This window comes from Lynx canadensis, chromosome C1, assembly GCF_007474595.2.
Source record: "Lynx canadensis isolate LIC74 chromosome C1, mLynCan4.pri.v2, whole genome shotgun sequence".
Taxonomy (NCBI): Eukaryota; Metazoa; Chordata; class Mammalia; order Carnivora; family Felidae; genus Lynx; species Lynx canadensis.
In genome coordinates this window covers 33018622-33159368 of record NC_044310.1, presented here as the reverse complement: position 1 = coordinate 33159368, position 140747 = coordinate 33018622, and the positions used below count along the sequence as shown (strand labels likewise).

The window sequence follows — 140747 nt, the reverse complement described above, 5'->3', positions numbered from 1 at the left end:
AGAAGCCCAGGCTTTAGAGCAGACATGCATAGAGTTGATTGCTGTCTTAACCTTTCTGAGCTTCAGCTTCTTCACTGGTTAAGTCCAGATAATAATAGCATCAATGTGGGGTTTTTTTCATGTCTGAGGACAGATTTTTGTGAACAGAAAAGACTGTTTATAGCATCTTTGGTTTTATGTTAATATTAACTTTATTCATTTACAAATTCAAAACTTTGGTCTTATTTAAGCTTTAAATGTTTAGTTTACAGCTATACTATTCTATTTGTAAGTTTTGTATACTTATATACAAATATTAATTAGGTTTAAGGGGATCTTTTAAAATTGTTCAAGTAACAGGCAGAAAAATCTAAACTCTTAAAAAATTAATCCCATTTTTAAAACTTATAAAATGTAATTCCTTTAACGTTTTTTTTTTACAGATTTTATTTTTAAATATTCTCTACACCCAATTTGGGGCTCAAATCCACAACCCCGAGATCAAGAGTCACATGCTCTACCAACTGAGCTAGCCAGGTGCCCCCAATTAAGCATTTTAAACTAAATTTATAGATCTCATATATTCTATTTTCATTTAGTTACCATTCCTAATGAGCAAATCTTTCCCAAGTAGTTGACAAAAATTGTTTTATATATGTACATGTAACACAAATCTAGTAGATCTAATTGTGAGGTATTCCAATACTATTTCCAAAGTTAATTACATTTTCTTACACCTCACAGACTAATCTACCAGATTCGTCAATATGACGAATTATATTATTATTATTCAAAATTATAACACAGACATATATTTTAAACACAAAAGTATGAATATGATAGATTTGATTTATCATCTCTATATTTTTATTATTTTTTTAATGTTTATTTTGAGAGAGAGAGAGAGAGTGCATACAGGTATGTGAGCAGGGGAAGGGCAGAAAGGGAGATGGAGAATTCCAAGCAGGCTCCATACTGTCACTGGGGAGCCAACGCAGGGCTTGAACTCACAAAACAGTGAGATCATGACCTGAGCCGAAATCAACAGTCAGGCACTTAACCAACTGAACCACCCAGGTGCCTCTATCATCACTATATTTAACTTTAAGCCTTTTCAGGTTTGAAAGCTACTTAATCACTAAGAAAGAAGTTCTAGCATCTCCAGGGAGATCACATTACTGGGTCAACAATTCACAGCCGTGATAGAGTTACCATCTAGGGGAGGCCACCTTGAGGTGACCAGCTCAACAGTTCATGGCTCTGATATAGTTACCTTCTCAGGAAGGCTAACGTTGACATCTTAAACAAGCAGAGGCTATTGGGTTGACAATTTATTAACACAGTGAGGTCATTATCAGCAAGAGATTCAACACTGGGAAGCGGGACCTGAGCTCTGCAGGCTTCCAAGGTGATTCTACCTGAGCCACCTGTGGATGCAGTGACCCCTTCTTATAGTCACTGTAACTACAGGGGACTTCTTGTCTATACCCTTCTCCTGCGTTCAAATTACACTCTTCTGTAATTCATCTGACTGAAGTTTGCAACTTCACCCAGGTTGCAAGAAAGGAAACTTCTATCACAATTTGAGTGAATTCTTGAGTGCTCTTAAGAGCACTTTTAATTGTGCTGTTCTTTAGAAACTGAGGCCTTTCCACCCTTCTTCCAGGATTGCCATGTAATCGGTCTGGGGCAGTGTGGGCATTTGGGTTTTTCAGAAAGCTTCCCAAGTGATTCTAATATGCAAAGTTGAGAACCATTCTTATGCCTTCTCCTCCAGCTCTAAAGACACGTTAATTTCCTTACATCAGATCTTCTCACTCCTCTCTTTGCTGAAGCAAGTTGCATCAATGACAGTAATGTTATAATATAGAATGTGGTTAAAACTTAAGGCCCTAGGATTAGACTGCTTAGTTGTCTTAAGTCAATTTCTTACCTTCTCTGCCCTAGTGTCACCAGCTGTAAGATGGGGACAATAACTGTGACCACCTCCTAGGGTTTTTTAAAGAGTAGGATTAAATGGCATTATACGTGTAATGCTTACTGAACAGAACCTGCACATATTAAGTGCTCAGTAAATGTTAGCTATTCTTATTTTTTATGCAAATGGTGAGATAATCTGCAGTTAAATCTCTTCCTTTCCAATCCTTATACATCTGCCTTCATTTTCTGGTCTTACTGTATTGGTCAGCACCTCCATTATCATATTGAGCATTAATGGTGATAGAAGTACCCCATCTTATTGGCCTGCTTAGTTACCAATGTTAAAGGAAATGCTTCTAAAGTTTAGAAGCATAATGATATTTCCGAGTATGAGTGTTTTTTTTTTAATTTTTTTTCAACGTTTATTTATTTTTTTTGGGACAGAGAGAGACAGAGCATGAACGGGGGAGGGGCAGAGAGAGAGGGAGACACGGAATCGGAAACAGGCTCCAGGCTCTGAGCCATCAGCCCAGAGCCTGACGCGGGGCTCGAACTAACGGACTGCGAGATCGTGACCTGGCTGAAGTCGGACGCTTAACCAACTGCGCCACCTAGGCGCCCCCCGAGTATGAGTTTTGATAGAGATGTTGCTATAGATGCTTTTTTTGTTGTTTTAAAAAGGAAGTTTTCTCATTTTTTAGAAGGCACTGAATTTTATTGCATGTTTTCCCTGCATCAAGGGAGATGATCGTATGGTTTTCCTCCTTTAATCTATTAAGGTGAATTCCATTTGTTGAAAGGACAGCATTGATCAAAGGAGGGGAAATTAGGAAGGGAAATTGTTATGAGGTGGAAGAGAGTCAGTTAAGTATTTAAACTGAAAAAGCACTTTGAGATGGAAAAAACAATGCAAACCACTCCCTACTGTTTATACAGAGTTTTTTCCAGGGTAACTTACTGACAAGGAAATCAGGAGAACAGACAATCCAAACATCATGCAGCTATTTCCCCCCTAATCTGGATCTTAACCCACAGCTCTTCTAGAACAAGGGGCATTGTGGTGAGGTCAAAAGGCGGTGCTATCTAAAGTGGCACCATCTGTGTGCCCCAAAATCTTTACGAGTTATCTAACGTGGCGCCTCCTGTCCACCACTTTAGGGAAGATCAGGGCATACATTAACCTCCATGGGGCCTGGAACGCCTAGCCTCCAGGGAGGTCATTGCGCAAGCATGAACAAGATGGAGGGCCAAAGATGGAGTCAGTGTTGTCAGCACTCCTGCAGGAATTTACATAATGTACAGGAGGAGAGAAAGACATACGGTTAACTAGAAAAAATAAAACTAAGGCAGTAAATTCAGGAGAAACTGTTCAGATCAGTCAGACCTTGTGAAGAGAGAGAAGAGAAACAAGGAAAAATTAAGGAATGTTTCCATTTGGGGGACGACAAAAGTTAGGGTTTCAAGAACACAGTGGGTGATTAACCAATTAGAATTAAAGCTTTAGTAATGGATGTACTGCATTTCCTTTATCCTTTGCTGCTCTTGCTTCTGTAAAACACATTAGGTGCATTTTCTAGATTTTTGTTTTTACTTTCCTGCAAAATTTTTATTTTGAAAAATAATCTCCAGGAAAGGTAAAATTATAGCATAATGAATTAATCCAACACCTAATTTATCCAACACCTAGATTCACCAACTATCACCATTTGGCCACATTTTACTTATCTAAGTATCCATCTATGTAATTTTTTCTTTTTTGCTGAACCATTTGAAAGTTCCAGACATTGAGACATTTTATGCCTCAATATTTCAGCATATAACTCTTTAAGAAAATGAACATTCTTCTAAATATCTGCGACACCACTATCACATCCAAAAATGTAACATGAATATAATATCTCATATACAATAACATGAAAATTTCATCAGTTGTCCTCCATGTTTCCTTTATAACATTTTTGTTATTTGATCTAAATTCCAAGTAAGGATTCCATATTGCACTGAGTTGTCAAGCCTTTTTTTGTTTATTTATTTTTGTTTGTTTATTTTATTTTTGAGAGAGAGAAAGAGAGCATAAGCAGAGGAGGGACAGAGAGAGAGGGAGACAGAATCCCATGCAGGCTCCACGCTGTCAGTGCAGAGTCCGATGCAGAGCTCAATTCCACGAACTGTGAGATCATGACCTGAGCCAAGGTCAAGAGCCGGTCACTCAACTGAGTGAGCCACCCAGGTGCCCCTCAAGCCTTTTTTAGTATCCTTTCATCTTTATATTGAATCACACACACACACACACACACACACACACACACACACACACATACACATGTGGTACACATGCACACGTGCATATGGATAGTCCTTCTTGACTCTACTATTTTGAAGAGTCCAGGGAAGTTGTCTTTTCGAATGTCTCACAATCTGGATTTGGTCCCTTTCCCGCCACTATTAGATTCAGGTTAATCATTCTTGGCAAAAAAAATACTACATACGTGATGTGTACTTCCCGTTACATCATGTTAGGAAGCATGTAATGTCATTTTGTCTCTAATTGGTGATAGTAAGTTTGATCATTTGGTTCAGGTGATGTTCCTCAGATCTCCATTTTAAGGGTACTTTTATCTCTTTGTAGTTAATCAAGTAACCTATGGAGTTATACTTTGCAACTGTTTAAATAACCTATTGTGCAGCAATCTTTCACCCAATGGTTTTAGCGATCATTGATGATCCTCACCTGAATCCACCCATTACGCTGATGACTGTAAAGTAGTGATCTACTGAGGCAATAATACCATGTGCAAAGGAAGTAAATGGAAATTAGAGAAGTTAGCTCTACCTCATGGGGGGAAGGTCTGGGGAGGCACAAGGGATTTGCGCAGAAGACACGTGATGTCATGAAAGAAAATATTATCTTGAGCCTTTATACTCAAGAGAGCTTCTGGGTTCTGGATCCATGAAACAGCCACTTCTACTGGTGACTTCAGTCTAGTCAGTGTAAGTTAGTAAATCTTGCACTTGCATATCTGTTTTATCTGTGTGTTGGAATTTCTAGCCTTTCTGTATGAATGAGCCCCAGACATTCACTCCCTGGTCCCAATTACTCCCAGAGTAATTGTAGTGGCTGACTGCCTGGATGGTTCTCCTCGCCCGTGCCATTGCCTCAGAAGTAGTGGGACTAGGTTAGGAAGCCAAAAGCAGAGATGGTTTCTAATATTCAAAAAATCCTTACATTCCTGGAATAAGCTGTACTGTGGTTGTAATGCCTTATGTTAAAATTTGCTGTTGGATTAGAATTTTTGCATCCATATTTATAAATGAGATTATCCATTCTACTGCCCTTAAATGGTTATCAGGAATACATTAACCTCTTAAAAATAAGTTGGATAATTTCTCCCCTTTGGAATAATATGCATATGGAGAAGAATTATCTGTACCCTTGAAAGTTTAGCAAGACAGTCTGGCTTTAGTGCTTTATAAGAAGAGAATAGATTAAACAAGTCATAGCATTTCCCTAATACAGTAGTATTCACACAAGAGAGCAGTAAAAATCAAAGAATACAGCTTCTTATAATGACATAGGTAAATCTCAAAACCATAAAAACAGTCACTTTTGTTATTTTTGTTTGTTTTGTTTTGTTCTTATGGACAATGCCACTATAAACATTTTTCTACATGTCTCTTGGTGTGCACGTGCAAGTTTTCCTAGGATATATACCTAGTAGAATTGCTAGCTTGTAGGGTACATGCATGATCAACTTTTTAAGGTAGTGGGACTTTTCCAATTTATACTACTGTCAGCAACAATATAAAATCTCCCACTGCTGTATATATTCTAGCTGATATTTGGTATTATTCAACTGTTACATTTGGTGGTTGTGAAATTGGATTTTATTGTGATTTCAACTTACATATCCCAGATTTCAAGTGAACCTGGCATTTCGTTCATATGTTTATGGATTACTTATGCTTTCTCTGGAGTGAAAGCACTGTTCATTTCTTCATCCATTTTGTTAATTGAGTTGTCTTGTTGATTTATAGACATATATTGTAGATATTAAATTATACTCACTTTATGTGTTGCAATTATTCTCTCAGTTTGTAGCTTATCTTTTCACTCTTTATGTGACTATAAATGTCTATTGTTCATATAGTTAAATTTGTTAATTTTCTTTTTCTTTTTAAAAAAATTTTTTAATGTTTATTTATTTTTGAGAGAGAGAGACAGAGACAGAGTGTGAGCAGGGGAGGGGCAGAGAGAGGGAGACACAGAATCTTGAAGCAGACTCCACAGGCCTGACACGGGGCTCGAACTCACAAACTATAAGATCATTACCTGAGCCGAAGTCAGATCCTCAATCGACGGAGTCACCCAGGTGCCCCTTCTTTTTCTTTTTTGAACGAATTAAGAAATATTTTCCTATCAAACCACAAAAGACCCCGAATAGCCAAAGTAATATTGAAAAAGAAAAACAAAGCTGGAGGCATCAGAATCCCAGACTTTAACCTGAACTACAAAGCTGTAATCATCAAGACAGTATGACATTAGCACAAAAACAGACACATAGATCGATGGAATAGAATCCAGAGTCCAGAAATGGGCCCACAAATGTACGGCCAACTAATCTTTGACAAGGCAGGGAGGGGTATCCAATGGAAAAAAGACAGTCTCTTAAGCAAATGGTGTTGAGAGAACTGGACAGCAACATGCAGAAGAACGAAACTGGACCACTTTCTTACACCATACACAAAAATAAATTCAAAATGGATGAAAGGCCTGAATGAGAGACAGGAAACCATCAAAATCCTAGAGGAGAAAACAGGCAGCAACCTCTTTGACCTAGGCTGCAGCAACTTTTTACTGAACGTGTCTCTGGAGGCAAGAGAAACAAAAGCAAAAATGAACTATTGGGACTTCATCAAGATAAAAAGCTTCAGCATAGCAAAGGAAACCGCAAAACTAAAAGGCAACTGGCAGAATGGGAGAAGACATTTGCAAATGACATATCAGATAAAGGTTAGTATCCAAAATCTATAAAGAACTTACCAAACTCAACACCCAAAAAACAAATAATCCAGTGAAGAAATGGGCAAAAGACATTGATAGACACTTTTCCAAAGAAGACATCTAGATGGCTAACAGGCACATGAAAAGATGCTCAACATCACTCATCATCAGGAAAATACAAATCAAAACCATGATGAGATACCACCTTACACCTGTCAGAATGGCTGAAATTAACACAGGGAACTACAGATGTTGGCGAGGATGCAGAGAAAGGAGATCTCTTTTGCACTGCTGGTGGGAACAAACTGGTCCACTCTGGAAAACATTATGGATGTTCCTCAAAAAATTAAAAATAGACCTACCCAGCAAATTGCGCTATGAGGAATTTATCCAAAGGATTCAAAAATGCTGATTTGAAGGGGCACATGCACCACAATGTTTACAGCAGCTCTATTAACAATAGCCAAACTGTGGAAAGAGCCCAAATGTCCATCAACTGATGAATGGATTAAGAAGATGTGGAATACACAATGGAATACTACTCAGCAATGAAAAATAATGAAATCTTGCCATTTGAAACAACATGGATGGAACTGGAGGGTATTATGCTAAGCGAAATAAGACAGAGAAAGACATATCATATGATTTAACTCATACGTGTAATTTGAGAAACTCAGTAGATGAACATAGGGGAAGGGAAGGAAAAATAAGATAAAAACAGAGAGGGAGGCAAACCATAAGAGACTCTTAAATGCAGAAAACAAACTGAGGGTTGCTGGAGGGCTGGGTTAAATGGGTGACAGGCATTAAGGAGGGCACTTTTCGGGATGAACACTGTCATATGTATGAGATGAATCACTGGCTTCTACTTCTAAAGCCGACACTACACTGTATGTTAACTGACTTGGAAATAAATTTTTAAAAAAGAGAAAGAAATATCTTGTAGTCACAAAGTCAGTCCTGTATGTTCTCTAATAATTTTCTGTTTGTATCAAGGTCTTTAAAACTCTAGGAATTGACTTTATGTATATTGTAAGATAGGGACCCAATTTTACTTTCTCCCTAATGGGTAATCAATTATCCAAACACCATTTATTTTAGAATGTCTGTTTGTCTTTTGCTTTTTAGTTTTTTGTTTTGAAATAATTTTACATTCACAGGTATTTTCAAAGATAGTACAGAGAGACCTTATATCAGCTTCACCCAGTTTCCCTCAATGGTTACTGAGTTGGAAACCTGCATTTCCCCATTAATCTCACACCACCACCATATCCACAACACTTCTGGCACCAGATGTGTGTGGGGGTTCCCAACAAGAAGCCATTATTCATGAAACCAGCGAGGTGACCCACAATTTAACTCAATTCTAACATTATCTACCTATAGATAGCACATTCCACAGGTTAGGGGTTCAGTCCCACAAGACTGCCCCCTACTTTAGATGCCAATTGCAAGTAGTGATAAGTCCCCAAGTTACCCACAACTTGTGTCTGACTTCGCTATAAATCAGAGGTTCCCATGACCTCCTCTCCCTCAGATTAAATTATTTACCAGAACAGAACACTCAGGGAAACACTTACGTTTACCAGTTTATTAAAGGATGTGATAAGGGATACAGATGAACAGCCATAAAAGATATATAGGGCAAGGGCTGAGAGAATACTGAGCACAGGGTCTTCTGTCCTCATGGAGTAGGGGTACATCACCCCCTTCCCCGCATATACAGATATGTTCACCAACCTGGATGCTCTCTGAACCCCATACTATCGGGATTCTTATACAGGCTTTCTCACGTAGGCATGATCAATTATTAAGCCCATTTCCAGCCCCTCTCTCCTCTTTAGAAAATGGGCGTGGGTGGGGCTGAAAATTCCAAGTTTCCAGTCATGGCTTGGTCTTTCTGGTGACCAGCCCTCATCCAAGGGCCCATCAAGAGTCACCTAGAACAAAGAAATTCCCAGAGACTTAGGAACTCTGTGTCAGAAACCAGGGCCAAAGAACAAATATTAGAACAAAAGATGTTCCTAGTGCTCTTATCACTTAGGGAATTACAAGAGTTTTAGGAGTTCTGTGCCAAGAACTGGGGCAGACTAATATATATGTTTTCTACTACCTCACAATCATAGCTTACATTATTATTACACACTATCGAAACCAGGAACATAACATTAGTATGATGTAGGTGTATAGACGTGTTATTTTATCACATGTGCATATTTGTGTAACCACCACCACAATCAAGACACAGAACTATTCCTTTGCCACAAAAATCTCCTTGTGCTACTGTTCCTAATCACATCCCAGCCCCAGCCCCTGCTCATCTTTTCATTCTTTAACAGTATCTTTCAAAGACCATAAGTTTCCAGTTGAAAAAGAAAACAAACAACCCAATAAAAAAAATAGGGAAATGTTTGAACAGACACTTCACTAAAGATGAGATATGGATGCCAAATAAGCACATAAAAAGGTTTTCAATATTATTATTAGTCTTTGGCATTTTAATTATTATGTGTGGTGGCATGGATCTCCTTGGGTTCATCTTGTTTGGAATTTTCTGTGCTTCCTGATCTTGGATGTCTGTTTTCTTCCCCGGGTTATGGAAGTTTTCAGCTATTTTTTCTTCAAATAAGTTTTCTGCCACATTCTCTCTGTCTTCTCTTTCTGGAACCCCTATAATGTGAACATTTGTTGGTTTGATGTTGTCCAAGACCTCCCTTAACCTATCCTCATTTTTTTTCTTTCTTTTCTTTTCTTTTTTTTTCTGTTCATCTTGGGTGCTCTGCAATACCATCTTCCCGATCACTAACCCGTTCTTCTGCACCTCCCATCTACTATTGATTCCCTGTCATGTAGTCTTAAGTTACTGTACTTTCAACTCTGATGGGTTCTTTTTAATATTTTCTATCTTTTTGTTGAAGTTCTCACTAAGTTCTACTCTTCTCTCCAATCTGGTGAACACCTTTATGATGATTGCCTTCAGCTCTTTATCAGGTGGATTGCTTATCTCCATTTCATTTAATTCTTTTTCTGAGGTTTGTCTTGTTCTTTTGTTTGGAACATATTCCTGTCTCTTCATCTTGTTTGACTTTCTGTGTTTGTTTCTATGAATTAGGTGGAACAGCTACTTCCTTAAGTGAAAGGAATGATCTTATGTATGGTCATCCCCTATGTAGAATGTGTGTGACTGATGACCTTGGCTGGCTGGAGCTGTGGCTGGTGTGGGTTGGGGGTCCCAGAGCACTCGATGCTGGGGCCAACCTGGTGGGATAGCCAGAACTGAAGTGAGTGTGGGCTGAGGCTATCCCAGGGCTCCTCTGCGTTGTGGGCACACTGGGAGGACAGCTGAAGCTAAAGTGGGTGCAAACTGGGGGTGTCTCAGGATGCTCTGCACAGGGGGCCCCTGACAGGGAGGCTGGAACTGAGACAGGTGTAGGCCTGGGGCACTGTGCTCCAGGGGTGCCCTGTCAAGTCATTTGGAACCAAAGTGGTGCAGGCTTGGAGTGTTCCAGGGTGCTTTACACCTTTGTCACCTCAGCAAGGCAGCTGGAACCACAGTGAGTGCTGACCAGGGGTGTCCCAGTGTGCACTGTGCTAGGGTTGCCTTGGTTGGACATCTGGGGCTGGTGTGGACTAGGGGCCCAGTGCTTGCTGAGATGGTAGGCTGCCTAAGGTGCCTGAACCCTACTCCCATCCCCACCAGCAAGGTAGAAGGGGAAGATAAACCATAGCACTCACCACTCAACACAGAGAGAGTTCCAGCAGCTCTCCTGCTGCCTGGTAAGGTTCTAAGCCTGGATCTTTTATATTCTAGTTACTATCTTAAACCCACAGCTTTTTTTTTTTCTGTGCCCTAGGGGTCCAGGATTGGTGTGGGCAAGCAGGCCAGCAAGGCACCCAGATCCAGCTCACTGCCCACAACCTGGAGAGTTCCAGCAGCTCCTCCTGCCATTTGGCACAGTTCTAGGGCTGAATCTTTCAGATTCTAGTAGTTGGGAGTGGGGATTTCCTTTGTTACTATGTCTCTGTCTTTCTTGCCTTTCTCAGTGTGGTCTCTCTACCCTTTGCTGTGCAGACACTGTTTGGTCAGCTCTCAGTTCTTCCTTGAGGAGGGATTGCTCTGTAAATAGGTGTAGATTTGGTGTGTTGTGGGAGAGGTGAGTTCAGGGTCTTCCTATGTAGCCATCTTGGACTGGAACTCATATGTTCATTATCTTGATTGTGGTGATGGCTCTCTAGGTATATGCCTATGTCAAAATTGATCAGACTGGACCCTTTAAATATGTTTAATTCATTGTGTGTCGACTATAGCTCAATAAGGCTGTCAAAAACAACTTATTAAAGATTTATTTTTTGCTCATGCTCCATGTCCATCATGAATTGGCTAAAAGTATTATCATCATCCTCATGCTGGGACCCAGGCTAATGGAGAAGGCACTATCTAGGACAGTCCTAATTGCTATGGCAGAGGGAAAAGAGAGCACATAGCAACACATACAGACTTTTAGAACTTTCACCTAGAAGTAACAAGGTCACTTCTAACTTTTGAAGTTTTATTGGGTGTCCATAGCTTCAGAATTATTATATATTTTGGATAAATTGTAACTCATCATTATGTGACCCTTTTTTAAATGTTTATTTTGACAGAGAGGGAGAGAGAGCAAGCAGAGGAGGGGCAGAGAGAGAGCAGGAGACTCAGAATCTGCAGGAGGCTCCAGGCTCTGAGACATCAGCACAGAGCCTGACGCAGGGCTTGAACCCACAAACCACAAGATCATGACCTGAGCCGAAGTTGAACACTCAACCAACTGAGCCACCCAGGTGCCCCAAGGTAGTTCTATTTTTAATTTTTTGAGGAACCTCCATACTGTTTTCCAGAGTGGCTGCACCAGTTTGCATTCCCACCAGCTGTACAAAAGTGTTCCTCTTTCTCCGCATCCTTGCTGACATCTGTTGTTTCCTGTGTTGTTAATTTTAGCCATCTTGACAGGTGTGATGTGGTATTTCATTGTGGTTTTGGTTTCTATTTCCCTGATGATGAGTGATGTTGAGCATCTTTTCATGTGTCTGTTAGTCATCTGAATGTCTTCTTTGGGAAAGTGTCCATTCATGTCTTCTGCCCATTTCTTCACTGGATTATTTGTTTTTTGGGTATTGAGTTTGATAAGTTCTTTATAGATTTCGGATACTAACCTTTATCTGATACATCATTTGCAAATATCTTCTCCCATTCCATTAGTTGCCTTTTAGTTTTGTTGATTGTTTCCTTTGCTGTACAGAAGCTTTTTATCTTGATGAGGTCCCAATAGTTCATTAAAAAGATTTTTTAAAGTTTATTTATTTATTTTTGAGAGAGATAGAGACAGCATGAGTGGGGGAGGGGCAAAGAAAGAGGGAGGGAGAGAGAGGAGAGAGAGAGAGAATCCCCAAGCAGGCCCCACACTATCAGCACAGAGCCTGATGTGGGACTTGAACTCATGAAACCATGAGATCATGACCTGAACCAAAGCCAAGAGTCAGATGCTTATCTGACTGAGCCACCCACATGACCCCCAATAGTTCATTTTTGCTTTTGTTTTCCTTGCCTCTGGAGGCATGTTTAGTAAGAAGTTCCTGTGGGCAAGGTCAGAAAGTTTGCTGCCTGTTTTCTCCTCTAGGATTTTGATGGTTTCCGGTCTCATATTTAGGTCTTCCATCCATTTTGAATTTATTTTTGTGTATGGTGTAAGAAAGTGGTCCAGGTTCATTCTTCTGCATGTCGCTGTCCAGTTTTCCCAGCACCATATGCTGAAGAGACTGTCTTATTTACATCAGATGCTCTTTCCTGCTTTGTCGAAGATCAGTTGGCCATACATTTATGGGCTCATTTCTGGGTTCTCTATTCTGTTCCATTGATCTATGTGTCTGTTTTTGTGCCAGTACCATACCGTCTTGATGATTACAGCTTTGTAATACAGTTCAGAATTGTGATGCCTCCAGTTTTGATTTTCTTTTTTAACATTATTTTGGCTATCTGGGATCTTTTCTGGTTCCATACAAATTTTAGAATTGTTTGTTCTAGCTCTGTGAAGAATGCTGGTGTTATTTTGATATGGATTGCATTGAATGTGTAGATTGCTTTGGGTAGTATAGACATTTTAACAATATTTGTATTTCTAATCCATGAGCATGGAATATTTTTCCATTTCTTCATGTCTTCTTCAGTTTCTTTCATAAGCTTTCTATAGTTTTCAACATACAAATCTTTTACTTCTTTGGTTAGGTTTATTCCTACGTATCTTATGGGTTTTGATGCAATTGTAAATGGGATCAATTTCTCTTTCTGCTGCTTCATTACTGATGTATAGAAATGTAACTGATTTCTGTACATTGATTTTATATCCCTGTGACTTTGCTGAATTCATATATCAGTTCTAGCAGGTTTTTTTGGTGGAGTCTTTCAGGTTTTCCACGAGAGTATCATGTCACCTGAGAAGAGTGAAAGTTTGACTTCTTCCCTGCCAGTTTATATGCCTTTTATTTCTTTTTGTTGTCTGATTGCTGAGGTTAGGACTTCCAGTACTATGTTGAACAACAGTGGTAAGGGTGGACATCCCTGTCGTGTTCCTGACCTTATGGGGAAAGCTCTCAGTTTTTCCCCATTGAGGATGATATTAGCTGTGGGTCTTTCATATATGGCCTTTATGATATTGAGGTATATGCCTTCTATCCCTGCTTTCTTGAGGGTTTTATCATGAAAGGATGCTGTATTTGGTCACATGCTTTTTCTGCAATTATTGAGAGGATCATCATATGGTTCTTATCCTTTCTTTTATTAATGCAGTGTATCATGTTGATTTATAAATATTGAACCAGCCCTGCAGCCCAGGAATAAATCCCACTTGATCATGGTAAATAATTCTTTTAATGTACAGTTGAATTAGATTTGCTAGTATCTTGTTGAGAATTTTTGCCTCCGGGTTCATCAGGGATATTGGTAATTCTCCTTTTTAGTGAGGTCTTTGGTTTTGGAATCATGGTAATGCTGGCTTCATAGAATGAGTTTGGAAGCTTTCCTTCCATTTCCATTTTTTTGGAACAATTTGAGAAGAATAGGTATTAACTCTTCTTTAAATCTCTGCTAGAATTCCCCTTAGAAAGTCATGGCCCAGGACTCTTGTTTGTTGGGAGATTTTTGATTATTGATTCAATTTCTTTGCTGGTTATGGATTTTCTATTTCTTTGCTGGTTATGAAATTTTCTATTTTTTCTGTTTTAGTTTAGGACTTCCTTATTTTTAAAGGCTGATTAATATTCCATTGTATGCATATGCCATATTTTCCTTATCAATTCTATCTTGATGCACATTTAGGTGGTTTCCACATCTTGGCTATTGGGAATAATGCTGCAATGAAATGGGAATGTGGATATCTCTTTGAGACCCTTCTTTCAATTCTTTTAGATAGATACCCAGAAATGGGATTGCTGAATCATATGGTAGTTCAATTTTTAATTTTTTGAGGCAGCTACATATTATTTTCCATAGTATCTGTGCCATTTTATATTTCCACCAATGTGTACAAGGGTTCCAGTTTCTCCACAACCTCACCAACACTTGTTTTCTTTTTTGTGAGTGACCATCCTAACAGATGTGAGGTAGCATCTCATGGTGGTTTTGATTTACATTTCCCTGAGGATTGGTGATGTTGAGCACCTTTTCATATACTTGTCCATTTGTATGTCTTCTTTGGAGAAATGCCTGTTCAATTCCTTACCCATTTTTAAAATCAGGTTATTTCGTTTTTTGCAATTGAGTTGTAGGAGTTCCTTATACATTTTTGATATTAACCCCTTATATCAGATATAGGATTTGTAATATTTTCTTCCATTCTGTAGGTTACCTTTCATTTTGTTGGTAGTGTCCTTGCTGTTCAGAATTTTTTTTACTTTGATGTTGACTAACTTGTCTATTTGTGCTTTGGTATCATATCCAAGAAATGACCAAGACCAATATCAAGAAGATTTTCCTTGGGGCGCCTGGGTGGCGCAGTCGGTTAAGCGTCCGACTTCAGCCAGGTCACGATCTCGCGGTCCGTGAGTTCGAGCCCCGCGTCAGGCTCCGGGCTGATGGCTCGGAGCCTGGAGCCTGTTTCCGATTCTGTGTCTCCCTCTCTCTCTGCCCCTCCCCCGTTCATGCTCTGTCTCTCTCTGTCCCAAAAATAAATAAACATTGAAAAAAAAAATTTAAAATTATAAAAAGAAGATTTTCCTTGTGTTTTATTCTAGGAGTTTTACAGTTTTGGGTCTTACATTTAAGTCTTTTGTTTTTTATTTTTTTTTAACATTTATTTATTTTTGAGACAGAGAGAGACAGAGCATGAACAGGGGAAGGTCAGAGAGAGAGGGAGACACAGAATCTGAAACAGGCTCCAGGCTCTGAGCTGTCAGCACAGAGCCCGACGCGGGGCTTGAACTCACGGACCGTGAGATCATGACCTGAGCCGAAGTCAGACGCTTAACCGACCGAGCCACCCAGGCGCCCCTTAAGTCTTTAATCCATTTTCAATTGAATTTTATGTATGGTCTAAGATAAGGATCCAATTTCATTCTTTTGCATATGGATACCCTGTTTTCCCAACACCATTTGTTGAGGAAACTACCCTTTCTCATTGTGAATTCTTGGTTCTCTAATGAAAATCATCTGGCTGTGTGTACATGGGTTTATTTCTGGGCCCTGTTCTGTTCCATTTTTCTATATGTCTGTCTTTATACCAATACCATCCTATTTTGATTATTGTAGCTTTGTAATATATTTTGAAATCAAAGTATGATGTTCCAGTTTTGTCAATCTTTCTCAAGATTGCTTTGGCTATTTTTTCTTTTGTGGTTCCATGTTACTTTCAGGATTGTTTTTTCTACTTCTGTAAAAAATGCCAGGATATTCATGGGGTAACATTGAACCTGTATGTTGCTTTGTGTACTATGGACATCTTAACAATATTATCTTTCAATCCACTTATTTGTGTCTCATTTCAATTTATTTGTGTCTAATTTCTTTCAGCAATGTTTTGTTATTTTCAGCGTATGAGTCTTCTGCCTTGTTTCTCAAGTTTATTCCTAAGAATTTTATTATCTTTGATGCTGTTGTAAATGGGATTGTTTCCTTAATTTCCTTTTCTGTTAGTTTGTTATTAGTGTATAGAAATGCAACTAATTTTTGTATGTTCATCTTCTATGCTGCAATTTAACTGAATTCACTTATTGGTTCTAACAGTTTTTTATGGTGTCTTCAGGGTTTTCCGCATGTAAGATCAGGTCATCTGTGAAAGAGATAATTTTACTTCTTTTCCAATTTGGATGCCTTTTATTTATTTGTCTATTTATCTATCTATTTCTCTGGATAAATTTCAAGTACTATGAATAAAAGTGGTGAGAAAGGACATCCTTACCTTGTTCCTAACCTTAGAGGTTTCAGTCTTTCACCATTGATTATGATGTTCCCTGTGGATTCTTCATATATGGCCTTTATTTTGTTGCAGTATACCTAGGTTGCTGAGTGTTTTTATCAAGATAGGGTGTTGAGTTTTGTCAGATGCTTTTTCTGCATCAGTTGAGACTATGATGTGATCATGATACGTCATGGTCATGATCGGGATGTATAATAGTTTCAATACGCTATTGAATTCACTTTCCTAGTATTTTAGTCAGGATTTTTGCCTCGTATTCTTCAGGGATATTGGTTTGTAGTTTTTTTGTAGTGTCTATCTGGCTTTGATATTAGGGTAATGCTGGTCTTAGAAAATGAGTTTAGATATGTTCCTTCCTCTTCTTCTTTTTTTTTTTTTTTTTTTGGAAGAATTTGAGAGGGATTGGTGTTAATTCTTCTTTAGATATTTGGTAGAATTGTCCCTTGAAGCCATCTGGTTTTGGACTTTTCTTTGTTGAGAGCATTTTGATTACTGATTCAATCTCCTTAATAGTTATTGGTATGTTCAGATTCTCTATTTCTTCATGATTCAATCTGTGTAGGTTGTATGTTTCCAAGAATTTATTTCTTTCTTCTAGGTAATTGTTCATAGTAGTCTCTTTTGATCTTTTTTTTACTTCTGTGGCAATGTCCCCTCTTGCATTTGATTTTCATTATTTGAGTCTTCCCTTCTTTGTCCTACTTAGTCTAGATAAGGGTTTGTCAATTTTGTTGATCTTAAAAGCCAACTGAGTACTTTGTTGATTTTCTATTGTTTTTCTAATCTCTATTTCATTTATTTCTGCCTTTATCTTTATTATTTCCTTCCTTCTGATAACTTTTGGTTTAGTTTAGTTTTGTTTTTTTCTAGTTCCTTGAAGCATAAAGTCAGTTTGTTGGTTTGAGAACTTTCTTCTTTTTCAATGTAGGCATGTTCTGCTATCAACTTCCCTCTTAATACTGCTTTTCTGCATCCCATAAATTTTGGTATGTTGTATTTTCATTCTCATTTGTCTCAAGATATTTTCTGATTTCCTTTGTGAAGAAATATTTGAACACCTTGGTTCTTCAAGAGTGTGTGATTTAATTTCCATATATATTTTTAATTTTCCAATTTTTCTTCTGTTACTGATTTCTAGTTTCATTCCATTGTAGTCAGAAAAGATACTTGGTATGATGTAAGTCTTATTAAATTAGGTAAGACTTGTTTTGTGGCCTAACAAGTTATCTATCCTGGGGAATGTTTCATGTACACTTGAGAATAATGTGTATTCTGCTGATGTTGGGTGGAATTTTCTGTATATATGTGTTAAATTCATTTGGTGCATTGTGTCGTTCAGGCCCTCTGTTTCCTTATTGATCTTCTGTCTGGTTGTTCTACCCATTATTGAAAGTAGGGTATTGAAATATCCTACTATTATTATATTACAGTCTGTTTTTCTCTTCCATTCTGACAATGTTTGCTTCATATATTTGGGTGCTCTAATGTTGAGGCCGTGTATATTTGTAATTGTATCTTTCTGACGAATTGACCCTTTTACCATTTTATAATGTCTTTCTTTTTTCTTTCAATTTTGTTTTAACATTTACTCATTTTTGAGAGACAGAGAGAAACAGAGCACAAGCAGGGGAGGGGCACAGAGAGAAAGGGAGACACAGGATCCGAAGCAGGCTCCAGGCTCTGAGCTGTCAGCACAGAGCCCCACTCAGGGCTTGAACTCACCAACCGTGAGATTATGACCTGAGCCAAAGTCGGACACTTAACCCACTGAGCCACCCAACTGCCCCTTATAATGTCCATCTTTATCTCTTGTAACAGTTTTTCCTTAAAGTCTGTTTTATCTGATATAAATATGGCCATTTCTGTTCTCTTTTGGTTACTATTTGCCTGGGATCTTTTCTCTTTTGTTCATTTTCATTCTATGTGTGTTTTTATGTGTAAAGAGGATCTCCTGCAGACAGCACATAGTTGGGTATAGTTTTTTTGTTTTTGTTTTTGTTTTATAATCCATTCAGGCATTCAAAGTCTTTTGATTTGGGAGCTTATCCAGTTACATTTAAAATACTTACTGGGACATCTGGGTGGCTCAGTCAGTTAAGCGTCTGACTCTTGGTTTCGGCTCAGGTCATAATTTCACAGTTTGTGAGTTCAAGCCCCGCATCGGGCTCCACACAGACAGTGCAGAGCCTGCGTGGGATTCTCTCTCTCCCTCTCTCTCTCTCTCCACCCCTCCCCCACTTGTGCTCTCTCTTAAAATAAATAAAAATTTAAAAATAAGAAGGTTTAAAATAATTACTAAAGGGGACAGACCTACTATCGGCATTTTGTTCATTTTTTTTCTGTCTGTCTGGTAGCTATTTTTTCCCTGGTTTCCTCTCTTTCTGCCTTCCTTGTGTGTTGTTGACTTTTTGTATTCACAAGCTTTGATTCCGTTCTTATTTTCTTTTGTATATATTCTATAGGTATTTGTGTGTGTGTGGTTACCATAGGGCTAATAATCTGTTTTAAGTTGATAACAACTTTAATCATATACAAAACCCAACTCTTGGGGCACCTGGGTGGCTCAGTAGGTTGAGCATCCAACTTCGGCTCAGGTCATGATCTCATGGCTCGTGAGTTCAAGCCCCGCGTTGGGCTCTGTGCTGACAGCTCAGAGCCTGGATCCTGCTTCCGATTCTGTGTCTCCCTCTCCCCCTAACCCACTCGCATTCTGTCTCTGTCTCTCTCAAAAATAAATAAACATAAAAAAAAACAGAACCCAACTCTTTTGCATCTCTCCACCCCTAACTTTGTTATTGATGTCACAAATTATATCTTTATATAAATTGTATTCATAGTTTTATAGCCATAGTTTTTTGTTTTTATGCTTTTGTCTTTTAAATTCTATACCAGCGTTAAGTGTTTTTTGCAATACCATTACAGCAATAAAGTATTCTCTATCTTTTTTTTACATTTATCAACAAGCTATATATTTTTATATTTCATGTTTCTGTCTAGCATCCTTTTGTTTCAACTTGTGAACTCCCTTTAGGATTTATTGTAAGGAAGGTCTAGTGGGTAAAGTCCTTCAGCTTTTGTTTTCTGGAAAGTGTTTATTTCCCCTTCATTTAAAAAATTTTTTAAAATATTTTTTAATATTTATTTATTTCTGAGAGAGAGAGAGAAAGAGAGCAGGAGTGGAGGAAAAGCAGAGAGAGACGGAGACACAGAATCCAAAGCAGGCTCCAGGCTCTGAGCTGTCAGCACAGAGCCCGACACGGGGCTTGAACCCACAAGCCATGAGATCATGACCTGAGCCAAAGTCAGATACTAAACCCACTGAGCCACCCAGGCGCCCCTCTTTCTTCTTCATTTTTGAAGGACAGTTTTTTCAGATATAATAATCTTGACTGGCAGGTTTTTCTTCTCTCAACACCTTGAATACATTGTCTCGCTCACCTTGAATATATTATCTCAGGTTTCTGCTGAGAAAACAGTGATAATCTTATGGGAGCTCCCTTGTATGTAGTGAGTTGCTTTTCTCTTGTTGTTTTCAAGATTCTTTGTCTTTGACTTTTGACAGTTTAATTATAATTTGTCTTGCTGTGAGCCTCTTTGGATTCATCATACTTAGAGACTACTGAGTGTCTCATACTTGAAATGGTATGTCTTGGTCATTATTTCTTTAATTAGCCACTCCACCCCTTTCTCTCTCTTTTCTCCTTCTGGAACTCCCATAATGTATACATTGGGTAGCTTTATGATATCCTGTAAATCCCTTAGGCTTTCTTCACTTTTCTTCATTCTTGTTTGTTTTTGTTCCTCTGACTCAATAATCTCAAATAACTTGTCCTTGAGTTCACGGATTCTTCCTTGTTTGGTCAAGTGTGTCGTTGAACCCCTCTAATGAGTTTTTCAGTTCAGCTACTAAATATTCTTCAACTCTGGAATTTCTATTTGGTTCTTTTTTTATAGTTTTTATCTCTTTCTTGATATTCTCATTTTGTCCATGCATTATTTTCCTGATTTTTCTATAGTCTGGCTTTAAGCAGGGGGAAACCTTCAATAATCAACCTGGCTTGAGATTCTAGGACTTCTGAAAACTTTTTCGGTGGATGCAATTTCTCGGAGTTTGTGAGCTAATTTCCCAGTTAGAGGTTTGGTGGTTTTTTCTCAGGGCCTCATATATCTCTCTTGCTCTCTCTGGTGTCTATCTGTGGTATTGCAGGTTCTCTCGTGGTGTAGCATAAAGCCACCCCACTCAGTAGCATCCAAAGGTATGTTGTGCTCAGTGACATCCAAAGTATTTTGTAGTTAGCGGCATCAAAAGTATTTTGGCTCCCCATCAGTCATGTAAGACATAAACCAGTTCCTTGGGCAGCCCTCTGAAAATCCAGAATGTTTGATACATGTTCCAGTCTTTTCCCTGCCTTCCCCCTACCCCCCACAGAAAACCTGATCTGAGCTGTGCTCATTTCTGGAGTTCCTATAAAGGTATTTTGGTCCATACTTTGTTGTTCAGTCACTGTCTCTGTTGGGGAGTAAAGACTGGGACTTCTTTTTTTTTTTTTTTTTTTTAATTTTTTTTTTTTTCAACGTTTATTTATTTTTGGGACAGAGAGAGACAGAGCATGAACGGGGGAGGGGCAGAGAGAGGGAGACACAGAATCAGAAACAGGCTCCAGGCTCTGAGCCATCAGCCCAGAGCCTGACGCGGGGCTCGAACTCACGGACCGCGAGATCGTGACCTGGCTGAAGTCGGACGCTTAACCGACTGCGCCACCCAGGCGCCCCTAGACTGGGACTTCTTATTCCACCATCTTGTTGACATCACTGCCTCATCTCTTTCATGTAATGTGATGTTTCATCAAATCTAAGCTAGTATCAATTATTAGACATATTCCAATTTTGGAGATGTTAAAATGGGGGAGAATAACCAATGGCAACAGTAAGACACCATCTGTAGTAAGATGTGCTACAGTCTTGTTATGGCAGAAACTCACTTCAGTAAGTCAATCAGAGAAAGACAAATATCATAGGATTTCACTCATATGTGGAATTTAAGAAACAAAACAAATGAACATAGGGGAACGGAAGGAAAGATAAAATAAGATAAAAACAGAGGGAGGCAAACCATAGGAGACTCTTAAATATAGAGAACAAACTAGGGTTGCTGGAGGGGAAGTAGGTGAGGGGGATGGGCTAAATGCATGATGATGATGCACATTAAGGAGGGTACTTGCTGGGATGAACACTGGGTGTTATATGTAAGTGATGAACCACTAAATTCTACTCATGAAACCAATACTACACTATATGTTAACTAACATGAATTTAAATAATAAGAATAAATCACACTCCCAAACTACCCCATAAGAAGGAAAGAAAGAAAGAAAGAAAGAGAAAAAGAAAGGAAAAGGAAAAGGAAAAGGAAAAAGGAAAAGGAAAAGAAAGAAGAAATTAACTCACTTCTAAGTATTAGGATGAAAAGTTAAGTGCTATAAAAAAGAGACTCAACAAAGCAGTGGCTTAGAGTACAAAAAAATCTGTTTCTCTCTCACTAATAGTTGTGAAGCATCTAGGCAGGTGAGTGGGATAGCACTGCTACATGCTAAGTTCAAAAACCCACTTCCTTTTATCCTGTTGTTCTGCCACCCACTAGGATGCAATATCTAGGACATAATTATACTAAAAATTATTCATTGTTTATCTGAAATTCAAATTTATTGGGGTGTCCTGTGTTTTATCTGGCAAATCGATACTAGCAAACTATATAGTCTGCAACTATCAAAGCTGGGTTCCCACAGGTTACAAAAAGTGAAAAGGGGGAAGAAAATGAACTGAAGGCATGCCTGCTCTTTCCTGAAGTCTAAGCCCAGAAGTGTCATGTACCATTTCTGCTCATTTTCCAATGATAAGAAGTTAAGTCATATGACTTATACCTAACTACAAAGGAGGCTGGGAAACGTTGGTTAGTTAAGTGCCCCAAAAAAAAAAAAAAAAAAAAAAAATGGGTGAACAGATTTTGGAGGACAACTAGCAGTCTTCATCATAAGAACTTCCGGGATTGATCTTCTAGGTGCTTTATTTCTTCTTTCCTTATCTTTGTATTTTTGCTCTACATTGTAGGGGCTTTTCTTGATTTTATCTTCCAAGTGGTCTCTTGAATATCTTAATTTAGCTGTCATATGTTTAATTTTCCAAAGGTATTTCCTATTTTCCAACTGGTCCTTGCCACTAGTGACCTTTCTTGTTTTATGGAGGCAGTAACTTCCCAGATCTTCCTGAAGATATAACTAGAATCTTTAAAGATTTTACTGTTACATTATAACTTTCTGTTGTCTGGAGTCACTTACTCTGTTTCCCCTTCTCTCTTTCATGCTTCTAGCTGTCTTCATAACTCTGGTCCTCCTGGTTGCCTGTTTATGGAATGACAGATCTAGTTGGTTAATCTCAGTAATTGAGTTGGCTCCCTCAGTTGCTGTGTATTTCCTCTGTTGCTCTATGCTTCCCTGAGAGGTCACCCCCTTGAACAGGAAAGCTGAGTGGGGTCTTCTGGGAGGTTTTTCTGTAGTGTGAGTGGATGGGTTGTTGGGGGATGAGGTAGGGAGAGGGTTTGTAAATGTCACAATGACAAAAGTTTTATTCTGGGGTATCAACACTATATGAAACACCAGATTTGATTTCTATAGAATGAGCCTTCTGGGGTCTTGCCGTGTACGTTTTATTTTTGTCTGGAGGTAAGTGCTAGTTACTCTCCATTCTAGACGTAAGAGGGAGGTGACTGGTGCAGCTGCACAGACTTTCTATGGAGAGTATAGTTTCTAGACCCACTCCTCCTGTCATCAGTACCTGCCAACCATGAACTCAGAGCCTCTCTGTGGTTTTGCCGGGAAGACTAGCTCTCATTTCCATGCCTGAGTTCTGGGCCATGGCTTCCTCCCACTCTGCTGAGCCATCAGTGTGTGTCATCTACTTTTAGAAACTGTTGGAGGTCTGCACCTGCCACTCCTCTTCCCTGCCATTCTCTTTGCTGTTATGTGTTTCTATTCCTTTTCAGTTATCTTAGCCAGGTCTCAGAAGGAAGGAGAAACAATCACTTGAGCTCAGACCAGAGTCTTGAACTTTTAATATGCTTACCTACTTTGTGAATCTCCAAGGGTATTTGTTGGTTTATTTTTGCAACTACTTTATGGGTTAGGCATATGCTGTTAAATGGTGAGGCCTTTGTTCTGCTGAGCTCCTTGATGTGTTTGTGTACGCAGATTGGCATCAGGGGCTGAGAAAAGCCAAACAGCTTTTTATTATGGAGTAAAACAATCTGCAGTTTCCAGAGCAGTTTGGAGAGAGAGGATAAGGGCAGCGATGGGAGGAAAGAGGAGAGGAAGCTAGTGACATGCCATGATGGGAACCCCTCCCCAAGACTGCCAATCTCTCAAAGGGATTCTAAACTCACAGAATGCTTGTTGTGGTGGAATTTCCTGGGGAAGCCAGTGAAGATGCTCAGTTCTGTGACAGGGGCTGATGGGGACAAAACAGAGACTTGCACAGACCATAGGAACCTCAGGCAAGAGGCCGTGAGAGCATGAGTTCCAGGAATCTGCAGGAATTGGGTGGAGGGTTTGGACTTTCCATCCTGTGGAATTGGCAAGACTCTGAGGTAATCGTACAGAACTCTCTGTGGGTCAGGAGGGCCCCCAACTGGCACCTGGCATGTTTCCAACGTACCTGACCCCTTTAGTTCACCCTCCACACTAGCTTGAATGATCACACCATTCGCCTGCTTGAAAATCCCGTTGTCTACAGCCCACAATTTTTTATCCTGGCATCCAACAGCCTTCACCATCTGGTCCCTCCCTTACCATCATCTCCTTCTCACACAGGATGCTCTGGTTACGTTAAACATTTCACTGTTCCTTAAAACACTGCCATTTCCCTTCCATCTGAAATAACCTTCCTCTTCTTTGCCTGAGTAAACATCTATTCATTCTTTAAGACCAGACTCAATCATCATCTCACCTTTTCCTTCCCTCCAAAGAGCTAGCCATTCCCACCTGTGTTCCCCCAATACCTTGTTCTGAGCAGAGTTTCTCTTCCTCTGAGTTCCCTGCAGGAAGGACTGTCTTATTCAATTTTGGACTCCAATGTCCAGTTCAGGCCAGCATAAGGCCCTCCCCTGTGCTCCTACTGCACCCTGGGTACAACCATAATGACCCATAACATCCTGCACTGTAGCTCTAGGTTTTTGTGCCCATCTCCTGCACTCAGAGAATGAAGAGAATGAAGGAGAAAATTAGGGAAGTTAACAAAAAAGGAAGTCAGAGAGTGAATAAATGGACTAGTCAGGACTCAAAAGTCTGGGCCAGTGCAGAAACCATAACCTATGAACTTGGTCAAAAAGGGGCAAATGAGATTGGCGAGTCATGTCCCAACATCAAAGCAAGTGCCTCGAGCACTGGTCCTGGGTTTTACTGGCAGCAGAGATTCCCAGAAAGTCACAGCAACTGTTACTAAGGCTCTATGTAAGTCTGGAAGGATACCAAGCTCCCCAGACAGGGGACCAGTAGACCTAGCTTGGTAGTGAGCATAATGAAGAGCTTGGCCTTGGAATCATAAATACCTGATTTGAATCCCAGCATAGCCATTAAGTCAGGTCATTTAACATCTCAGAATTTTCTCATCTTAAAAATAGGGAGAGGTGCCTGGGTGGCTCAGTGGGTTAAGCATCCTACTCTTAATTTCGGCTGTCATGATCTCACGGCTGTGGGCTCGAGCCTCATGTTGGGCTCCACACTGAGTGAGGACCCTGCTTAAGATTCTCTCTCTCCTTCCCCCTGCTCATGAGCTCTCTCTCTAAATTAAAAAAATAATAGTAAGTTAAATAAAAATGTTTTTAAAAAATGGGGATACTACTACCTTATAGGATAGTTGTGGAGATCAGAGGTAACAGGTGCCCAAGAACGGGTGCTCGGTGGTGTTTGATGGCAACTTTAATTACTAGGGAGTGTGCCAATTCATACATACAAGTTTGGGTGACTATATGTTTAAAATATTCTGTACGCAGATTTTGAAGAAGCAGAAAGATGTATATGAAATAAAAGTGCTTTGTCAAATATAAACACATTATTTCAAAGGGATACATGCCCCTCTATGTTTATAGCAGCACTGTTTGCAATAGCCAAGATACGGAAGCAGCACAAGTGTCTATCAGCTGACGAGTGGATAAAGAAGGTGTGGTATATACAGTGGAATATTATTCAGCCATGAAAAAGAATGGAATCTTGGGGCGCCTGGGTGGCTCAGTCAGTTGGGCGTCCCGACTTCGGCTCAGGTCATGATCTCGCAGTTTGTGAGTTCAAGCTCCACATCGGGCTGTGCTGTCAGCACAGAGCTTGTTTCAGATCCTCTGCCCCATCTCTGCCTTGCCCCTGCTTGTGCTCTCTCAAAATTAAATAAAAAACATTAAAAAAATAAAATAAAATCTTGCCATCTGCAATGACATGCATGAAGCCAGAGAGTATAATTCTAAGTGAAATAAATCAGAGAAAGACAAATACCGTATGATCTCACTCATATGTGAAATTTAAGAAACAAAACAAACAAGCAAAAGGAAAAAAGAGAGAGAGACAAACCAAGAAACAGATTGTTAACTGTAGAGAACAAACTGAAGGTCACGCAAGGGGAGGTGGGTGGGAGGATGGGTGAAACAAGTGATGAGGATTAAGGAGTGTCCTTGTCATGACGAGCACCAGGTGATTAAAATAAAAACTTTTTAAAAAGTACTTTGTAAACTGTAGTGTCCTACAAATGTCAGGGCATCATTTGGAAAGTCTTCTTTTATAGTTGGAATACAGGCTTTGGGTTTAGGCAGAAGTAGGTGGAGTCCTGCCCCTGCGACTTACTTGCCATGTGATCTTGGGCAAGTCACTTTCTGGCAGCCTGTTTCTCCTTCTGTCAAATGTGGGTACTTCTTACTTCCCAGGGTTACGTGAGAATTCAACATAATGAGTACAAAGCTACTAGCACATCCGTCTCTGGCTGGGTGGCAGGATCCCATGTGATAGGTCAGGTCACAGACGGTGCCAGTTTTAAGCCTGGTATCAGAATCACATTCTGGCAATTGGCTACAAATGAAGAGGGCCTCCCAGTCTGGAAGAGCAGGACCTGATTGGCAAGAGATGTAGAGAGAGAAGGGTCTTCTTTATGTGTTGGAGGAAATCTGGGTGAATGTTCAACTGCCGTCAGAAAACATGGAAATCTGGCATGTGGAGCCAGGCCGAAACCAGGAGGGCAGGAAGCTGGGCAGGATCCCCACCAAGCTGTCCCAGCCTTGGGAACTAAACCATTGCTACGAAAGGCAAAGACCCTCATCATGGGTTCATCCCAGCCCTCACCCCTACTCCCCAACACTTATCACTTTTCCTAGACACAAATAAATGTCAATCAAGAATCTAAGGGAGGAAAGGTTCTCATACTTGGCACTGACTTCCCACAGAGCAAATGAACCAGGGCCACACCAGAAGGCCCCACTAGCTCCCATTTCCAGGGACTCACTTGGTCCCAGGCCGGCCCCCTAAGTGGATCCTCCTTCAGAAGCCAGTAGGTGCATGTAATGAAAAGAGCGTCAGTTCAGAATCAAAGGAGGCCCAAGTGTGAACTCTGGCTCCCCCACATACCTGCTGTGTAACTTCACAGCAATTGACTTCACTTCTCCTCACTTGTTTCCTCATCTTATTCCCTTGAGCGAACGTCAATGACACAAAGATGTAATGTGACCTATAGAATCTACAGCATATGTGGGTTCCTCCTGCCTTCCTGCTCAAAGGCCCCAGAGACTCAGACTGCTTTCCTCTGCTTTTCAGAGCAGCCACCCATTCTGTCTTTCCTGGAATTCAACCCCCTTCCAGAGAGGCTGCAGCATGGCTGCCTCCCCAGCTCCCACTTCCTTGATGCCCCAAATAAGTACACAGGTCCTTTTCATTGAAGAGTTTTACTGCTAATCACTCCGGGAACAGATGGAGGTGGGGTGGGGGGAACAAGTCACAAACATGGGGGACTGTGAAGGTCCCTAGACCAAGGCTCCCTGAGGGCTTCCCTTTCGTTCCTAAGGCAGGGCCAGACCTCTTCTCCAGGCCAAGGAGGCCCCTTCCATTGGGAAGGCTGCTCCCCGCAACACAGGTGGGGCCCAGCAGATGGGAACTGGCAGCCACTGCAATGTGCCCCAAGCATTTCATACACAATTCCGAGGACCTTCAGACAGTGATGCCACCTCACAGGGACTTCCTCAAAGGCCAGGGGATGATTGCCCTAATGATACGAGCATGTGCCAAGCCTATCCTACTTCTCTTTCATCCCAAGGAGATGAAGCCAAGACTGGATCCTCCCACTTTCCAAGGCAAGAAATTGGCCTGGAAAGGGGCAGGGATTTTTACTCAAGGGTCCCTTCTCAGGACTTCCTGGAGATCCTGGCTTCAGAGGCAACAGGAAACCATTCTCCAAAGTGGGAGGAGGGGCTTGAGGTCAAGGGGGCAGCAGCAGATCCTACAGATCTTCCTACACTAGGCTGGGGTCTCTCTCTCTCTTTCTCCCTCATTGTCCTTCAGCTGGCGTCTTTCCCAGCCTGCTCTCCCATGTGCGTTTTCTGGTGGCGGATAAGGTTGGAGCTCCGGGAGAAGTGTTTCCCACACAGAGTGCACCAGTAGGGCTTCTCCCCTCTGTGGGTCCTCTGGTGTGCTCCAAAGTTGGAGATGTCGCTGAAGGTCCGCCCACACTCGGTGCACTCATAGGGCCTCTCGCCCGTGTGCGTGCGGTGGTGCACGCCGAAGCTGGAGCTGTTGCTGAAGCTCTTGCCGCACTCACAGCAGATGTAGGGCGCTGGCTCCAGGTGCGTCCGGTGATGCACCGCCAGCGTGGCACTCTGGCTGAAGCTCTTGCCACAGAGGTCACAGCGGTACGGCCGCTTGCCCAGGTGATCTTGTTGGTGCGTGGTAAGGTCTGAGCGCCGCCGAAAACTCTCCTGACACTTGGGACATTTGTAGTGCTTCTCTTCCAGGTGGATCCGCTCGTGCCGGATGCGGTTGGAGCTTCTCGAGAAGCTCTTGCCACATTCAGAACACTTGTAAGGTTTCTCACCGGTGTGGATCCGCTGGTGTGTTCTCAGGTTGGAGGTATTATTGAAGGTTTTGCCACACTGGGCACATATAAAGGGCTTCTCGTCGATCTCGGGCCTTGGGTGAGCCATGGGGCCCCCGGGCTCTCTGGCGGGGTCGGTGACTTTCTGCCACGGTTTTTTTGGGTGGATCTCTTGTGGACCTTCTGACAGGCTCTCTTGCTCATGCTCCTTCTCTCCATCTGGGATCCGAAAACCCTCCGAGTCCTCCACTCTCCAAGGCTCACCCCATTCCCCTTCCTCAGGCAGGTGCTGTTCTGGATTCTGCTCCTTCTCCTTCTCACTGCCCATTTCTGAACCCTGAGAATGAACACAAATGGCCAACACCTTTATTCCTTGGTGTTGGGTCAGGCTAGACCACAGGGAATCTTGTTCTGGTAAAGGGGTGTACACCTTCCCCAGGGAACCATCCATTAGAAATAACCTCAATTAACTGGAATACTTGGATGCAATGCCTTTACTTACTTTCAAGTTACAAACTTCCACGGATGTTTAAAGCTGCCCATCAGAGTAAAGAGGCATCAGCTTTGTCTATGCCCAACAGATACTTGCGCAACGCGAATGTCACTTTTCTCAATATCATTGAAAAATGACAGTCTAGACTATAATTCATGTACAAGTAAAGGAGCTCCCATTTGGGTAAAATTCCATTTTCCTGCCTAACTCTAAGCTAACTAAAACTACTTTTATGGTGATCTCTTTTGAAAATACTTCCTGAAAAGTTTCCATTTCCCTGCTTTCAGAATGAACAGAAAAGAACCTCTCATTCTTGAGGCTCTCCTAGCTGTGTACAAGGCCCAGCATGATTCCTCTTAAACATTCTGCCACCCTTCCCCTCCCCGGAACTCACCCTAACCTAGCAACTAACGGTTAACGTCTGGGCCCTCCAAGACCTACTGCAGGGTCTGGGCCGTGTGCTCTGATTGGTCAATGCCCACTTCCTCTCTCCAACACCATATACAACCACATACACAGGCCACATACACACACAGCCATACTCACATACCAGACACACTCAACCACATTCTCACACCATATACACATACCACACACAGCCACATACACAGACATGCATACCACATATAGCCACATACAGCCACACACATCCCATATACATACATAGTCCTCCCAAGCATGTAGCCACATACATGGCTACACAATCACAAATACAGCTCTACTGTCACACCACACAAAATCACACACACTCACATGCTATGTACAAAGACACACCGACATTGGGGTGCCTGGGTGGTACAGTCTGTCAAGCGTCTTGATCTCAGATCAGGTCATGATCTCACAGTTAGTGAGTTCAAGCCCCACATCAGGTTCAACGCTGATGGTGCAGAGCCTGCTCGGGATTCTGTTTCTCCTTCTCTTTGCTCCTCCCCCGCTTGTGCTCTCTCTGTCTCTCTCAAAATAAATAAATAAACTTTGAAAATAATAAAAATTTTTAAAAGTTAAAACAAAACAAAACAAAACAAAAAAACAAGACAGACACAAACCACATTCCTCACACACACACAGCGCCAACTTATGCAAACATCGGTAAATGCTTGCTCAGCTGCGCAGACTCCTCTGCATTCCTATAGCCCAGGACAGGGGCGAGGGATGAAGTACTTCTGCCGGGCGTGGGGTTTCCTCTGGGCCCCAAAGCAATAGCAGCACTTCAGAAGGTGCAGTGGGCCGGCGGAGATACTGCGGGCAGACACGAGCAAGGGATGAGGGTGGGAGCAAGACTGAAAGGACAGCGATGGTAGAAAATGACAGACTGAGGATTCCTTCAAGTCAGCAAGTACTTGTGGAACACACAACAGCCGTAACGGAAGGGGCGCTGACTGTATTTAGGGTCGTATCCCGATGGTGGCACACAGTACAGAACTGGGCAAATCACTCGAGCACCGGGAGCCTCAACTCCCACATCACTAACCCTGTGACACCCGCCTATCCTGCATGCCTACGGCGTGCTCAGCATGCTGCGTGGCAGCAAATGACAGCTACTGTTACCACGGTTGAGGACAATGGGTTCCAGAGACAGGCCCGGCCTTTACTCAACCCATTCAACAAATATATCTTAAGGACCTACTAGGTATGACTGCTGCTACTTTAGGAATTTGGGTTACGTTAGAAGAACAAAGACCTTGTCCCCCATGGGACTTAGGAGGACACCGTGTCCTGGCCCTGCAGAGAACACAAGAATGAAAAAGATCCCTTATGTGATCTTGTTAGGAAAGAAAAACTGTTTCTAATTTAAAAAATGGTACAAGGTACAAAATGTACAAGGTACATTAAAAAAATTGGACAATTAAATTAATTGTACCAATTAAAAAAATGGTACAAGGTAAAATGTACAATATGGACAGAGCCTCAAATCTTTGAGTGGAGGCCAGCAAATTTTTCTGGAAGGGGCCAGACAGTAAATATTTGGGGCCATAGGATCTCTGTGGCAACTACTCAACTCTGCTGTTGTATCGTAAAAGCAGCCACAGACAACACAAAAATGAATGAGTGTGGCTGTGTTCCAATAAAACTTTAAGACAAAAGGAGCTGAACTACAGTTTCCCAGTCCTTGTTTGAGAGTGTTTCTTGAAGAATCTAGATAAGGGAGGTGAAGGAGGCTTGCTTCGCTTTCAAAAATGCAAGTAAACATCAAAAACAATTTATTCCTTGACACTTATTTAGTTTTGACAATCCTTTTAAAAATTACAACCCCGTTCCCACATTCCCATCCCCCTACCCCACAGAACTTCTCACCTGCGAACATTCTATTTATTTATTATGTCAATTATTTAGTGTCTGCCTCCCCTTGCTAAAACAGAAGTCCTATGAGGGACGGGGTCTTTGTTCCTAAAGCACTGACAGTCATATCTAGTAGGTCCTTAATAAATATTTGTTGAAAGAGTTGAGTAAAGACCAGGCCTGTCTCCAGAACTCATTTCAGGCTCGCTTGTGTCTGTTTCTGTTCCTCAGCAATCTCTTGATTCCTGCCCACTTCCACCTTTATGCAAACACAGACTCCTGTTTGTATGTACTTGCTTTTACAGTGATTTGCAATTATCTTTTAACATTATCTGGCTTCACTAGAAATTTATAAGTCATTGGAAAGGAGGGACTAGGTCACTTTGGAAATCTCTCTTCAGCACAAGGCAGTGCTCAAATGTTTTTTGAATGTATGAATTAAAGGATGTGATCTGAATTCAAGCCCCAGCCCTGCCCACCCCACCTAGGGCTCTAGTACCTCTGTCTATGCAGGGGGCGACATGGACCCCTCTCACTTCCAATCCTGCTCTTCTGAGCACCTATAATGTACCAAGCTCTGACTCACCTCAGGACTGAATGCTGGATCCAAAGAAGAGCAAAAAGATTTAGGATTATGGTTACTACCCTCAGTTTATGGCACAGTTCAGGGAAACAGGCCATGAACTCCAGACACTATCATATGGTATAGAAGGTTAAGTTCTAAGGGGACAGGAACTGTGCCTCAGTCACCTTTGTACCGTTCCTCAATGCCTCGCACAGCACCTGGCACATTATACAGGAACCGATAATAGTCCACATTTTTTTAAGCTGATACTAAATGCTAGGCCCTGGGCTGAACACTATATACAAATCATGGCATTTCATTTACACAATTTATTTTAGAGATGAGGAAACTGAGGCTCAGAGCAATTATAACTTGCCCAAGGGCACACAGCAAGTGAGTAGCAAAACTGGGACCTATGCCCATCACTCCAAAGCCAGTGCTTTTAAGCCTGACACCAGTATTGGAGAGAAGTGGGGGAGAGTGAGAGGTGGGGAGGGAAGGGAAGGAGGAAGGAGTAAGAACAGTGCCACAGGAGTTCGGGAGTTCAGGTGACACCCGCGCAGCTCCCTGAAGAGATCAAGGACGAGCTGCTAAATGGAAAAGGAGGCATCTGAGCTAGGACTTACAGGATAGGTGAGCAAGATTGGGACTTACAGAGAGATGGGGAGACCACCATCTACTAAGAACACAGTGACAAGTAAGGTACAGATACACTTTCAGGTCACATTTCAAAGATTTGGGGGAGAGAAGGGCCCATCAGTCTTGGCTTCCCAGGAGGCCCAGGGGTACAGGGAAGATCGAAGGTGGGAGACACTGGGGGCAGTGGTGAAGCGACCAGGACTAAGAAATAAGAGCCAAGCAGATGGGGCTGGTGATCACAGATGCTGAAGGTCAAGGGCTTGGGTTAGAGGGAAGGGGCTAAGCTGGAAAGTGGTCTGAAGGGCCAAAGTTCGGGGTCTTTAGGGTCAAGTCAAGGGGTAGGGGGTGGGAGGTAATGGGGAGAGAAGAGCTTGGAAAGACCAGGGACAAGGTGTTGAACAACAGGGAAATGTATCGGGGAGCTGCATAACGGGTCAGTTAGAGGAGGCCATAGGAGTCCGAGGGTCCGAGGAGATGACCTGGGGAGAGGAGGCACAGGCTGCAATCAGAGGTGTCAGGGGGGCGGGAGCCAGGAGGCTGGGTTGTAAGTAGCGGGGAGAAGCCGATGGCGGAGTCGAGGATACGCGCCTCCCAGAGGACAGGAGCTGGGTTCTGAGTAGCGGACTGGCTTGGGCGGGAGGCTAGGGAGATGCGGAGGGGCTGGCCCCAAAAAGTATGGTCAGTGCCAGGTGGGGCTGGACTGAAAGGCCAACAGGAGGGCCTGAAATAAGGGCTGAGGCCAGCCGCCTGGCCGCGCGGGCCAGGGGCGGGGGCCAGGGGTCGGGGCGGGGGGGACCACCGGGTCCCATTTGCTCCCCACTGGGTCCAGGGAGCAAAGCCACAGCCTCTAATTCCCGGGAGAGAGGGAAGGGGCCATGCTCAGAGTTCCCCACAAAGCCGTATCCGCCTCCCCCGCGACCTCGGGCCCACCCAGGACCCACCTCGCTCCCGCCGCTCGATCAGGGACAGCGCTGCCTCTGTGGGCCGGGGGAGGAGCCGGAGCCGGAACCCAGAGAGGACCCGCCCTACACCTCCAGGATTGGGTCCTGAGGAGGATCCTTCATTCCCACTGGCTGTATTGGCTGCCACAAGGCAAGAAACCCAGGCGGGCTCGCCAATAAGCTTTGGTCTCGAACAAAGCCTGCTGGGAGTTGTAGTCCTGAGGAAGAGCGTAGACTCCGAGAAGAAATTTGCGAAGTTTAGAACTGAGCAAGTGGAGACCGTGTTCCCTTCCAAGGTCGTCGGATCTCCTTCTACGCTCACACGAGAAAAGCCCAACGTAGTTTTAACCACGCGTCTGGGAAGTAATAGAAAACCTAGAGCTAACCTACATGACCTCCAAGTGTCATGAACTCAGTTTCTTCTTTACTTTGAATTGGTGACCCTTGGTCCTGTAGACATCCGTGAAGCCTTGAATTCCGCGCTTCATGCGAGGTTTATCCTTAAAATCAAAGGATTGTAGAACTAGAAGGGATTTTAAAGATCCACTAACCCAATCCGTTTGTGAGAAGTTAGACGTTTCCTGTGCAAGGAGCTGTCTCTGGGTCTCCCAACGCTCCTGCACAGGGATTTTTTTTTTTTTTTTTTTTCTCGGTCCTACATAGATAAACCTGGCATTCCTCAATCCGACACAATACAACTTCTAAGGTATCCAGGATTAGGATTTTTTTTTCCCAAGTTTTACTTAAAAAAAAAAAAAAAAAAAAGCCTAATCCAATACTCTCATATCTGCACGGTATTTCAGTACAAAGAGTAAAGAGTCTTGTCTTCAGAGCTAATCTAGATTTACAATACCAGGTCTACTGCCTAGCCATTTGGAGCACCATTTTCCTCCCCCATAAAATCCCTGGCAGAATTGTTCTAAGGATTAAATGAGTTAAAGCTTCTGCTTCCACAATGTCAGTTCTCTTTCCAGCTGGTAAATTCTCTTGGGTGCAGCCAGTGTGAACAATGGGAATTAGATTAGGATATTCAGGAAAGTATGTTTGAAACTGAATATGAGTGAGTGAAATATAAATCCTACACACACACTATTGCTTATAAATTGATATAAATAAAATACTGAGAAGGCAGATCAGAAATAAAACTGTGGCTTTATTTCTAACTGTGGTTAAAGCTTGCTTGGGTGAATTCAAGGTTGTTCAAAAACCAATCCCATAATGTGCTTGTCTGTTACCAGTCCAAAGCCTTTCCCCACAACTTCTCGTTCATGTACAAAAGCAAACAGAATATTTCACCCATGCACTGTGATAGTTAACTTTATATATCAACTTGACCAGGCTACAGGGTGCCCATATATTTGGTCAAACATTATTCTGTTTCTGGAAGGGTGTTTTCGGATGAGATTAACATTTAAATTGGTAGAGTGAGTGAAGCAGAATGCTGTCCCTAATGTGGGCCTGCCCCATCCAATCAGTTGAAGGCCCGAATAGAACCAAAAAGCTGACCCTCTCCTAGTAAGAGAGAATTCTTCTGGCCTGACAGTCTTCAGCCTGGAACATCCACTTTTTTCCTACTTTTGGACTCAAATGGAAATATTGGTTCTTCCTGGGTCTCAGGCCTGTCAACCTTGAAACTGGAACTACACCATTGGCTCCCCTGGGTCTCTGACTTGCTGACTAACCCTGCAGATAGCTCTTGGAAAGTGCCAGCCTCCATAATCATATGAGACAATTCCTTGGAATAAATCTCTTTATACATGTAAAGATAACACAAATACATTTTTCTCTGGAGGACCCTAACTATTAAAAGCACCAACAGAGAGAACTTCTGACAGAAAGATCTAGTTTCTGTTGGGTAGAACTGTGTGCTCATCTGCAAACTGATACCAGTACCTCCACAAAGAGGCCAGATCACCTTTGTGGAGTGACTTGAAAGTGAATAGGCTTCTTTCTGCAATCCACACCAAAAAATGAGGCTCATTATTTTATCCTCACACATGGTCTACCGACTTCCTATTTGAAATCAATACTCTCTGACCTAAGAGGCTGTTTGCCACACAAGTAGTCAAGTCTACCAGAATGATGGTCTTACAGGAAAAAAAAATGTCTCTACCTTTGTGGTTAAAACTACCGTTTTTCTGGCTGGGCCTCTCTAAATCCCGGGAGGAGATTCAAAAGGGCCAGGGTAACAGATGAACTCATCCATGGCTGTTTTTTCAAGGTCACACACACAGCTGGGCTGCTGTGTTTGAAGCTGTGTGTCCCAGCTCCGTGATTGTACTCTGCAGTCTTTTGGGGATTATAGCTACCTCATTTAAAATTCTTATACCTGGTTATCATCAATAGGTAAGTTAGCTTTGAAAACATGTACATTAGCTCTGGATGTCAGGACACTATGCTGCAAAAAAGCATCAAGGAAATAGAAAAGAAAGGATGGCCTGTTTTACCCCTCTAGCTGACCTACCCCCTGTTCCAGAAGAAAGAAGGAAGAGTGTGTGACCCAAAAAATGTTTACTTTTAAAAAGCTGACTTTGGGAGCTAGAGGCCTGCCCTGAGAAAAGAAGAAACGCCATTCTGGAGGGGATCAGAGAAAAGTCAGGGACTGGGCACCATAACTTCATGACTAAGAGGTCAAGAGCAAGCTGAAGTAGAGTGAAGTTCCTCTATAAATAGCCCCTCGAGTAGAGAACACCTGTATCTTGGTGACACACATTCACCATCACCACCTAAACTTAATGTGATTGTTCGTCTGGTTTTCAAGAATTCTTCCAGGGCAGTGGGAACTTTAAGTCCCCAGAAGGATGACAGAGTTTAGAACTGAGCCCTGGGAGGAAGGTGATTTGAACAGAAATCACAAGGTTTAGATTTGGGGAAAGGAGATGAGATGTTTCAGAATCAGGTGTTGGGCCAGGAGCCTAAAATGCAGGGCCCGGTGCCGGACCTTCAGGGGGGCAGATAATGAGGCACAGCCCTAAAAAGAAGGAACTTTGAGCCCCTGAAGGGCAGGGCCAATGTCAGAAGGCCAGGGCAGGATCATATCCCTGAGTGGGGAAGGCTCCGGTGCTTGAGGGGGGAGTAAGGAAGGGTCCACCTTCATGGCCACGTCTCCATTAGCCTGGCCTTTTTCTTCTGGCTTGGGGACAGTTGATGGCTCTGATTTCTGGAGTTCCGAGCAAATGATTAGAGGCGCTGTATTTTTCCCTCCATCATGAAGGCAAGGCTCGAAGAAAGGGCGAAGGGGGCCAGAGAAACTGTGGGTGAAAGTAAAAATGTGGGATCTGCTGGTCACATTGTAGAAGGAAATGACTCCAGCTTCATAGTCTAGGAAAACCCCCACACACCGTGGGGGCTCTTTCAGGCGCAGGATGGTCTGCGGGGATGTGAGAGCTTCATACTTCTTCTCACTACTCTGTCTTACAAGCCAGTGTCCATTGGCCGGCGTGGCGGTGACCTTGCCCTTCCTGCCCACAGACTCGCTACACACCCCCAGGGCCCATTTGGTCTTGTCTCCCACGAACACCTCCCAGTAGTGACAGCCCGCCGTGAAGTACTCAGCTCCCAGGACGCTGACGACAAAGTCAAATCTCTGGGGGCCGTCAGGCACAGGCTGCTTTCTTTCTCCAAGTTTCACACGTCTCCGGTCCTCAGACAGCATGAGTTTGGGATGTGCTGTGTCCGGGTCCAGGGTCACTGCCACTGCAGAGAGTCACTGACAGGTGAGGCTGGGGAAGACAAGGTCTCAGATCCCCTGAGATCTTTGGGATCTTTGGGTAGCTTTGGAGGGAAAGATAATCCCTAGGCTGTGACCACTGTCATTGGTCTATTTGAGTCCATGGTTCTCCCTCCCCTATAAGTACTAGAACCAAAGAAAACTGTCTTCCAGTCCCCCAGGTCTGTTGGCGGTGTATTACGAGAAAGAGGAAAAAGTATTTCATCATCTGTGAAGCTGCCTTAATCCTTAGGAAATACTGCCTTTGTCTTCGATGTTCCAAAGGAATCTAATGTATGATAATAAACATGGGCTTTGACGTTAGATCCAGTAGCCAGCTAGGATGCCCCAGCTCTGCCACTCGCTGGTTATGTGATCTTGGGCTTGTTGTTTATCTCCCAACTTTAGTTCCTTCCTCTGTAAAATGGGAGTAGGGCTGTTGTACAGATTTGAGGAACTAATGCATGAGATAGTGCCGAGTTCACACAGTGAGGGTGTGATGCTCATTTTGGCAGCTAAAATGGGGCACCTGGGTGGCTCTGTCGGTTAAGCATCTGACTTTGTCTCAGGTCATGATCTCACAGTTCGTGGGTTCAAGCCCCACATCGGGCTCTGTGCTGCCAGCTCAGAGCCCAGAGCCTGCTTCAGATTCTGTGTCTCCCTCTCTCTCTTCCCCTCCCCTGCTCATCATCTGTCTCCCTCTGTCTCTCAAAAATAAGTAAACATTAAAAAAAATAAAATTATTGCTTATAATTACTATTGCTAAATGTTAGGATAGAGAAAAGGATTCAAAAGGATTCTTCCTTAAAATTGTGGACTATAAGGGTCACAGTGAGCCTGTCTCCTTCACCAAGTACAGAAAACAGGCTCTTCTTGGAGAGTAAATCCGTGAAATCTGTACTCAGTCAAGGTGATGGGAGGAAGCCGGACCTCGAATGTCAGAAGAGTTTGTGAGCTCCTGGAGTGCCAACCAAGGTGACCTGGTGTTCTCTTAAGTGCCAACTCACCGATTCTATTAGACCTGCCTGAAGGAAGACGTGTGGATAGAAGGGGGATGAGCAGCTGGAAAACTGATACGGACTACAAAGCAGTGAAAATAACAGGTCTCGTTAAAACAGCAGCAACAGATTGCAAGCTATTTCGGAATAAAATGAAAAGAGATGTGCAAATCTTTTAGGATGAGCCTGCGAAACTTTTGTGTAGTCCGCGTTGTTGGAGCTTCTGCGTCACCCATTCCCTTCTCTGAGAGTCTCAATCACCACGCCCCAAGAAAACTGATCACCAGAGAAAGAAGGATGTGGCAGGGGTGTGGAAAGAGACAAGAGCACTGGCTGTTGGCCCAGCTGTGGGATAGGAAGGACCTCCCCAACTTGAAAGCATGGAAGAGACAATACAGGAAAAGATGAATAAATTTGACTCCATAAAAAACAAAATGTTCATACATAAAAAAATAATACTATAGGGAAAGTAAAATGAAAATGTCAGAAAAATAGAAAATGTCAGAAAAATAAAAGTCAGAAAGTCTGACATAGAAAATGTCAGAAAAATAAAAGTCAGAAAAATAATTTGTGAAAAACATGACAAAGAACTAGTATGCTTTATATAGAAATAATATCCTCACAAATCAAAAAGTAGGCAGAACAGGGGCGCCTGGGGGGCTCATTCGGTTAAGCGTCCGACTTCGGCTCAGGTCACGATCTCACGGTTCAAGAGTTCGAGCCCCATTTTGGGATCTGTGCTGAAAGCTCGGATTCTGTGTCTCCCTCTCTCTCTGCCCCTAACCCACTGGCACTCTGTCTCTCTTTCTCAAAATAAATAAGCATTTAAAAAAAAAAAAAAAGTAGCCAGAACAGGACAGGAGCAGACAAGTCACAAAGATGAAATGTGAATAACCAACAAACCTAAGATAAATCTCAAAACTCATAGAGAACTCATAGGAAGATCAAAACAAAGAGGGGAGACTTTCTAACTCTAAATGTGAACCCCAAAATCACAAAGATTTTTCAAAACTGATAAGCAGATAATCAGATTTGATTTTTACAAAGTTCTAAATGACAGTCTGAATTCCTCAGGACCAGAGCAATGGGCTCTGAAATATGGATGATTTGGCTGGTGTGACTTACCAAAGTGCAGCCGGGCCCTCCTCCAGCCTGGAAGACGTAAAGGGGATGCCTGAGTTTAAGGACAGAGAAATGGGGAAGTCTTGGGGCTTGGGGGTCAAATGCAGGGAAAGTGTACCTCACCTGAGTTCGCTGCAGCTCTCTTCAACTCTAATAAAAGAAGAAACCAGGGGGTGAGCTATCACTGGAAACACAGAATCCACAGGAGACAAGGTGATACAGGAGTTATAAGCACGTGGGACACTTACTCAGTTCATTCCGGAGGGTCTCTAAAGAAGAAACACAGTTGGACCAATCAGAACAAGGGCGTCGACCTGCCCAGAATGCTGCGGTCCCATCCCAACCACACCCCCACATGAGATCCTGGGGAGCAATGCCCTGAGCTTCCCCAGTGACAGGGCCGGCAAGAGCAGCGGGCCCCCAGCCGTGGGCCAGCGCGCCCCAGAGACACCGCAGAGGGTCACCAAATTCCTGCGGCCCCCACAACTTCCCGGCAGACCAAGTAATAACACATCTTCTACACACAGGTCACGACAACATCAACATTTGTAGATGTTGCGGGAGAAGCCTAAAATATCAGTTCACTTGAAACTACCACCGAATTTCCACTAGATTTTCTTCTGTATGTTTCCTCAGTGTAAAATAAAATAGACACGTCACGTGCCTGAAGACTTTTTTTGTTATAAAGAGGTTCTCGTTCGTGAAGTGGGGGAGACCCACTTCTCCACACGTTCACTTTAAAGAGGATGCACATGCTTTGGATCCCACCTAAGGGAATGTCCCCCCTAGGTGATCAAAGGGGGTCTTCCAGGCGGCTTCCCCTTTGGGAGGTACAGCTCTTCCCGGTAAAACGGTTCCCGCATAGAGACCGGATAACAGTTATGCGGGAAAGAGGAACAGGGAATAGTTGAGAAAAGAGGGCTGTGGGAGCCAGTATATCCCCAGCCCCCAGGGCCTCAAGTACCCTTGCCCCCCTCTTCTGCCCCAACGAGTGAAACTGAGACACTCATCCTAGAGCAAAGATGTCAGCAGAAGGAGGTTTGAGCCACAGGTGAGGAGCAGAACTTACTGAGCACTTTATGGAGCCTTCCTAAAACAAACAAACAGAAAAAGGCACAAGTGAACACATGTGGCCACTTTATCCCTGGGACGCACGCGGGAAGGCTCATGGCTCCGTCCCCTACAGCGAAGGGGGCGATGACCATCCTGTCGGCCCCTAATCCAGTCACATCTCTCAAAGCTCAGACCCGTGAACCTGGCGGCGCCACTTTCCCCAGTGACCCAGGCTGCCCAGAACTTCGGTTTCTCCCTTCTCTTCCCTTTTTGCCCGGCTCCTTTTCTCTTTCTGTCTGAGTGTTTCTGTACGTCTGTGACTGTGTGTACACGGGTGTGTCCCTTGCCCTCCTTCTATAACCTACTGTTTATAATAGCTATGGTGTCCAGCAGGAGGCCTATAGCATTGGCTTGTTGGCTCGTATTGTTCTCGACAGTAACTCCCCTGAAGAACTGCAGAGATTGGTAAATTTGGAGATCCCAGGTCTCGGGACATAAACTGTAAGCTCCTGAGACTACTGTGCTTGTGGCTTATCTGGAGGTGCCATCCAGCCCACATTTTCTCCTAGCACTGGCCTTGCCAGAGAACTAAAGTTACACGTTCGAGTTCACTGCCAGGCCCTGTGCTAAGGGCGGGGCATGTGTTAGGCATTAGGCACTTGGGCAGTGAAACCGAATACAATACAGCCCCCAAGGAGCTTATGGTTGATTTTTACTATTCCCACTACTAACAGTCTCCATTTATTGTGTCCTGTTCTCATAACGAGGTGGGCACTGAACCCCCTCCACCATGTGAGGTGCATACAATTAGTATCCCCATTTTATAGAGTAGTTGTCTGAGGCTCAGAGGGAGGTGGAAATTTGCCCAGGTGACCAGGCTAGTAAGTGGCCGAGGAGGCAGGATTCCAACCCACATCCGTCTGGCTCCCAATCAGAGGTCAGCCCCACTACACCACCGTTCCTTCCGCTCTTGAACAGAGCAGCCATAGCATCCCTGAGTTGTGCACGCACCCACACTTCCATCGCCTTGGAGGAGATGTAAGCAGGGAGGAGAGGAGATGCTGAAATCGGTGCACATAGAGCCATTTCTGGTCCAGTGACTTGTCTTCCCAGCAAGACCTTAAGGGCATAGCCCCTGTTTGTTTGTGCCCTGAGTGTCTAACTTTTATGCTCAGTGGCTTACAGCAGACACTCGATTAATGAAGATGAAATGGCAGGAAGAAAAAGGAGTACCAGGCTTTGTAATAAGAAGTTTTGTCTAGTTGAGTCCTGAAAACAATCAGGTGAGGGGACTTACTGTCCCCATTTTACAGATGAGAAAACTGAAGCTCAGAGCAGTTAAGTGCCTTGTCTAAGGCCGGTAAGTGGCAGAGCAGTGATCTGAGCCAGGTATCACTGACCCAGTCGCTGACTCCAGAGCCCGTGACCCTCCCATCGTATGATACCGCCTCTCTCGGTGCAAAAGTTATATGGATTCCTCAGATTTTTCATACACCCCACATGACCATAATAACACCTTTCTAAATAGTAAACAGACCTTCTTTTTCAGTGATTGACAGAAAGGCTGGTGCAGGGACCTCAGGCCAATCCAGACCCGTGAATGCTGATCAAGTGCACCCCCTCACCATGGCCACCGGCCCTATAACCCCTTGATATTGGAAAGTGAATTCCAATAATATTAATGGAAAATGTGTGTGTGTGTGTGTGCGCGTGTGTATAAAGTATGTATCATAGACTGTCAGCATTCATGTAGAAATAGAAAGAATATGTTCTTTGTTATTTGTTCCCTACTCTTTATTCTACACATATAATTACCTTTTTCTTTTGCGTGGTCTGAGAGAAGATTTTCTAGAGAAAGAAAAGTAAATGAGATTCTGTGCCGTTACTCTGAAGGTCCCCGATGCCTATTGAGTTCACCTGCTCTTGAACCTCCCTGTCTCCACCTCCACCTCCCTGACCCAGGCCCTCACCATCTCTCATCTGGATGACAGAAGTGGTGCCCCCCAACCTGCCCCCACATCTTGTCCCATTGCTCCCTCTGGTCCTTTCTCAACACTGCAGCCGGAGAGAGCTTCTCGAAGCACAATTCTGGCCAAGATTGCCTGGTTCACTGCTTTACCACTGCTCTGATAGGAAAGACCAAAACCCTTCACGTGATCTACAGGGCGTCACCTGGGCTGACCCCTGCTAAGTCCACAGCCTCATCCTCTGTCATCTTTGCCTCATTTCCACACTGTGTTTCTTTCACATGCTGTTCCTTCTGCTGCACATGGTTTTCTATTCCCTCTTCCCTCCAGCCTGTCTGTCTTCCAGATCACACATCACTTCCTCAGGGCCCCCCTCTCCTGTCCCTGAAGCTTGGTTGGTTCCTCCTGGTTACAGTCTTTACAACCCTTAGAACTCCCTCTTGTGGCATCTGTGCACAATTTGTTTGTATAATCATTTCATTCACATATGCTTCCTTGATTAGACTGAACGCCCCAAGAAGGCACAGACTGTGTGTGTTTTTACTCACCATTGTGTCCCCAGCCTCCAGTATGGTCTGGGGTGCTTCAGAGACAATTACTAATTGTTGAACGAAAAAAAGCTTCCCCCACGTTAGATCTACATGACTCCCACAGGAGTGGAGAGCAAGACCAAGGAATGAGTTCACATACAAAAACCACCAAACATACTGGAAGGCAAGCTGTGACAAGTAAGAGTCTGCAAAAGCTGGAAATGGCAGGTATAGACCCCCCACCACCCCTGCCACCAGGACATCAGATGTTGGGACTTTCAGGTGCACAATTTAAATCAGTGGTCATTGGGAGCACAAAACCAATAAAACACAGTAACATCCCCACCAAGCTCAAGACACTTACCTACCTCCACCACCTGTTCATAGAGAAGCTTCTCTGGAAGAAAGAAAGATGTGTCAGCTCAGTTAAAGGAAGGACTTTTTCTAGTAGGCAGGGTTGTCCAAAGATGGCCCACGCAAGCTGTCTGAGTAGGACTTTGCTCCTCGTCCCTGTGGGTGTGTGACTATTTGAAAGGATTAGAGATCTTCAAACCATCAGATGGGGAAAGGAGTGTTGGCTTATACGACTTTCAGGATCCTTTGTGACCCCGAGATCCTATGAAATTCAACCACATTCACAGGGGTTTTATCTAATGGATAGCACTGCATTTCTTAATTAATTAGAAGACTGGCATGATCAGTATTTTCCTAATTTATCAGAAGATGAGAATTCACAGCTCTGCCCAGGAGCTTTCTGCAGTTTCTTTGACCCTCTCTGCAATGTGAGTCCCACAGCATGGCTCTACCAGTTTGCTCTCAGCCAGCTTGCAGGGTCTGCAACCTAGGGAAAACTCATGTCCACGTCTACTTCCTCCCGGCCATTTCCTAGAGAAGCCTCAGTCCCACTTCTCAGTCTCGGCCGGGACTCCCTTACCACTTAGTTACCTTTGGATCTTTTTTGCTTCCAAATGAGGCAAACGCCTGCCATGATGAGAAGCCCCAGGAAAGGCAGGATCACAGCAAGAGCCATTGCTGAGGAGGAGATCTTCCCTGGAGATGGGGCTGAAACAGAAACCGCCAATGACCACCCTCAAAGAGCCCCACTTCAGATGGCAGGCGGCTCAGGCACATCCCAACCGTCTCCATCAAGTTTAGGGAGAGACCTCCGGCCAAGACAGGTGAGTGTCTTTGCTTCTCTCAGTAACTCCAACCCTGGATGACCCGGGGACAACTTTAAAGTGAGATGCTCGACTCTTAGGAGTGGTGTTGATGCTCCCGCCCAAAGACAGTGGGTTAAACTCAGCCTTTCAACCACAACCTCGTGCTGCCTTATATGAAACCATTATCTGGGGACTTTGGAGGATAGGAGGTACTTCCTCAGGGGCCACCTCCACTCTTCTCATGAGTACCCACCTGCCTCCTTGTCAAGTGAAACAACAGTCAGTGACATCTTTGCCCTGAGCCCTAGCAGCAGGGACAGAACAGATTCTGGGGTGCTACAGCAGTAGACTAAAGCCTAGCCAGGAAGAAAGGAGAAAGGAAAGAAGAAAAAAAGAGCAGAAGAGGCTCCGTGACAAGTGGTGGAGAGCCTAGGCTGGATGCGAGACCTCACTCAACATTATGTGACCCTGAGCGAGAGACTGAGCCTCCCCAAGCCTGGCTTACCATCTGTAAAATAGAGATGATAATAATCCTTGTTCCACTGGGTTGTTGGGAGATTTAAAAGGATCATGGGGCACCTGGGTGGCTCAGTCAGTTAAGCATCTGACTCTTGGTTTTGGCTCAGGTCATGATCTCACGGTTCCTGAGTTCCAGCTCTGCATCGAGCTCTGTGCTGACAGGGCAGAGCCTGCTTGGGATTATTTCTCTCCCTCTGTCTCTGCCCCTCCCCTGCTCTCTTGCTCTCTCTCTCTCTCTCTCTCTCTCTCTCTCTCTCAAAATAAATAAACTTAAAAAAATTAAACAATAGATAAATAGGGGCATCTGGGTGGCTCAGTCGGTTAAGCCTCCAACTTCGGCTCAGGTCATGATCTTGCAGTTTGTGAGTTTGAGCCCTGCACTGGGCTCTGTGCTGACAACTCAGCCTGGAGCCTGCTTCAGATTCTGTGTCTCCCTCTCTTTCTGCCCCTCCCCAGATCCCTCTCTCTCTCTCTCTCTCTCATTCTCTCAAAAATAAATAAACATTAAAAATTTTTGTTTAAATAAAGAAAGGGATAGGCAGGTAAAGCACTTAGCACTCAGTGAGAGGCAGTGGCAATAGTAAGAGAAGGGAGGGGGCAGAGGTCATGACCCTTGCTTACTCGGGACCCCAGGCCACAGTCTATCTTTCTGGGCTCTAAAACCACTCTGCTCTGCCACATGGCCTCCATGTCTCAAGGATCTTTAAAAGGTTCATACCCCTTTAACCCCTCAATTCTACTTCTAGAAACACATTCTAAGAAAATAATCAAAGTCACTTGCCAAAATATGTGCAAAGGTGTCCACTGCACCACTCATTATAATAGGAGGAAAAATTAGAAACCATCCAGATGTCCAGAAATAGGGCTTCGATTAATTTTATTCAGCTATAACCACACAATGAAGTACTATGTAGCCCTTAAAGATCATGTTGCAGAGAACTACTGAAGGACATGGGTGGAAAATGCTCATGACATTAGAAGTGGAAAGGAAGAAGACACCAGGTAGAAAATTACATACGTGCAAAGACATACGCACTCAGAGATACACGCACACAAGACAGTCTTGAAAGAAATGCCCCAGGGCCCCTGGGGTGGCTCAGTCCCTTAAGCGTTGGGCTCTTGATTTCCGCTCAGGTCATGATCTCATGGTTCCTGGGATCCAGCCCCGCATTGGGCTCTGTGCTGACAGCATGGAGCCTGCTTGGGTTTCTCTCTCTCCTCTCCCTCACCCCCTCCCCCTCCTTGTGCTCTCTCTCTCTCTCTCTCAAAATACATAATTTTTTTTTAATGTTAGCAGTTCTCTCTAATTTATGACATTATAGGTCATTTGTTGGTTTCTTTAAAATGTTCCTCGTTTTTTTTTTCAAGTTTTCTACTGCAAACATGTGTTACTCTTAGAATTTAAAAAAAAATGTGAAAATTCTTTATAAGGTTTCCACTAAGGTAGGAGTTTTCACCAGGGGCTTCAAGCCCATTTATGGCCCCAGCTTTTACCTGCTATGACCATGGCTGCCGTCTTCTCTTGGCCAAGGGCCAAGTTGCGGAAGGTGCAGGACACGTTCCCCAGCGTGCTGTCCCTGACTCTGCTGGACACCGCTGTCCGGAAGAGCCCAGCTTCCAGGGAATGGGCCTCTGACAGCGATAGAAGCACCCTGCCCTGAGGGTCTCTCCACTCGGCCCAAGGCTTTGGGAACCATCCCGCCGACCTGCACACCAGCTGGATCCATCCAGCGTCGTAGCCCTTCACGTGGATGTAAGGGTCAGAGCCTACAACTGGGAGGGGGACAGGGAACAGAGATGCCTGGCCGTGGGGGCGCGGTCCCCGCGGGAGCCCTCCCCCCCTTCCCACGGTCTCCGGGGTGGGGGGCAGCAGGGGCTGCTCACGGCACGTGCATGCCCACCCTCTCCCCACCTTCATCCTCCTCCCCACGGGGTGAGACAGTCTCTGGCTTCATCCTCATACCTTCTCCAATCCGCCCCTGGGGTAACTGCACCCCACGATTCAGATCTTGGGGGCACCTCAGTCCCCCTTGGACAATGACTAACCAGCCACCTGCAGGGTCACGGTGCCCTCTCGAGTCAGGTTTCCGATCTGGACCTGGCATCGGTACTGCCCTCGGTCCTCCAGCCGGACCTGGCGGATCTCCAGGCTGACGCTCCCCTCTCGGGCGTCCCTCCGCATGGCCGTTCGCCCCTTGTACTCCGGCATCACGCCTTCCTCCCGGTCTTTCCCGTCCCGGAACACGTGCACCGCCTGGGAGCGGTCCGGGTGTGGGGACCGCAGCCACGTCACCGCGGTGGGCACGGTGACCGGCCACAGGGCGAGCGGGCAGGGCAGCTCGGCTGTGCCCCCTAGCGGGGCCAGGTGGAAGTTGCCGGTGTCCCCTGTGCGGTGCGGACAAAAAAGGGACAAGGGCGTCTGGGAGGGATGGGAGCGCAGGAGCTGTGCCATGGACGAAGGGGACGTCTTGGGGAAGGGCAGGGCCTGGGAAGGGCCTGGGAGAGGACTGGGGGGGCGGGGGGGGGGAAGAAATGAACGCGAGAAGAAATAAGGCCCCCTTGCGCTTGGGTCTCCTTCCCGCAGACGTCCCGGACACGGGAAGAGGTTCACAAACTCCTACCTGACACACGCATGGGCAGGCAGAGGAACACGAGTGCCACGAGGCAGCCGGAGAGCCAGGCGCCCGAGGAGCTTGCCATCTCCATCCGAACTAAGAGGACAGACACAGGGAGACACCAGAAAGGGCTGGTGAGCTTGATGAGGGAACGGGGACAATGGAGGAGGTGGGGGCGCAGGCACCAGCCGCACAGCAAGCACTCGAATCCCACAGCCCAGCTTGGCTACTTACCTCCATGGAAACTCGTGACTTAACTTCTCTGAGTAACCTTGTGACTGAGGCTCTGCTTCTCCATCTTTAAAATGGGTATAATAACTGTGCCTCCTTGCAGGATTATTGTGAGGATTGGAGGAGGTAAGTGCTCAACATGGAAGCCGTGACTGAGGGCCATGGTGACAGGGAGGCTGAGACACTGAGTGTGATTTCGAAGGCATAGGCAGGGGTCTGGAGAAACAAGAACTTACACCCGGAACTAACCAGGTGCACACCAGAATATAGGCTTCTTCTAGCATTTAGTGTCTCAAGCCAGGCTTGGCAAGGGCCTGTTGCTGGCCCTTTCACAGTTGCCCTTCCATGCACAGTGGATTCAAGTCTTAGCTCCATTCAGGTACTAGCTCCGTGTCCCTGGGAATATTGTTTAAAATCTGTGGGCCTCCAGTGTTTAATCTATAAAGGGGGGAGCTTCTTCCCAGATGCAAGGAGATAATGCATGGAAAGCACTTGCCGCAAATGCCTGGCAGAAAAAGTGCTCAATAAAAGTGCTGTAGTTGTTATTACTAAATTATCTTGTGCATTAACCAAAAGGACACCCTAGAGGATTCCCTACTATAAAACTCTCCCCACCTACTTGCGACTGCCTGAAATTCCTTTAGCGGGAACCAAACCTTTTCATGCCACAACCGGGGATGAAGTTTAAAGGTAAAAAACACTCCAGGGAAGAGATAATGTCTCTTGAATTCTCCCCAAGATTTCAAATCCTTTCTAAAGAGGAGGGTTTTTGTAGAAGTCCTCAGGTCAGGTCCCGGAATGTCTTGGAATAGGGCAAAAGAGACTTGGAGGAGGTGGGGCCATCAAAGGGGGGAGGAAAAACGGAGGATGGACTTAAGCTTTGAACGAATTTCCAGTTCTGTTTCTCTCATGGCAAACAGCACACTGCTTTAGGGTTGTTTTTGTTTCATTTGTTTTTGTTTTTCAGTCACGACGCATGTAATATCCATCTCTAATCCCCTAGGGTTGCAAATGGCAACACAGCACTAAGACACACTGAGGTTAGGATGACAATTAGGACATTTTCCCCCCCTCTATCCCCCCCACTTTCCCACAGGTTACCAGCTACTCAGAAACTGAATAGAGAAGTTAGGCAAAGGAGACACATATTTCATGTGTCTTTTTTTTTAAGTGTGTATTCTGTTGTTGGGTAGAGGGTGACAAGTGTAATGTAAGGTCTTAGCTTTTTTTATTAAAGATGTGACTTTCATGCATAATCTCATCTGAGAAGAGCAAAGAGTAAGCCAACGGGAAAATTCCCAAGAATCTAAGGCTAAATAAAGCCAAATGGTAAAAGAAAAGCTAGTAGACCTAGCGAACTGAGGGCTGGAGTCAGATGCCTTGGTTTCTGTCTTGTCTTGGTCCCTAACTGACTATGTGACTCTATAACTTTGAGCAAATCACTTAAACTCTTAGGCCCTGAGTCTCCTGTCTTGAAAATAGGAGATTCACTTACATTTGCTGAATTCATTGTAAGTTGGGAAGGAACAAGAGGTAAAGAAACGTTACTTGGGGGCACCTGGATAGCTCAGTCGGTTAAGCATCCACCTTCAGCTCAGGTCATGATCTTGCAGTTCGAGAGTTCGAGCCCCACGTTGGGCTCTGTGCTGACAGCTCAGAACCTGGAGCTTGCTTCCGATTCTGTGTCTCCCTCTCTCTCTGCCCCTCCCCCACTCACACTCTATCTCTCTCTGTCTCTCAAAAATAAATAAAACATTAAAAAAAAAGAAATGTATTTGCCTTTGATTCAGTAAGAAATATTCTGGAAATCTACTCTAAGAAAAGAATCTTAAATATAAAAGGTCACATGATCTCAGCAGTATGTTTATAAAAGTGAAAAACTGGACTATCTATAGGTACATCAATAAGGAAATGACTAAGTAAATTATGGTTCATCAAGCCTGTGTTTCAAATGATTAGCTTCAAAGTAACAATGATGTGTTAAAATCAAAATACAAAATAACATATTTACAATGATTATAACTAAAGAGTGTGTAAGAAAGGAGTTGAGAGGAAGTCCTATAAAATATGAATATTCATAATTAAGGTGTTAGTGGGGCACGTGCGTGGCTCAGTCAGTTAAGCATCCAGCTTTGGCTCAGGTCATGATCTCACAGTTCGTGAGTTCAAGTCCTGTGTTGACAGCTCAGAGCCTGGAGCCTGCTTCAGATTCTGTGTCTCCCTCTCTCTCTGCCCCTTCCCCACTTACAGTCTGTCTCTCTCAAAAATAAATAAACATTAAAAACATTAAAATTAATTAAGGTGTTGGAAATATAGACAATTTTTTCTCATCTCTATTTCCTAACTTATTAATAAAGCATAATAAAATAATAAAAAGACATAACACAAAACTAAATTTGGCAAAAAATAAATTCACTTATTAAGGGATTTTGATTAGATGGAGCTTTTCTTTTTTTCAACGTTTTTTTTTTGTTTTGTTTTGTTTTTTGTTTTTTTTATTTTTTTATTTTTGGGACAGAGAGAGACAGAGCATGAATTGGGGAGGGGCAGAGAGAGAGGGAGACACAGAATTGGAAACAGGCTCCAGGCTCCGAGCCATCTGCCCAGAGCCTGACTCGGGGCTCGAACTCACGGACCGCGAGATCGTGACCTGGCTGAAGTCGTACACTCAACCGACTGCGCCACCCAGGCGCCCAGATGGAGCTTTTCTTAACCGACTGAGCCACCCAGGCGCCCCATAGATGGAGCTTTTCTAACTCCAGTATACGATGAAAAGGAAAAATTATATATCGAGTGTTTGTCTTGCAGTTCTTTGCTAGAAATAACTTAATTTGGAAACTTGATGCCTACATTTACAAAATTACGAAGAGCAGGATTAGCCAGATTGTAATTTTGAGAGCCTTCAGAGGGCAGAGCGGTGCTGAAGGAGAACCAGGGGATTCAATGTACGTTTCCAAGTCAGATGGGGAGAAGAAATCTAAGTAAGATCGGGAGGAGAAACAAAAGATGGTAGAAGGGGGACAGAGTAGAAGAAAAAGACTGAAAGTATAAAAGGGCGAACAGACAGTGCATGGGAATCCTCCATCACCGGCTCTCTCGGTACTACCTCTGCTATGAGTCCCCCCATAGTACAGCAGGTCCCCCAAACACATTGTTAATCTAATTAGGTATTTTTTCATTCCTATACCTGAACTTTAACTTTTGCTTTGTGCTTATCCAACTTCAAGGAACTAAAAGCCATCTTTCCTATCTTCCCTGGTCGTGGCTATAACTTCTCTTAGACTCTGTGAGCCCGTCACACTTGCCCTCTGGGATGAGTGTTTCCTGCCCTGCCAGTCACCTGCCAGTCAGCCAGCTCCAGCTCACATCCAGAAGAGCCCCATGGCATTTCAGCCGTTTTTTAAAAGTTTTTATTAAATAAAATATATTGCTTTTTCTATCCCATAGAAAATCTGGAAATTATCAAAAAAATAGGTAAAAATTTTAAATTTATTTATTTATTTTTTTTTTTATTTTTTAAAAATTTTTTTTTCGACGTTTATTTATTTTTGGGACAGAGAGAGACAGAGCATGAACGGGGGAGGGGCAGAGAGAGAGGGAGACACAGAATCGGAAACAGGCTCCAGGCTCCGAGCCATCAGCCCAGAGCCTGACGCGGGGCTCGAACTCACGGACCGCGAGATCGTGACCTGGCTGAAGTCGGACGCTTAACCGACTGCGCCACCCAGGCGCCCCTTAAATTTATTTTTTAAGTGTCCATTTTTTTAAATGTTATTTTCAAGAGAGAGAGAGAGCAAGGGCGAATGTGGGAGGGGCAGAGAGGGGGACAGAGGATCCGAAGCAGACCCTGCAATGACAGCAGTGAGCCCAATGTGGGGCTTGAACTCACAAACCATGAGATCATGACTTGAGCCAAAGTCGATGCTCAACCGATTGAGCCACTTAGGTGCCCCTAAAACTTTTAAATCATCTGAAATCTCTCCACCCAGAGATATATTTCATCAATTTTTTTTCCATGCATGTATATAACTTTTTTTAAAAAATTGGACCATACCATATATGCTGCTGATATCTGTCATGTTCCCTAACCACTACATTATGTGCATTTTCCCATACCATCAAATATTCTTTTAATGACTTATGTGCCACGGATATCATGGATATTCGAGAATTTTTAAAGTAAATCTATATTGTAGGATATTTAGGTTGTTTTCCAACACATTGCTGTATTAAGCATCACTACCAGATAAGACCTGGAGGGCCAGAGTTAGAAGTCTGAGCCCTAATCTTGGTTTAGTCCCTAACTAACTGTTGACTTTGTAACTTTAAGCAAGTCACTTAAATTCTTAGGCCTTGAGGTTCCCATCTTTAAAATAGAGAGACTTTTAATTTGCACTGCCAAATTGCCTTTTAGAAAGGTCATATCAATTTACCGAAGTGAGGAAATTGCTTGTTTCCCTACAAGATTGCCATCACATGGCTTCATGTTTTTAAAAGAATCTTTGTTATTTTAATGAGTAGCAAAATGGTATCTCTTTTATTTTTTATTTATGTAAAAAATTTGTTAATGTTTTTATTCATACTTTGAGAGACAGAGAGACAGGGTGTGAGTGCGTGAGGGGCAGAGAGAGAGAGGGAGACACAGAATCTGAAACGGGCTTCAGGCTCTGAGCTGTCAGCACAGCGCCCCACACGGGGCCCAAACCCACGAACCGTGAGCTGAAGTCGGGCACTGAACTGACTGAGCCATCCAAGTACCCCAAATGGTATCTCTTTTAAAAGAATTAATGGTGTTTTGTTTTAATTTATTTTTTTTTTTGATTACTTATTATTTGGACTTTGTCAGTTATCTAAATACTTTGTCCATTTTTTTATGTGGGCATCTGTCTCTTTAACGGTTTGCAAAATTCTTCACATAGCAACAATTTTCTTTCTACTACACATGTTGGAAATATGTTGTCCCCGGGCACCCATTTACGTTTAAGTTTTATTTATTTCTTTATTTATTTTACGTTTAAGTTTTAAAGAGTTTAATTTCAAAACCTTCTAAATCAGAAAAAACAAAACAAACAAACACAAAAAACCACGCACTGGAAGTTCCCTTGACAACCCCAAGCAGGCTAAGAAGACTCCTCAAATCTACAAATGATTGGTCTAGATGCACAGAGCATAGGACCTGGCTAATAAGAAGGACTAAATACATGACAGCTGTAATAATAATGATAACAATATTACTTCAGTGAGAATCTTTTTTTTTTTTTCAGTGAGAATCTTTAGACAAAACCCATCCAGCCCCCTTGTCCCTCATCCTTTTATGCTCATTTCCACTTGCCCCATTTTGTCTTCTAAAACGTACTTGTGAGTAAGGAGAAAGGGAACAGTTTCTCCAACAAACTTGAGGATCCTGAGAAAGTCAAAGGACTAAGGAGAATGAAGAGGAGAGAGAGGGAGGACTCACCACCTTTGGAATCAGGGGCCCTTTGTCCCGCACCAGCAGACCTGGAGTCTCCAAGCTGGGAATGCTCCCTCCGTCCATCCACGGAGATCAGGCTTCAGGCAGGAGCATCAGGTAGGGCTGAGGTGAGCCTGGGAAGAGTTCATCTTTTATTCTCAGCCCTCAGCCCTCAGGCCTCAGGCCTCAGCCCTCAGCCCTCAGCCAGGGGCTTCTCCGGCCCCACACACTCCCCTCTAGCTGCCTCCTATACACCAACCAGCCACACCCTGCCTGTCCGCCCCTGATAAAGGAACAGAGCAGAAAGGAGGCTCCCTAAAAGCGAGGGAACCTCCCAGTGCTACCCGCTGCGAGGGAACTTTGCCCCAAAGCCTCCTTCCCCTCCCAGGCGGAGTGATTCCCTTCCATATATTTCCATCCTGTCGCGTTCCTTCTCACAAGCTCGCTGCCCTTTGCTTTCCATATTAGAGTAAAATTGAAGATTGGTTTCAAAGACACCCACCAATGAACCACCTTCCTTACCTCACTACCTTTATCTCCAGCTGCACCCTGACATGTGCTTTCTGGCAGACTTGCTGACTGTCTCCCAACATGTGATAAACCCTTTCCTGCCTGTCTTGCTTTCATAACATCCATAACTGCATATGCACAATATCCATAATTGTATCCTTAATAATGCAGTATATATCTTTATTTATCTTTGAACTTTGTAAAAATGTAATACATTGTACGTAATTCCCTGTGACTTCCTTTTTTTCACTCAACCTTAGTTTCTGAGTCTAGCAGACATCCGTGGTGGACACCATATCCCCTCAGCAACCCCCCTCCCCGGATCCTGGGGTAGCTGAAACTTGCAGGCAAGCTGCCAGCATGCCACCTCAAAGACCACAGGGTCTCTTTGCTTGTCTGACTCGGCTCTACACAAAGGGAAGGCTGTTCGACCTGTGTGCCACCCAGAAGTTCAGGAACCTTAATGCCCTGAAGGGATCAACTGGGCAGTGACAGGCGTCAGTGGAAAAGGCTCCAGCCTCACACCCTGAGGGACAGTTCTGAGCTGTATTCTACGCGACACCTCAGAGAGTTGCCAGAGGAAATGAGCACAGTAGCGCACAGATGTCATTAGCTCAATAATGCACATTTTATTGGTTTTTTCTTCCTTTTCTTCTCACCCATTCCTGATTCCTGGGATCACCTCCTAACTCTTGCACTGAGGACTCGGTTCACACTCTGCTTTTTGGTGGAGTACAGATTAAAATACTGAAATTCATCCAGATTGATTCAGAGAGCTCTGGTACGTTCCTTCACCACTGGGTGGTAGACATTATATGAATATACCAACAGTGTGTCTATTCCCTCATTGATAAAAATGTGGGTTGTGCCTGGGCCTTTGCTTTTACAAACAGTGCTGCTGTGAACATTCTTTCCTGGCTCACATGTGCAAGAGTTTCTCTAGGAGAGCAATGTGCGGGGTCCATGGGGTCCATGAACTCTGGAAGCCCCTGAGACCCTTTCCTGAGGTTCCCCCAGTATTGTTATGCTCGTAATAATACTAAACTGTTATTTGCTTTTTTCACTGTGTTGACATTTCATCTGCCGTTGTGGGCTTGATAGCTTCCCAATAAAAAAAGATCATGCTCTTGAGATTGGTAGTGACATTAATAATTAGCGATTATTTGTTTTAGGGGCGCCTGGGTGGCTCAGTCAGTTAAGCATCCGACCTTGGTTCAGGTCATGATCTCATGGTCCGTGAGTTCCAGCCCCGCGTCGGGCTCTGTGCTGACAGCTCGGAGCCTGGAGCCTGCTTCGGATTCTGTGTCTCCCTCTCTCTGACCCTCCCCTGTTCATACTCTGTCTCTCTCTGTCTCAAAAATAAATAAACGTTAAAAAAAATTTTTTAAACGTAATTAGTGATTTTTTGACGTTATATAATGAAACGTGTCAACATTTGAAAGACCTGTGTAACTCAGTGAACCAGTAACTTCCAAATGACTAATGCATGTCTTGACAAAATCATGCAAAGGTAAAAGATCTACTCAAAATGCAAGAGAATTTCAGTGGTAACAGAGTCTGAAAAGTTCATTACTGGCTTATACATTTTAAAGTTGCTAGGAGAGCACATCTTAAAGGTTCCCACCACAACAAAGAAATGGTAATTATGTGACCTGATGGAGGTATTAGCTGACTTTATGGTGGTAATCATTTTGCAGTATATAAGGGTATCAGATCTACAAGTTGTACGCCTATATGTCAATTTTATCTCAGTAAAGCTGAGAGAAAAAAAGACAAGAAAAGTTCACCGGGATGGCTGCAGATCCCATGCTGCAGTAACCTTTCAGAAACTACCATTGGCCAAGTTTGGCCAAAGTATCAAAGAAGAATATCCACAATTATTTGAGAAGGCGATTGAAATGCCCCTTTTCCAATCACATCCACTTCAACCACACAGCCTACTGCAGCGGATCAAATTTTTTAAGAGCTGATATGAGAATACAGCTGTCTTTTATCAAGCCAGACACTTAAAAGATGTACAGATGTGTGAAACAAAACCACTCTTCTCACTAATTTTTTTGTTTCAGAAAATAGCTGTTCTCATAAAACATATTTTGTTTATGTTAACATGTAAGGACATGTTTAAATGAAGTAATAATTTCTTAGTTTAATTTCTACTATGGCAAATTTCCAAAAATATAACCCATTTAAGGTACACACACACACACACACACACACACACACACACACACACACCCCTACATACATCATAATACCTTGATATTATTTGATATCCAGTCTATGTTCACACATTTTCAATGGTGTCAGACATGTCTTTTTACACATGGTTTGTTCAAATCTGCATCCAAACGAGACGCACATGTTACATTTTGGGGTTCGGTTTCTAAAGTGCCTTTGTTCCATAATGGTCTCTTTGCCCTTTTTTTAAAGATTTTTGTCTTTATACCCTTGATTATTGGTAAAACTTAGAAATTTGTCTCGTACAATGTCCCACATTCTGGATTTGGCTGATTGCTTTCTAGTGGTATCATTTAATTTATTTCTCTATCCCTCATATTTCCTGTGATTTGGAAAGCTGGAGGTTTGATTAGATTCAGGTTCACTTCCAGGCTGTGTGTCCAGGATGAGAGCCTTAACCTTTCTGTGTCTCAGTTTCCTTATCAGTAAATTGAGGATAAGAATGGTAACTACCTCACTGGGATAGTATAAGGACTAAATTAGTTAAAATATGTAAAATACTCAGAACAGAGCTTGACACCCAATATTTGGTAGCTATTATCATTATTTGAGGACAGCCTCCAGCTTCAAAGCTAGAGACCAAAATAAACAACAAAAAATAATCTAGGAAGTGAAAGGAAAGAGCAGAAAATTACACCTGATGTCCTCAGGTATATGAAATGAGAGAAGGTCCTGAATCCACAACATGAAAGCAAGAGGTTGCCAAAAGAAAAGTCAGGTACCAGGAAAAACTCAGAAATTACAATTTTGGAGCAGAAATGAGAACATTCAACAGAAGAAGCAGGGGATGAAGTTCAGGAAAATCTCTTATAAACTAGAGCAAAACCAAGAGGTGGAAAATGAGAAAGAAAAAATTTTTAAAACAAAGGAATCTATCACAGAGAAAGTCTCCCAAAATCGAACACTACACATTTCCTGACTGAAAGGGAGTATCTACTACAATGAATGAAAAAGACTTACCATGACAAGTCATTATGAGCGTTCGGAACACCAAGGATGAAGGAAAAACCTATACCCTAAAAAATTCTGGAGAACAAATGAACAAACAAAAATTACATGGGAAGTAACAGAAATCAGAATGAAAATCAGATTTCTCAAAAGTCTAGCCACATGAGAAGCTAAAAGACAACGGATCAATACCTTTAAAATTCCAAGAGAATTTGATTTCCAGTCTGGAAATCTGTACCCCGCCAAACTGTCAAATGTGAGAGTAAAATAAAGCCATTTTTAGACAAGCAAGGTTTCAAACATTTACCTCCCATGAACCCCTTCTGGGGAGGTTACTGGAGAATGCACTCTTCTAAAGTGAGAGAATAAACCACAAATGGGAAGATCCAGGACACAACGGATTTGGCACCGGGGAGAAGAGATGGGAATCCCCAGAATGTGGTTAGGGGAAGTCCTACAACAATAGTTGCCTAGTGAGGCCAAGATGATAATTTGGAGAGAAGAGGATGGGCCTAAGGAAGGATGTCTCCAATTAAAAAAAAAGAAAAAAAAAAAAGACACTGAAAGATCACCAGATTCACGTGACCAGATCAAGAGATGTTTTATAGTCCAGATGGAGAATTTGGGGAAGAATTAACAATAGATGCATACATAACTAAGTGAATGGGGGGGAAAAGGCAATTTTTGACTATAGGAAAAAAAATTATTCAATAAAGTGAATGTAACCTCAGTATGGTATACACCTCAATTGTAAAAATATACTGTGGTTGTATCAACATAAACTCTGACTCAGCCAACTAGGGAATTAAGCAGACTGGCCAACAGTCTGCTGATGGTCACAAAAAGATGACAGATGATGGATAGATAGATAGATATCATAAACTCATGGAGGAATTAGGGGGAGGGGATTTTCACTCCTTCCAGACTCCCCCTCCTTCCAGACTCCAGCCTCACTATCCTGATGAAGAATCCCAAACCAGTGTCTCTACACCTGTACCTTTCTGGAGCTAGACAACTGTTCTTGCCTATTGCCACCTCGAGTATAAACTAACACACACACTGTGTGTGTGTGTGTGTGTGTGTGTGTGTGTCTTTCTCTCACACACACACACACACACACACACACACCTACCTCTAATTTACCCTCTTCTTTATCCCTTCCCAAGCTAACTCAGCATACCTTCACTTTTATCAGTGGCTCCACTATTCTTCCTAATCTTCTACTTCGGCTTTTCCACTCCTTCATACCCTGCATGCAGTCTGTTTTAGAATGGCTTTCTAAAGTTTTCCAAAGGCCCATGCCTGTTTCCAGCTGTTTTATAATCCAGTCTAACTTGGCTACTTTTATTATTAACAATAATCCAATCACCATTCGTATAGCATTTTTAAATGAAATGTATTAGACTTCCTTCTAATTAAAAGAAGAAAGTATAAATCTTGCTAAGGTATAAGTGTTCATTGCAGAAATTTTGGAAAATACAGAAAAGCACAAAGAAGATAAAAATCCCCTCTACTCTCAAAGTAATCTGGATTTACCTATTGGTATGTTTTCATCCGATCTTTTTTCCATATGTCCAGAGTAATCTTTTTTGAAAAAATAAAACAAATGTTGTGATCATGTTGTATGTGCCTCTTTTTAACTGTTTCATTTAATAAAAACATTTTATTACATCAATAAATATTCTGCTATGTCATTTTAATGACTGCATTGACTCCCATGACAGCTATCCTATGATGTATTTAATCAACCCCTATTACAATTATTTTTATTGTTTCCAGTTTTTCACTCTTAAGAATAGTGCTATCTCTGATTATTTAGTTAGGATAACTTAGAAGTGGAATTGCTGAGTCAAAGATAATGCTTGTATTATTATTGTGGTAAAAAAAAAACCCACAAAATTTCCCATCTTATTTATTTTTAAGTGTACACTACAATGGTATTAAACATATGCACATTCTTGGGCAAAAGATCTCTAGGACTTTTTCATCTTGCAAAATTCAAAGTCTATATCCATTGAACAGCTCCCTGCTTAGCATCCATCAATTGTTTCAATTCTTACCTAGTCCTTAGAGGAACAAAAGTAGGGGGTCTACATGGCCGAGTCTTTCTCTGGATAGGCCATTTCCTATCCTAAATCCTGGCTGAAATACTTGCTGGGGTACTTACTAGCTGTGTGACCATGGACAAGTCATTTAACTTCTCTGTGCCTCTGTTCCCTTACCTGTAAAATGGGGATAACAATATGGTACTATACATGTACATTGTCATGCATACTTATCAACAGGAATAAATGAGTTAATAAATGTGAAGCTCTAAGAATAGTGTGTGAGGCAGCCATTATCATTATTATTACTATTATTATTACAATTAGACTGAACAAGATTTCTGTTGTCATTTACCTACCATTTTCTTCAATCCTTCTAATCTAATAAATGAGAAACGATGACCAGCTATTTTGATTTGTAAAATTATTTTAAATGACTGTAAAATTGTAATTATAAAAAAATGTAAAATTATGTATTATCGATGAGCTTGAACGTTTCTCTATGTTTATATTGGTTATTTACATTTCTGTCCTGATTTCCTTTTTCCAAACACTGTGGCCAGCAGGGCCTCCCTCCCTTGGTCTTCTTAACGAGCTTGTAAACCAAGAAGGCGGCGGTCACCATCCACACTTTTCTTCGAATTAAGAGTAGTGAAGGCCAGGAAGTTAACAATTCTCGTCCCGGCTTGAGATCTCACTCTTCAAAGCCTAGTAGCTGTCCCAGAAAATATCCCAGGGAAAGCTTTTGCTAGTCACCTCCTGCCCCTGCCCCAGAGCTCACACTCTGGAATGACTTGGGAATGGCCAGATGTGATCTCTGCGCACGCGCGGCTCTCCCGGGGGCGGGGCCTCAAAGCGCGCCCCCCCCCCCCCCCCGCCTCTCGGCCCCGCCCCCGGCCCTGCCCAATCCTAGGCGCGGCGGGCTCGCGAGTCCAAGCCGGGAGGTAGGGAAAGGCGGGGGTGTCCCGCGTGGGGTCTTGCACGACGACGCGGCCGGGCCCCGGAGTCCCGAGGCGAGAAGGGCCGGCGGCGACTCCGGGCCGCTGCTCGCCGCCATCTTGCCCCCGGAGAGGGCAGCGGCGGGCGGGGAGGCGTACCCCGGGGCCGGGCTTGGGCCGCGGGCGGGCGGCGGGCTGCGGCGGGCGGGCCCCGGCGGAGCGGCGGGAGGCGGGGACCCTTCGGCGGAGGGGGGCCGTAACTGTCGGGCCGGCGGGGCGTGGGAAGGCGCCGGGTCGGAGGCCGGAGACCGCGCGAGGCCCGGGCCTCCCCGCCGACCCGCTCCGACGCGTGGGCCGGCCCCGCCGGGCCGCGGTGTCCTCACAGAACCGCGCTGCAGTGTATGAACGTTTCAGAGGTCCTCTGGCTTGATCCTCACGCCGCAGGCCTTGGAAGGAGGCAGGGAATGTGGCTGTTGGCCCATTTTGCAGACAGGAAACAGGCTCAGAGTGGGGAGGGGATTTTAAGTATTTAATATGAGGAGAAAGTTTGGTGCACTCTCTTCCCTCCTTATATTAGTTTTATTCATTTCTTGCTTTTTCTTTTTCTTATAAATTTAAAAATACAGAAAAATAGAATATTATAACGGTTCGCCCAGGGACGCCCAGCAAGGTCATGGCGGTGGGATTCAGTCTTAGTCCACCAAATCCAGCACCCTTTTCACCCGGCCACTCTGCCTTCCCTGTCAAAAGAAGGGGCTGAGCTCAGGGATTGTTAGGGAAGTGACCGGCAGTTCTTTTTTCTTTTCTTTCCTTCTTTCTTTCTGTTGTTCATCAGTCTCTTCTGCATCATCAGAGCTAGGAAGCGTTCAGAAGCCAAGTCATGGATCCACCTGCCCGCAAAGAAAAATCCAAAGTTAAAGAACCTGTCAGCAGAGTGGAGAAGGCCAAGCAGAAATCAGCCCAGCAGGAGCTGAAGCAAAGACAAAGAGCAGAGGTGAGATAAAGATGGGCGAGTATACCTGTGGTCTGCTGGAGATGATGCTGGAGTAGAGACAGGAGAGAGAACTGTGATGCAGTTCTGCCTCCAGGAAAGCAGGTGCTCTCCTGGGAGGAGATCGAGGTCCAGAATGATGGAGTGGCAGCCCAGAGTCTCATGCCAGGTTACTGTCAGAGCCCTGACCGTCCCCACGTGATTCGTGGTGCAGAGCCTTTGTGCAAGGAAGAAAGGAAAAACAGAAGGGACATGTGAGGGAGGGGTCAGAGTGAGACAACAAGTGTTGGATACCCTCTAGCACAGATGTTCAGGATTTGGCCCGGGAGCAGCTAGCTGCTCATAACCAGAAGAGGCGCAGGTCCTATGGCCACCAGACCTGTTCCTTTGTTCAGTCGACACAATCAACTTGAGAATGAAAAGCTAAACTGTTGACACTACCTTTGTTGGAGCACATCCAGACATGTAGGGTTTTGTTTTTTTTTTAGTATTTAGTATCATAAGAAAGCTTGCTGCACTGTCTTCCCTCTTTCTAGTCATTTTATTTGTTCCTTTTTTGAGACATTAAAAAATACGGAAGAACAGACTATTATAACAGACACCTGCGTACTCAGCACCCCAGATTGGTGGTGATTAATATTTTGTCATACTCGCCTGGAGCCTTTCAGATAAATAAAAATTACATATGAATTTAAAGTCCTCTTTGTCCATTCCTGTCTTACACCCTTTTTCCCTTTCTGTGGGCAACCATTATAATGTTTTATGCTTTTACACTCAAATATATTAATAGATATCCTTGAGCAATATACAATGTTCTTTTGTGTTTTAAAATTTTATATTAATAAAATTCTGTGTTTTGGGACACCCGGCTGGCTTGGTCAGTAGAGCGTACAACTCTTGATCTCGGGGGTGTGAGTTTAAGCCCCATGTTGGGCATAGAGATTGCTTAAAAATAAAATCTTCAAAAAAATTATCAAAAAATAAATAAGTAGGGGCACCTGGGTGGTTCAGTTGGTGAAGCATCTGACTTCAACTCAGGTCATGATCTCACAGTTCGTGAGTTCAAGCCCCACGTTGGGCTCTGTGCTGGCAGTGTGGAGCCTGCTTAGGATTCTCTCTCCTTCTCTCTCTGCCCCTCCCCTACTCATACACTCATGCTCTCTCTCTGTCTCTCTCTCAAAAATAAATAAACATTAAAAAAAATTAAAACTTGACAAAATCCTCCTTTAAAAAAAGAAAAATAAATAAGTAAAAAATAAAATTCTGTGTTTTATTTGACCCTTTGCCTACATTATGTTTTTTAGGACTATTCATGTTATAATAATGTAGTTTATTCCTCATCACTGCTTACAGTAATCTATTTTATTTTTTTACTTTTTATTTAAATTCCAGTTAGTTAACTTACAGTGTAATATTAGTTTCAGGTGTACAATGTAGTGATTGAACACTTCCATACATCACCCGGTGCTCATTATCCACCTGACCCATCCCCCCCACCCCAACCTCCTCTCTGATAACCATCAATTCGTTCTCTATAGTTAAGAGTCTGTTTCTTAGTTTAAGAAACAAAAGAAATGAGCATAGGAGAAAAAGAGATACAGTAGTCTGTTTTATGAATCCACTTGGGTATATTTACCCGTTCTTCCAGTAATGAACGTTTTTTTTTTTTTAACGTTTATTTATTTTTGAGACAGAGAGACAGAGCATGAACGGGGGAGGGGCAGAGAGAGAGGGAGACACAGAATCGGAAGCAGGCTCCAGGCTCTGAGCCATCAGCCCAGAGCCCTACGCGGGGCTCGAACTCACGGACCGTGAGATCGTGACCTGAGCTGAAGTCGGACGCTCAACCGACTGAGCCACCCAGGAGCCCCAGTAATGAACATTTAAATTACTTGTAGATTTTTACTACTACAGATATTACTGTAGTGAAAAACTTTTCGATGTCATAGATACTTTGGCACCTGTGCTAGAATTTCCGTAGAGCATCTATAACTAGAAGTAGAATGGCTGTGTATATTTCCGTTGTACTAGACATTGCCAGATTGCCATCAAAGAGGTGATACAGTGTGCATTAGCAGTGTAAGAGGGTTCTCATTCCTCACTTCTTTTCCTACTTGATAGCGAAATACTTCACATTTTTGTTGATTTGATCCGTTCATTAAGTCCTGAGCTGCTACTAGGTGCCAGGCGCCATTGCAGGAGCTTGAGACCCGTGACTGGACCAGGCAGAGAAGAATGCCTGCCTTCATGGAGCTGCATTCATTGGGGGAGGCGCTTTATCCTAAGTAAACTGTATAATAGAGTGTTTGAGGTTAATCCATACACAGAAATCTACCTTTGGGTTAAGACCGACTGCCTGAGGGCTGTGGACTTGGATTCTAACAAATTATTCTCCCCTTCTTCACCTCCCCGTCCCCACCTGGATCCAGGCCCCAGATGTTCTTATTGCATTGCGCTTTGGGGAACAGTTGCAGGGTTGCTCTAAGAAACAGCCTGAGGCAACTGTCCTTTGTGCACACTGTAAGGAAAGATGCTGTCAGGGACATTCTTGTCCTTATTGACATCCTTCTGGTGAGGTTCCACAGGTTAGATTTATTAGTCCAACTCTAAATCCCCGCTCCTCTATGAACCCCAGTTCTTACCATGGGACCTTGGACAAGATGCTTCATCTCTCTGAACCTCAGTCCCCCCTTAGTACGAGGATGATGACCTCTACCTCCCAAGATTGTCATGAGGAACAGAAATGTATGTAAGGCACTTAGCACAGGGCCTGGCACCGAGAGAGCACGCAGTAAATGGCAGCAGGTTGTTAGCAGAGACTGGGTGCTTCCAGGCACTTGGCCTGCTTTTACTTGTGCAGATTCTGAATTGAAGGACTGATCGTGTTTATGGCGATATGCTGCAATGGAATATTGGAATATTGAAATGTAACATTCCCAGGCACGGGCCAGCCCGCACATGCATGACCATGTGTATCTTCACACTAGGGCTTATTACTCCTCCCATTATTCTGACCTTTGTAAATCCTGCCTGGCATAAGGAAGAGATAGAGGATATGTGACTTTGTGAGGTAGAAGGTATTATCCTCACTTTAAAGCACAGAACCCTAGTTACTGAGGGATCGAGGGGCAGGACTGCCAGCTAAATCTGACCTTCAGCTCCTGCTTTTTGCTTTGCCCCACAGTGACCTTGCTGTTCGCTTTATCTGTGCTGCCTGGGATGTAGTCTCTTAAGATAGAAATGGCAAGACCCTTGCGGGGAAAAGGAGACACAGTTTCCATTCAGTTCTACAAAGATGGCACATTCTAGAATGTTCGATGTGATGGAGCGATGTTGGGGGGTAAATGGGAACAGAGGGCACATGTGGCTGTGAAGCAGCATTTGACACTGTTAGCGACTCTTTCCTTCTCAAAAGTCTTTCATTCCTTGGCTCAGACCTGCTGACCTATTTTGAGTCCCTTCTTTCTCTGCTTATTTTATTTTCCCTTCTACCAGTCTGCCTTCTGGTCTCCAAGAAGCTACTTCATATCCTTCTTAGTCCCCAGCTCAGTCAGATGCAGATTAAAGTGCTCAGTAAAGCGTGAACGGATGAAGCCGAGGTTCAAATATATGATACCTATATCTATAGATCTATATCTAATCTACATATAATATATAAGAAGTATGTGTATTCATATGTATATATAATGTGTGCAACTTGAAGGAGATGAATAAAACAACCCTGTGCCTACCACCCAACTGAAGAAATAGAACATGACCAGGAACTTGGAAGCTTCTCGGGCCCCACTCTGGTCTTGTCCCCAACCCTTCCCACTAGCATGGCCTAATTTCTTGATTTTATGCCGATCGTGCCCTTGCTGTTCTGTACTAATTTACTCTTCCACTGTGTACCCCCAAGTGATACTTTGTGGCCTAATGGTATACTATCTAGTTGTGCATGTTTCTGAATTTTTATATATGTTACTACATTCTGTGACTGGCTCTCTTCACTCTGCTGCTGCTTCTTTTTTTTTTTTTTTTTTAACTATTCAGATCTATGCATTTATTTTCATTGTGGTAAAGTGTACATAACCTAAAAGCTAACCATTTTAACCATCAGTATTCTGCTTTTTTAAAGTTTTTATTTTAGAGAGAGAGAGAGAGAGAGACAGAGCACGAGTGGGGGAGGGGCAGAGAGAGAGAGAGAGGGAGACACAGAATCTGAAGCAGGCTCCAGGCTCTGGGCTGTCAGCACAGAGCCCGACACAGGGCTTGAACTCGTGAACCGCGAGATCGTGACCTGAGCTGAAGTCAGACGCTTAACCGACTGAGCCACCCAGGTGCCCCTTAACCATCAGTATTCTGCTTTTTGATAATCATTTATGTTGCTTGTAACTGTCCTCATCACTGTGTGGGATTCCCATTTTCCTTAGAGATTATAGGGTCTCACCACAGTAGACACATGGGGGGACTGTAGGGTCATTCACCCTTTCTATGTAGTCAGTTTTGATCATTTTACTCTTTGTAGGAATTTATTTCATTTTAAGTTTTCAAACTTATTGACACAAAGTTCATAATACTTGGAGTTAGTCTCCATTAGATCAGTGATTATCTTTTTTTTTTGATGCCAGTCATGTTTGTGTCTCCCCCTTTTTATCTCCGTTCACCCTGTCATAGGTTTGCAGGATTTTCTCTACTGCTTTCAAAGAACCATCTTGCATGGTTAGTGATCCTCTCTTACACATTTGGTTGCCTTTTCTGCTCTTTGTTTTGTGTTTTCTATTTGTCTCACTGCTCGGTTTCTTTTTTCCCCCTTTCTTGTCTTCTCTTAAATTGATCCAAGTTACATCCCCCCGCCCCCACACACAAACACACTCCTTCATTTTTCTCTTTTACAACTGGGGGCGTCTTATGATGTTTCTGTTCTTTAGTGGACAGATCAGCACCACAAGGATAAAGGTGAGGAATGAGGTAGATACCCCACCTTTCACCTGAGAATGTCTCTTGCGATTTTCATTCCACCGCCGCTGCCTGCCCTACGTCGTCATATTCTTGCCGCCTCCTCCCTGGACTATTGTGATGATGCCTCCTAAGGGGCCTGTAATCTCTTTTTCCCCTACTTGATCCCTCACATGGTCTCTAGTTATCTTTCCCAAAGCAGAGATACAATCGGGTTGCTCCCCTGCGCACTAATCTTGCTGGCTCTCCAGAGTCTGGCCAAAGTCCAGACGCCTCGGCAGGGCATTTAAGGCTTCAACATCCTCAGTGCTTTCTCCACCTCCCCACACGCTGTGATATCCTTCATATTAGCATAGTTGAAGGTTCCAGAACTAATCCCGTACTCTTCCATTCTGTTTATTCCGTCACACCACCCTCTGCCCGCCCCCTAGTATGTCCTTTCTTCCCTGCTTGTCCAGATCCTACTGAAGCTTCAAAAGCCAGATGAAGCCACCTGCCTGCTTCTCTCCTCATGCTCCAGATGGAATCAGTAGCCGTCTCTTGTGCTCCGTTATCACTGTCCCTGCATTATTGCCCCAGGCCCGGCATTTGCCCCTGACCCAGCCTGTGGTGTCTGCTTAAGCAGCTGCCTCGTCTGCTAACATGTCGGCTTCTCCCTTCAGATCTATGCCCTCAACCGAGTCATGACAGAGCTGGAGCAGCAGCAGTTCGATGAGTTCTGTAAACAGATGCAGCCTCCCGGAGAGTGAGCCACCCGTGTCCAAACGACACGGCCCCCGGAGGCTGTGCAGGTCAGCTTGTTGCCAGTTTTAGGCTGAGCCGGTCCACTTGGAACCTTACAGAACCAGACAAGACGACATCTGGGTTCTTCCTAAAACTGGATAAATGTGAACTTCCTGTGTGTGACTCCTGCTTCACTGGTTACTCCCGTCTGAATTGGCCCGATGCTTGCTGAAGAGACTTGTTTTATTCTTCTAAGACACTAGACCCTAGATTTTTTTTTTTTAACTTTTTTCTATTGTTTGAGAAAAAAATCAGTGTTTCTCGTGAAACTGTAGATCTTCTCCAAAAATATAAATAAAAGACTGATAAAATGTTCGTTTGCTCACTTTAGCTTGGGGGCGGGGGGTGCCTAGCCATAGACAGTGGAGTCACAAAGGATGTGATAACACTGTGTGTTAACTAACTTGAATTTAAACCAATAAAAATTAACAAAAAGGAAGAACGTAATAGGTAAGACAAGTTGAGGTGAGCGGAGGCAACCCTTCGTCCTTGGGGAGGGAGTGGAAGGGAGGAGGGAAGAGAAAGTCAGTGTTTCCAGTTCTCCTTCTTCCTGGGGCGAAAGCCCAGCACACCCAACAGCTCCTGAATTTTCAGCCACACGGACATAAACACGTGACGCTTCACTCCCACGTGAGCCAATACTCGGGGTGGAGGGCCGCAGCTAGGATTCCTCTGACCTCGTGATGGACAGTCAGCAGCAGGCTTGCACCAGCAGGGGGAGTGTGCGGGTGCTTTTTGCTTTTCATTCCAGGAATCACTTTATCAGGCCTGGAAACGGGTTTGCGATGGGCATATTCAGACTGGTTCCTCAAGAACCATTCACCTACCCATCCTTCCACCTGCCATCTTTCAGTATCGGAGTGTAAAGTTGTTTCTGCTTCAGGCACTTGTATCAGGAATGGTGGTTCATACTTCAGCTTTAGCAACAGAGTCCTTTTAAAGCTGAGCAAAAGGAGCGTTTTTCTTTTTCCCCAGATACTCCTGGGGAGTAGGGAAAGGGATGTCAAGACAGTGGGAATATGTATGGAAATGAAGTAGACCTAGTCAGGGCAAAGGAGCCAGACTCTACCTCCTTAAGTCTCCACCCTGGAAATGCCTAGATTTCCCCTAATGGCCTTGGGGATGTCTCAAGCAGTCCCCATCTCCTCTTTGTCTCCCTGCTGCCTCTGAAATCACTGAGAATTCTGTTCCCATTTGCTGTGGCTTGTTTTAGGAGTCAACTGGGGAATTTGCGGGGTATAAGAATCTTGCTACCACTGTGGAGAATGTGTTTTTGAGAGCCCAAGTTATAATTAAGGATGACCTCTACAAAGATTATCCCCATAAATGGTGATTAGGCTCTATAATATCCTGCTTAATTTGGGTTGAATAGGGATTATTTGGTTTTATTTTTTGGAGAAGAAGTCAGGGTTTGGAGTGAGTGATTATAAACCTAAGAAAATACTGTAGTGTGCTACAAAGCACATTTTGGGGAGTCAAGTGTCTTGGCGTCAAATTCTACTACACTAGAAAAGTTACTAATCTCTGAGCCTTAATTTTTCCCATCTGTGTGATGGAGTATTTTCTTCCAGTCAGGATCATTTGTTGGAGTAATAAATGAGATAATGCATGTAATAGATCCTTAGTGAATGTTACTTCCTTTCCCAACCATCTTGTTTCACGGGAAATGTTTCAAATGTCAAATAACCAAGTAATACATGAGCATTGGTCGGAAAGATTCTGATCCTTAGTAGGGAATTGCCTGTATTAATATATGTCAGCCTGATATCTTCCATCCAAGAGAAATACTGTAGTGTTCTGATTTTTCAAACTGCAGGTGGTTGTAAAATCCATTTAATAAATTATGACCCGCTTGTCTTTTTAATGAAATAATAGATTCAAAAATATATGGTAAAGATACTGTTTCATGAAGCTTTTGTTTCAGGTTTATGTATACTTCTGAAAGCGTCAGCTGCATTGGAGGGAAAAGTTCCTTATTACTGTAGGTTGTGGCAAAAAAAAAAAAAAAAGCTTGAGTCTTGTGAGGCAAGACTGAGTCATCTTTTTATTCACAACTTAAAGGGAAAGAAGTTTCATCTGCCTCAGGTAAAGGTTCCAGAGGCCTCTGAGTCTCTAATTGGAATAGCGTTGAACGCTAAGGCTCTTGGGAGCACGATCAGTGAAACTGGGAGCACCTTGTGTCTGCTTCCCTGCCTGGGATTTCCTAACCCTGAGGGGATCTACTCCCGGTTTCTCAGAGGTAAGACATGTTTTTGAAGTTCTGCATCAAAAAATTCATGAGGGGCGCCTGGGTGTCTCAGTCGGTTGAGCATCCAATTTCGGCTCAGGTCATGATCTCCTGGTTCGCATTCGTAGGTTTGAGACCTACATCGAGCTCTGTGCTGACGGCTCAGAGCCTGGAGGCTGCTTCGGATTCTGTGTCTCCCTCTCTCTCTGCCCCTCTCCTGCTCGCACTCTGTCTCTCAAAAAATAAAACGTTAAAATTTGTTTTAAAAATTCATGAGAACACTGACTTGGGAAGTCAGGCTGCTTGACGCTTGGGTCCCCCGCTTACTAACTCTATGAACATTGGACAAGTTTTTGTCTCCCTAAGTCAGTGAATCTCAGACATTTCAGTCTCAGATTTCTTTATACTCTAAAAATGGAAGGCCCCGAAGAGCTTTTGTTTTCATTATTTATGTTAACCTGTGGTTGATTTTTCTCACTTTAAATGAATATTTTTGAAATAACTTTTGTGAAAAAAATACTTTTTCAAAATAAAGAATCATTGAGTGAGAAGAGCAGCATTGGTTTACATTTTTGCCAATCTCACACCCAGCTTACAGGAAAGGAGCTGGTTCTCATATCTGCTTCTGCATTCTGCATTCTTATATTGTTTTGGTTAAACTATGTGAAGAAAATCTGGCCTCACATTGATATGTAGTTGAAAAAGAGAGGGGTATTTTTTTTTTTAATGTTTTATTTATTTTTGAGACAGAGAGAGACAGCGCATGAGTGGGGTTGGGGCAGAGAGAGAGGGAGACACAGAATCTGAAGCAGGTTCCAGGCTCTGAGCTGTCAGCACAGAGCCCGACACAGGGCTCGAACTCACGGACTCATGACCTGAGCCGAAGTCGGTCACTCAACCGACTGAGTCACCAGGCGCCCCAAGAGAGGGGTATTTTAATGATCATTTTAGATGTTCTTGTTACAAATACCAAAATTCAGCGGGTGGTAGTTTCTTAAAGGCTAGTTGCAACTTGAAATCTGATACCATATTAATGAACTTTTTGTACTGTGTTACATTAAAATCCACTGGTCTTTGACTCTTGCCCTTTGGATCACTTATGCGTGATCTTGTAACATCTGGCGCGGATCATTTAGAAAATACCGCTTCACTGACTTATGCAGATCTTTCAAATGTTTACACATTTTGTTATATACCGTTAAAAATAACATTTTCATCAATATCCCCACTGATCTCATCAGAAAAGTCTTTGAGTACTGGAAAGCTGTCAAGCCCACGGTACTAGATACAAGTGTTCGAAAAGCCATTGAAAAGCTCAAATTTTACCCTTGGTAACAAAAACTTGTTTCATGAAGTGACAGTCTCAGCTCGTATTTCAAGAAAACCAAGTCTGAACAACCCTAGTTTGTCAGTCACCCTTTGGTATTTTACAAGAAATGCAGCTAGCTCAGCTCAAACTAAAAGCAATGTTTTTCCTGGAGACAACCATCATAATATCAGTATGGAGTTCTTTACCCGTGCCTTCCACTGTTGCACAGAATATTGAAAAGATGTAGGGGCGCCTGGGTGGCTCAGTCGGTTGACCGGCCGACTTCAGCTCAGGTCATGATCTCGCGGTCCGTGAGTTCGAGCCCCGCGTCGGGCTCTGTGCTGACAGCTCAGAGCCTGGAGCCTGTTTCAGATTCTGTGTCTCCCTCTCTCTGACCCTCCCCCGTTCATGCTCTGTCTCTCCCTGTCTCAAAAATAAATAAAAAACGTTAAAAAAAATTAAAAAAAAAAGATGTATACTCAAGGGTCAAGGTCTAATAAAAAGAATAATTTTTACCACTTTATCAAGGACATTCTTAAGTGAGATTTTTTTTTTTGTTTTGTTCACCGTGAGCATATGGCAGGGAAAAGTACATGAACTACCAATACCATTTAGTGCCACAGCCTAGAGTCACACCAAGGCGCCAGGAGCTTTACCCACCATTGCTTTGCAAAATGTCAACAGTGATTTTCGTTCCTGTTTCGGGATTATTAAGAAAATCGTTTTGGGGCGCCTGAGTGGCTCAGTCGGTTGGGCGTCTGACTTCGGCTCAGGTCATGATCTCGAGGCTTGTGAGTTCAAGCCCTGCATTGGGTCCTGTGCTGACGGCTCAGAGCCTGTAGCTGCTTCAGATTCTGTGTCTCCCTCTCTCTCTGCCCCTCCCCTGCTCATTGCTCTATCTCTCTCTGTCTCTCAAAAATAAAAAGAAAGAAAGAAAGAAGAAAGGAAAGAAAGAAAGAAAAAGAAAAAAGAAATCGTTTTAAGCCTGAAAGGGTCTCAGGAACTCCAGGGGTCCGTGGACCAGACTTTGAGAAGTGCTGACCTTAAGCCTACAGTCACCATGCCATTGGGTTGTATGGGGGATTAAGGGAAAGAGTAAAGTGCAAGGAACAATTCCTGACACACAGAAAGGACTAAATAAATGTTAATTGTTATTATTACTGTTATTTTAAATGGAAGGGTGTATAATGGGAAGGGAGAAAGCCTAGAGAGAGAGAGGAGAGATCTAACTTTTATTTAACACTTTTTACGTGCCATTCCCTATGCTAGTTATCTTATGTGTTGCATTTAATTCACAAAGCAACCCAGAGAGGAAGTAAATACTCCATTTTACAGTTAAGGAAATGGGTCACTCAAGGTCACAGAGCTTAAATAAATAAATAGTCCCAGAATTCTCAGTCACTTGATCCTGCTCCTTGGGCACAGGATAGCTCAGGGGGGGGGCTAGAAGGGAAATCTATACTCTATCCCGAGGGGAGAAGTACAGCTGCCTGGAATCAAGAACCAACCCCTCTGACTTCAGGTGCTCATCTGAGAAGCGTATTTTCATTTACTATTTTTTTAATGTTTATTTATTTTTGAGACAGAGATGGACAGAGCACAAGCAGGGGAGGGGCAGAGAGAGAGAGAGAGGGAGACACCGAATCCGAAGCAGGCTCCAGGCTCCAACCTGTCAGCACAGAGCCTGACGCGGGGCTCAAACTCACAAATTTCGAGATCATGACCTGAGCCGAAGTCGGATACTTAACCAACTGAGCCACCCAGGCACCCTAAGAAGCATGTTTTTAAAGTCTTGGACTTTCCACTTGTTCCTGAGAGCTGTTCTATGTTAAACATTTTATTTATTTTTTTTATTAATTTTATTTTACTTTAGAACAATGTCCTATTTTAGCTATTCTACTTTAAAATTTTTATTCCTAACTGAGGAAGGCCTGCATGATTAGCATTAGCAGCCTGAGTCCCCGGAACCAGTGTAGAAGGGCAGCCATCCCTCCACGTGGTTGGAAGGAAGCACACATCACCTCTGTGAAATCTAGAGGCTTCCCATTGACCTATAACTATCCTTGTGTCACTAACCTAAACTTGAGTTTGAGACAATGAAGTATGAATTATTATTGTCCTAAGCGAAGCACAATTTACATATTCAAATGGGTACTTTCCTCCTCCAAACAGCCCCTTTTGGACAGGTGGGGGGTCTGCCTATTTATTTTAACTCTGCTGCTATGGCTCAAAATGGACACAGAAATCCTCTTTCAGACTGCATCTTGTTTTGAATGTAGTTGAAAATTTCAGAAAAAGCCAGAAGTCATTGGAGGCCAAATCTGATAAATAACGTGGCTCCAGGAAAAAACCATCATTGGCTAATCTTCAATAGTAGATTTTTGGGACTAGATTTGGTTGGTTCAGAATACAAGTATTTTTTGAGCACCTGCTATGTCTAGGCACTGTGCTACGTGCTGGCCTCTAAGAGCGTATGTGAAGACAGTTCTCAAACTGGATTTCCTAAAATATTCTGATGAAGCGTAGGATCTCTGAAATAAGGGTGTAGGACCAAGGACATCATGCATTTGTACGGGTATATAAATGTATATTTGTAAGGTTCTTTCTACATTATAGTAATCTTGTATCTAATTTGCTAGAATGCATAACAAAATCAATTCACCTGCAAAGCAAACGTTTCTGAGTGCCGGGCACTATGGCAAACAGCAGAAATAAAAACATGCGAACTGAAGGAGCCTAAAATCTGGTGGCACACAGACATATTCATCTACCCGTGAAAAAATATAAATGATCTAACAGATACGAATGCAGGGCAGGAGGGACGAGGAGGGCGCGACCTGCTCCTTCAAAGCCAGATCCTGGCAGTGTGATTCACCAGATGGTTATTTTAAAAATCTAATTTTAGACTTCCTACCTATTTACCAAATACATTGTTCTGCAAACCAAGAAATTAGATCTGAGGTAAAAGGTTCTCTGGTGCCAGAGTTGGAGAAGGGGCCAAGCCAGCCAACAATCCTTTGGAATACTGCTTGGAGGTAGAGGGCCCAGAGGCCGTGCTGGGGAGTCACTGCCTTCGGGCCTAAATTCTTTGTGAGGGGCAACTTTAAGGTTCCATGCAATATTCTTTATTTTTATTCAATTTGGATTTTAGAATATGAAGTGTGGGGTGCCTGGGTGGCTCGGTCGGTTAAGTGTCTGACCCTTGACTTCAGCTCAGGTCATGATCTCACGATTCTGGAGTTCGAGCCCCAGGCTGGGCTTTGCACTAACAGCCCGGAGCCTGCTTGGGATTCTGTCTCTCCCTCTCTCTGCCCCTCCCCTGCTGGTACTCACTCTCTCTCTCTCTCTCTCTCTCAGTAAATATATAAACTTAAAAAAAATATGAAGTGGCATCTGAATATCTAGAGGTTAGTATTTTATAGTTGAGGAAAAAACCAGATGGGAACCAGGTGACGCCTTCAAGCTGCCAATGTGTCTAATCTCTGAAGCAAAAGGCAGAAGCTTTGACTGTCGAAATATAGAATTTTAAGTTACAAAATCCTGTATACATTCACACTGGGCAGCATGATTGTCCTGTGATTAGCTCTGCTCTACTGAACCAATCTGCAAGTTTAAGAAATGCTTTAATAAGCACCCCCATGCCCCCTCACCCCCGCGCCCTGGAGTAATAAGGATCAGGCCAAGGTGGAGACTATACCAATGCTAAAGGGTTTCACCCCACTCCAAGGGATTGACCTTAGTACACAACATCACCCAGCCGGTAACAGGGCTGGAACTCAAACCCAACCCAACTTTATCTTGGAAAGAATTCTGTTGTATATGACACAGCTATTGTCCCCAAGGGATTCAGAACCCTGAGTAAAGAGGAAGAAGTGAAGGCCACTGGCTCTATCGTGGGTTGCCTTGGTTCAAGGCACACGTATCTAGCACACAGGAGATATAGGGACAAAGAAAGATTTAGTGAGGATAAGGCAAGGCTTGGCCCGATATGCTGGCACAAACCCCACAGAGGCCAGTGGGAGTGGGTGAAGCTGTTCACTTTCTTTGGTGCTGTAGCCTGAAGCATGCTGCCTTGCCCCACAGAGCATCTGGAAAGAAGATGTAGGACAGCGACCACATCAGGCAGTAAAAAGCAGTTAGGGAGAATGGAGACACAAGCAGCATGATGACACCTGGAGGGAGAAAAAAGGCAAACATTCCATGTCTATGAAGCTCTCTGCGTGTATTTCCCGCCCTCTTCTCTCCCATCCCCATCCTCCCATCCTTCAGTTTTTACTCATCGGCCTAAGAAACAAGAAACAACGAGACCCGAGCCCTGCCTTTAAGAGGTTTTGTCTCTTTGTAACTAGATAATTATAATGTAATGCAAACTCGTGTTCCATTTGGTTGAATTCAGATCAGAAATCAGTCTTAGCCGAGAATAAATTTGAGTTGTCCAGACCCCTTGTTAGAAATATATGTATATATCTCCATCCATCCCAGGGGCGCCTGGGTGGCTCAGTCAGTTAAGCGTCCGACTCTTGATTTTGGCTCAGGTCATGATCTCAGGGTTCGTGGGATCGAGTCCTGTGTGAGGCTCTGTGATGACAGCATGGAGCCTGCTTGAGACTCTCTCTCCCTTTCTCTCTGCCTCTTCCCTACTTGTACTCTCTCCTCCCCCCCTTCCAAAAATAAATAAATAAACATTAAAAAGAAAAAAATATATATATATGAATGACATATATATTGCCAATTGTGTCAAGTTTAATATGTGATAGTGGCCAATACAATGTTACACATATGCAGAAGAGCACAGCAGACCTGGGACAGCTCTCTTTAGAAAGGCCTTGGGGCGCCTGGGTGGCTCAGTCGGTTAAGCGGCCGACTTCAGCTCAGGTCATGATCTCCCGGTCCGTGAGTTCGAGCCCCGCATCGGGCTGTGTGCTGACCGCTCAGAGCCTGGAGCCTGTTTCAGATTCTGTGTCTCCCTCTCTCTGACCCTCCCCCATTCATGCTCTGTCTCTCTCTGTCTCAAAAATAAACGTTAAAAAATAAAAATTAAAAAAAATAAAAATTAAAAAAAAAAAAAAGAAAAAAGAAAGGCCTGCTTGCAAGGTGCCTGGGTTTGTGAGTTCAAGCCCTGCATTGGGCTCCATGCAGACAGTATGGAGCCTTCTTGGGATTCTCTTTCTCTGTCTCTCTCTGCCCCTCCCCTGGTCACTCTGTCTCTCAATATAAATAAAAAAGAAAGGAAGGAACGAACGAACGAACAAATGAACCAAGGCCGACCTGCTTGCCAGGTTGGCCTTTAACTGGAGTCCAGGAACATGGCTAGTAAACAGTTCCCTATATCAATATAGAACTTTCCTGGGGCGCCTGGGTGGCTCAGTTGGTTAAGCATCCAACTTCGGCTCAGGTCATGATCTCATGGTCCGTGAGTTCGAGCCCCATGTCAGGCTCTGTGCTGACAGCTCAGAGCCCAGAGCCTGTTTCGGATTCTGTGTCTCCCTCTCTCTCTGCCCCTCCCCCTTCATGCTCTGTCTCTCTCTGTCTCAAAAATAAATAAACATTAAAAAAAGAGTCTATTTCTAATATAAAACTTTCCCTAATGGGCAAGAATGGTTCCCCGTCCTTAGACTGTGCTGAGTGTTGATTTCCTTCTGTGTAAGTCTAGAATTTTGGTACTGCTAGGTCTAGGGTGCTGATGTGGCCAGCCCTTATAAAAACCTTGGACCCTGAGTCTCTAAAGAGCTTCCAGGTACACAAGACTTTCATGGGTGTTGTCACAGTTTTGTGCAGGGTGGCCCCACAGGGAGGACACTTGAGGGGCTGTGCCTCATTTCCTCCAGATTTTGCCCCTTTCATCTGCCCTTTGCTGCCTTTGCTTTGTGTCTTTTGCTGTAATAAGTCTTAACCATGAGTATGACTATATGCATCCTGTGAATCCCCAAGAGAACCACTGAACCTGGGGTGGTCTTGGGGGACCCCCAACACATTTGAATCTGAGATACACCACCGACAGGCAAAAGGGCCCCAACACTTGTGGAATATCTACTTTGCACTAGACAATCTGCTAGGTATGTTACAAAGATCGCTCCATTTACGTTTCACAATAATTCTGTGACTCAGAATCCAGTCTGTTTTTCAGATGAAGAGACAGAGGGGATATAACCTATACAAGGTCTTGATTCAAAGCCGTGTCTGCCTGACTTGTAAAAACTAGACAGCCTCGGAAAGCTCAAAGAGGGTTGGAGAGTACGAGGCAACATCGTTTCCGTGGGGATAACTACCATACATTCCTCAAGAGAAATCAGAACATATGATCTGACGGAAGACCACTTTCAGTTACAGAGATGTATTGGAGCTTTGGAATGCTTAATATTTCAGAACAGTCATTGATCTGTTGAGGCAATGGGACAATATTTTAAACCAGAGTTGTCCTGGAAAATGCGTGACATGAGGTCTCCCAGCCACAGGCCGGCTTTTCAGAAGCTCTGTGGGGGAGACGGAACCTCCGTCTAAAAAGGTGATTGGCTGCACTCCAGGTAAGAGGAATATCAAGAGTGGCCATTTTGGAATCTGTCCAGTTGGGCTCTGGTATTAAGTGGTATCGAAATCTGTGAGGTACAGTTTCCTCCTTTACTCTCACAGCCAAGACAATCCAAGGAAGGCTGAGGCCAAGCATATGGTTTATTGGGAGAAAAGGGGAGCCATGGTATCTACAGGAGCAAAGAGCATTGTGGGAAACACTGTTGCTGAGAGATAGGAGGGCAGGTGGAGGGAAGAAGGGACTAGAAATTTCCCCTACAGGACACATCTGTGCCAGAGGATTGATCTGCATCATCCCATTTAATCTCAAGAATCCTGAGGTAGGAATTATTGGCTTCATTTTATAGATGAAGAAAACTAAACTCAAAATAATGAGGTCGTCAGCCCAAGTTGATGCAATTAACACGTCCTGGCATTGGAACTTGAACTCAGGTCTGTTTAGCAGCAAACCCAGATGCTTCTCAACACTGTTCTGCCTCTGCTAGCTGGGCCACAGAGGAGCCACTGCCTAGAACTTGAGCAGGGGCGTCGGTGCTGCTGGTACAGAGAAAGGGTATGAGCCTAAAAGGGAAGGTCAGGGGGCACCTGGGTGGCTCAGTCGGTTAAGCATCCGACTTCAGCCCAGGTCATGATCTCACGGTTCATGAGTTTGAGCCCCTGTCTGTGCTGACGGCTCAGAGCCTGGATCCTGCTTCAGATTCTGTGTCTCCCTCTCTCTCTAACCCTCCCCTGCTTGCACTCTGTTTCTCTCTCTCTCTCCTTCTCAATAATAAATAATAAACATTAAAAATTAAAAGAAAAAAGTACAGTCAGGATGAAAGCAGGGACCCTATGAACCAGACTGGACCCACAGGGAATAAAGAAAGAAACCAAGTATCCCTGTAGATGTTTGTCTTGTCCCCATGAGCACATCTCAAAAGAAGAAACACTGGTATTCCTTGAAGGAAGCCCTAAGTCAGGGAGAACTCTAGGGAGATATCCACCAGGTCCCCAGTGTGGCCAGGACCTCAGGGCTTCCTCAATATCGGTTCTGTTCCCAACATGCATCTGAAGTCCCTTCGTCTGCTCTGTTGCCACCACCTCTCATACGACAGCAAGTCACTTTTCCTCTTTGTTCTCAGTCTCTCACCATCTGGTCCCCACATTGTAGTCCAAGTGGCCACTTAAAACCGCTGCTCAGAAGTCCCTTCAGAGGCTTCCCCTTTGCCACTAGGATCAGTTCCCCCAAACCCACCCCCTTCACGGACTCGGTTTCTATCACTAGGATCTCTCAGCAAGTTCCAGCCACACGGCTGCACGACCGCACCCAGCACCTTCTAGCCCAGAGCCTAGAAAATGCCGTTTTCTCTTCTGAACTACCTCTCTTACCCACCTAGCCAGTCATCTTGAAGGTCACCGTTTTTATTTTTTCCAGTTTTATTGAGATATTATGGATATATAACACAAAACTGTATTAGTCCAAGGTGTGCAGCATAATGATTCGATATTTGTGTATCCTGTGACACGACCAGCAGTCTCATTAGTGTCTGCCACTGCACAGTTACCCATTTCCCTTTCTTGCGACGAGAACTTTTAAGATCTGCTCTCCTATCTACTTCCAAATACAATATTCTTTTTTTTTTAATGTTTATTCATTTTTGAGAGAGAGAGAGACAGACAGACAGCACAAGTGAGGGAGGGGCAGAGAGAGAGGGAGACACAGAATCCAAAGCAGGCTCCAGGCTCTGAGCTGTCAGCACAGAGCCCGATGCGGGGCTCGAACCCACGGACCGTGAGATCATGACCTGAGCTGAAGTTTGAAGCTCGATCGACTGAGCCACCCAGGTGCCCCTCTTTTTTTTTTAGAGAGGGCACAAGTGAGCGAGGGGTAGAGACAGAGAGAATCCCACAAGGGGCAGAGAGAAAGAGAGAGAGAAGTGGGACTCACCCAAAGCAGGGCTCATGCTCACCCGAGGCAGGGCTTGAACCACAAACTGTGAGATCGTGACCTGAGCCAAAGTCAGACGCTTAACCGACTGAGCCACCCAGGCTCCCCACAACATGGTATTGTTAACTGTAGTCACCGTGTTGTCCATTACGTCCCCAGAACTTATAGTTGGAAGTCTGTACCTTTGACCGCCTTCCCCCAGGTTCCATTTAAATGTTACCTTCTGAAGCATCCTTTCCACCCTTCAGACCATTTCAGTCTCAAGTCCCCTTCTCAGAGCACCCTGTGCTCCACAACACAACAAAACTATGCCTTTCTAGTGTCCAACTCTTGGTTTCAGCTCAGGTCATGATCTCACAGTTCATGGGTTTGAGCCCCGCGTCGGGCTCCGCTCTGTTAGCATGGAACCTGCTGGATTCTCTCTCTGCCTCTCTGTCATTATAAATAAATAAACTTAAAAAACAAACAACTATGCATTTCTAGTTATTTCTGCCACTATTTGGTTGGGGTCTGTCTCCCCTATTAGACTGTGAATCCTGAGGCAGGAAGGGTTTGTCTAGTTTACCAGTTTGGTTCCCAGTATCCAGCATATGGTAGGTGTTCCTGATTGAACTTAACAGCATTCAACAAATACTTACTGAGCATCTACCACGTGGTTGGCACAATGCTAGGCCCAGGGATTACTGCACGAATGAAAGAGAGTCCTCTATCTGGGGGCAGTTTTAGTGTGTATAGACAATAAAAAAGTAGATACATTTCAGATGGTGATAAACTCCATGGACGCAAATAAAACAGGGTAAGGGAGATCGGGAGTGTGGGGGCGAGGTACAGGGTGGCCATGAGCAGCAGTGATAATAGACCAGCACTGGTGCCATTTGAAAGCAGTATTTTCACTCACCCCCCAGGTAAATCAATTTTTTCCAGTTCTCAGACCCCAGGATCTCATCACGTGGATAGTAGCTCTGGTCCACCATGAACAGAATCATAAGTGAGGCCATGCAAGACAGAATGAACGTGTTGCCTTTGGTCAGAAGGCAGGTGGAGGCCAAAACACAGGAAGCATAGCGGCAGGGTAGACCCTTGTATGTGAAGGGAACACCTGCCAGGGAAGGAAGAGGTGGAGATTAGCTGCCTCCCGCTGAGCAAAGCCAGCCCGTTGGGTCTTCCCTGCCACCCACTCCAGATCCCCCTCCTCGCCAGGCAATGGCAGGCTGTAAAGCGGTCAGCCGTTCGCAGAGGTGGTGTGTGGGTTCTGTGCCGGATCCCCACGGGGAAGCAGGCGGCTGGGACAAGGCATGGGCCCCAGCACCAAGGAAGGCTCTGCAGGAGGGTCCTCTGAGGTCTTCTAGTCCACCCCTACGCCCCCTTGCATTGTGACCTTGGGCAAGGCAACTGCCCTTGGTTGCCTTGCTCAGTTTCTCCATCTGTTGTAGAAAACTGTGGAGGATGACCTCTAGTTCTGGATTCTGTGAGTCTCTGTGCACCACCCAAAGGTCATACAACGAGAAAAAGGCACAGCTGGTCCGAGAACCATGGGCCCCTGCCCCTCTCCAGGTCTCTGCCAGTGCAGCCTGCAGCCTCCAGTGGGCCTGGGGCACAGGACAAGGAAGGGAAAGGAACCAAAGAGGAGGGGAGGAGTCAGTTACCGCCCCCCCCCCAAGGCTTCTGGCATCCAACAGCGCCCCTCCGTGGCTCCCCACCCCTAGCTACAAGGCTGGGGTCCACTCACCGGTTGAATAAAAACACAGGCGGAAGGTAGCAGCTAACACATAGATGACGGCCAGGAACGCATTCAGAGGCCCATCCACGCCTAGGAGCAGGGCTGAGGCCAGGCCAAAGGTGGTGAAGACAGCAAAGTCATTCAGCTCCACCCCTGCTCCAGGAGGTCGAGGTCAGAACTTATGCTCATTTGTCTTGCACTTTAGTCCCCTGTGGTGGGGGAGCTGCAGGGGTGCCAAGCCGGGACTGAGGTCCCAGAGAGCAACAGCTGCTCCCCTAGGGATCAAGGATGGGGGCAGGGTCGGGGGGGGGGGCCTCCTGGCTCTGCCTCACATGGACCATGCGGCCTGAGGCAAATCTTTCCTTCTCAGGTCTTAGTTTTCCCGCCCTTTAACATCCAGGGTTGGACCACAACTGGATACAAGTTCACAAGCCACGGAACCCTTTTCTTCAAGCAAACTCTTACATGGAAATATTTTCTTGTATTTTAAACCAGCCGCTCTGCTGGGGTGATTTTTCATTTCCCCCCTCCCAAGCACCGCAGCCACCACCCACTCCCAATTCCTGGGGCACCCCTAGCGGGGAGGCAGCACCGCCAAGGAAACTGCGGCCTGGGCAAGGATGGCTAAGGATCAACAGGTGAGCCCGCGGGGGGGCCTAGATCTGGACTATGGGGCTCCGGGATGGTTCTCCGGCTGTTTCTGCTGTCCTCGGAGGGAGGTGAGCAGGAGTGCTGACTCCTGAAAGCCTGCTGGATGTGAGAAGATGGAGGGAGACCCGAGATGGGCTTCTGGGGTCAGGGATCAGGGGTCTGAGGCCTGGACTCACCCGATCTGGAGCAGAGGCTGAGGTGTCTGGTTATCGTCCCAACTGCCATGTCTAATAGGAAGCTGGTCAGAAGCATCCAGGAGGCACTGTAGCATTTCCTGAAGTGTAGGGCAGCAGGCCCCGACAGGACAGCTGTGTCATGGGCTGCACTGGGCAACCCCTCCACACACACACACACCCTGCCCTGCATGTTCCCCACACTCGTGTTCTTTCTGAAATACACTGCTTTACACACACACACACACGCACACACACACACACACACACACACACACCCCTGCCATACTCTCAACCCACAGTCTTAAAGGGGGTGCCTCGAGCCCCTTAGATAATCACTAAGGTCCCTTCCAACTCTAAATCCCAGGCATATCTGAGGGCACAGGGGTCCTATGTTCCCAGCCTCTGCAACCATCTCACTGTGGTTTCTCAGATAAACCACTCCCTACTCCTCTAGGCCTCTCTTCCTCCATCTGGAAAGTGACGGGGTTGGGCCAAATGATTTAATAGAGGCCTATTCAGATAAGCTATTTCTCCCAGTGCAAGTTTAGGTAACTCATGACTTTTAAGGAATTGGTCTCTTTCATTTAGGCTACGTCACTTACAGAGTTGTTCATAATATTCCTTTATTATCCTTTTAAAGTCCATGAGATCAGTAGTGATGGCTCTCTTTCATTTCCGATACTGGTAGTTTGTGTCTTCTCTTTTTTTCTTTATTTTCTTGGTTGGCCTGCCTAGAGGCTTATCAATTTTATTGATTTTTCCAAAGAATCAATCAGCTTTGGGTTTCATTGATTGTCTCTACTGATTTCTTATATTTAATTTCATTGATGGCTGCTCTTTTTTTTTTTTTAATATTTATTTAGTTTGGGGAGATCACAAGCAGGGGAGGGGCAGAGAGGGGAGACAGAAGATCAGAAGCAGGCTCTGTGTGGACAGGCTGGCACTGTGAGCCCAATGTGGGGCTTGAACTCACGAACTTCGAGATCGTGACGTGAGCCAAAGTTGGACGCTCAACTGACTGAGCCACCCAGGTGGCCCCCCACCTCCCCTTTTGTAAGTAGGCTTTGCACCCAGAGTGTGGAGCCCAAATGCGGACCTTGAACCCACGACCTTGAAATCAAGACCTGACTTGAGGTCAAGAATCAGATGCTTAACCGATTGAACCACCCAGGTGTCCCTCTCATTTTTATTATTTTCTTCTGCTTACTTTGGATTTAACATGCTTTTTTTTTTTTCCCTAGTTTGCTAAGGTGGAAGCCTTATACTATTGATTTCTATCTCCCTTTTTTTCCCAATTTTTCTAAGGCTTTATTTTTTGGGGGAGGTTTTAGGTTTACAACAAAATTGAAAGGAAGCTACAGAAATTTCCCATCTACCCCCCCATCTCCCACCTATGCATAGCTTCCCACATGATCAATATCACTCACCAGAACAGTACATTCTAATTCTTGACACCTACCAAGGATGAACCTATGTTGACACATAGTCACCCAAAGTCCATAGTTTACCTTAGGGTTCACTCTTGGTGTTGTACATTCTATGGTTTTGGACAAACGTATGATGAGTATCCATTATTATAGTATCATGAAGATTATTTCCAATGTCCTAAATATCCTCTGTGCTCCACCTATTCATTCCCCCCACCCTCCTGTACCAATCACTGATTTTTTATTATCTTGATATTTTTGCCTTTCCAGAATATCATATCACTGTAATCATATAGTATGTAGCCTTTGCATATTGGCTTCTTTCACTTAGTAATATGCACTTATGATTCCTCTGTGTCTTCTCATGGTCTGATAGGTCATTTCTTTTTAGCACTGAGCAATCCTCCATTGTTTGGAAAATTTGGAAATACCTCAGTTTATTCATCTATTCACTTATTAGACTGTATCTTGGTTGCTTGCGAGTTTTGGCAATTGTAAATTAAACATCATAAACATCCAAGAGCAGGGCTTTGTGTGGACATAGTTTTCAGTTCATTTGGATAAATACCAAACAGTGTGATTGCTGGATCATATGGTAAGACGAGGTGTAGCTTTGTGAAATTGCCAAACTGTCTCCCAAAGCGGCTGAACCATCTTGTGTTCCCGCCAGCGGTGAATGAGAGTTCCTGTTGCTCCACGTCTTCACCAGCATTTGATGTCGTCAGTGTTCTGGGCAACTCCTTTGGCCAGTAGGTGTGTAGTAATATCTCACTACATCTCCCTGATAACATACAATGTGGAGTATCTTCACATGCTTACTGCCATCTGTATATCTCCTTCGATGAGGTCTCTGTTAAGGTCTTTGGCCCATTTTTTAATTGAGTTCTTTGTTTTCTTATTGAAGAATTTTAAGCTTTGTCTATTTTACAGTCCTTTCTCAGATGTACCTTTTGCAAATATTTTCTCCCAGCCTATAGCTTGTCTTCTAATTCTCCTGATGTTGTCTTTCACAGAGGTTTCTTTTCTAATACATGCATTCAATGTTACAAATTTCACTATAACTACCACTTTCACTGCATCTCACAAATTTTGATAAGTTGGGTTTTTTTTTTAATTTTTTTTAACATTTATTCATTTATGAGAGACAGAGAGCACAAGCAAGGGAGGGGCAGAGAGGGAGACACAGAACTGAAGCAGGCTCCAGGCTCCGAGATGTCAGCACAGAGCCCGAAGCTCACGGACCACAAGATCATGACCTGAGCCGAAGTCGGACACTTAACCGACTGAGCCACCCAGGCACCCCAACAAATTTTGATAAGTTGTATTTTCATTTTCTTTTAGCTCAAAATACTTTTCTTCTTTAATGTATTATTTAGAATCGTGTTGCTTAACCTTCACATATTTTGGGATTTTCTAGTTATCTTTCTGGTATTGATTTCTACTTTAATTCCATGGGATCTGAGGGCACACTTCATATGATTTCTATTCTTTTACATTTGTTGAGGTATGTCTTACAGCCCAAAAGTGTGAGGAGAAGAATGTGTATTCTGCTGTTATTGGGTAAAGTATTCTATAAATATCAATTAGATCCAGTCGACTGATGGTGCTGTTCAGATCAACTATCTCCTTACTGATTTTCTGCCAAATGGATCTGTCAGTTTCTGATGGAGGGGTGTTGAAATATCCAACTACGATAGCGGATTTGCCCATTTCTCCTTGCAGTTCTGTTTTTTTATCTCACATATTTTGATGATGTATATGATTTCCAAAATCTCTTTCAGATCTTACATTCAAGGATTCTGTGCTTTAGTCCAGCACATGCTCCCAGACCCCTCTAAAAGCAGCCACCATAGTCTCAGGCAAGGCTGCCCTAGAATGCCATTCCTAAGTCTACACCCTGATTGCAATGCTTGGATGACCAAGCAGAAGCAGAGAACCTCACCCCAGGCTTCAGCTGTCTCCAAACAAGCTCAGCACTACCTTTCTTTAGAGCCATACCTATGTGTCTAAAGGGAAATGGGCCCACCACCATGCCATAAAAATGACACTCCCAAAACTGAGGCACCTGGGTGGCTCAGTCTGTTAAGTGTCTGACTTCAGCTCAGGTCATGATCTCATGGTCTGTGAGTTTGAGCCCCACGTTGGGCTCTCTGCTAACAGCTCAAAGCCTGGAGCCTGCTTTGGATTCTGTGTATCTCTCTCTCTGCCCCTCCCCCACTCTTGCCTCTGTCTCTCCCTTTCTCTCAAAAGTAAATAAACATTAAAAAAAATTTTTTTTAGCTACACTCCCAGAAGATTGCACTGAACTAAGAAGTTAGAGATTTTCTGCTGTAGATATGCTCTACTTTATAAGACCCCCAAAAATCCAGACTTAGAGAATCATAAAATTTAACTGGAAGGGAACTCAAACATCATCAGGTAAAATGATTTAATGGATGAGAAACAGATCCAGAGAAGTCACTTGCTGATGGTTATAGAGAATCAAACAAGTTAGGAGGCTGCATTATAAAGGATTTATCTTTAAAGAACTGATTTGAGGGGCGCCTGGGTGGCTCAGTCGGTTAAGCGGCCAACTTCAGCTCAGGTCATGTTCTCGCGGTCCGTGAGTTCAAGCCCCGCGTCAGGCTCTGTGCTGACAGCTCAGAGCCTGGAGCCTGTTTTAGATTCTGTGTCTCCCTCTCTCTGACCCTCCCCCGTTCATGCTCTGTCTTTGTCTCAAAAATAAATAAACGTTAAAAAAAAATTAAAAAATAAATAAATAAATAAAGAACTGATTTGAGGGGCGCCTGGGTGGCTCAGTCGGTTAAGCATCCGACTTCGACTCAGGTCACGATCTCGCGGTCTATGAGTTTGAGCCCAGCGTTGGGCTCTGGGCTGATGGCTCGGAGCCTGGAGCCTGCTTCCGATTCTGTGTCTCCCTCTCTCTCTGCCCCTCCCCCGTTCATGCTCTGTCTCTCTCTGTCTCAAAAATAAACAAACGTTAAAAAAATTAAAAAAAAAAAAGAACTGATTTGCCAAGGCATTGAAATATGATTCAATTTGTAGAAATATAACTTGCTTACAACTTTTTAGGGGCCCATAAACATGTCCCAGATTTTCCATAATAGTGCTGACTGTAAATATTCCCCAGATCATAAGTTCTAATTTAAGAATCAAAAATTTCTCATGATAGCCTGCCTACCCCAAGGATTATGTAAAGGCCACCAGAATAGAATCTCTTGGTTTTCTCATAAAGACCATTCTGGACTGCCACGGCTGGAAGGAACCTAGAGATCACAGTGCGAGCTCCTTGTTTTAACGATGGAGAAACCAAGGCTCAGGGATGCGACCTAAAGTCACATATCAGGCTGGTAGTAGAGCTGAGGCCAGGATCTTGGCCTCTTGACTCCCAGTCACTACCCTTTCTCCTGCCCCTGGTTGATCCTGGGCCTCAGTGCCTGGCTATCTAGGCTCCCCACTCCTCCCTGCATGCCATTGGCTCCAGCTCTTGGCTGAGATCCTCCTGGGCCCCAGACCTACTTGCAGACGCTGCAGAAGATGGAGAAGAGCCCCAGGATCATGTTGGCCAGGGACAAGGCATTGGTAACGTCCTTCCAGGAGAACTCATTCATATAGAGATGGATCTGGTCGTTGGTCAGGAAGAACCTGGTGCACGGATCTGGGGCTCCGGGGAGAGGGGTCAGGGGTTCCCAAGGTCAAAGTGTCCCAAAAGAGGCTCCCAGGACCAGGCAGCTCCTGTTCCCTGGACCTCATCCCAGAACTGTACCCTCCCAACACTGTTTCACTGACTAGAATGAGACAGGAGGTAGCTGGAGGACACCAGGAGGTAAAGACCAAGGTGCTAAAAATGGGTGTCTTGGGAAGGCACAACAGCAAAGCCCCCACACCAGTACAGCCACAGTCTCCAACCCCTCCGTCTGCCCCCTTGCCTACAGTGCAGTCCTCCCTCCAGCCCACGGTTGGCCCTCCTGGTACCCCCATGGCCCAGGGTATAAGGGATATGGGCCCTTCCCCTATCTGGGAGATGAGCCTTTTGTCATAGGTGAGCCCTTTAAAAAAAAAAAAATTACAAAGCTACTTTTCATATTTTTTATTCCTGTGAGGGGAGCCCCACAGGAATAAAAAATAACACTGGGAAAGGGCAAGCCCCTCACCCCCAGGAATGTTCCAGGGGGCGAGAGGCTACCCGAGGGGTAGAAAGCACAAAAGGGACCCACTGCAGAGTCAGCCTCCCTTGTCCTGCAGGCCTTGCTCTTTCCCTCGGAAGGACGGGGCTACAGCAGGGGTGCCCCGAGGTCCTGGTTCTGACGAGCCCCAACCAGAACATCAGGCCCAGCTCCGACAGGGGACGAGATGAGAGACAAGAGATGAATGCGTCCAGCACAAAACGGTGCACAAGGCACCTTTCACTCTGTTCTCTCTCCTGATCCTGACGACCTCAGGAGACGGTGCTGTCATTATTTGATGAATGCAAAATCTGAGCCTCAGAGAAATGGAGATATATTGGCTCAGATCACATCCTCAGTGAGTGAAAGGTAATCCTGCCTGCTGGATTCTAAGTCTGGTGTTTCCTCTGCCGGGGGCACAGGTCCGGAAGGAGGCAGTCTGTGGGGTAGGAGGCCAAGGAGGAGCTCAGGGGGCCAGCCCCCCTGGGCGGTTTCATCCTGCCCAAGAGGAAGCAGCCCTGCCCCGGGCCCCTCAGAGCCCAGGGAATCAGCTGGCCCTGCCTGTTTCCATAGCCTGGCCGGCTCTATTTTGCCTCCAACACCAAACCTGCACTCCATACACATAAATGGCCTGTGGCACCAAGTTTCTTGGGGAGAAAGAGCCCCACTGCTCCCTGAAACAGGGACGCCCCACTGGTCACCATAAACACGCTGCCCACAAACAGCAATCCTGCACCTGAATAAAATACGCAAGTTCCGAGGTGTTGTCGCAGCCGCTTTCTCGTTTCATCCTCACTCATTTTAGAGGTGAGGAAGCTGAGACTCCCTCTGCCCAGCCCCTGTCTCTGCCCCAGGCTGGACTTAAGACAAATTAGGGCCCATAAGCCCTGCCACCAAGATGTCAGAGGCCGGGAGGAGGGGGCTAGACTGGGAGTTTGGAACTGGGAGTTGATCAGGCAGCACTAAGGGGTTCACTGCTCCCCCAGGCAGGTCCCATTCACCAAGGCCATCAGGACTCCTGAGACCCCTCAAAACCTAAGACAGAAGAACGCTGCCTAAGAAATCCGGGAGGGAAGGAGAGCCAAGGCCGGCTGCTCAGTCCCTCCTCGGGAACCCCTCCCTCCCGGTCTCTCCTGGGCCCCAGGGCTGACCCCAGCAAGACCAAACACCTCTGTCCCCAGCCCAGCTGCTGCCAGGGCAGCAACCCAGCATCTCTGCCTGTCAGGGGTAGTCAGCAGATGCCTGGGGCATTTCTACCAATTGCCATGCACACCTCCTCTGTACTCCTTGAGTTGTTTTTTTTTTTTTGTCTTTTTGTTTTTAATTAATGATCGGTTATCTACCCTGTCATCTCTTTCATTCATGAAGCATTTTCATGTCTATGGTTTCCATTGGCCCGTAAGGTCTGCCAAGTGACGGTTAATATCCATAGTTGCCAGATGAGGCAAGGAAGACTTAGAGAGGGGAAGAACCTTGCTCAAAGTCACACAGAAGTGGCAGGACAGGGCTTACAACTTCACCTTAGGTGTTCCTTCCCCTCCACTCTGCACTCTGCTGTCTACCAACCAACAGGACTGAGCACTGTGCTCCCATAAGCTCAGACGGCACTAGGTGCTGGGGAACACCTTCACGGAGCATACAGTCTACCCAGGGACACAAGACTCACGCATGCATGTGGGGACTCCCAGACTCTGTTCACGATGGTACCCCATCTTACAGATGAAGAATCTGAGGTTTCAAGATAGTCAAGTGACTTGGCCCCGTGAAATGGAGCCAGGATTTGAATTGGGCCTCCTCTTTCGCAATTAAATGCTATTTTCAACATAATGCACAGGTTCCGGGTGTAAAAGGATGTGGACCTGAGAGTAAGGGCTCTAGAAATCCAGACAAGAAAGGAGCAATCCATTCATTCAACAAACATTTGGTCATGAGCAAGAATGAGCGCCTGGTGCTTGGGACATGGAGAAGATTAAGACCTGGCCTCGTGTCTCAAGGAGCTCAGGCCAGCAGAGGTGTTCAACCAAAAGGGGAGTTGACCAGGCTGCCAGGGGACCATGGAAAAGGGTCCAGCCTGATAGAGGGCTCAGACAAGACTTCTCTGAGGAGGGGTTCAGAGCTGAGGCGTTGCACAGCATTGGCCTGCAGGACTAGATCGTGTCACTCCCGAACTTTGTGGAAGCCCGTCAGTGGCTCCCCATTCCCCCGGGATGGAGTCCACCTCCTTCCTTTGGCGTACAAGCCCTTATGATGAGGCTGGCTCAGTCCCCAGCCTCCTCTCTCCACTGCCCCTGGCTCCGGCCCTCCCTCTGCTCTCGGGTTGGCCGGTGGTCCTCTTTGGGAAGGCTGACTCTCCCCTGGAGTGAGTACTCCTCCTCCGCACTGCCACATGTCCGTGTGCTCACCGTGTGACACTCGGCACTCTACACTGGCACCGCCTCTCTTGTCTTCCTTGTCGACTGCAGGGCAAGCAACTTGAGTGCAGACTGAGGTCCCCTGTGCCCAGCATGAAGCCTGACAATAGAAGTTGTTCAAGGATGCTTAAATCAGTAGAATGTGTCACTCTGGTGCTTCCCCAGGATCCTCTCACTGCACCAAATCACATCTCTCCCCCGCACCAAAGCCCATTCAGTCTGTCCTCCAAGAAGCCCTCTCAAATGAACTCTCAACAATCCAGACCCTCCACACACCCAGCATCTACCTAATGCCTACAATCTTCCATTTACTCATTTTAAGATACATTTGTTGATGCCTGCTACCCCCAGGACTACGTTCTGGGGCAGAAAGAACAAGAGCCAGGCTGCATCGCCAAGAAGGAAGGGGTCTGGCAGGGGAGGTAGATTCGAGTAGGGGCAGTGCGGCAAGTGTTACGGCGGGCAAGGCGCTGTCCCATTTCTCTGGGCGCACAAGGGAACACCAGACTGAGTCTGCGGTGGCAGTGGGGAAAGGTTTCTCTGATGTGGCGACATTTAGGGAGGGGCTCCAAGGATGAAGGGGCAAAGGGGTAAACGGTGCAATAGCACGATGAGGCTGGATCCCCGGGAGGAAGGGGGGGTGACCGGAGGCGGAGGCGTAGTGGGCAGGGAGGTCGCAGTTGAGGGTGTGCCTGAATGACCTTGAGTAGCAGTGATGTGTCTGGGTCAGATATGGTTGGGAGTGGAGGGGAGAAAGTGAAGAAAAGGAAGGCAGCCCTGAGGCTGGTGAGAGAGGGCAGAGAAGTGAGCAAGCGGGAACTGCAGACGCGGGGACTGTGGGCAGGAGAGGGCAGAAGGGTACGGCCTGGCCCGAGGCTGCACAGCTTCTGTGTCTGGCATCCAGGGCACAAACTGCAGTGAGCATGCTCAGGTAGGGCGCTCCATCAGGCGCAGGGACTCCGGGGCGCAGCCACTCTAGTTAGACATGCTCCCCACCCCTCAGCCCTACAGACCACACCCCCAACAGATAGCCACGCCCCCTCTCCCAGTTCTCGGTCCTGTCCAGGCCCTGCCGGGGTCCCAGGAAGACACCCCCTCTGAGAAGATGGAAGAGATGGAGGCAGGCTGGGCTCTAGGGCAGCGCTTACCCACAGGGTCCTGGTCGCTGACAGTAATCTTGGGAGGGTCACGTGCTTTGTCAGGATGCTTACCTGGGGACCAGACATTCCTGGGTGGGGTGAGGGCCGCACTCCTTCCCTGCTTCCTGTGTGGTGGGTGGCGGCCACCACAGGCCTGGGGGAGCCACGCAGGTCCCAAGCCTCTCACCCCTGGCTCTTAGCTCACAATCCAGGAGGGGCAAGGGAGGGGCAGCGGGGCTCTAGTTGGCTGGAAGAGGGGCCTCAATCTGCAGAGGAGCCCTAGGCCACCCTGTGGGCAACTTGGGGAATGGAGGGATCTAGGAGGAGGGGACTGGTCTCTCCAACGTGGCCAGCAAAGGAAGCCTTGAGAGGCAGAGACCAGAGTGCATGGTGCAGGAGAGGTGGGCTGGAAGGACTTTGGGGAAGACAGGGCTGTAAAGGGTTGCTGGGGTCCAGACTGTGACGGGTCCCTAGAGCAGGGCTTTTGCTGTTTGGTTCACTGCTGTATTTCTGTACCTGTAAGAACTGCTTTGGCATATGGTAAGTCACCCCATCCCACCCCAGTATTTGTCAGATGAATGGCAAGCTGAGTAATTTACACTGTCCTGAATGTTGGTTTAAGTATGGATGACATGGTCAGTTTGGTTTAGAAATATGATTGTGGCAGCCAGCGTGGAAGAAGGGTCTGTAATACCACAGGACAGATGAGGCAGGCTGGAGCAAGGACGCATTCGCTGGACAGCAACGGAAGGGAATGGAAGTAGCCGGACTAGGAGCCATTGTGAAAGGAATCCCCAGGGTGTGGGAGAGGTGTGAGAGGGAGAAGGTAAGAGCCTCTCAGAGGTGTCTGGATTTGGCAACTGGATGAATAGTGCGCTACAGAAAGAAGCTTGTTAGTACTGGGTAGGTTCCCAGGCACAGGTTCTAACACCTGCCCCACATCCTCCCACCTGCCCTAACGCTGAGTCAGAGCAGCACTGGCTTCCAGGACCCCACGGGAGAAGATGCAAGGGAAGGGGCAGAGCTGCACGGTCCTGTGACACTGTTGTCTCTCCCAGCAACCTGGAGGGGGAAAGAGGAGCGTGTCCTGAGTGGCAACTAGCCTTTGGCCCTGTTCACGGTGCTTTACACACATTATCATCTTACTGGATTTTCTCAAATGCTCTTGATGTTAGCATTAGCGTTTCTACTCTCCAGAAGAGGAAATGGGGGATTCGTTGATTTTAATAATTAGTGGAAATGAGACCTGAACACGATCTAACACTAAAGTCAGACCTAAGGTGTCTGAGAAACTAAAAGAGAAAACCAGAATGGAGGCAACAAGTCCAAGAGTCAGGGCAGCTTCCTCCTATCCTTTGTATTTACCTTAATTTGTCCACGCCACATGGACCATTAGCGGCAAATTACAAACTACAGCCTACTGGGGTGCCTGGGTGGCTCAGTCGGTTGAGCGGCTGACTCTTGATTTCAGCTCAGGTCATGATCCCAGGGTGGGGGGATTGAGCCCCACATCGGACTCTGTGCTAGGTGTGGAGCCTGCTTGCGATTCTTTCTCTCCCTCCTTCTGCTCCTCTCCCCCACTTGTGATTGCTCTCTCTCTCTCTCTAAAAAAAAGCCAAACAACAACAAAAACCACTACAGCATACTAATGGCAATGCTGGCTTTACCTCTTAACCAAGTTTATGTTGCAGCACTAACACTACCAGATGTGTAAATCTTACTTTGCTTTCCTGAACCTATTCCCTAATCTGTAAAATGGGATTCTTGTGTGAATTAAATGAGATTATATGAAGTGCTTAGTGCAGAGTAGAAGTTCAATCATTATCAGTATTATTCTAAGCACACGATCATGCATCTGTCAGCCTGGACAACCCCAAGGCTTCCTTCTGAAGAGGGAGAGGAAGGAGGGATAGCTACAAAAGACACTTGTCCCCGTCTGTCAGAAGTTTCTAGCTTCCTTCTGTTCTGGAATCTCACAAGAAAGTAGAGAGCAAGAACAGTAGACTGTCTACACTTGTATTAACATGGTAGCCACTAGCCACATATGGCTCTTAAGTGCCTAAAATGTGGCTAGTCTGAATTGAGATGTGCTAGATGTGTAAAATACACACCAGAGTTCAAATATTCAAATATATATATATATATATATATATGAGTTATGAGTTGGAATACATATATGTGGAATATATATATGGAATATATATTCGAATAATACTAAAAAATTATTAGCGTGTTATTTCATATATAACACACTAATATTTTTTTAGTATTATTTGAAGTGTTAATATTTAGGATATACTGGGTGAGATAAAATGTATTATTAAAGTTAATATCACCTGCTTCTATTTTTTAATGTAGCTACTAAGAAATTTAAAACCATACATGTGACTCACGTTACATTTCTATTAGTGATGTTGACTTAGATCCTTTACAGGATCTAAGTAAGTACACAGGTATAGATGTCCATCCATTCGTACATTATTAGAGTATTTATTACGTGCCAGGCACTATGTCAGGTGCAAGGGATATAGCAGCGAACAAGGCAGACACTGCTTCTGTCCTCACGGAACTTAGATTCGAGTGTGGGCACAAATAATGTCTGCTCGTGATAAGTGCTATGGAAAACGAGGCAGGGCCAGAAGTTATTTTGACGTGAGACGAGTTGGTATCTCTCACAGGGGAATCAGTGCAGTGCTACTTGAGCAGGGACCTAAATGGTGAGAAGCCACAAACCATGCAAAGACCTTGGGGAAATGTTCCAGGCAGGTGGAACAGCAAATGTATAGCCTTTGAAGCAGAAATGAGCTTGATTTGTTAAAGGGACAAGGTCAGCAGGAACGTGGCAAGACCACACGGAATCCTGGAAAAAAGCTTGGGCTCTAGTCTAAGTGTAATGAGAAATTCTTGAATCATCTTTATAGAGAAGTGTTGGGACCCAATTTATATTTTTAAAGGACAACGCTACCGGGGCACCTGGGTGGTTCAGCCGGTTAAGCGTCCAACTCTTGATCTGGGCTCCAGTCATGATCTCACGGTTGGTGAGATCAAGCCCCACATTGGGCTCTGTGCTGACAGCATGGAGCCTGCTTGGGATCTCTCTCTCCACCTCTCTACCCCTCCCCACTCAGGCTCTTTCTCTTTCAAAATAAATAAATAAACATTTAAAAATAACAATAATAAAGGGCAATGCTACCAGTCTCTGTGGAGCTAGCCTGAAGCACCGTGAGAACCGGGGCAGGGAGGTTTGCTGGGAAGTCACTGCATTAGTCCAGGCCAGAGACACTGCGGTGGTCTGGCCCTAGGGGTACTGGTGGAAGTGGTGAGAAGCAGTCAGATGTGGGATATATTCTGAAGACAGCTGAGAAGACCTGCTGACTGGCACAGGAAGAACAAACAGAATCGAGGATGACTTAGATTTCTGGCCTCCAAAACAGTGAGCTAGGTGTTGATGGCAGTGGAGAGGACTGGCAATGAAACACGCTTGGGGCAGAATTCCAGACTCATTTTGGACATGTTAGGTTTATCGTGACGTCAAGTGAGGCTGTTGGGTAAGTAAGTCTGCATGAAGCTCAGGAGAGAGCAGGGTTGGAGACATGTAAGTGCGTCAACAGCATATGGGGGGTATGTAATCCGTGGGAATGGGTTAGATCACCTAATAGAGAGAAAAGAGGGCTAAGGAATAGGCCCCAGAGCAATCCAAAAGCTAGATGTCAGGAGACAGAAAAGGTGTAGTCAGTGAGGTTGGAAAAAAGCAGATGGTAATATTCCAAATCAAAATGAAGACAAAAGCTTTCAACTAGAGGCTGGTCCACTGAATCAAAAGTACTTTAGAAATAATCACTCCACGCACTGAGCAGCTCCTTCCTCCCAATCTCCAGCTCTTTAAGGGGATGAACCCTATCTTGTGCCTGGGGGGTTTGCACAGGCTTTTAGTGCCAGGAACATGGGCTCCACTGCTTATGAGTTATGTCCTTAGGTAAATTACTTAACTTCTCCGGGCCGTGATATACATGCCCTGTGTGCTCATCACTACACATCCCAGTGAACTACTCCTATGGTATCCCATATGCACATCTTCCTCTGTCGCTTTGGTATTTAACTTTCTTACACCTCTATGTCAGGATCCTCTAGGGCTGGTTATGCTCAGACTTGAATCCAACAGGACGGTTGGAGTCTGAGCCATACCACTCTCTATCACTATAACCATGGGCCTGTTGCTTAATCTTTGAGCAGATGTTTCCATTTTCTAAAACAGGAATACAATATACCTCATAGATAGTTGGTTATATAAAAATTCAATCAGGTAATGGATATGCTTGGCAGAATAAAAGCTCACTAAGCAGTATTTGTCATCTTTGCATCTACGATACCAATACTCCCAATACTGGTGGACTGACTGATAACTTGAGAAGGTTAAGACCCAGCAAACCTCCTTCCAGACAGCTAGGGTGGAGACGGACAAGTACAGTCAGGTGCTATTCACACCTAGTGAACCTGGACAGGACCAGCATGGTGGATTAATAAAGCAAACACAGATTGCTCATTATTCTGGGAAACATCAGGATGTCTTCCACTTCTGTATTTTGTTGCGTGGATCCCCAACGTCCGTATCAGCATTCAAGCCAGAAATTCAACCATTACCTAAGACTTTCTTCTCACTCATCCCCCGACATCTTATTATTTAACAAGCTGCAATCTATTGTACCTTCAAAATGCCAAGCTTTATCAAATCCAAGACCCCAACCATTGTAAGACACAGCATTATGTTATGCAGCTCTGAGAAAGGACAAAGTGCTGCCACTTAAACTACGACGTGCCACTGACTTTTAGAAGCATCCGAGTTTCAGAGATATTAAAACGTGGGGGAAGAAAAGTATACCTTACAACTGATGAAATTATATATCTCATTCCATCACTGCTACCTTAGTTCAAGCCTCCGTCCTCTCTTGCCTGGACTAGGGATGGAAGCTCCTAATGGTCTTCCCTCCACTCATCTTCTAACACCAAAACAGATTTCTAAAAGGCCAATATTGCCAGCTACGTACCCCCAAATCTTTCATTTAACCCTTTTCCCATAGCCCCTGGCCCACATTCTTCACTTTAAACTGGCTGAAATTTTCCAAATGTCATATTGCTTCTAGTCTGGAATTGCTTTTCCTCCCCTTCTTCATCTACTTATCTCTTAGCTACTAGAAGTAAGAGTTTTCTAGGGGCACCTGGGTGGCTCAGTCAGTTGAGCTTCCGACTCTTGATTTCAGCTCAGGTCATGATCTCAAGGTTGTAGGATCAAGCCCACGTCAGGGGCTCAGCATGGAGCCTGCTTAAGATTCTCTCTCTTCTTCCCCCTCCACCCCCTGCGCTCTCTCTCTCTCCTCTCTCTCTCCCCCTCTCTCTGAAGAAGGAGGAGGAGGAGGAGAAGGAGAAAGAGTTTTCTAGCCAGGTCGTACCTCACTCTAGCCCTCCTGACTGCCAGGACTAGTTTGGTTGACATGGCTTGTTAAAATGGATATCCCTTTCTTCACTCACAAACATCCAAAAATGAACCCTACTCCAAATTCCAAAGACATCTTTCTCTAGAGGACAGGTGAGAGTGTCCAAACAAGCTCTAACTCTTGTTTTTCAACACATAAGCTGGTGTCTGCTCTTCCAAAGTCTTCCTAAATTCTCCAAGCTGTTAGGTATCCTTCCGTGGTGCTCCATATCCTACATGCCACTATCATAGTCTTTTTTATACCACACTGTAATTGTTGATTTGGTTCCTCCCCTACTAGACTGTGAGCTTCTTGGGAATAGGTGCCTGTTTTATTCAGCTGTGTTATTCTCCAGAACATGGAACCTAGAAGGCACTTAATACTTCTAAAATCGTTGAATGGGTAGATGGATGGGTGAATGAAAAGTGGTTACTGTATATAACCAAGGGGTCCTAGATCCCCACTCAGAGGTGCTACCTCCAAAGTCATTTCACATTGCCACTGACTTTCCCGAAGTTTGGTAATTGGCAGAAGTACCAAAGAGCAATGGCACTACCTGGTGGTCAGTGCAGGGAACGCACCTTATTGAACAGAAGAACTTTTTTTTAACCACTGCTCTCTTTTTTGCTCTAGAGTGGTTAGGAAATGTAAAGAGTGAGGGAGATTTGGATTTTAAAAAGATCAAGCTGATGATTTTTTGAAGAATGGATTGGAGAAGGGATACAGGAGGAAGCAGGGATGCTAGCTGGGGAAGTTATTTTGTCAGAGCAGAGTCCAGTTCCCATCGTGACTTTACCACTACCATGCTTAACCACTTTGTAATACTGCCTCTTTTACCCAAGAACCTTCTTTTCTCCCTCTCAGCTAAGCACTGTGGCAGAGATTCTAAGATCTGCTTGATGATTTCTGCCTTCTGGTATTCACGCCTTCGTTTAATTCCCTCCTTTGAGTGTGGGCTTGCCTAGGACTTGCTTCCAATGGACAGAACACAGCAAAAGCATGAGATGTCACTCCCGTGATTAGAATACACAAAGCTGTAACTTCCATCCTGCTGGCAGACTCATCCTTGTTGGCTTTGATAAGGAAAGTTGCCATGTTGGGGAGACCCATGTGGCAAGGAACTGAAGTCAGTTTCTGGTTAACAGTCTATTGGTAAACAGAATTAACAATGTTAGTCCAACAGGAGGAATTAAAATTGGGCCAAATTTTAAGTTAGCTTGGAAACAGACCCTTCTCCAGCCTTCAGATGAGAACCCAGTCCTGGCCAATAATCAGAACGCAGCCTGTGAAAAACCTTGAAGCAGAGGGCCCAGGTTAAGTGTGCCTGAACTCCTGACCCATAGAAACTATGAAATCATAAATGTGTGTTGTTTTAAGCCACTAAGTTTCTGGTAATTTATGCAACAACAGATAACTAATAAACACCTACTCAGAATGTGTCATTACCATGCAGGTCAGGACCTTTTGAAAACCTGGGAAACTTACATAACCAACTATTATACCACTAAAGTGTGTGTGTGTGTGTGTGTGTGTGTGTGTGTGTGTGTGTGTCCCCTACACCATCCCCATCAGAGGCTTTTGCAGCTGCCCCACAGGCATCCCCCCGTGAAACGAATGACCAAGTATCACCTGGGTGGCCCTGTCAGGTTCTAGCCCCATTCTGTGTGAGGCCTTCATGGACCATTTTACAGCTAACAAGAAATACACCTTATGAGGAAAGGCCATGAAAACTAGGATGGGGTTAGGATATTACCAAGCAGATCAGCACAAGAGACATCCATACCCAGAAAGGAACTTGGGCAACTGTGGTTACAGCAGACTGTGATAAGATATATGGCACTGAAGTACAGCCACACTGGATATGCTGTAAATTCAGTTAATTCCACTGAACACACGAGGTGAGGTAGAGTCCCACAAGAGTCTAGTCAGAATGAGAACTAGAGGAACTCAGCTAAAAAGCCTCTGCTAAATTATTGGGTAATTCAGGTCAAAATCAGTTTCAATCTGAATTAACTCATGATCAACAGGTTGGCTCTTTTTCTTGTTTCTCACCCACTGCCCCTCTTCCACAATAGTTTGAGGTTGCCATTTAAATGGAGTTGGCCAGGGGCGCCTGGGTGGCGCAGTCGGTTAAGCGTCCGACTTCAGCCAGGTCACGATCTCGCGGTCCGTGAGTTCGAGCCCCGCGTCAGGCTCTGGGCTGATGGCTCAGAGCCTGGAGCCTGTTTCCGATTCTGTGTCTCCCTCTCTCTCTGCCCCTCCCCCGTTCATGCTCTGTCTCTCTCTGTCCCCAAAATAAATAAACGTTGAAAAAAAAAAATTTAAAAAAAAAAAAATAATAAAATAAATGGAGTTGGCCTGCTGCAGATGGCTAAACTCTGGATCTCCTCTTCAGCAAGGCTACAGCACAGATCCATACAGTGGTCCGCGGCAGCCTCCCACATCTCTTCCAAGTCTAGAATTCTGTGAGGTTACAGGTAGACCTTCCCCAAACCTGTCCATTGTTGCTGCCCCAGAATCTCCAGTCACTCAAAGTAGGCAGAAAGAGCAAAACAGGCAAGCCACACTTCCGCAAGAGTGCAAAAATACCAGAATCACACACTGTCTAGTCCAGGCAAGCCGAGCTGTTCATCATCCTCCATTACGCAACATTCCTGTTCCCAGACGCATCTGAAGTTGGAGCTACACTAACTGCTCAACAGCCTCAACCCAATCTGTTTTAAGTTTCAAGTTTTTATTTAAATTCTAGTTAACATATCATGTAATATTGGTTTCAGAAGTAGAATTTAGTGATTCATCACTTACATAGAACACCCAGTGCTCACCACAAGTGCCCTCCTTAATCCCCATTATCCATCTAGCCCATCCCCAACCCACCTCCATGAACCCTCAGTTTGTTCCCTATTGTTAAAGTTTGTTTTATGGTTTGCCTCTCTCTCTCTCTCTTTCCCCCCTATGTTCAACCTCAACCCAATCTCAAACACTTCCAGTTACAAAAAGACTAAAAACAGTCCTCTCTGGAAAATGCCTCGCCAACCTTTATGTGGGTAGAAGACACCCCTTTCTCCAATGCTCTGACTTACGGGAGAACAGATGGAGATAAAGGAGAAGGAAAGTACACTGGCCAGTACTCTGAAAGTGACTGGTTGGGTCTGGTATGATTCATTACCATCGGAACTGAAAGTAATTACGACAGCATTTATATGCACACAGGGTCTCGTTTCAAGAAGTGCATGATTCCCCCACAAGACTTCAATTCTCATGCCCCCTCCCATCAACGCAGAAAATGAGGGCAACAAGGAGGTGATAGTGGTAAGTCCTTGCTGTGAGAGCTGTTTGTCAGAGACCTCTCTCAGTCAGTCAGTCCCTGGAAGGCGGGTTCAGTGCTTGGAGGCAGGGCCGCTGGCTGGCTTAGCAACCTGTCCACTATGCTGATTTTAGCATCATGCTTCTCAATATCCTCATACGGAGTCCAGGAGAAGTCATGCTGGAGCTTGTAGGCGCCAAGGAAGTCATGTGGACAACTTGTCCCCCATTCCTAAAGAAGGCAAAGGAGTCAGTTCTCATCAGGGTAGAAGGTAAAGAAATTGAGCTTATTTCCTCATTTTCTAAAATGTCTATTTACTTATTTTGAGACAGAGAGAGACAGAAAGCAAGCGGGGAAAGGGCACAGAGAGAGGGAGACAGATAATCCCAAGCAGGCTCCGGAGCCGTCAGTGCAGAGCCTGATGCAGGGCTTGAACCCACAAACAGTGAGATCATAACCTGAGCCAAAACCAAGAATCATTATCCCACTGAGCCACCCAGGCTCCCCTCATTTCCTCATTGTATGCCACAAATTTCTTTTTTGGGTTTTCACTTCATACCAGTCAGAATCATCCTCACTGCATTACACATCAGATACCTCCCTTAACAGAGATAATGACTGTGAGATAATTTAATTGTGTTTTTCATGTATATTTTTTAAGAGTCATGCCAGGGCTCACGAAAAACTCCAATTTTCTAGAAGGCCATATACAAACCCTTATGCCTACATCTTCACGCACATATGCCAAGAGTTTCTCAAAGACCAGAGTAGATTTCTGCGCAAAAATACATGTTCTTACCTTTGGAGAAATAATAGAAAAATACTGCTGACCACTCTCCCGTTTATAAAGGTAATAAATGTTGCCAGGTTTTTTTACTATATTACAAGCTACATGGTGCAAGTCGGCATCTCTGCGAGCATCTTCCAGTACCTAAGAACCACAGAGATGTAACAAATTAAGTATTGGACATAACAGGCACACTCAGTGATTATCCCAATCAATGCTTAGGAATTGCTCCCCCATAGCACACAGTCACTACTAGGACCCAGATGATTCTGAGGAGACAAAAATTAGACTATGCTACTAGACTGTAAAAATGCCTTTAGAAGAATTGCATTGGTGAACGTCACTGGCTTTGAGTGCCTTTTAAATTTCTTTCCTATTTTTCTGCAGTATGTACATTTCTTTTAAAACTGAGAACATGTTTTTCCCCTCAAAATGCTTTACTTCACTAAAACTGTCTCCCAGTGAAAAAGCTTACCTCATACCTAACTTCTTGGGCTTACTCTATTTTGCTCAACACTTCTATATTTCTAGGAGGTCCTGAAGACAAAATAGTTTAACGATTATAAGCAAGACCAGGCAGACCTGTGAATTAAATGAGGAAAAGGAGTCCCTACCTAAAAGCTGTTACGTGTTACTCACCTTCCTGGCTTGTTCTTGTAAATGTTGGATTTGCTCAGCTATGACTGTTAGTTTGTTGGTGGCATTTGCTCGGATGAATTCGTCAGCCTACAGGTGAGACAAAACCAAACTGTGGGTGGAAAAAGGATAAGACTTCGACAATGTTCGTATTTAGAGCTCAGAGTGAAGAGTTACCTCAACATCCTCGCTTATGCCTTAAATACCCTTCCTAGCCTCAACACAGTCCTGGGAACTCGCACTCATCTCACCCAGTTCCCACCCAACTCAAATAGCACTGTTTATAAGAAGCTCACCCTGCCAGGACCCCACACAGCAGAACTAAGTCCTCCTTCTTTTCTACGTCCCAGAGCTTTCTACCCTCTGTATTCCAGTCACTCTGCACTTCTTCAGTCCTCTAACATGGTCTACTCTCACATGCTAACACATGTACGGAATATGCCCTTTCCTCAACAGAAAATACTTCCCCTCTTACTCTTTGCCCAAATAAACACACTTATTCCTCAGGTCTCCATTTATTTTTCCTCATGTTTAAATACTTCTGAGATCTGGGATGGGTCTTAAAATAAAAAGACACTTGTGATAAAGTTCTTATCACCTGTTATGTAGGAATCTAGCTATATATAGGAAGGACCTATTAATCTGACTGTTGCCTCAGCTGAATTATTTACATCATACCTAGTTATATTTTAACTTATATTTGCCTTCCTAATTGTTACTTCAAATGCTTTCTTGTTTTTTTTAAGTAGGCTCCACGCCCAATGTGAGGCTCGAACTCACGACCGTGAAATCCAGAGTCACATGCTCTAACTACCCCCCTGAGCCTTTAAAGACTATACTAGGATGTAGATCTGAAACAATGTTATATTGTGCACATAAGACTTCCTGTCTTGTGCTAGGAAGTGCAAATGAAGGCAATGGAAATTGCTTAAAATAAATCAAACACTTTTCAAAACCAGAGAGACTGGTGTGACCAATGGGAAGGATTATCACTCAGGCATCAGAAATCTGTCAAAGACTTCCAGCTTACTATCAAGAAAACCTGATTAATGTCTAGGGGTATACGGCAAGTTAAGAAGAAGAAATTATGAGATTAAACTCAAACTAAGAAATATCAAGAGGGTGCCTGTGTGGCTCAGGCGGTTAAGCGTCTGACTTTGGCTCAGGTCATGATCTCACAGTTCATGAGTCCGAGCCCCACATCAGGTTCTGTGCTGACAAGTCAGAGCCTGGAGCCTGCTTAGGATTCTGTGCCTCCCTCCCTCTCTGCCCCTCCCCCACTCACACTCTTGTCTCTGTCTCTCAAAAATAAACAAACATTAAAAAAATTTTTTTAGGGGGGCGCCTGGGTGGCGCAGTCGGTTAAGCGTCCGACTTCAGCCAGGTCACGATCTCGCGGTCCGGGAGTTCGAGCCCCGCGTCAGGCTCTGGGCTGATGGCTCAGAGCCTGGAGCCTGTTTCCGATTCTGTGTCTCCCTCTCTCTCTGCCCCTCCCCCGTTCATGCTCTCTCTCTCTGTCCCCAAAAAAATAAATAAACGTTGAAAAAAAAAAATTAAAAAAAAAATTTTTTTTAGGGGCATCTGGATGGCTCAGTCAGTTAAGCCTCCAACTGAGGCTTCGTGGTTTCAAGCCCCATGTCGGGCTCTGTGCTGAAAGCTCAGAGCCTAGAGCCTGATCCCAATTCCATGTCTCCCTCTCTGCCCCTCCCCCCTCATGCTCTGTCTCAGTCTCTCAAAAATAGACATTAAAAATTTTTTTTAATTTAAATTTATTACAAATATTTTGTAATATATTTAAAGATATATTATAATGATATAACATATTATATAATATATATTATAATTAATATATTATATATAATTATATATGTATATTATATATATTTAAATTTTATTTTAATAAAAATACAAAAAAGAAATATTAAGAGAATTTGCTGGTGAGTTGAGGAAGCTCAAGGTAAAAGTCAGGTATAAGCCAGCATCACATGAGAAGAAAACAATGGAGTCAACAGAGTCAATCATTTATCTGCTCCACAAATAGAGATTGAGCAGCCACTGTGTATGAGACATCATGCCAGGCCCTGGACATACTAGAAACAGGAGAAAGAAGTCCCTACCTCCATCAAGATTGCAGCCTAATGCACTGTCCTTCAGAATATGAAGTAAAATATGTAATTTTTTTAATGTTTATTTATTTTGAAAGAAAGCACGAGTGGAGGAGAGGCAGAGAAAGCAAGAGAGAGAGAATCCCAAGCAGGCTCCACTGTCAGCACAAAACTCAATGAGGGGCTCAATCCCACAAACTGTGGGATCATGACCTGAGCCGAAACCAAGAGTCAGTTGCTTAATCAACTGAGCCACCCAGGTACCCCAAAGTAGTAAATTTTTAACTTTCTAGCAGCTGTGTTAAAAATAAAAATAAGTAAAATTAATTATAATATTTTATTTAACCCAATACATCAAAAAACATTATTCCAACATGCAATCAGTATAAAAAATTTTAATGAGATACTTTACATTTCATACTAAGTATATACTTATATTTTACACTCATACTATCAATTGAGATACCAAATTATCGTGAGAAATACTCAATCTGGGGCACCTGGGTGGCTCAGTCAGTTAAGCGTTTGACTTCGGCTCAGGTCATGATCTCACAGTTTGTGGGTTTGAGCCCCCTATCAGGCACTGTGCTGACAGCTCAGAGCTTGGAGCCTGCCTCAGAATCTGTGTCTCCCTCTCTCTGTGCCCCTCTCCTGCTCGTGCGTGCTCTCTCTCTCTCTCAAAAATAAACAAACATTAAAAAAAATTAAAAGAGGGGCGCCTGGGTGGCGCAGTCGGTTAAGCGTCCGACTTCAGCCAGGTCACGATCTCGCGGTCCGTGAGTTCGAGCTCCGCGTCAGGCTCTGGGCTGATGGCTCGGAGCCTGGAGCCTGTTTCCGATTCTGTGTCTCCCTCTCTCTCTGCCCCTCGCCCGTTCATGCTCTGTCTCTCTCTGTCCCAAAAATAAATAAACGTAAAAAAAAAAATTAAGAAAAAAAAAAATAAAAAAAAAAAATTAAAAGAAATACTCAATCGGTACTTAAACTTCATAAAATTTGCATTTAAAAGGGTCAGTTCACATACTCAGCTTGTTCCAAATATACTTCAAAACTGTCCAATAATTGAATCAATTATCACATTTTAAAATGTAAATTGTTAAAATTACATAAAATTTAAAATCCAGTTTCTCGGCTGCATTAACCATATAGCCCAAATGCTCAACAACCATATGTGGTTAGAGGCTACCATAATGCATAACACAGCTCTGGTGAGAGATACAGACACCAACAAGAAAGACAATTAGAGCTAGTATTATGTGGACTCAGAATAATGATGTGCTATTATGAAGAAAATAACCAGAATTATGTGGTAGAAGCAGATCAGAGGTAACAAGTGAGTGGAGTAACTGGTTTAATAGGTAGTGGTAAGCACCGCAGGGATTGGCATGCATGAGCAGGCTAGATGCAAATTCAATTTATTTATTTATTTATTTATTTATTTAAATGTGTTGTTTTTTTTAATGTTTATTTATTTTTAAGAGACAGAGACAGAGCATGAGTGGGGGCGGAACAGGGAGAGAGAGGGAGACACAGAATCCAAAGCAGGCTCCAGGCTCTGAGCTGTCAGCACAGAGCCCGATGTGGGGGCTCGAACTCGTGAACCAGGAGATCATGACCTGAGCTGAAGTCAGACACTTACCAATTGAGCCACCCAGGTGCCCCTGTTTACTTTTTTTTTTTTTTTTTTTTTAGAGAGAGAGAGAGAGCATAAGCTGGGAAGGGGCAGAGAGAGAGGGGAACAGAGGATCTGAAGTGGGTTCTTTGCTGACACAGAGAGCCGGATGTGGGGCTCGAACTCACAAACCATGAGATCATGACCTGAGCCAAGGTCAGATGCTTAACTGACTGAGTCACCAGGTACCCATATTCAATTTAATAATACCATCATCTGGATGGAGTGGAGTATAACCTTCAATAGACAAGAAGGCCTCACTGAAGATGTGACATTTGACTTGGGTCTGAAGAAAAGAAAGGGCCACCCATGCAACAAAAACTGGAGAAGTTATGTCTAAAAGTCAGTTAGCGAGGGGCAGTAGTTAATGAGTAGTCAGTAAGGGGGCAGGGACCAGATCATGCAAGGCCTTATGGCCCATGGTGAAAGTACTGCATTTTGTTCCAAGGACAGTGAGGTACCTGATGGCCAAAGAGAAAGCAGGTGGTTTCTAGAGCTAAGAGAGTTCTAGGTTAGGAGTGGCCTCATTATTAATCTTCTTCTTAAGGTGGTGGCAGCAAATCTGTTCCTTGTAAACAAAACAGTCTAATTCACAACAGAAATGAGAAGAGTACTTCTAATTACTAAACACTTCTAATTACTGAAGAGTACTTCTAATTACTGGCCCCAATCATTCTGAGGCCCTTCACATATATTATCTAACTTAATTTTTATAATACCTTATGAAGTTGGAGATGATAACTTCAGTCTCATTTTAGGAATTATACCCAGAGAGGTAAAGCAACCTGTTCAAGGGTTAATAACAGCTAATAAATGGCAGTTGAAGATTTGAACACAGATCAGTCTGATTCCAAATTTCTGCCTTAATACCAGACCTCTAGAGCATTCTAAACACACATCAATACCAAAATGGCATGGCAGCAGTCAGTCCTGCTACAAAGTACATTTCAGGACACCAACAGTAAATATGCTTGATTCAATATGTTTGTTTCTATTGTTTTTATTCCAGCTGCTCAATATTGATAATATTGGAAAAAAGGAGGCAGCACCATAATGCATCCTCTGTATTTTACTAGATAATACGCTGAAGGGCAAAAACTGTGTTCCATCTTCTTTTTTTTGTTTGTTTCAGGCCATTGTAATAAATATGATGGTCACTCAGTAAGCCATGAAAATGTTTGCCCACGCTTTGGGCCTAGTTGCCTCCCTCCCAACAAGTGATCCAGTTAAACAGACACATGGTATTCTCCTAATCCATAAAAAAAATTTTTTTTAACGTTTATTTATTTTTGAGACAGAGAGAGAGAGAGCATGAACAGGGGAGGATCAGAGAGAGGGAGACACAGAATCCGAAACAGGCTCCAGGCTCTGAGCTGTCAGCACAGAGCCCGACGCGGGGCTCGAACCCACGGACTGCGAGATCATGACCTGAGCCGAAGTCAGCCGCTTAACTGACTGAGCCACCCAGGCGCCCCTCTCCTAATCTACAAAAGTTATGCTTTGCTTCCCACCTCTCTAGAAAAGACAAGTCACTGAGTTTGAATCAAAAGCACCTTCCTAAGCATTTGAATACTTCTTAAATTAAAAAAAAAAAACCAAAACCTGAAGTACAGAGATGTTTATGTGAGGGAATTTGAGCACATTAATTATTAAATATTTTGAACAAAATAAAGACCTTTGAATATAACCAAAGCCAAATGTGATAGTGCACACAAGGGTGAGAGAAGTATCAGAAGCTTTAAAGCAGCAGGGCCCTTTATCTGTACATATTGAGGAGGGTTCTACAACTGGAAGTCTTGGCAAAAATTAGATGGAGGGGTACCTGGGTGGCTCAGTGGGTTAAGCGACCAACTTCTGCTCAGGTCATGATCTCGCAGTCCGTGAGTTCGAGTCCTGGGTCGGGCTCTGTGCTGACAGCTCAGAGCCTGGAGCCTGTTTCAGGTTCTGTGTCTCCCTCTCTCTCCGACCCTCCCCCATTCATGCTCTCTCTCTGTCTCAAAAATAAATAAACATTAAAAAAAATTTATAAAAAAAAATTAGATGGAATTTGGTTTTTCGCAGCTTTAGATCTAGGAGCTTTCCTAGTTGAGACCCTGCATTTTACAGATGAAGAAGCTGAAGTCCAGAGAAAAGTAATTTCCCTTAAGTTACAGTGCAAGTTATTATCAACAGTGGGATTAACACGCACGTGTCAAAATTTCTGACGCTTTTTGTTATTTCACATTTCCTCCTTATTCTCTTGGCAATGAATGTGTAAGCACTGGGCTTGGGAATGTTGTGCCCAGTGAATGAGAACACAGGACAAAATTTAAGAGTCCCTGTCCTTCTAGTATACAGGTATGCTGTTTCGAAGGGACACATGCACCCCAATGTTTATAGCAGCACTATCAACAATAACCAAAGTATGGAAAGAGCCCAAATGTCCATCGATGGATGAATGGATAAAGAAGATGTGGTATATATATACAACGGAGTATTACTCGGCAATCAAAAAGAATGAAATCTTGCCATTTGCAACTACGTGGATGGAACTGGAGGGTATTATGCTAAGTGAAATTAGCCAGTCAGAGAAAGACAAATATCATATGACTTCACTCATATGAAGAATTTAAGATACAAAACAGATGAACATAAGGGAAGCAAAAATAACATAAAAACAGGGAGGGGCACAAAACATAAGAGACTCTTAAATATGGAGAACAAACAGAAGTTTACTGGAGGGGTTGTGGGAGGGGGGATGGGACTAAATGAGTAAAGGGCATTAAGGAATCTACTCCTGAAATCATTGTTGCACTATATGCTAACTAACTTGGATATAAATTTTAAAAATAAATTAAATGAAAATAAATTTCAAAAAGTCCCTGTCCTTCTAAAAGATGTTACGTTCTAAAAGCGTTCAGGGCACAGATAACGATCTAATGGGAAGCGGTTTAAAGTAAGTGGACTATGCATCCCTGCAGAATCCGTTAGGGTAATCTGACACTTGCATGGAAACTTCTCTTCACGAGTCAAATGGGAAGAATAACTTCTGTACTGCCTACCTTACAGGGCTGTCCTGAGGCCCAAATGAAATACTGAATATTCAAAGTGCTGTGCAAAACTTCCCACGAAAGGAGATTATGGGCACTCATATTGCAGATGGAGCCTTTGGTCTCAGAAGCTCAGAGTGCGAGTCAGACAACCGACCCTCAATGACAATCAGTTTTCCCGAGTTGTAAAATGGAGACAAAAAGCAAATGGCTTTCGCTTTGGCTTTGGCTGTGAGGTCCCAGTCTCAAGATGCAGGGCCAAACGTGAACCAAAACGGTTCTTTACTTCCCCAGCCGCGCCTCCTCACCTTCTGCACCTGCTCTGCGAGCGCCACGAGGTCTAAAGGGTCCCCGGCCCGGTGGGTGTGGTAGGGGCTCACTAGGGCCAGGCCTCCGGGGGTCGGGGTGAGCTCCACCAGGGCTCCTGCGACACATACCCAGGAACACAGCCCGTGAGCGCCCGCCCTCGGCCTCCCGCGCAGCCCGGGAGACTAGCTGCTCCGTGAGGGCTTCTTTCCCCGCTCGGACTCCCGCCCTGCGTACCTCCCCGACCTGTAGCCGGCTGAACTCTTTGGTCTGCGGGGACTCCCCCCGACTGCCCCGGCGTCTCGGCGTCCCCCATGACAACAGCCAAACCCCCCTGCGTCCCCAGCCGCGGCGCGGGGCGGAAGAGCATGCGCATAGAGGCCTGTGGGCGGAGCTTCTGCGTTCCCTGGCCATTGGCCATCAGGGCTGAGGGGCACCGCCTGAGCCCGGAGGCGGGGCTCCAGCTGACGCCCTGGGCTCTGCTGAGGGGCGGGGTGCTGGCTTAGGGAAAGCCAAAAAGGGCAGTGCAACGTTCGTGGGCATGCGCCGCCGGGCTTGGGAGGCGGGGCTCCACTCAGGGAAGGGGCGGGGAGGGGAGGGACGTGGTGGGCGGGGCTCCTCGGGGGTGGGACTCCGGCCTCCGTGGCGGGTGGCAGGCTGTCCCGTTAGGTCTGAGGCGGCAATGGCTGCACGCGCTCTGAGGCTGCTGACCACACTGCTGGCGATTGCCGCCGCTGCCTCCCGGGCCGAGGTCGAGTCCGAGACGGGATGGGACATGCCTGCGCCTGATCTGCTCTTCGCGGAGGGGACCGCGGCCTACGCGCGCGGGGACTGGGCTGGGGTGGTCCTGAGCATGGAGCGGGCGCTTCGCTCGAGGGCCGCCCTGCGCGCCCTTCGCCTGCGCTGCCGCACCCGGTGTGCCGCCGACCTCCCGTGGGAGCTGGACCCCGACTCGTCCCCGAGCCTGGCGCAGGCCTCGGGCGCCGCCGCCCTGCACGACCTGCGCTTCTTTGGGGGCCTGCTGCGTCGTGCCGCCTGCCTGCGCCGCTGCCTCGGGCCGCCGGCCGCCCACTCGCTCAGCGAGGAGCTGGAGTTGGAGTTCCGCAAGCGGAGCCCTTACAACTACCTGCAGGTCGCCTACTTCAAGGTGCAGACCTGTCCGGCCCTGGGCGGCAGGGATCCTTCTGGGCGTGGTTGCAGATGACCCGGGCGAACCTGGGGGGCCGGGGAAGTATCCGCGGAGAGGGAAGGTGGCCTCCTGGCCGGGGAGCTCTCCTCGGACCCAGGGAGAAGAGGGACCCTGCCGGAAGACCTGCTACGCCAGGTTCGCACAGGCAGATGGTAACCCCAAAGGTCCAGCGTGCGGTTAAGGCACGACCAAGCAAACCTTGGCCTTGTATTCCCCGGGAGGCCTCCTAGAGGGAACTAAAACGGCAGCTTGGGTCTCTCATTCGGATTTCATTGTAAGTGTCCGAGTGAGAAGCTAGGACCTTTCTACAATATCTTCCTTCCGGTTCGTTGTCAGTGATGCTTTTCCTGCCACACGATTACTGCAGCTCTCTTTCAGGACGTGAGTTTGCCACGTCGCCAGTAGGGGCTGTCTAGCCACTAAGGCTGTGGGGGGACCCTCTGGCTATTGTCAGGTTTTCAAAGAAAATGAGTATTGTGTATCCATGGATTTGGAGCGTCCCTGGCTTGCGTGGTGGTGGTGGTGGTGGTGGTGGTGATGATAGCCAGCACATTGTTCCAGACACTATTTTAAGAACTTTGTGTTTATTGATTTATTTGCCCAGATCTTGTCAATATCCTGTAAGGTAGGTGCTATTATTAGACCCATTTTATTGGGGGGAAACAAAGAAGGAGGAGCTGTGCTGCATATTTATTATATCCATAGTTTCACAGACCTTCAATTCCACCTAAAGAGAGACTTAAGAGAACTGTGGAGACCAGACTTCCACCTCTCCACAAGCATTTTGCTTACACAATTCTGTTCCCTTCCTCCTTGTTACTTGGGAAAGTACTGTATTTGAAACCAAAATAAGTGGGTCATGTCTTTGGTCGTGTCACTTAACAGCACTTTCTAAAATTCTTTGACAAATGTTTCCTGAATACCTACTACATTCCAGTTCTTGTACAGGTCATTAAAATGCTTACCTTTACATTGTTTTGTTTCCTATCGCTTCCCTATTAAGAATCACTATAGAAGAGGCTAAAAAAGGTATGTACATAGGGCTGTGAGAGCACAAGGGAGGGAGAACCTAGCTTTGTCTCAGAGAAACCAGGGAGACTGAAAGAAGAGTTGACAATTGAGGTCAGTCCTAAATCTCACTAGAGGAGAGGAAGAATGGCCATTCCAGGTAAAGTGAGGCCAGACTCAGAAGAGAATTCTGCAGGCTTCAGGAGCCAGTGTCAGGTTTTAGAATGCTATTTCTGGAAGGTGGAATAAGCCTTGGGAGAAAGAGAAAGGGGTGGCGGGGCTAACCATTAGGAGATGAGTGTGGGTTGTCCACAGGAGAGAAGGAAATTAGGTGCCTTGGTGCTTAGTAAAGTAGGACTGGGGGTGGAGAGAGAAGATAAGAGAGAATGAGAAAATGCACGAGCAATGTAGAAAGATAACAGTGGGAGAATAAATCCATAAAGGGGACAGGCGTGGGAGAATTTCTAACTGTACAATTAACAAAACAGGTACAGAGATGGCGATTATTGACCCTAGGTTACCTAGCTATTTTAGGGTCAGAGCCAGGGCTGACTCCTTATCTAATGTGCATTTACTAGTTCTGATGGTAAGAGGAAAAGGAAAAAATTTTTAGGATATTGATTATACCAGCTAACATTTATTGAGCGCTTCGTATGTGCCCAGCTCCATGTATTAGAAGCTGCATGTATATCACCTTGTGTAACATTCTCAACAACCCTGTGAGTTAGTGAGTGCTATCTGCAGATGACAGATTAGGGAACTGAATTTAGAGAGTAAACTTTAAGTGACTGATCTAAAGCCCCAGCAAGTGACTAATTAAACCTAGCTTTGTCACAGATATGTCTGACACTTAAGCCCATGTTAATCATTAGATCATCAGTGATTTATTTTAGCTTCTACATAGGAAACTGTGTAACACAGATATGCTTGAGTCCATTGCTATGGGCATTATTGTGGCATGTAGCACAATTTTTTCTCCTCAGGTTTCAATATAACCACTTGTTTTAACCTCATGAGCCCCAGGCTTTGAGTCAGAAGATGCCATGTCTGGATTTTGCATAAGACCTTAGGATTTTTCAGTCACTCATCTTTTCCTTGAATGTGTCAAAAACACTTGATTCTATTTTATGCAAGAAAAAGAAAAGTATCTTCTAGGGAAATCCTTAGACACGGCGTCGTTGTTAACTGTTCTTTCTCCTCTACTACTAAATTCTTGAAGCGTTACACATTTTTCAGCTCAGTTGCCACATCTGAATCTTGAGAATATATTATTTGGGCAGTCAATCTTCCATAGCATTCCCCCCACAATATGACCTTTGTTTAAAAATAGAATGTTTAGCGGTGCCTGGGTGGCTCAGTCGGTTAAGTGTCTGACTTCAGCCCAGGTCATGATCTCGCAGTTCATGGGTTCAGGCCCCGTGTTGGGCTCTGTGCTGACAGCTCAGAGCCTGGAGCCTGCTTTAGATTCTGTGTCTCCCTCTCTCTCTGCCTCTCCCCTGCTTGTTCTCTGTCTCTATCTCTCAAAAATAAGTAAACATTAAACAATATATAGAAATTTAAAAAATTAAAAAATAAATAAAAATAGAATGTTTACACTATTGAAGGTTTCACCTCCAATGATTTGGGGAACTGCTACGCCTGATTTGAGAAAGGCTAATTCTGCCCAGGGCTCTGTGCTCCTAATTTCTGGTATGTAGTTCCTGTAATAGGTGTGTTTTCTGCGGCTGGCAAGGTCTAGAGCATACTGTTTGAGTGGATGGCTCAGGAAGGCTGGGATTTCCTGTTTACCGTGGACTGTGCATTTGGACACAAACCTTCAGGGCTTGGATGTGAGGATTATGTTCTTGTGCTTTATTCTTAGATAAACAAGCTGGAGAAAGCAGTAGCAGCTGCACATACCTTCTTCGTGGGCAATCCTGAACACATGGAGATGCGGCAGAATCTGGACTATTACCAAACCATGTCTGGGGTGAAGGAGGCTGACTTCAAGGATCTTGAGGCCAAACCCCATATGGTGAAAAAAGCTTTGTCCCTTTCTCTCTCTCTATTTTTATTTTTTTTATTTTTTTTTTTAATGTTTGTTTACTTTTGAGAGACAGAGCATGAACGGGGGAGGGGCAGAGAGAGGTGGGGGAGACACAGAATCCGAAGCAGGCTCCAGGCTCCAAGCTGTCAGCACAGAGCCCGACGCGGGGCTCGAACCCATGAACCGTGAGATCATGACCTGAGCCGAAGTCGGATGCTTACCTGACAGAGAGCCACCGAGGCACCCCCCTCTCTCTTTTTTTTATTAAAGTGACTTTTACTAGGCTTGTTTTCTGATTACAGAAGTAGTAAATGTTCATTGTACAACACTAGAAAAATGCAGATAAGTACAAAGGAGAAAGTAATCATCTATGATACTGCCATCTTAACAAAACCAGTAGTTCAGGGCACCTGGGTGGCTCAGTCGACTAAGCGTCCGACTTTGGCTCAGGTCATGATCTCACAGCTCATGGGTTTGATACCCGTGTCTGGCTCTGTGCTGACAGCTTGGAGCCTGGAGCCTGCTTTGGATTCTGTGTCTCCATTTCTCTCTGCCCGTCCTTGCTCACACTCTGTCTTTCTCTCTCTCTCTCTCTGTCTCAAAAATAAATAAACATTAAAAAAATTAAAAAAAAAAAAGAAAACCAGTAGTTCATATTTTAGCCTATTTTTAAAGTCTTCTATATCTTAATTTTTTTTAATGTTTATTTATTTATTTTGAAAGAGAAAGAGAGCACAAGTCAGAGGACAGAAAGAGAGGGAGGGAGAGAATCCCAAGCAGGCTTCACACTGTCAGTACAGAGCCAGATCCAGGACTTGATCCCACAACCCATGAGATCAGGACCTGAGCCAAAACCAAGAGTTGGATGCTTAACCAACTCGGCCCCCAGGTGCCTCCACTATATCTTAATTTTTTAACCTAATTTGGTATCATGTTGTATACGTATTTTTCAAAATCCTTTTTGAACTAACACTATATCATGAGGCTTCTCTCATGGCTTCAGATTTTCTTTGAAAATACAATTTTTAATGGTTGCATGACAGTCCATTTTTTGCATAATTGTATTAATCTACTGTGTAGGTTTTTGCTTTCACTACAATAAGTGGTGCAGTGTTCCTTGATGATCTTATTCTATTTGTTTAGCAGAAATCCATGTCCCACAAGAGATATTATCTGTGATGCTAATAGCATTTTGTAAAGAGAAAATGAATGGGAGCTATGTGTCACAGATAGCAAAACCCATTCTACAGTCATCTGCAGCCCACATCACCCCTTATGCTGGAAAGGTGGCTACCATCGGCACAGACCTCATTCTAGCATCTAAGAGCTCTTTTTCATTAAATCTTTATTTTGAACACTATTATCCCTGTAGAAAAGTACAAGAAAATTGCAGCGAACTCCCGTGTATCTTTTATCGAGATTGAGTTAAATGCTTTGGAGTGTCCAGAGAAACCTGTGAAGGCCATTTACGAAAGGCCTCCACTGGGTAGCAGCCACCGTTTTGCGTCCCTAACCCGAGGCAGGCCGTGAGGACGCAGGTGCAGGTGGCCAGGGGTGGGGGTGGGGGCACGAGGGCCGGGGGCTGGGTGCGGCCCGCAGTTGAGTCCCCCCTTCCTCCCAGTAGCACGAGTTCCGGCTGGGAGTGCGGCTCTACTCGGAGGAGCAGCCGCACGAAGCCGTGGCCCACCTGGAGGCGGCGCTGCGAGAGTACTCGGTGGCGGACGCGGAGTGCCGCGCGCTCTGCGAGGGGCCGTACGACTATGACGGCTACAACTACCTGGAGTACAACGCGGACCTCTTCCAGGCCATCGCAGGTGCGCGGCCGCGGGCCTGCCCTCGCCTGCCGCCCGGGGGCTCCCGGGGCCACGGGTTGACGATGCGCACACGGCGTCTTCCGCCTCAATCCCCGCCGTCTGAGGATGGGCCTGAAAGTTCCCTTCGCTTGAACGTGTTCATCTTCACCAGAATTTGAATCCTGAAGGTCGACCTGATTACTACCCCTCTGATTCCTTTCAGATCATTACATCCAGGTCCTCAGCTGTAAGCAGAACTGCGTCACGGAGCTGGCTTCCCACCCAAGCCGAGAGAAGCCCTTTGAAGACTTCCTCCCATCACATTACAATTATCTGCAGTTTGCCTACTATAACAGTAAGACCGACTTTCTTCCTTCTCTGCTGCTTTTCAGTAGAATGCCCAAAGCAAGGTAGGCAGGGACGATGGCCCCTGTGCTGCTTCAACATGTTTGGCTTCTCAGTGTGACTCTGGGAGGCACCCAGCCAGGTGACCCCTGGGTGCTTTGTGACAAGGGACTGGCCCCAGGAGCCGAGGCCAGCAACCGGCAAAGCTGGGAGAGGACCTAGGACCTCTCTCCTCCCTTCTATAACATTTATAACCTGATTTCCCATCTGAGTTAAGGTAGAGCAAAGGCAAGGGTATATACTACCATTACTGCCATTTAAACCAGTTCACAGGACATTTTCCAGCCCTTCTCCTTAGGACAGTGCTGATGCTCCGGGCAGGGGACTGCCAGTATCCAAACAAGCAGCAATGAGCAGATCTTTCCTGAGTTCCTTCTGTGTGCTAAGCATCACCACACACTCAAGAGTATAAACTGTTTATTTTTCTTTTTTTTTTAGAAGATAGGCATCTAGTGTTTTGTTGTTTGTTTTTTTTTTAATTTTACTTATTTTAAGAAATCTCTACGGGCTTGAACGCACGACCCTGAGATCAAGAGTCGCATGCTCTTCTGACTGAGCCAGCCAGGCGGCCCGAGTATAAAATGTTTATTAGTTGAGTTGGGGAGACCAACACATGTGCGTGAGAACTGTCCTGTCAGAGAGGCAATCTGCTATTGGTCTGTCCCCATCTTCTGAAAATATGTAGGGAAAAGAAAGTAGGAAGATGGGAATGTTCGTGAAATTGGTCTCATGTGAGGGTAGTGTTTAAATTACTTATGAAGTGTCAAAGATGTGGGCATTCAACATTAGGCAGGCCTGAGCGGCGGCTCAGGTCATGATCTCACAGCTCATGAGTTCAAGCCCCGTGTCAGGCTCTGTGCTGAAGCTCAGGGCCTGGAGCCTGTTTCAAATTCTGTGTCTCCCTCTCTTTCTGCCCCCCACCCTCATTCATGCTCTCTCTCTCTCTCTCTCTCTCTCTCAAAAATAAATAAAACATTAAAAAAAATTTTTTTAAACATTAGGCAGGCCTGAGGATGTTGAGCATCTTAAATCAATTCTATATTCTGTATTTATGTAACTTCTGTTCTTATTCTAGAATTTCCCCCTCAGATCAAGCAGCTGTGTTAGGTAGCAGGGCCATCTTGTGTGTCATCACCGCCTCGAGCTGCACTGAGACTCAGCATCAGTGGTTCTTGGTACCCAGGATTAGACCCTTTCTTCCCAGCCGTCTCTTTTTTTGCTCTGCAGTTGGGAATTATACACAGGCTATTGAATGTGCCAAGACCTACCTCCTCTTCTTCCCCAACGATGAGGTGATGAACCAGAATCTGGCCTACTACACAGCCATGCTTGGAGAAGAACCAGCCAGATCCATTGGCCCCCGTGAGGTGAGAGATTGCCTTAGTTCTGGCAGCTGCGAGCCGAACCCAGACCAGAGGGCAGAAGGGGGTGGGGGGGGTGCGGTCTGGCACTGCTTGGACAGGGAGGTGTGAGGGCACTAATGCACTTGTCACTCAGGAACAAGGGAACAGCCTCTCGGTGCGATCGGGGCCCCGAAGTCTGTTGTCTGAGTCATAAAAGAAAAACAGAATTGCAATGCGGGCACCCCTTTTCCCCTTTCTTGGCACCTCTGCTTTAGACTTGATACTGTTTGGCCAACATCTATCGTTTTTTTTACTTCAAGCTAAACTCTTTTTTCACTCACCTATTTTCTTGCCTCCGTTTCCTCCCTGTCCCTTCTTTCTGCCATTGTGTGAGCTGAGCTCTCCCTCTCTCAGCACTATGCCCGACTCCCTCCCAAGCAGACCCAGTGACCAAAGTGAAACTCTCTGACATGTTCAGTGGTCATTTCTAGGTGGTGGATTATTTCTAGGTGGTGGAATATGGGTGATGTTTGTATCTTGCCCATTTATATTTTCTAAATTCCCTTCAGCGAATGGTATTATTTTTGCACTTAGAAACATAGAAAGTTCTCTGTTTTTAAACTTAGTGAAATGTGATACTATGATCCTTGATATTTTCACATACGCCTTGCACACACCCTGGACCCTCTTCTTGAGCCCAGAATGGTGAGTTGGATTTGAAGTCACTAGTCTGGGCTCAAGCACCTGCTCTTCTAGTTACTAGCTGTATAAACTTCTGCATGTCATGTGGGATCTCAGGCACATGGCATGGCCCCTCTGAGTCTCGGGTTTTCCTTCCATAGAATGGGATTGTGGTTCTTACTCTTTCTTTAACACAAGATGGGCGTGAGGGTCAAATGACATACTGAGTATAAATGCACTTTGTAAGCCAACAGGCACAAATATCTCCCAGATGTTTTGTGGACAGGTAGCATCACGAGGGCCTTACTGATGGTATATGACACAAGCAGCCAGTGGCCAGTTTCCTCACCTCTTACCTCAGCCATCTCTTGAAATAGGGGGTGGCCTGTCACTGCAGGAGCGATCCCTGGTTTCAGAACAGGAGAATGAGTGAGACTTAGGACAGCGAGCCTGTCGCCTGTGTCCTGCTGGCTCCTCTCAAACAAACCCCGTCTACATACTGTGTAAAAGTAACTTTGGACCAGTTTTTCAAACAGATGCCAAAAGCTACTGTTACTCTAGAGGCAACCCATTTGCTTATGCACCAAATCTCTGGGACAAATGTAGGGGGTGCAAAAGCAAGCACACTCCCGCGCCGCTGGCGGGACTGTCGGTGGGACTGTTCGTTTAACTGGCGATTCTACCGCCAGAGATTTGGCCCGCAGCAGAGTTGCCCCGTTATGCAGAGGTAAACGGGCACAGATACGCATCAGAACCTTGCCACTGAAAGCAACCAACCGAACCGCGCTAAGTGCCGTCAGTTTGGGAACTGTCTACATAAATGGCAGTACATCTGTTCAATGGTATACAAGACACCTGTTTTATTGCATGAGCAGATTACTATGCACCACTGTGAAATTGTCTCCATGAGACTGTTTTAGGTAAGGAAAACAAAAGAGATCTGTAGTTATATTCTATCCTATTTGTGTTTTTTAAAACACATAGGTATTTTTTAAACTGTACACTTCTTAGACAGATTGATGAGAAATTGTTCGTCAAATTACCCCCAAGGAATGGGCCTACAGGTCCTGGGTAGGGAGAGAGACCAAAATGTTTGTACTTATGGCTGTTGGCACTTTGTGGATTTCTTATAGCTACACATGTGGGATTTTTTTAATATTTATTTATTTTGATGGGGCACCTGGGTGGCTCAGTTGGTTGAGTGTCCGACTTTGGCTCAGGTCATGCTCTCACAGTTCGTGGGTTTGAGCCCCACGTCGGGCTCTGTGCTGACAGCTCGGAGACTGCTTCGGATTCTGTGCTTCCTTCTCTCTCTGCCCCTCCCCTGCTCACACTGTATCTCTCTCTCAAAATAAATACACATTAAAATTTTTTTTAATATTTATTTATTTTGAGACACAGAGAGAGAAGAGAGGCAGGGAGAGAGAATCCCAAGCAGTCTCCACACTGTCAGCACAGAGCCCAACATGGGGCTCAGTCCCGTGAACCGTGAGATCATAACCTGAGCTGGAGTCACTATAATGTATTACTTTCGTGTCTTTTTGAATGCCATCTAAATTTTTTTAATGTTTATTTTTGAGAGAGAGAGACAGCATGAGCAGGGGAGGGGCAGAGAGAGAGGGAGACACAGAATCTGAAGCAGGGTCCAGGCTCTGAGCTGTCAGCACAAAGTCTGACACGGGGCTCAAACCCACAAGCCGTGAGATCACGACCTGAGCTGAAGTCAGATACTTAACCGACTGAGCCACCCAAGTGCCCTTTGAATGCCATCTAAAGCACAACCTTAGGGCACTGATGATACAGAAAGGTATTTAATCCAAAATTTACAGAATACCGTAGTAAATCTAATAGTGGATACGTATGCAAGCTGTAGTGGAATCATGGAAGAGAAATAATTGACTGGGCCGCCTGGGTGGCTCAGTCCGTTGAGGATCCAATTGTTGATTTTGGCTCAAGTCACGATCCCAGGGTCATGGCATCGAGACCTGCATTGGGCTTCATGCAGAGTGTGGACCCTGCTTCAAATTTTCCCTCTCTCTCTCTCCCTCTCCCCTTTTCCCCTGATGACGTGCCCTCTCTCGCTCTCTCAAATTGAAAAAAAAAGGAAATAATCAACTGACAAGTCATGGAAGGCTTCACAAGAGGAAGTGCCGTTGACATTTGGTTTTAAAAGCCTTCAGCAGGTGAATGAGGCAAGGAAGGGCCTTTTAGATGAAGAACAGCATGTGCAAACAACCTGGACGATTGTCCCACATAAATGGAAGATGATACTGGGGAGTTACAGACAACGAGGCCTGGGAGGGTCAGATTTTGAAGAGTCTTGAGTGCCTTCCCAGGACCTTGGCCTCTATTCCATAAGGCAGACAGTGGTGGGTGTGCGAAGATATTTAAACAGTAGCCCGACCAGCTGACACGGTGCAAGGCTCAGAACAGGAAGGAGCTAGAAGCAGGAGACCAGTACAGGGCTTCGGTGGCAAGGCAGAGGGGGGCTGCTGGGCCGAGGGAGGCAGTGGCTGGAGGAAGGAACTGTCTAGGTGGAATAGGAGGCAGCGATGGCAGAATGGTTCACTGCTCCATCTTCCCATCTAATTAGAACCAAACTTCCAGCTTTGGAGACACATGAGTGGTGCTGTCTACCTAACTCAGGTACATACAGGTGGAGCAGGGCGCTTTCCTCACAGGTCTGCCCTGTCTGTCCTCCAGCCCCAGGTAGCTAAATTCTCCCCTGTTCACCAGGAGAAGGAGGCAGAGAATGAGGCAGTAGCCAACTTCCCATTGTGGCTGTTGCAGAGCTTACTGTTGAAAATAACCACTCTTCCGATGTGTGTGGCATTTAGTCTGAAAAATTCTTCCACAGCTTTTGTTTCATTTGATTCTCATATGGTGAGGTAGGGCCACCAGCTTGCCCTGAAGGAAAAAAAAGCAAGGTTCTTCCTTCCTGGCTCTGGAATCCCGAGTCTCTAATAGAAATAACCCTTCTCGGGGTGCCTGGGTGGCTCAGTTGGTTAAGCGGCCAACTTCCGCTCAGGTCATGATCTCGCGGTCCGTGAGTTCGAGCCCCGCGTCGGGCTCTGTGCTGACAGCTCAGAGCCTGGAGCTTGTTTCAGATTCTGTGTCTCCCTCTCTCTGACCCTCCCCTGTTCATGCTCTGTCTCTCCCTGTCTCAAAAATAAATAAAACGTTAAAAAAATAAAAAAAAATAAAAATAGAAATAACCCTTCTCTTGCGATCCCCTCTCCTGTGGAGACCCGACCTTGTAGTTGTCCTCTTTGGCCACTAGGTGGGGACCGTCTCATTTGAGAGGGTGCTGCTTCAGGTGCCTTTGTCTTGTTCAGTTAAGACCTTTTTCCCTCCACTTTATAGTCATATTAGTGAGTTTGGAGCAGAGGGAGAAAATAAACCACTTTTAACTAGAACTTTCCTTTCTGGAAAGAAGGTAACTAGCATTTGCTGAGCCCTGTCCCAGGCCACGCACTGTGCTGTGTGGTTCACACCCATCATCTCATTTAATCACCGCAGCCGCCCTGGTAGGGGGCGCTATTCTTCCACATTACAGATGAGAACATTCTGGCTCCAGGAGATGGGCTGACTCGCACAGTGGCCTGTGGCTGGTGGTGGTGACCCGGTTCTGGCCCAGCGTTACCCCAGGGCTGGCACAGTTCCGGTCTCATAGCTGATATTCCACAAATCATTGCCGAGTGAATAAACATAGGAGTGGGATTTGCTTCCTAGGAGCCTCATAGAGCTGTGGGAGAGGGTTAAATGGGAGAACACACCTAGCTGGGTGTCTAGAACTTGGTGAACCACTTAAACTCCTTAGGAGAAAATTTCCATCTCCCCGTTGGGTAAATATGATAGATGATGTAGAACTCATTGATGTCTTGTTAACACTTTCCTTACTCCCCTCATCTTTTCTTTCAATTGATGGTGTCTTCTTTTTCTTTTTTTTTTTTTCCTCCTTCTGCTGCTTGGAGGCTAGCAGGGCACCTAGGGAGAGATGTGACCCTGGAAGGTACTTAGTTTCTCTGCCCTGGGTAAGCCCTCTCTGTGAGCATGTGTGGGTAGGGCCGGAAGGCCAGACCCTGGTGTTGTAGCTGCAGCCGTGGGACTCCGGGAGGGATCCGGTCTGCTCAGAGTCTGAGAGGAGGCAGGGGCCTAACCAAAATCACGTGGGCTTCAGGATTGGGAAGACCTGGGTCTGAATGTCGGTCCCTGCTCCATTTCCTATAGTGTCACCTTAAACAAGTCACATATCCCCTCTGCTCCTCAGCGTCTTTGTCTCTAAAATGAATACTGTCAACTTCAAAGGTGGCTGTAAAGGTTAAGTGATAACACATGGGTCACGGAGCACCGAGGTCTCCTGCCTCAGCATTGAACCCCTACGGAAGTCCAGAAAGAGCTCTCCTTCTTTGAGGAATATTTCCCCATCTCCTGAGAATCATCAGATTTCCTGTCTCGGAGATTAATGGGGGGAGGCAGGGGGCCTTATGCCACCCTCAGAGGCGTTGCTTGCGCCAGGCCAGAGGAACCCGGAGCACAGAGGTGCTGGAGAACAGACACACTAGTACTAGTGGGAGTGGGAGAGGAGTCTCGGGTCATGCAGGGAGCCACAGCGCAGAATGTGGGATTGGACTCCCCGCTCCCCACCCCTGCTGCAGAGCTAACAGGACTGAGTTCCAGGGCCTTCCTTCCACTCCTTTTCCTCAGAGTGCCCGGGAGTACCGACAGCGCAGCCTGCTGGAGAAAGAACTGCTCTTCTTCGCTTACGATGTTTTCGGAATTCCCTTTGTTGACCCGGTGAGCCAGGATGCAGGAGCTGGGGGTGAGGGGGCTAGCTGTGTGACTCTGGGCAAAAACCATCAGGGGCCTGAGCCAGACATGGGATCTGTGAAACCTGTGGACGAGAGGCAGAGGAAGACAAAGGGGAGTTCTGGGCAGCCAGGGGTGACTCCGGCTCCCACACCTCACTTTACCTCCTGAGAGGAGGCAGGCGATGAGGCGGGTCCTCCCGTAGGCCCTAATCTACGCACAGAGACCTTGGAGGATGATGCAGGTCGTTCTACAGTGTTGATCTTTCTCCTGATCTGCTTTTAGGATTCATGGACTCCAGAAGAGGTGATTCCCAAAAGATTGCAAGAGAAACAAAAGTGAGGCCCCTGAAGAAACTGCATGGCTGGACCGGCCTGATGAGGCACTCGAGGCTTCCTGAGCCCAGGCAGATGTGAACTCCTGGCAGGGGGGTGGGCTGGTCCAGGCTGGGAGGCTGGGGTGGGAGCCAGGGTGGCCCCAGAACACAGTGCTCAGGGTGGCCGTGCTCACAGGTCCGAAAGGGAAACAGCCGTCCGCATCTCCCAGGAGATCGGAAACCTCATGAAGGAGATTGAGACCCTGGTGGAGGAGAAGACCAAGGAGTCGCTGGATGTGAGCAGGCTGACCCGGGAAGGTGAGAGGTCAGAGCCTGGGGGTCTGCGGCTATCATGTACACAGCAAGCTGGTGTCCTTGCGCAAGCTGACCAGCCCCAGGACCTGTGCCAGGCTTAGCCTCGCCTGGTGCCCTTTTTAACTCACCAGGACTTCCACCCAGAAGGGGCACTGACGATTGGTCTTTGGTTAAGAGAGGATTCCTGTTGTCACTGCAACGCTGGTTCAGCTCACTGTAGTCAGTGTTTACAGCACAGACCTCATCCTGCCCCCACCCCCCCCCCCACACCGCTTCCATCATGTACCCTGTTACCAAGCCTCCAGATCCGAGGGCTCTGCCCCCTCCAACCTGCACTGAAACTGCTTTTCCTCACCTGTCTCCCTAGGCCTCTCCTCTCCCGGTGCTGCAGGCCCCGGTGCTGTCAGAGCACTCCTGTCCCTCCTTGGTCTGTCCTTCTCCTCCCCCGCCACGTGGCTAGACCAGTCTTCCAAATACAAGGACCTTGCCCCTACCCACCCTGCCTGCCCCTTTCACCTCATGTTGAGCTCTTCCCCTGCTTATACCTTCTGTTCATCTGCCAGCCTGTCCCTCCTCCCAGGGCCCGCCCATCATCTCTGTCCACAAAGCCTTTCTTAAACTCCCAGCCCTGAGGATCCCCTCCGTCTTCCTTTTGAGCTTCCTTGGCAGCCTTCTCTGTGCTTGCACGAGGTCTGCCCATGTGCATAATTGTTGGAAGAGGTGCCACCTTCAGGTGTGAGACCCTCACGGGGGCCGGGCACACAGTGCAGCCTCAGTAAATAGATGGAATTGAATTGCGTCTCCAGTGGGTCCCCAGCATGGAGGGAGGCCACGAGAAATAGAAGAGAAGGTTGGCCTTTGCTGTGGCTTAAGTTGACAGTGGTTAATTTAACAAGATTAGCATATGAAAAGAATTGGCCCAGCATTCCTTCGTTTTCACTCTATTGTTTCTTTGGATCCTCATAACTGCCTGGGGGGGTGGGTTGGGCAGATGGAAGTCCCCATTGTAAATAAATACCGCTGCTGCTGGTGACAATGATATGATGGGAACTAAAGTTTTGAGCATTAACTATGTGCCAGGGATTGTGCTCGTTTTTTTGTTTTTGTTTTTGTTTTTTGAAACGGGGAGGCTAATTTAGCCGCTCCCCTTTAAAAAAAATTTTTATGTTTATTTTTGAGAGAGAGAGAGAGACAGAGCGTGAGTGGTGGAGGGGCAGAGAGAGAGAGAGAGGGAGACGCAGAATCAGAAGCTGGCTCCAGGCCCTGAGCTGTCAGCACAGAGCCCAACGCAGGGCTTGAACTCACAAACTGTGAGATCATGACCTGAGCTGAAGTCAGACGCTTAACTGACTGAACCACCCAGGCGCCCCTGTGCTAGGTTTTTAATTTGCCTTGTTGTTCTCTTACATCAAACAAGCATCAGACTTAGGTAGATGCTATTTTCCAGATGAGGAAATTAGAGCTCAGGGAGGTTAAGTAACTTGCTAAGGTCACACAGCTAATAAGCATGTTCTTTCTGATTCTGGGGCTCATGGTCTTAGGAATGTGTTGGTGATGTTTCCTTATTGGCAAAGGCCCAAGAACCAACAACTGTTTGGGAAGGGAGCCAGGACTAGCGCTTGGCTCTTCTGTCTTGTCAGCTCCAAGTTCTGTCCTCCTGGCCACCCCACCTTTGGAAGTGACCGAGTAGGAGGTTTCTCTGGCGACCTGGAAACACCTGGAATTTCTATCCCCATCCAATGGAGAGTGTCTGGACAGAACTGCTGCAGGTCTCAGCCCAGTCTCATGACTGCTTTGCAGGTGGCCCCCTGCTCTACGAAGGCATCAGTCTCACCATGAACTCCAAAGTCTTGAATGGTTCCCAGAGGGTGGTGATGGATGGTGTCATCTCCGATGATGAGTGCCGAGAGCTGCAGAGACTTACCAACGTAAGGGAAACCTGGTGACCGCGCCTTCACCCCAAGGCCCAGCCTCCCCTGCACCAGTGCCCCTCACTGCTCACCCTTAACCACCCCAGCTGCCCTGTCTATGTCCTGTGTTTTGGGCCTTGTAGGCAGCAGCGACCTCAGGAGATGGCTACCGGGGTCAGACCTCCCCACACACCCCCAGTGAAAAGTTCTATGGAGTCACTGTCTTCAAGGCCCTCAAGGTAAAACCAATACTCAGTGTTCTAGAGTGTGGGGGATGGGGAGAGGGGACGCTCAGGCTTTGGGAGAGGGGAGAGTTGGGGGTGGAAGCAGGAAAGGTGAAGGTGTCTGCCTGTCACAGGATGAATTAAGTTGAGGGAGGTGGACTGTTGAGTCCTGGCTAGTAAACTCAGTGTGATCAGAGCGAGGCAGCAAGACTGACCGGTGTCCAGAGCCGGGAGAGTGCTTTCTGAAGAGCTGCACAAACTGTTCATAAAGAGAAGGGTGGAGGAGGGGCGGGTGTAACACTGGGGGGCCGTTGTGCGTGGGTGCAGCGTTGGCACTTTGGGCGAGGGACAGGGAGGGGGGCCTGTTGCCTCGGTGGGTCCCGTCAGCCCACAGATGGGCGTTCAGGGCAGCCGACCACTGGTCTCCTTGGCAGCTGGGACAGGAAGGGAAGGTTCCCCTGCAGAGCGCCCACCTGTACTACAACGTGACCGAGAAGGTGCGGCGCGTCATGGAGTCCTACTTCCGCCTGGACACCCCCCTCTACTTCTCCTACTCCCACCTGGTGTGCCGCACCGCCATCGAAGGTGGGCCTTCTCCATCCCTGCCGCTCTCACTGCACACGCTCTGTGCCCTGGCATTGGTGCCAAGGATGTGGGGAGGAACAGGACAAGGTCCTTTTCATCCTAGTTGGGGAACCAGAAAGCGGCAGCCCAGTGCGATCAGTGCAGCCCAGGAAGTTACAGTCAACTGGGAGGACAGGAGGGCTTCCCGGAGGAGGTGATGACAGTTGTGCAGGATGAATAGGAGCTGTGGAGTGCGCAGGTGATGAGAGGTTGTTTAAGCCAGAGAGAACAGCATGTGCAAACGAGGGCAGGCATTGGACAACCTGGTGGTGGGGCTAAGAAAGTGGCCGTTTCTGGGGAGTGGGGGTGAAGTTGGGGTAGTCAGATAAGACTGGGGAGGCCTTCAGAAGCCAGATTATGGAGAAGTACATTCAGGACTTGGTTTTTATCCTGTAGGCCATTGGTTCTCAGCAGTGGTGTTGGACGTACAGGGGTGTAGATCAATCATGAGCTAAGTTGCAAGTTCTCTGTCACCACATGTTAAATACCAAATCTGTGAGAGATCTAATTTTATAAATCAAGGAAAATTAAGGAGCACCCAGCTGGCTCAGTGAGAGAGTACAACTCTTTTTTTTTTTTTTTTTTTTTTTGAGAGAAAGAAAGAGTGCACAAGTGAGGGAGGGGCAGAGAGAGGGAGAGAGGAGAATCCCAGAGGGAGAGAAAATCCCACATACGCTCCGCACTGCCAGCACAGAGCCCAAAACTCAAGCTCACCCAATGCGGGGCTTGAACTCACAAACCGTGAGATCATGACCTAAGCCAAAGTCAGATGCTTAACTGACTGAGCCTCCCAGGAACCCCAAGCATGCAACTCTTGATTGTAAGTTCAAGCCCCACAGTGGGTGTAGAGATTACTTAAAAATAAAATCTTTAAAACAAAACAAAAACCAAGTCAGAGCAGATTCAAGGTCATTCCTTGCCCACTCGCCCTCTCTTCTATCCCTTTTGCTGTCCTGAGGAGGGGTGAGGGATGGCCAGTGCCCGTGGAGGGGGGCGGGGGTCACACGTGGCCTACAGCTAGATCTGTCGTGCCACAGCCTTCAGAGGCTCTCCGCACTGATGCGCCGTGGCTAGGTGGTAGGGATTAGAGAGCTTTACTCCCCCCGGAAGGTTTGGATTTCTATCAAAATCTGGACACACCCAAAGGAATGTGTCAGATACACAACTATATGTGTCACGGCATCCCAAGCTGGGGGCATGGGCAGTGGGAAGCCGGGAAGAGTCATCAAGCAGGAAGGACTCGGTGAGACCTCTTTTTTACAAGGTTAGTTTTGCTGCTTTGTGTTGAGAGATTCGGAGGGCATGGATCAAGCCAGAGGGAGGAAAGCCGGTCAGCCGTGACCTGGGTGGGTGAGGACAAAGGCCTAGAGCTGGCAGGTGGCGTTGGGAGTAAAGAGAAGGGAAGACACGAGGGGGGTGTAGGAGGTGGAGGGACAGGGCCTGATGACTGGCTGCACAGGTGGGGACAAATAGGAGGAATCTATGGTGACCTGACAGGGCCACCAGCCTGCCCAGGGCATGCCAGACATTTGCGCTGGGGGCGATGGCTCCGTGTGATGTGCGTGCTTGCCTGGCGTCCTAGAGTACGTGCCGTCTGTTCTCTTTCATGACCTTCCTCCTGCATGGCTCCTCCGCCTGCAAAGCCCTACTGAGACTAACTCTTTACCTTTTGATTGATTGATTGATTGATTGAGAGAGAGAGGGAGACGGAGACACAGAATCTGAAGTAGGCTCCAGGCTCCGAGCTGTCAACACAGAGCCCCACGCAGGGCTCGAACCCACTAACCGTGAGATCATGACCTGAGCCAAAGTCAGACGCTCAACCGACTGAGCCACCCAGGCACCCTGCTAACTCTTTACCTTTGCTCCTATCTGTTCCCCCTCCATGCCGTCCTCACCTTGTCTCCCACTGCATATGGAATCTCACCGTACCCTGCCTGCATCCTGCCACCCTCCTGACTCCTCATTTTTACTTCCCTGGGGGTTCCTGTTTTGTATTGTAGCCAGAAAGCTGGGGTCGTGCAGCTTAGCCCAGGACCTGCCCCTTGGTTAGAGCCTCCTGACCCTGCTTGCTGCACCTGTTTGCCCCACCAAGAACCTTCCTGGGAAACCTGCAGATTTGTCCTGGCCTCTGGGCTGGTGGCTGAGCCAGAGACCCCCCCTAGTTCATTGGCCATTTCCATAGACCCAGACACATTTGGGGAAGTACCCCCCCATGCCAACAGGAGAGCTGCAGTGTCTCCTGAGGTGTCCCCGCGTTAATGTGCGTTACCCCGGCCCCAGAGGCACAGGCTGAGAGGAAGGACAGCAGCCACCCAGTCCACGTGGACAACTGCATCCTGAACGCCGAGGCCCTCGTATGCATCAAAGAGCCCCCCGCCTACACCTTCCGGGACTACAGGTGACAGCTGTCCCCCTCCCCAACACACACGCACACGGAACTGTGGGCCCAGCTGTCCCCAGAATCCAATCCCTATCCCCACGCCCTCTGGCTAGGAGGTCAGACAGTTAGGGAGTCATTTCAGTGTGGTGTCATGAGAAGGACAGCGGATTCTCTGGAGTGAGGGTAGAGGGGTGGGAAGGCTGGGGTCACGTTTGAGGCTTCAGAGAAGGGTCTAGAAGGCTCTCTTTCCATGAAGCCATCCTCCAGCTGCTGGTTGAGAGCACCTGGAGATGAAGGAACTGGAGCTGTGGGTTGTTGAGGGAGGGGAAGGGGGGGGGGGAGGAGGAGGAGGCCCTTGGCAAGACACTGTCCGTTGTTCCCAGTGCTATTCTTTATCTGAATGGAGACTTCGATGGAGGAACCTTCTATTTCACTGAACTAGACGCCAAGACTGTGACAGTGAGTATGCCCTTGTCCCCATCCCTGGGAGACAGAAACGCCCAAAGCACCATGGGCCCAGCGGCCAGGGCTCCCCTCCTCAAGCCCGGGGGGGGGGGGGGGCTTTGAGATGTGTCACCTACTCCTCTGAATGGCCACCTCTCCAGCTGTGGTCTTTGGGAAACCAGGCTGAGGAACCACCCTTGATCCCGGACCCTGATGATCCCGTGTCCCTTCTGAAGACAGGTTACAGTCTCCATCCCAGGTACCCCCCCACCACCCCACACTTTGTGTCTCCTTCAGGCAGAAGTACAGCCCCAGTGCGGAAGGGCTGTGGGGTTCTCTTCAGGCACCGAAAACCCGCACGGAGTGAGGGCTGTCACCAGAGGCCAGCGCTGTGCCATCGCCCTGTGGTTCACGTTGGACGCCCGGCACAGCGAGCGGGTGAGAGCACTTGGTACCGCTGTGGTCTGTTCCTGGAAGGGCTCGGGTTCTGCTCCCACCTTCCCGTCTCATTGCCAGTGGCTTAGACATGACAAGAGTCCCAGGCCTTGAGTCCACACAGGCCCCTCCCTCCGGCGATGTGTCACCGTGGCCACGTCTCCTTGTCCTCACCGGCCCTTCTTCCTTACTTGTAAACGGGGCTGTAGGTCAGGGATGCCAGGATCGGGGACGGTCCTGGTGCTTGACTCCCTGGCTGGGCAGCACCCCAGCTGTCCGCCCAGAGAGGAGGAGCTGTTGGGAAGGAGAGGAGCTCAGAAGCCAGGGAGGAAGACTTTCTTGTTCTGGGGCGAGTAGCACCTGAGAGAGGGGAGTGCCTGGTCCCGAGGCCTCTCTGAATAGGCGGGTCTGTCCTCGTAGGACAGGGTGCAGGCGGATGACCTGGTGAAGATGCTCTTCAACCCCGAAGAGATGGTCCTCCCCCAGGAGGGGCCCCCCCAGCCCGTCGAGGAGTCTCTCTCTGGCGGTGAGGCGGGGCGCAGGGATGAGCTCTGACAGCGTCCGGCTCACTGTGGGTGGGTGGCCAGACCCACCTGGAGTAAACGTCCTGCGCCCTGGACCGGCTGGCCCCTGGGGGCTGCGGAGCAGTGAGAAGGTTCCGTCTGCTGCCCGGCCAACGGGACCCTGCTCACGGCTGTCCGCACGGTGCTACTGCTCCCCAAAGTGGACATGGCAGGACGGCCCTCTCTCCTCTGGACCCGGCTGTGGGCTCGGGACGCAGGCCCCGAGCCGCCCCTGGAGGCCTGCACAGGCAGCCACATGACAGCACTACGGTATTTAAGTGTCTGTGTAGACAACCAAAGAATAAATGATTTGTGGGGTTTTTTTTTTTACTCAGTAGTTTATTCTGAGGGTCGAAATACATCCACCTGCTGTAGAACTTTCACTTGATAAAGATCGCTCTGGGCAGGATACAGCTCCGGTGCCGTGTGGGGACGCCTGGCTCAGGGCCCGGCTCGGCCACTTCTTGTGCAGCCGTGGGCCAGACACTTAACCTCAGAGCTGTCATCGGTATAACGGGGACCCCAGTGCTCGCTCTGCCCACCTCCTGGCAGTTGTGTGGCCCGGGTTCGGTATCGGCTGTGACAGCACTTCGTACACTGGAATGCTCTGGATGAATGGTAGGGATTATTATTAATCCCTCTCTGGCAGCGACCAGCTGGTCAGCAGTGCTCTGGCGTGATGCCTCCATGTCAGCCACATGTGTCCTGCTCTGCCGTCTGGCCTCGGAGTCCCCGTACCTCAGGGCCTTCGTGTGCAGGACAACGCACACCTCCGGGAGACAAGGAGCAGACGGCTCCCCTGGCCACAAGCCCATCTCTCCTCCTGGGCTTGAGATGCTGTGGGGTATGGAGTTTGGGAACCTGCACTCTGAGTTCTCATGTATTTACTCAACCAGGAGTGATGTCCTGAGCGCCAGCGAAGTGCCTGTGCTAGAAATACAGTAGCAAACAAGTCCCTGGCCTCACAGAGCTTCTATTTTAGTGGGGGGAGACAGGTAACAAACGTGTAAACGTGTGTGCATGTGCTCCCGCATGTGTGTGTGACCTTTCAAGGTAGGAAAGAAAGCGAGTCAGGCCCAGAGGAGGCAGGGGCAGGGCAAGGAGGAGGCCAACATAGCACAGAGTAGGCAAGAAGGACGGCCAATGAGACGGGCCTCGTCGGTCACCGTGGACGCTTGGGCCGTGACTCAGTGAGACAGAAGCCCTCGGAGGAGTGACAGCATCTGCTGACCTTGCCAAGGCCTCGGTGAAGGGTGTATGTGGAGGAGGGGCTTTGGGGCAAGGACCAGATGAAGAGACTGCGGCAGTCCTCAGTGGGGGAGGGGAGGGTAATGTGGATCAGGGTGCCGGCGGTGAAGGTGGTGGAAGCGAGCAGATTCTGGACCCATTTTTGAAGTAGAGCCTGCAGGAGTTGCTGGTGGGTCGGTGGCGTGAGAAGAAGGAACATCATGGAACACCATGAAGGCTTCCAGCACTTGGAAGAATGGAGCCACTTCCCCCTGACAGGGAGACTGTGGAGAGATGGCAGGAGCCATCTCTGGGCATGGAACCGGGAGCCCGGTGTTACGAGTGTTACGCTGGAGTTCAAGGAGCCTGTTGGGCCTCGAAGCAGAAATGCCAACGAGGCGGTTGGACAGTTTAGGGAGAGGAGGAGGGAGGGGCCAAAACTTCGGGAGCCATCACGGCCGTGGACGGTGTTCAAAGCAGGGAGGCTGAGGTCAGCGTAGACAGGAAGAGGCAGAAGACTGAGCCTGGTGGGGCGGCGGGACCCAACAGAGGATGGGCCAGCCGCAAGCAGGGGAACCGAAAGGGACGGCGTCCCGGGGCGGCCGATGGCAGTGGCTCCCGGAGGAGGGGTGAGCAGGGGGCAGTGCTGCTGGGAGGCTGAGCGGATGGGAACTGAGGAGCCACTCGGGACCAGGTGACGTGGAGATCTGCGATAGCTTGGCAACACTCTGGAGAGGTGGTGTGGATGAAAGGTGTGCTAGAGCGCCTCGCAGGAAGGGGAAGAGAGTGAAGTGGGGATGGCGGGTGTAGACAGCTCTTCTCAGGAGCTCACCTCTACGTGGGGGCATCGGGATGAGCTGGCGGGAGACGTGACGTGGCGGAGCAGCTGCTCTTAAGCTGGGACACAGCCGCATGTGTGAGTGTGCTCAAGGGCAAGGGGCGGTCACTGCTCCGCCAGTCACTGGCAGTCGTGTCCTGTTTGGTGACGTGCTCACCATAGGGAGAGAGGGAGGACACACTGATGGAGCATGAGCTTTGCCCACAGGCTGGGCTGGGCGAAGCTCACTTCCACCCTGGGAGTCGTGCAACCTCAGAGTGCGTGTCCTCCCCAGTAACGTGGGACCAGGGCCCTTACCACCCAGGATGCTTGACAGAAGTAAGGAGGGAATGCTCCTCATGCACCTGGCACCATGCTTAGCATGTAGTGGACACCCAACGGAACAGAAAACTACATCGGCCTGATTCTGGTCCTCCGGAAGTTTCCACAGTAAGGCAGATGATGACCTTTATACAATCTCACTGTATGCCAACCACACAGAGACAGCCGATTGTCAGGAAAGGCCAAATGTTTTCACCGTCCAGAGAACCAGGAAAAGTGCACGCAATTAGGAGCGGGGGCTGGTTGTCCAGGAAGCAGGGGGGTGATGGCAGGGTGCTGGCTGTGACTGGCCGAGCCCGGGCGAGAAGTCTGCTTGAGATGAAGGGACGGCATCATGGGAGCATTAGCAGGGATGGGAGACAACCCAGCCGACGGGAGGGAGACACAGACCTGGAAGGAGCTGGTCTCTGGCACCCCAGGCCGCTGGCAGGGCTCTCGGCAAGGGTATCAAAGAAAGCCTGTGCTCAGCGTTGTTTGGGGAGGAGAGGGCACCACCAGCAGCCACGCGAGTTGCAGAGACACCCTCCCGGCCCCTGGGTGAAGTGTGGGGACCCCCTCACTTCCTGCTTGTGTGGCCGGAGGCAAGTCCTCTCCATTCCCAGCCTGTGCTTCCACAGGAGAGCCTGAGTCTCAGTGGCAGGGAAGTAAGACCGGCACCACCTCCTGAGCCCCCAACACTTGAGGTGGCGGCTGCTGAGGATGTGCTGGATAGCAGCCGAATGAATCAGGCCCTCCTGGCTGGCAGTGGGAGAGGGCCAGGGAAACAGCTCCAGTGTTTCACGGGGAGGAAGGCAGAAACATTTAATCCCCAAACCAGTCAATGATCAACACATATCTGCTAAGCAGGGCTCTCTGCCAGGTACTGCTGGGCACGGCGTGGCTGTGGGTCTCCAGCCACAGGCAGCCAACCCCGCCCAGGACGAGAGGGCAAAGGCGGGGGGTGGGGGTGGGGGTCTCGCCCAGGTGGGAGTCTTTTAGAAGAGCTTTCATTAGCCACATTTCTTCAGGCATGTTATGTTTTCCAAAAGTACTTTTACCTATGATTTGATCCCTGCGACCCCCCACCCCCGCCACGATGAACTAGACAGGGCCAGTGCTATTATCCCTATTTTATCTCAGAGGGGCTAAGGGACTTGCCTGTCACACAGCTTTCTGGTGGCAGAGGTAAAGCCAAAAGCCTTGTAACCTAAGTGAAAGCGCTTGTTAAGCAGGGACGTGTGGCACCCCAGGGCAGTTTCTAATTAGTTCCTGATGGAGGTTGAGTTGGGGCCCTGAGTGTTCCTGCTTTCCCCACAAGCCTGGGAGTCACTGGACTGCAGGCGTAGCAGGGGACCCCACCCAGGAGCAGGATCTGGATTCCAAAAGGCTGGAACCTTGGTGAGGGAAGGCCCTCAGGGTAGGAGAGAACATTCTGGTAGAGCAGACTTGAAACCTCAAATAACAAAGAGGAGGGTTACACAGAAAAGCTTCAGAGGGGAGGTGAGCCTCATTCTGGACCACAAAGTGGCTCTGGGTCCCCAGTACGGGGGAGGGATGCCTTGGACGGAAGGGTGTATAGGCATCCCCGTATATCCGAGGCCTCAGCAACCCCAGACTTTGCTCTTGGAGACTGCTATGTGACCCTAAGTGGCTCACTTCCGCTCTTTGGCTCTCGGCCCCCTCATTGATCAGAGTCCTCCTCAGAGAGGCAGGGTGTGGGGTCCATGTGGCTCTAGCGCACAGACCTGCTGCGTCCTCGCCCAGGGTAGGCTACCTCTCCACCTTGGCTCCTTGTCAGTGGAGGGCCTGCCTCCACTGGGCGGGAGAGGGCTGCCTGAGGACTAGACGGTTCTGGGCGCAGAAAGGATGCTCACTTCATCCCCAGAAGTCTCTGCTCTGGGCTCCGGCGATGTCCTCTGTTTCCCCGGATCGTGCTGTGTCCGAACTGTCTGCGGTAGAAACGGGATCCCAACCCACCCTGACTTCTCTACAACAGCTTTGAGTTTGGGACCCTCGGGGTGTCCCAGGAAGCAGGTCTGTGTGTCCGTGGATCCACGTGGCCCTGGCTGTCCAGGCACAGAGGGGGCCTGGGGTTTGGAACTGCAGGCCAGCAGCGCCCACCCCTGCCCCCAGCTGCTGGAGCTGCAGGCCATACCAGGGGCCCACGCCCTGGGCGGGTGCACAGGGCAGCCATTGTCTGCGCAGTGCCTGGCACCCTCTCGTTTGCATAGCCACGTGAAGAATGTGAGGGAGCAGGCTGGGGACGAGTCCCTGCGGAGGGGGGCCGGGCTGTGGGGGAGGAAGCCTGCGGGTGGGGGTGGGGGGGTCCACGGCAGGACCCTGCTTTCCCCCAGTGCGGTCCAGGAAAGGCAGGTGGGCCGCTGGGGATGGAGGGGGCGGCCAGGAGGCGGGGCGCTGGCCAGAGTAGGAGCAAGATTGTGGCATTCCCCCTGCGCCCACGCCTGGCGGTGCCCACGGGGCCAAACTGAACGTGAGGGGATTGCTAATGAACTCGAGGAGAGTTAAACATTCCCCTGTTCCAGAGGGCTGAGCTGGGATGGGAGAGAGGAGGGGGGTGTGGGGAGCTAGAAGGGGCAGCCTGAACCCCAGGAATGTGCAGAGGCCACGGCTCCCCGCCAGGCTGTTCTGGAGCTGGAGGCCAGGGCCCCGTGCCTCCGGCCCCAGCAGGGGCTGCTAAACCAGCCAGCAAGGGGATTAACGGGGCTGAACAGTCTGCCTTCCTTCAGACTGATGCCAGGAGGTCAGTCCTATCTCCCACCTCCCCGACCAGGCCCCTTGCTGGCTGGCAGCCAGGTCTGGCCCAGCCTTGATGGGGTCCTTCTTCTGCCCCCCTCAGATCTCAGACCCCACAGTGCATATTCCCTGGCCTGGCCTCCCCTGTTTTTGATACATATTCCCCCCTACCCCCAGAACCCTGGATTCCCTCTCCGCAACATCCCCTCCCCAGCCCAGTCTCTCCACATCTGGATCTGGCCTCAGAGCCCTCTCCAGAAAGTTCTCTCTGATGTCTAACTCTAGTCTTACCTGACGCAAAGTCGGATTCCTTTTCCTTTCTGTCCTACAGAGGACAGAAAACCCAAGGGGCAGGTCAGCCAAGCAACAGCAAAGTCCATCATCTCAGGGCTGGTGCTGGGGCAGGAATTAAAATTGTAGGACATGTGCACGGTTGCTAAAGGGGGTTCCCCGGCAGGAAGGCCCTGAGGGCAAGCGGGGTCACTCCTCCCAGCCCCTCCCCTCTCTTTCCCTGGGAGGCGGGGCCGAGGCACCCACCTGGGCCAGGGCCCCACCCTCCACCCCCAGGGGGCTGGCAGGAGCTTTGCTGGGGACCCTGCCCTGGCTCAGGCAGCTGCTGTGGGCGGGCCCCTGGCCTTCCCCGGCCCCTCGGCCTCCCCCTGCATTCTAGAGCCCAGAGCTTTTGCCTTTGCCGCTGCCGCTGCTGGGCTGCCACCTCTCCTTCTCAGCCTCTGGCCACTCGCCGCTCCCTCACCCCCCACCCAGTTGTTCCTCTCACCTGGCCATGACCCCAGCTTCCCCAGGGACCCTGGCCCGGCCCTGAGCCCTGGGACCTCCAGCCCCCTCCTCCCCTCCCCTGGGCCATGGCCAACTCAGGCCTCCAGCTCCTGGGCTACTTCCTGGCCCTGGGTGGCTGGGTGGGCATCATCGCCAGCACAGCCCTCCCGCAGTGGAAGCAGTCCTCGTATGCGGGCGACGCCATCATCACGGCCGTGGGCCTCTACGAAGGGCTCTGGATGTCCTGTGCCTCCCAGAGTACGGGGCAGGTGCAGTGCAAACTCTACGACTCTCTGCTCGCCCTGGAAGGTAGGCCTCCCACCAGCTGGGTGGGGGGAGGTGGGATGTGGGGGAAGGGGGGAGTCTGGAGGAGGCTTGCCCACAGCCTGCCACCTGCGCTGGGCCTCATTCTCCAGCCCCTATCCCTGTGCGTTTAGAAAATCCAGGCCAGCCCGGTGCTCCGTGGAGGGCAGGGGCTCTGGCTCTGGCAGCCACGATCCCAGCTCACCTTAAAGGAGCCACTACCCCTTCTCTGTGTTCTCTTGTCCTCATCTGTAGAGGAGAGCACAGGACTGTGGCAGGGTTAGCTGAGAGGGGTGCGTGGCACTCAAAGAGGCTCATTCCCTTCTGCTTCTCTCCATACTCCCTATGCAGACACACGGCGCGCACACACCTTCGTGCCAGGCCTGCACCTAGACACGCATGCCCCCATCTGGGTGCACCGACCCACACTACGCACAGGCCTGTTGACATGGTGTTTGGGCATGTAGATCCCTCTCCTTCTCCTGGGGTGCGGGGTTGAGCCTGACAAGTTGGCTTGTAAACGGGCCACTGAAGCTCTGTCCCTGGCTCAGGGCCAGCCCACCCACCCTCTGCCCAGGGCCCCACAGGCCTGAGTCGGGCAGCTATCACACGACCCCCCTTCCCCATGCCCATCCAGGCAGATCACCTGGCTCCTTCAGGGACCCAGATCCCCTGAGCTGCCTGAGGTCCAGGACTGACCTGGGTGCAGGTGTATACCTGCCGTGGGTGACTCAGAGGGCAGAGGGGAAGGTGACCAGGAGGCAGAATGACCAATAGAGAAGGCGTCCCTGCCCGAGAGCCAACCTGGGACGAGCTGGGCCTCGGACACCCTTCGTTCTTTCTTCTGCTGAATCTGCAAGGCCCCAGGAGGAATTGACCCCTACTGCTTGGGAGAAGGTGGGCCAGGCCCCAAAGGGAGGCCACCTGCCAAAGGGCAGCAGACGAGAGAACTCAAACTACCCTGCCGCTCCTCCTACCCCCCCTCCCCTCTTCTCCGACCACCTGCTCAGTCCCTCCCGCCCTGCCCAGGTCACATCCAGTCAGCCCGAGCCCTGATGGTGGTGGCCGTGCTCCTGGGCTTTGTGGCCATGGTCCTCAGTGTGGTTGGCATGAAGTGCACCCGGGTTGGAGACAGCAACCCCATTGCCAAGAGCCGCATCGCCATCTCTGGGGGTGCCCTTTTCCTCCTGGCAGGTGAGTGTCCCTGGCTCCCTCTCCACCATCTCGGTCGTGGCAGGTGGCCCCACTCTGGGTGGCCGACTGGGGCAGAGAAGGGCTGAGCACTCCCTCCTTTGTCCTTAGGCCTCTGCACTTTGACAGCCGTCTCGTGGTATGCCACCCTGGTGACCCAGGAGTTCTTCAACCCCAGCACACCAATCAATGCCAGGTGAGTGCCAGGGCACGGCTTGGACCAGGGGACAAGCTGGGCCTCCCGCTCCACTGCCTTTGTCCAGCAGGGCACCTGGAGGGAGAAACAGGGGATGAGCACTGGGTGTCGCCACTGAGAAGCTCTGGAGCGGGGAGCCAGGCAGGGTGTGGCTGGGCCCTCTGAAGGGGCAGGAGGCCTGTGGAGGGCGCTCCAGGGGCTAAGCAACCCGGATCCAGGTTTAAATCCCATCTCTGTGTGTGCTTGCTGTGTGAAAGCTCAAGTTCCTTTATCTTCCTGAGCCTGGTCTCCTCCCTGTAAAATGGAGCTGGGACCCAAGGACCCAGCTCACACGTGGTTGTGAGGGCTCAATGAGATACCGTGGAGAGGACTTAGCACAATGCCAGGGCCCTGGAGAGCACTCAGCAACCCCGTTGCTGTGATTCCCGCAGGCAGCAGGTGCTTTGGGCTGGGAGATGGAGACTGGAGAAGTGGTAAGGGCAGATGTGGGGGGACCTTACGGCCATAGGAAGATTTGGCTCCCCATCCTGGGGCGGAAGGCAGCCAACAATCCTGGCTGTGGCATGCAACGTGGTGGGGAGGAGATAAGACCAGTAAAGTGCAAAGGTCTGGAGCAGGCCTTGGGGCTAGAGGCTAGCAGTGAAAAATACATTCAGAGATATTTAGGAGTTAGCATGACCACGACTAGTAAGGCCGAGGGCGTGAGGGCGGAAGAGGGGGCTCTGTGAAAAGCCTGGGCCCACCTGGCTCCAACCTCCCATCTCAGTTTGCCACAGAAGAGAATGGGACAGTCTCCACCCCAGACATCCCAAAAGACCTTGGGCCCCGGAGTGGAGGGAGAATAGGAAAAGATGCTGGGGCTGTTGCAGTCTGGAAGGCTCCCTGGAGAAGGCAGAGGTGTGGTGAGGGAGAAAAAGGAGACCTCAGGCATGGGGCTTGTTCCCTGGGGCTGGCAGTTCCAGCCACAAAGATCTCCAAGCAACAGGCGGCTCAGCTCAGAGACAGACACCAGCCTGGCACTCGTTCCTTATCCCTTCAACATTTCCCAAGGCACCCAGTATGCTGGTCCTGTGCTGATTCGCGGAGGAACGGAGGAATCCCGCGCTCTCTGCCCTCCAGGCGCTCCCTTCGGCTCGGGCAAGCCCCGGGGGGCTGAATGGCCATCCAGTGAGAGTCAGGGCCAGGCACAAGGGGTCAGGGAAAGACCCTGGGAGGAGGTGGCATCTGAAGTGGGCCCTTAAGGCAGAGAAGCGGAGCACAGGAGGCACAGACAGGGTCCCTCCAGGAGGGGGGCACCTCAGGCAAAAGCATGGAGGCGGGGAGTCCTGGGGGCGCTGCAGAGAGGCCAGGAGACGGGAGACACGGGGCACTAGGTGGAGGGGCCCGCATGCCCCAGAGGAGAGCAGGGAGCCCAGGCTGGGAGTTCTGTGGGTCAGAGGGTGACCAAGAGAAAGATGGCAGGGATTGCCCTGCTCCTCCCTGTGGCACTTGGCGGCCCCCCTGGACGCCCTCCTCCGGCCAGATGAGGAAAGGGGCCCGAGTACGCACGCAGAGCGGGCCACCGTGGGCCTGGGTCACGCTGGGTGATGCGGCTGTGCTGGGTGATGTCGGTGAGGGGGAATGGGGGGCATTCATCTGAACTTATCCAGAGAGACTGGGGAGGCTTGGGAGGCCCCTGATCTCAGCTCCCCACACCCTGCACGCCACTTGGGAGGGGGGAGCCCCGGGACAGGGCGGGCCTGCAGCCACCCCTGAAGGCATCCTCCCTACCTCTTGCAGGTACGAGTTCGGCTCGGCCCTGTTCGTGGGCTGGGCCTCCGCCGGCCTGGCCATGCTGGGGGGCTCCTTCCTCTGCTGCACATGCCCGGAGCCCGAGAGAACCAACAGCAGCCCGCAGCCCTACCGGCCCGGCCCCTCGGCTGCTGCGCGAGAGTACGTCTGAGCCCTGCACTCTGCCGTCCCCTGCGGCACCCTGGGCGGGGCCAGTAGGGCACAGTGCATCCCCGAGCTGCACTGAGCAGCTTGTCCCCACGTAGGCACCCACCCTGCACTCTGAGACTCAGAACCAGACAGAGGGCGGCCAGAGGCAGGACTCAGCCCGCAGGTGCACGTGCACGTCCAGGTACAGGCAGGGACCCGTCTGCACCACGCACGGGCACTAACACGTTTCCAGCCCAGATGTCGTCACTTTCACGGGCTGCTATTTACTCATTGCAGGGCTACGTGAGGGCCTTCGCTGTGCCGGGCCCCGGGGACACGGCCACAAAGGTGGACCTTGGTGCCCCGTGCCCTGGGGTGGCTACAGTCCCCTTCCCAGGCTGACAGGTTCCTCACACCAACCCCACGAAGGGGGCAGTGCCAGGATGATGAATGTCCCCATGTAACACATGAGGAAACGGTTCAGAAAGACCAAGAGACGTGCTCGGCCCGCTGTCCCTGAGTTCAGGTCTCAAGCTCTTCCAGTAGATCAGCACCACGTGCACATCCACACACAAGGCCAGGCCAGAATGTGTCCTTCCCCCACAACCCCCGCTCCCAGGAATGGGCCCCCGGTTGGGCTGCTGTGAGGGCCCAGGTCTGACCACACTGGCCAGTCCCTGCTCCTAGGCCTGAACCCCACAGCCCCTGCCCTGCCCTGTTGCTCACCCCACTAACCAGCTCTCCTCTCTTTTGACTTTCAGACCAGTTGTTAAATTGTCTGCCTCCGCCAAGGGCCCCCTGGGTGTGTAATGTCCAGGTCCCCAGCCTGACTGTCCCCCTGCCACACCTAGACTGTGTGTTTGGTATTTTTTGGAAAGAGAAGTGAACATCCAGTCTTGAGTGTGGTGTCCTTCGATCTGTCCCTGGCATGGCTACGATGGGTCCCTGGGTCCTTGCACATACAGATGGGGAGACAGACCTCCAGGGTGGGTTACACAGCACATCCAGTGCTGATCAGGGCTCCAGGAAACTCCCCAGCCTGGCTCTGACCTCAGAGCCAGAATGAGGGGACACTGTAGGAGCTCGCTACATGGAGAAGGGACTGGGAGAAGGATGTTAGGCTCCTTCAGGCATTAAGCCTGTCCTGAGCAAGGTTGCAAGTGCCCTAATGCTGCCCCTTCTTCCTCACCCACCCTTCCTCCTCTCCAGTCTATTGAGGTCCCACCACATCCCTGCCCTGCATCCAGAGTAGGGAGAGGTGGTCTGAGGCTGCCGGGGACTGTGGCTGGAGTCCCGTCCTCATGCAGAAGTGTGTGGGCCAGCCTGGAGGGGCTTTTGGTCTTGAAGTACGGATACCATGTTAGTATAGAAGGGGGAAATGTCCTCAGAGGGAGATAGGGAAAATTCACCCAGATCGGCACCTCACCTCGTGCTCGGGCCTCACCCACCCCAAACAGAGTCTCTGAGTGGCCACTGCCCTCTGCCATCTGGAAAGAGCTGACCATAACTGTCCCCTGCCTTCCCCCTGCCCTCCTCTGCCAGCTCTGTCTGGCTTCCTCCAACGCCTGTCTTGTGACCACCTCTCTCATCAAGTCACCAAAGCCCAAGGATGCAGCCCAGCCTTCTCCCCCAAGCTTGGCCTGAAGGAAGTCTGACAAGATGATGGCGGGCACGCTCCCTGGGGGTCAGGGATGGGAGGAGAGGAGCAAGCGGCGGAGGGGCTGTGGGATTATGGGCGCAGGGCCCTGGGCAGGCAGCTGCTGCGCGTCCACAGGCTGCCTCGAGAGAGGCCGTCGCCTGCAGCCTCTGGCGAGCGGGGCGGGCAGCTGACCCTGCACGGGTTTAGAGTCCCGGCCCTCGAGTTATGAATGAGAACGACACGTCTGTCTGGGGGCTGGAAGCTATAATGCAGCACTTCTTGCCTGCTTTCAAGTCACCCGGGGACCTGGTGCCCAGGCCCCACCCCGGGCATCCAGACGGAATCGGCCTAGGGTAGACCTGGCACTGAGTTCAGGCAGCTCCTAAGGGACTGTGCTGTGTGGGCACCTCGGTGAGGCCTGAAGCTCGGGGCTGTCGGGCCCACGTTTCTCGCCACTCGGAGGGGACCTGCCGAAGAAAGATGAGAGGAAGCCCTGTCTCCCTCCGCCTTTCCTGCGTCTGGGCTGCTCCATGGAGATTCCCACACCTTCCCAATAAATACCGCCTTTTTGCAGAAACAATTTTGACTTCTGTCACCTATAGCCAAAAGAGCCCCAACCGACACCAACTTTGGAACCCAGAAATTGAGTGTGTGAGTGAGGGCTCCTGTCACGGGCACTGGCTGAGCAGGGTGGGATGTGGGGCCCGGACGTGCCACCTCTCCCGGTTCCCCAGGACCTCTCTCCTGTCCACAGCCGAGGATTTGGCAGCCCTTGCTATCTGGACACAAGGCACTTGGCCAGGAAACCATGTGTATTCTCTTGAGGCTCACGGTCCACCAGAGGCTTGGGATATGGTAGGAAAACGTTGGGATGGAAATGTGCGGGCTGTTCCCCGTGAGTTTCGGGGATGGGCTGCAAGAGAGACGAGCTGCATGCCAGTGAGTGGGGGGTGGGGGGCTGACCGCTGCAGGAACAAGCTTCACTCTGGTCCTTTGTGAAGGGATGTCCTTTCTGCCCATAGCCAGGGGTTGGAGAGGGGAGAGGTAATCCACGCACAGAGCCCAATACACCGATTAACAGCACAGTGGGATCCTAGCAATGGGTAGACGTCCAGGGAAAGTTAGAGGGCTATAAGGCTGGGAGAGTTTGGGAAGCCTGATCCCTCAGGCCTCTCCCGAAGCAACCTTTCTCAAACGTCTACATCAAGGTCACCCGGGCTGCCAACTTAAGGCAGGGCCAACTTTCCAGGCCTCCTGACCGGGCTGCTGTTTACTGTCCCAGCCTCAGGGCTAGAGGACCGGGCAGAGCCCCAGGAAGGGGGTCAAAGGACGTGATCCTAAAGATTTTGCTAAGGCTTATTAGCAGCGTTCTCCCAAGAATGAAACTGGCAGGCCATAGGATACGGTTTGCGGAGGACCTGTGCTCTCTGCTGGTGAGGAAAGCCGAAGGAGCATGGCAACCGAAGGTGTTCAGCTTAGGGGAGTGAGCCTGGGGCCCTGGAGTAGCTGACCCGGGGACCCATCCGTTGCCTGCATCCGAGAACATGGATATGGACTGAGTATTAGTGACGTCAAGGAGTGATGTTTTGTGTTGTGTGTATTGTTAATTTTGTGTGATAATGACACAGTGTTGTGTGTGTGTGTGTTTTTAATTTTGCTCTCTTAGAGGCGTACACTGAAACGATAAAATGGCTGGATTTGCTTTCAAATAGTCCAAGAACAGAAAGGTCAGGGGCAGGAGAAGTTTGGTAAATGCCAGTGATGCTTCGGGGTTCACTCTGCTCTGTTTGTGTGTACGTTTGCAAGTGAAAAAAAAAAAAAAAAGGTTGAACATACCTGTAAGTTTTGCTGGTTGAACAATTTAATCACCCCTCACTGACCCCTGGAGTAAGGGTGAGGAATACTCTAGAGACTTGCTAACCCCGGACTCTGTTAGACTCTCAGGCTCCACCCCAGACTGGGTAACGTGCTCTGCATTTTCATGAGATCTCCGGGTGGTTTGGGTGCACACTGAAGTTTGGGA

General features: G+C 46.9%; 7 protein-coding genes across 10 annotated transcripts; 3 read left to right on the top strand and 4 right to left on the bottom strand.

Annotated features, from left to right (window-relative positions):
* Positions 1 to 27297: 27297 nt before the first annotated feature.
* Positions 27298 to 33425, bottom strand: ZNF691 (zinc finger protein 691). 2 transcript variants are annotated; one of them, XM_030325476.1, is made up of 2 exons: positions 33374 to 33425; positions 27298 to 28792 (listed from the first exon to the last, which is right to left on the bottom strand). In XM_030325476.1, the coding sequence occupies exon 2, from the start codon at positions 28781 to 28783 to the stop codon at positions 27923 to 27925; it is 861 nt and encodes a 286-aa protein (XP_030181336.1). In that variant the 5' UTR covers positions 28784 to 28792; positions 33374 to 33425; the 3' UTR covers positions 27298 to 27922. The 2 variants fall into 2 exon arrangements, with proteins under 2 accessions (XP_030181336.1, XP_030181337.1); XM_030325477.1 differs by lacking the exon at positions 33374 to 33425 and adding an exon at positions 29702 to 29784.
* Positions 33426 to 34506: 1081 nt separating this feature from the next.
* LOC115520799 (erythroblast membrane associated protein (Scianna blood group)) lies at positions 34507 to 52918 on the bottom strand. Its single transcript, XM_030325473.2, has 12 exons — positions 52736 to 52918; positions 47053 to 47142; positions 46478 to 46816; positions 45926 to 46204; positions 43698 to 43814; positions 43117 to 43149; positions 42071 to 42103; positions 40272 to 40292; positions 39451 to 39471; positions 39326 to 39352; positions 39206 to 39232; positions 34507 to 37069 (listed from the first exon to the last, which is right to left on the bottom strand). The coding sequence occupies exons 2-12, from the start codon at positions 47135 to 47137 to the stop codon at positions 36345 to 36347; spliced, it is 1707 nt and encodes a 568-aa protein (XP_030181333.1). The 5' UTR covers positions 47138 to 47142; positions 52736 to 52918; the 3' UTR covers positions 34507 to 36344.
* A 6438-nt stretch (positions 52919 to 59356) lies between these two features.
* On the top strand, positions 59357 to 66435 carry LOC115520803 (small vasohibin binding protein). 2 transcript variants are annotated; one of them, XM_030325480.1, is made up of 3 exons: positions 59357 to 59414; positions 60262 to 60402; positions 66000 to 66435. In XM_030325480.1, the coding sequence occupies exons 2-3, from the start codon at positions 60289 to 60291 to the stop codon at positions 66084 to 66086; spliced, it is 201 nt and encodes a 66-aa protein (XP_030181340.1). In that variant the 5' UTR covers positions 59357 to 59414; positions 60262 to 60288; the 3' UTR covers positions 66087 to 66435. The 2 variants fall into 2 exon arrangements, with proteins under 2 accessions (XP_030181340.1, XP_030181341.1); XM_030325481.1 differs by having other exon boundaries at positions 59382 to 59414; positions 60244 to 60402.
* A 6616-nt stretch (positions 66436 to 73051) lies between these two features.
* TMEM269 (transmembrane protein 269) lies at positions 73052 to 85777 on the bottom strand (the record flags this gene model as incomplete). The annotated part of the gene is made up of 5 exons (XM_032594272.1): positions 73052 to 73828; positions 79010 to 79210; positions 79841 to 79984; positions 80659 to 80756; positions 85605 to 85777. Coding segments are annotated over 5 exons (753 nt in total), but the record flags the coding sequence as incomplete, so codon positions are not given.
* A 12679-nt stretch (positions 85778 to 98456) lies between these two features.
* On the bottom strand, positions 98457 to 107473 carry CC1H1orf50 (chromosome C1 C1orf50 homolog). Of its 2 annotated transcripts, none has more exons than XM_030326052.1 (5): positions 107349 to 107473; positions 107114 to 107229; positions 100006 to 100092; positions 99379 to 99510; positions 98457 to 98810 (listed from the first exon to the last, which is right to left on the bottom strand). In XM_030326052.1, the coding sequence occupies exons 1-5, from the start codon at positions 107425 to 107427 to the stop codon at positions 98625 to 98627; spliced, it is 600 nt and encodes a 199-aa protein (XP_030181912.1). In that variant the 5' UTR covers positions 107428 to 107473; the 3' UTR covers positions 98457 to 98624. The 2 variants fall into 2 exon arrangements, with proteins under 2 accessions (XP_030181912.1, XP_030181913.1); XM_030326053.1 differs by having other exon boundaries at positions 107358 to 107473.
* Positions 107474 to 107746: 273 nt separating this feature from the next.
* On the top strand, positions 107747 to 128520 carry P3H1 (prolyl 3-hydroxylase 1). Its single transcript, XM_030326051.1, has 15 exons — positions 107747 to 108258; positions 111170 to 111322; positions 112959 to 113148; positions 113351 to 113482; positions 114760 to 114899; positions 120264 to 120353; positions 120651 to 120703; positions 120878 to 120999; positions 122797 to 122924; positions 123050 to 123145; positions 123565 to 123715; positions 126038 to 126155; positions 126521 to 126596; positions 126879 to 127019; positions 127437 to 128520. The coding sequence occupies exons 1-15, from the start codon at positions 107794 to 107796 to the stop codon at positions 127569 to 127571; spliced, it is 2190 nt and encodes a 729-aa protein (XP_030181911.1). The 5' UTR covers positions 107747 to 107793; the 3' UTR covers positions 127572 to 128520.
* Positions 128521 to 133290: 4770 nt separating this feature from the next.
* Positions 133291 to 137909, top strand: CLDN19 (claudin 19). Its single transcript, XM_030326078.1, has 5 exons — positions 133291 to 133784; positions 134808 to 134972; positions 135081 to 135165; positions 136945 to 137097; positions 137847 to 137909. Exons 1-5 carry the CDS (start codon positions 133562 to 133564, stop codon positions 137893 to 137895), a joined length of 675 nt encoding a protein of 224 aa, XP_030181938.1. The 5' UTR covers positions 133291 to 133561; the 3' UTR covers positions 137896 to 137909.
* Positions 137910 to 140747: the final 2838 nt, after the last annotated feature.

Excerpts from the sequence above, each read along its gene's own strand:
- CLDN19 (XM_030326078.1), top strand. The coding sequence starts at position 133,562 with ATGGCCAACTCAGGCCTCCAGCTCCTGGGCTACTTCCTGGCCCTGGGT. Across the intron at positions 134,973-135,080 it reads TGCCCTTTTCCTCCTGGCAG|GCCTCTGCACTTTGACAGCC; the intron begins GTGAGTGTCCCT and ends CTTTGTCCTTAG. Across the intron at positions 137,098-137,846 it reads CCCTCGGCTGCTGCGCGAGA|ACCAGTTGTTAAATTGTCTG; the intron begins GTACGTCTGAGC and ends TTTGACTTTCAG.
- LOC115520799 (XM_030325473.2), bottom strand. The coding sequence starts at position 47,137 with ATGGAGATGGCAAGCTCCTCGGGCGCCTGGCTCTCCGGCTGCCTCGTG. Across the intron at positions 46,205-46,477 it reads CGTGACCCTGCAGGTGGCTG|TTGTAGGCTCTGACCCTTAC; the intron begins GTTAGTCATTGT and ends TCCCCCTCCCAG. Across the intron at positions 43,815-45,925 it reads GGCAGCCATGGTCATAGCAG|CCCCATCTCCAGGGAAGATC; the intron begins GTAAAAGCTGGG and ends TTTCTGTTTCAG.
- P3H1 (XM_030326051.1), top strand. The coding sequence starts at position 107,794 with ATGGCTGCACGCGCTCTGAGGCTGCTGACCACACTGCTGGCGATTGCC. Across the intron at positions 126,597-126,878 it reads TAGACGCCAAGACTGTGACA|GCAGAAGTACAGCCCCAGTG; the intron begins GTGAGTATGCCC and ends TGTCTCCTTCAG. Across the intron at positions 127,020-127,436 it reads ACGCCCGGCACAGCGAGCGG|GACAGGGTGCAGGCGGATGA; the intron begins GTGAGAGCACTT and ends CTGTCCTCGTAG.
- ZNF691 (XM_030325476.1), bottom strand. The coding sequence starts at position 28,783 with ATGGGCAGTGAGAAGGAGAAGGAGCAGAATCCAGAACAGCACCTGCCT.
- CC1H1orf50 (XM_030326052.1), bottom strand. The coding sequence starts at position 107,427 with ATGGGGGACGCCGAGACGCCGGGGCAGTCGGGGGGAGTCCCCGCAGAC. Across the intron at positions 100,093-107,113 it reads TCGCAGAGCAGGTGCAGAAG|GCTGACGAATTCATCCGAGC; the intron begins GTGAGGAGGCGC and ends TCTCACCTGTAG. Across the intron at positions 98,811-99,378 it reads TTTCTATTATTTCTCCAAAG|GAATGGGGGACAAGTTGTCC; the intron begins GTAAGAACATGT and ends TGCCTTCTTTAG.
- LOC115520803 (XM_030325480.1), top strand. The coding sequence starts at position 60,289 with ATGGATCCACCTGCCCGCAAAGAAAAATCCAAAGTTAAAGAACCTGTC. Across the intron at positions 60,403-65,999 it reads AGCAAAGACAAAGAGCAGAG|ATCTATGCCCTCAACCGAGT; the intron begins GTGAGATAAAGA and ends TTCTCCCTTCAG.